Source organism: Diaporthe citri (assembly GCF_014595645.1).
Source record: "Diaporthe citri strain NFHF-8-4 chromosome Unknown scaffold_4, whole genome shotgun sequence".
NCBI lineage: Eukaryota > Fungi > Ascomycota > Sordariomycetes > Diaporthales > Diaporthaceae > Diaporthe > Diaporthe citri.
The window spans coordinates 5,210,536-5,317,258 of NW_025064849.1; the positions used below are offsets into that span (position 1 = coordinate 5,210,536).

General features: G+C 50.7%; 27 protein-coding genes across 27 annotated transcripts; 15 read left to right on the forward strand and 12 right to left on the reverse strand.

Annotated features, from left to right (window-relative positions):
• Nucleotides 1-1,017: 1,017 nt before the first annotated feature.
• Nucleotides 1,018-1,776, forward strand: INS49_010522 (uncharacterized protein; the record flags this gene model as incomplete). The annotated part of the gene is made up of 2 exons (XM_043171247.1): nucleotides 1,018-1,065; nucleotides 1,150-1,776. The coding sequence occupies 2 exons, from the start codon at nucleotides 1,018-1,020 to the stop codon at nucleotides 1,774-1,776; spliced, it is 675 nt and encodes a 224-aa protein (XP_043025812.1).
• Nucleotides 1,777-2,123: 347 nt separating this feature from the next.
• On the forward strand, nucleotides 2,124-3,518 carry INS49_010523 (uncharacterized protein; the record flags this gene model as incomplete). The annotated part of the gene is made up of 1 exon (XM_043171248.1): nucleotides 2,124-3,518. One exon carries the CDS (start codon nucleotides 2,124-2,126, stop codon nucleotides 3,516-3,518), a length of 1,395 nt encoding a protein of 464 aa, XP_043025813.1.
• Nucleotides 3,519-4,045: 527 nt separating this feature from the next.
• On the forward strand, nucleotides 4,046-6,420 carry INS49_010524 (uncharacterized protein; the record flags this gene model as incomplete). Its single annotated transcript, XM_043171249.1, has 2 exons — nucleotides 4,046-5,023; nucleotides 5,257-6,420. 2 exons carry the CDS (start codon nucleotides 4,046-4,048, stop codon nucleotides 6,418-6,420), a joined length of 2,142 nt encoding a protein of 713 aa, XP_043025814.1.
• A 594-nt stretch (nucleotides 6,421-7,014) lies between these two features.
• Nucleotides 7,015-10,765, reverse strand: INS49_010525 (uncharacterized protein; the record flags this gene model as incomplete). Its single annotated transcript, XM_043171250.1, has 2 exons — nucleotides 7,015-7,581; nucleotides 7,661-10,765. The coding sequence occupies 2 exons, from the start codon at nucleotides 10,763-10,765 to the stop codon at nucleotides 7,015-7,017; spliced, it is 3,672 nt and encodes a 1,223-aa protein (XP_043025815.1).
• Nucleotides 10,766-11,427: 662 nt separating this feature from the next.
• On the reverse strand, nucleotides 11,428-14,414 carry INS49_010526 (uncharacterized protein; the record flags this gene model as incomplete). Its single annotated transcript, XM_043171251.1, has 5 exons — nucleotides 11,428-11,967; nucleotides 12,318-13,004; nucleotides 13,658-13,984; nucleotides 14,041-14,196; nucleotides 14,316-14,414. 5 exons carry the CDS (start codon nucleotides 14,412-14,414, stop codon nucleotides 11,428-11,430), a joined length of 1,809 nt encoding a protein of 602 aa, XP_043025816.1.
• A 1,785-nt stretch (nucleotides 14,415-16,199) lies between these two features.
• Nucleotides 16,200-17,523, forward strand: INS49_010527 (uncharacterized protein; the record flags this gene model as incomplete). Its single annotated transcript, XM_043171252.1, has 2 exons — nucleotides 16,200-16,497; nucleotides 16,622-17,523. 2 exons carry the CDS (start codon nucleotides 16,200-16,202, stop codon nucleotides 17,521-17,523), a joined length of 1,200 nt encoding a protein of 399 aa, XP_043025817.1.
• A 643-nt stretch (nucleotides 17,524-18,166) lies between these two features.
• On the reverse strand, nucleotides 18,167-20,077 carry INS49_010528 (uncharacterized protein; the record flags this gene model as incomplete). The annotated part of the gene is made up of 3 exons (XM_043171253.1): nucleotides 18,167-18,472; nucleotides 18,527-19,773; nucleotides 19,867-20,077. 3 exons carry the CDS (start codon nucleotides 20,075-20,077, stop codon nucleotides 18,167-18,169), a joined length of 1,764 nt encoding a protein of 587 aa, XP_043025818.1.
• A 4,049-nt stretch (nucleotides 20,078-24,126) lies between these two features.
• INS49_010529 (uncharacterized protein) lies at nucleotides 24,127-25,019 on the forward strand (the record flags this gene model as incomplete). The annotated part of the gene is made up of 5 exons (XM_043171254.1): nucleotides 24,127-24,600; nucleotides 24,669-24,686; nucleotides 24,785-24,806; nucleotides 24,890-24,934; nucleotides 25,003-25,019. The coding sequence occupies 5 exons, from the start codon at nucleotides 24,127-24,129 to the stop codon at nucleotides 25,017-25,019; spliced, it is 576 nt and encodes a 191-aa protein (XP_043025819.1).
• A 334-nt stretch (nucleotides 25,020-25,353) lies between these two features.
• On the reverse strand, nucleotides 25,354-26,709 carry INS49_010530 (uncharacterized protein; the record flags this gene model as incomplete). The annotated part of the gene is made up of 1 exon (XM_043171255.1): nucleotides 25,354-26,709. One exon carries the CDS (start codon nucleotides 26,707-26,709, stop codon nucleotides 25,354-25,356), a length of 1,356 nt encoding a protein of 451 aa, XP_043025820.1.
• Nucleotides 26,710-28,112: 1,403 nt separating this feature from the next.
• On the reverse strand, nucleotides 28,113-29,459 carry INS49_010531 (uncharacterized protein; the record flags this gene model as incomplete). The annotated part of the gene is made up of 2 exons (XM_043171256.1): nucleotides 28,113-29,261; nucleotides 29,328-29,459. 2 exons carry the CDS (start codon nucleotides 29,457-29,459, stop codon nucleotides 28,113-28,115), a joined length of 1,281 nt encoding a protein of 426 aa, XP_043025821.1.
• A 779-nt stretch (nucleotides 29,460-30,238) lies between these two features.
• INS49_010532 (uncharacterized protein) lies at nucleotides 30,239-32,086 on the forward strand (the record flags this gene model as incomplete). The annotated part of the gene is made up of 4 exons (XM_043171257.1): nucleotides 30,239-30,461; nucleotides 30,518-30,619; nucleotides 30,908-31,697; nucleotides 31,795-32,086. 4 exons carry the CDS (start codon nucleotides 30,239-30,241, stop codon nucleotides 32,084-32,086), a joined length of 1,407 nt encoding a protein of 468 aa, XP_043025822.1.
• A 410-nt stretch (nucleotides 32,087-32,496) lies between these two features.
• Nucleotides 32,497-34,589, reverse strand: INS49_010533 (uncharacterized protein; the record flags this gene model as incomplete). Its single annotated transcript, XM_043171258.1, has 2 exons — nucleotides 32,497-33,987; nucleotides 34,056-34,589. The coding sequence occupies 2 exons, from the start codon at nucleotides 34,587-34,589 to the stop codon at nucleotides 32,497-32,499; spliced, it is 2,025 nt and encodes a 674-aa protein (XP_043025823.1).
• Nucleotides 34,590-39,072: 4,483 nt separating this feature from the next.
• On the reverse strand, nucleotides 39,073-40,229 carry INS49_010534 (uncharacterized protein; the record flags this gene model as incomplete). Its single annotated transcript, XM_043171259.1, has 2 exons — nucleotides 39,073-39,075; nucleotides 39,318-40,229. The coding sequence occupies 2 exons, from the start codon at nucleotides 40,227-40,229 to the stop codon at nucleotides 39,073-39,075; spliced, it is 915 nt and encodes a 304-aa protein (XP_043025824.1).
• Nucleotides 40,230-40,277: 48 nt separating this feature from the next.
• Nucleotides 40,278-42,524, reverse strand: INS49_010535 (uncharacterized protein; the record flags this gene model as incomplete). The annotated part of the gene is made up of 4 exons (XM_043171260.1): nucleotides 40,278-41,607; nucleotides 41,663-41,687; nucleotides 41,989-42,065; nucleotides 42,127-42,524. 4 exons carry the CDS (start codon nucleotides 42,522-42,524, stop codon nucleotides 40,278-40,280), a joined length of 1,830 nt encoding a protein of 609 aa, XP_043025825.1.
• Nucleotides 42,525-45,490: 2,966 nt separating this feature from the next.
• INS49_010536 (uncharacterized protein) lies at nucleotides 45,491-47,728 on the forward strand (the record flags this gene model as incomplete). Its single annotated transcript, XM_043171261.1, has 4 exons — nucleotides 45,491-45,653; nucleotides 45,957-46,024; nucleotides 46,935-47,473; nucleotides 47,644-47,728. The coding sequence occupies 4 exons, from the start codon at nucleotides 45,491-45,493 to the stop codon at nucleotides 47,726-47,728; spliced, it is 855 nt and encodes a 284-aa protein (XP_043025826.1).
• A 1,193-nt stretch (nucleotides 47,729-48,921) lies between these two features.
• Nucleotides 48,922-49,584, forward strand: INS49_010537 (uncharacterized protein; the record flags this gene model as incomplete). Its single annotated transcript, XM_043171262.1, has 3 exons — nucleotides 48,922-49,073; nucleotides 49,143-49,249; nucleotides 49,337-49,584. 3 exons carry the CDS (start codon nucleotides 48,922-48,924, stop codon nucleotides 49,582-49,584), a joined length of 507 nt encoding a protein of 168 aa, XP_043025827.1.
• A 71-nt stretch (nucleotides 49,585-49,655) lies between these two features.
• INS49_010538 (uncharacterized protein) lies at nucleotides 49,656-52,798 on the reverse strand (the record flags this gene model as incomplete). Its single annotated transcript, XM_043171263.1, has 5 exons — nucleotides 49,656-49,679; nucleotides 49,864-50,884; nucleotides 50,958-52,061; nucleotides 52,119-52,562; nucleotides 52,620-52,798. 5 exons carry the CDS (start codon nucleotides 52,796-52,798, stop codon nucleotides 49,656-49,658), a joined length of 2,772 nt encoding a protein of 923 aa, XP_043025828.1.
• An 805-nt stretch (nucleotides 52,799-53,603) lies between these two features.
• Nucleotides 53,604-54,470, forward strand: INS49_010539 (uncharacterized protein; the record flags this gene model as incomplete). Its single annotated transcript, XM_043171264.1, has 1 exon — nucleotides 53,604-54,470. The coding sequence occupies one exon, from the start codon at nucleotides 53,604-53,606 to the stop codon at nucleotides 54,468-54,470; it is 867 nt and encodes a 288-aa protein (XP_043025829.1).
• Nucleotides 54,471-55,040: 570 nt separating this feature from the next.
• Nucleotides 55,041-57,386, forward strand: INS49_010540 (uncharacterized protein; the record flags this gene model as incomplete). Its single annotated transcript, XM_043171265.1, has 6 exons — nucleotides 55,041-55,445; nucleotides 55,555-56,310; nucleotides 56,369-56,492; nucleotides 56,582-56,882; nucleotides 56,937-57,140; nucleotides 57,194-57,386. 6 exons carry the CDS (start codon nucleotides 55,041-55,043, stop codon nucleotides 57,384-57,386), a joined length of 1,983 nt encoding a protein of 660 aa, XP_043025830.1.
• Nucleotides 57,387-58,098: 712 nt separating this feature from the next.
• On the forward strand, nucleotides 58,099-59,925 carry INS49_010541 (uncharacterized protein; the record flags this gene model as incomplete). Its single annotated transcript, XM_043171266.1, has 1 exon — nucleotides 58,099-59,925. One exon carries the CDS (start codon nucleotides 58,099-58,101, stop codon nucleotides 59,923-59,925), a length of 1,827 nt encoding a protein of 608 aa, XP_043025831.1.
• A 561-nt stretch (nucleotides 59,926-60,486) lies between these two features.
• INS49_010542 (uncharacterized protein) lies at nucleotides 60,487-60,924 on the reverse strand (the record flags this gene model as incomplete). Its single annotated transcript, XM_043171267.1, has 2 exons — nucleotides 60,487-60,730; nucleotides 60,857-60,924. The coding sequence occupies 2 exons, from the start codon at nucleotides 60,922-60,924 to the stop codon at nucleotides 60,487-60,489; spliced, it is 312 nt and encodes a 103-aa protein (XP_043025832.1).
• Nucleotides 60,925-62,416: 1,492 nt separating this feature from the next.
• Nucleotides 62,417-63,632, forward strand: INS49_010543 (uncharacterized protein; the record flags this gene model as incomplete). The annotated part of the gene is made up of 3 exons (XM_043171268.1): nucleotides 62,417-62,745; nucleotides 63,082-63,269; nucleotides 63,457-63,632. The coding sequence occupies 3 exons, from the start codon at nucleotides 62,417-62,419 to the stop codon at nucleotides 63,630-63,632; spliced, it is 693 nt and encodes a 230-aa protein (XP_043025833.1).
• Nucleotides 63,633-77,819: 14,187 nt separating this feature from the next.
• INS49_010544 (uncharacterized protein) lies at nucleotides 77,820-79,022 on the reverse strand (the record flags this gene model as incomplete). Its single annotated transcript, XM_043171269.1, has 4 exons — nucleotides 77,820-78,180; nucleotides 78,227-78,327; nucleotides 78,385-78,757; nucleotides 78,805-79,022. 4 exons carry the CDS (start codon nucleotides 79,020-79,022, stop codon nucleotides 77,820-77,822), a joined length of 1,053 nt encoding a protein of 350 aa, XP_043025834.1.
• An 858-nt stretch (nucleotides 79,023-79,880) lies between these two features.
• Nucleotides 79,881-80,288, forward strand: INS49_010545 (uncharacterized protein; the record flags this gene model as incomplete). Its single annotated transcript, XM_043171270.1, has 2 exons — nucleotides 79,881-80,151; nucleotides 80,263-80,288. The coding sequence occupies 2 exons, from the start codon at nucleotides 79,881-79,883 to the stop codon at nucleotides 80,286-80,288; spliced, it is 297 nt and encodes a 98-aa protein (XP_043025835.1).
• Nucleotides 80,289-81,006: 718 nt separating this feature from the next.
• Nucleotides 81,007-82,839, forward strand: INS49_010546 (uncharacterized protein; the record flags this gene model as incomplete). The annotated part of the gene is made up of 3 exons (XM_043171271.1): nucleotides 81,007-81,444; nucleotides 81,516-82,053; nucleotides 82,142-82,839. The coding sequence occupies 3 exons, from the start codon at nucleotides 81,007-81,009 to the stop codon at nucleotides 82,837-82,839; spliced, it is 1,674 nt and encodes a 557-aa protein (XP_043025836.1).
• Nucleotides 82,840-85,444: 2,605 nt separating this feature from the next.
• INS49_010547 (uncharacterized protein) lies at nucleotides 85,445-87,346 on the forward strand (the record flags this gene model as incomplete). Its single annotated transcript, XM_043171272.1, has 1 exon — nucleotides 85,445-87,346. The coding sequence occupies one exon, from the start codon at nucleotides 85,445-85,447 to the stop codon at nucleotides 87,344-87,346; it is 1,902 nt and encodes a 633-aa protein (XP_043025837.1).
• A 1,407-nt stretch (nucleotides 87,347-88,753) lies between these two features.
• Nucleotides 88,754-94,944, reverse strand: INS49_010548 (uncharacterized protein; the record flags this gene model as incomplete). The annotated part of the gene is made up of 3 exons (XM_043171273.1): nucleotides 88,754-92,846; nucleotides 93,315-94,390; nucleotides 94,444-94,944. 3 exons carry the CDS (start codon nucleotides 94,942-94,944, stop codon nucleotides 88,754-88,756), a joined length of 5,670 nt encoding a protein of 1,889 aa, XP_043025838.1.
• Between the last annotated feature and the right edge of the window lie 11,779 nt (nucleotides 94,945-106,723).

Sequence of the window (106,723 nt, forward strand, 5' to 3'; positions counted from 1 at the left end):
AAGGGGGGCTGTTGGAATATTCTAGATATTTAGGCTATTATTAATACGGGATATCCTTTTCCCCATATGTTTGCCACTGTATGGAGGATAATAACTATAAATAGGGGCCTTCCCTCCCGTAGAATAGACGTTAGCTAGCCTAATAGACTAAGCATCCAACGCTATTATTTCTTACATGCTGGGGGGCTGCGCAGCCTCTTAGGACTTGCAGCACAAATATCGACAGACACGTAGAAGATGGCATATCACAAAGCGATCTACCAGCTACGTTTCGCGATGCTAGTGAGTCTATTTCTGGTTGTGCGGTTGTTTGAAGCTCTGAAAGCTCTGAAAGCTCGACGGCTGGCGTCTTACACCGATCATTGAGCGGCAGAAGGCATCTCACTGGGGGCCACAAACGAACCATGCCCGTGCTTGATACAGTTTCTCGTTTCAAGTACTAGTAGGCGGGGAAGTCTTTACCGCTCATGGGTCCTTGGCCTGGAAGATACAATGACTAATTGTGAACATTGTCACTAGTCCAAGTGTCACGGGACCTTGGACTTAGATACATATGGATAGACTCCATTTGCATCATTCAAGACGATGAAAAAGACTGGAAAGAACAGTCAGCCCAGAGTAAGGACTTCCTCAACCCGCCGCCCGATTTTTTTCCTTCATGGCCTACTGAAACCGTATCATCTAGTGGCGTCTGCATACAGCAACGCGGACCTCGTGTTAGCAGCGGCCAGGGCCTCATCCGCCGATGAGGGGTTCCTTCAACAAAAGAGACTCGTCAGGGAGTCATCGATTGAGATTCCGCCAAAATCAGGCATTGGGTCTTCGATTCATGTGAAATACCGTCTTGGCCCTCTATTTTACTCGGATTACCACCAAGACAATGATCCCCTCAACTGGGATCCATTTAATACACGAGGATGGGCTTTGCAGGAGCGACTCTTGGCCAGATGATATTTGTCCTTCGGGCGCCGTGAACTATCTTGGGAAGTGAGCCAAGTTCTCCAAGTTATACTCAGGATGCTGGCCGAGGACGATCCGAAGACCAATGCTGCGTGCTACATCAATGTTTGACTTCAAGTCCTCCTGGCTTCTGTTATCATTTCTACATATGCGCAATCGCTAGGATAATATTGCTGAGAATTATCTAAGTGTATGGAATCAGCCTTGTGCGAATGCGCCTGCTCGGACTTCCGCCCAAAGAGATTCCCCGCCCTTGAGAATATCCAAAAGGTCAAGTCCTTGACATCTCTGCACAAGGATGATTTCAAGACTGCCGTGCTTGGGGATTACTGGAGGGCTCGGATTTTGACGCCCTACAGCGGTCGGCTTCTTACCAAACCAACGGATAAACTCGTCGCTCTTACAGCTGTCGCTTCCCGATTGCAATCCGAGTTTGGGCTGACTTACCTCGCTGGACTCTGGAAAGATGATCTCATAAAGGAGCTGCTGTGGTGTGTCAGTCCCCGTGGGCGCAACGCAAAACACAATCCAATCTATCAGGAGAGCTTCTACGCTCCTACCTGGAGTTGGGTCTCGGTTGACGCTCCGATGTCCTGGCATCCTTTTGAACGTGTTGACCCTACAGAGGAACCACTGGCTCAAGTCATCGAAGCCTACACGCGCCCTTCGACAGTCAATCCGTTTGGCGCCGTATCTCACGGGGAGATCAAACTTTCTGCAAGTGTCCGCCCAGTGACTGCAGAATATGATGATGAAAGGGATTGGTGCCAGTGGACCATACCTGTGGCTCAGATAAGCGAATCACTCAGCGATTGAGAGAATTTTGCCGTGGTCAAATTCGATACGTCGTTGCGTGTTACTACCGAACGCGATGAACTCAACCAAGCGGAGCATCCCACGGTTCGACGTCTACAACATGGGGAGGAGGAGAAGGACAGACAATCTAAGATACCAGTCATAGCTGTCCCTATGATCATTGCGGGGCATTCAGAAGTGCGTTATCAGCTCATGTATGGCCTCATCCTCCGAGAATCAGTGACGCGTATTGGGTGCTTTGAGCGTTTAGGACGTTTCAGTATGTCTTGTTCCGCGACACATGTTGGACTCAGAATGATGGCTCGGCAAGAAATCGTTCTTGTTTAACATCATTGGCTTAGTTCATGATGCAGAACAACTACCGCGCTACCCTGGACCATCAAGAAATCGCCACAAAGGGTGAAGACGAGGATTTATTATTTGGGCATAATGTGCCCCTCAAAGGCAACCAGCCACTAGCCTGGGCCCTGCTCGCGGAATGGTCCTCGACGGTGGATTACCTCTCCCGCGGAATAATTACAAAGCAACTCGAGCTATGCGTGGTTTGTGATGTTGATGCCAAGGACATCACCACAGCCAAGCGTGTAATCGAGCCATTATACCGACTTCCCCAGCTCAAGGACTGCCACCTTCGCCTGTCCAGGACATCTACTCCTCTACTCAATGAGATGACGCGGCATACAGCCCTCCAGCTCCCTGGTCTTTGTTGGCCCCAAGAAATGCCTGCTTCCCAGCCCTATCACGAGTCGTTAGAGCCACCTCGCAGTGGGGCGTATACTGGTTCCCGGCTTCTGGAACTTCCCCGTGAACTGCGCTTCCGCATTCTGGAGTATACAGACCTGATCACGCCCTGGAAAGAGGTTACCTGGAGCAGACAGCACCCAGCTTTCATAGGGGTCAAGGCGTTCTGTGGCACGCTGGACGGCCGTGGAGAAGAATTCCCGCCTCACGTCCACCATGGCTGCCAATTTGTCGACTGCTGGCAGAAGTGTCCTGAGCCCTGTGTTGGCTGCTTCTGCCGAGTCCACCATTCCGCCTTTTCGTCTATTTGCATGTTCTGGACACCACCGCAGGATCAATTCCTTGTATGCCATACCCTGTACGAAGATGCACTGGTAGTCTTCTATTCGGGTAACCGCTTCGTGGTCCACGACTACAACCACCGAGACCCGTACACGCCACCTCTGGGAGTATACTCATCCCCCCGCCTGGCTGCGAGCATGTTCTTCACCGACGTAGTACCTGAGCGTTGCCTCAGGGAGCTGCGATTCGTGGAGCTTGACTTTCCCCCCTACAGCCCCGAATGCTGGCCCAATGAGGCAGCTCTCAACGACTGGTCCCTTACGCTGAGCTGGGCTGGAAAGAGGCTCAACCTTCCGGGCCTTACCATTCGGTTGATCATGGTGGGACTGGACGGGTGGGAGGTCCGAAGAGACATGACAAAGGAGCAAGGAGGTTGTATCATAGCCACCTACGCACGCATCGTAGCACCAATCGCTTGTCTCGGTTTGGACGGTCTTGCCAAGTTCTATTGCAGTCTTGCCTGGCCCTGGGCGTACACAGAAGAATCGGAAGCAATCGCGATGGACCGTGGCTGGGACTGGTTCGCGCCTCAAGAAAGGGTCTTGGAGGAGCGTTATGGTCGGATAGTTACTATGGGTGACCGGTACGATCTACTCCACTCTGGCAGTGCCAAACCCACTGACAGCAGTTGGGTGCGCAAATATATTAGGGACTGTTAGAGTACTCTGTGGAATATGAAATTGGAACGTCCCTCCCGTTCTCGGACCGAAATAATAAAACACGGTTTCACTCGTTTCTAATGGTCATCGAGCCATAGAAAATGGAACCATCATCTGGTCTGACCGCTCTCGCATGGCTAAAGACCCGCTCATCCACAGGAGTGAGCAGTCAGGTGATACTAAAGTGGTGTGTAAAGCCGGACTGTCGATCTGACTGGCACATAATGTTTGCTCTGCGGAAGGCGCTCGGGGGTTCGTGACACATGTGTGAGGCTGGAGCAGCACAAATCAGGCAATAGACTAGGCATCTATTTCCCTCCCCCCCCCCTCTTCATCGCATATCTCTGACATCCTCACGTTCCTTTAAAGTCTTGCGAAGGTCTGACACCCTTTTCTTTACATCGCTCCCATATCTGACTGGGAAGTTGGCCGAAGTTCTGCTGACTTCTTTGATAGAATTACACTGCAAAAGAGAGAACCCAGAAACCTGAGCACCCAGGACTTCATATCTATCGATTCTGCCCAAAATGCAAGATGGCAGCCCTGACTCTGTGCTGTCAGAATCCGAAAGGGGGCATGATGATGTTTCTGCCGATCCTTGTATCACGTGCGAGAAACTCCTCGACGCGGCTCACCGTATCGTGGCCAAGAACCTGCAAAGGCGAGACCACGAGATTGGACCGTTGCGAAACTCGGACCGGTTTGTACCGGTACTGCGACCCCTGACCAACATCGGATGTCTGGTGAACATCCTAGTGGACTCGAGCTGTGAAAACCACAAAGGCTTTGTGCGGGATACATTCTTGATGCCACATGATGCATACACGACTACAGGCCGCTTCGAAGATAAAACGGTTGAGGCGTACTGGCGCGCAGACAAAGATCGCGCCGAGCTTGCCACCCGCGCACTTAATACTTACTCTTTCTGTGAGATCCTGTTGCTCACTTGCGAGCCAAATATTTCTCTCCTTCCTTGCATGGGACGACAAAGGGATGAGAATTTTATTGACATCAACCTGGCAAAGGATTGGATTTGTCATTGCGAGCGAAACCATACGGCAACTTGTGGCATACAAACTCTGCCTTCTACGCAGCTATCGTGGATGGTCGACACCAAAGACCTGTGCTTGGTGCCGGCCGTGGAGGGCACTCGATATGTGGCCCTAAGCTATGTCTGGGGCCACACAGAGATGCTGAAGTCTACCACAGACACACTCCGTATTCTTCAAGAGGCAGGAGCACTTGGCGCAAGGACAGGCTTGAAGGTACCCAACGTCGTACAAAATGCCATTGCGCTTGTCCCTCGGCTGGGAGAACGCTACCTATGGGTCGACTCGCTCTGTATCATGCAAGATGACCGCGAGTGCCTGGATCGCCACATCCGGCATATGGCTTCCATTTATGAGGCTGCTCTCTTCACCATTGTTGCGGCGGATGGCTCAGACGCAAACTATGGGATTTTGGGGATCAGGGACGTGTCAGCACCCCGGAAGCTGCCATCGACGGTAGAACTAACGTCACAACTTCGTTTGAGGCCACGGGGACGTCTTAACATACTTGATAGTCTTTGGGGGCAACGGGCATGGACCTTGCAAGAGCATGTGTTCTCCAAGAGGAAGCTTGTGTTTGTTCATGGATCGGTACAGTGGATATGTCAAGAGCATCGATGCTTTGAGGACGTCCGCCAAGAGTCTCCATCAATCCGAATGAAAAAAGACAAGACTACGATATGGATCAGGAGCTGGAAAGCGTTGGTGATCTTGCTCTAAGATATCCAGCAGTCTCACAGTTGGAGGAACTTCTCGGGGGCTATACTGCCAGGAAGCTTACCTTTGAAAACGATGCACTGAGGGCGGTTGAGGCCGTCTTTATGGCCCATCGTATGGCTTTCCCAAGTGGATTTTTTCAGGGCTTACCACTTGACTTCTTCGACTTGGCGCTACTTTGGTATCATCCGACAGGCCAGGGTGCGACACGACGTCCAGCGGTCCCACCCTCCAAAGTATCCCCTTTCCCAAGCTGGACTTGGGCTGGATGGGTCGGCAAACTGAAGCTTGGAGCTTGGCGTTCTGCGACATATATCAAAGATGCAGACGAGCCCGCTTATTGGGGCAAAAGATGTCTGACCATTCCCATGCTTGAATGGCGGTATCAGTCCGATAATAAGACGTCAGGTTTCCCCGTTCCCGGGCAGAACAGCGCCAACGATTGCAGGCAACAGTTTATGGGGAAGGCAAACGGGTTGCCGCATGGATGGAAGTACGAGAATGAATCTTTGGGGCCTATACCGTCTGATGCGTGGTCGAGGTTCGCCATGCTCAAAAGCAACAACTGGGGCCTGCAGACTCCCTACTACTATTCACATGAGGCTGCACCTGGTGTGAAGTTCTGGCACCCAGTGCCAATCTCACCTGATCCGCCAAGTGATAGAGCGGTTTTCATCGATGGTCGCCTTCTACGCGCGGAGACTCAGAGCGGCCGACTTTGGGTGACCGGCGATAAGAATAATATACCCACTGGCATGACTGAGAACGTGGCCGATGCACACCAAGGGATTGGAATCCGCCTATTCAGCGACACAATCACTGTTGAAACAGTGCTTCTGGATGAGAAGGGTGATGTAGTTGGCGACTTATACATCAATGATCGAGACGACTTTGAAATTGTCAAGAATTATAGTCGTCAAACCGACAAAGCAGGTTATCCATGTGAGCTGGTTGCAATATCCAAAGGAAACGACTTCGTACATCCCATGGAGCCCAGCAAAGAGGAGTACACGTTCTACAACGTGCTTTGGGTAAAATGGGAAGACGGCATTGCATACCGAAGAGGCATGGGCCGAGTCAAGAGGGAGACATGGGAAAGCATGAAGCTGGAGGATATTGACTTGGTACTGGGCTGAGCATGACTATGAAGTAATTAGACTGCCACCTCTTTGAGAAGAGGACTATCGCATGTTACGAATCTCATTTGTACAACGATTGGATTTCAACCTTGTACATTACACTCACCAACGGAGCAGCACGCATAGTTTTATATCATAATTGTGCCCACCAGGTGGGTGGCTTTGTACTACACATGTGCAGCCTCTTGCACAGCCGAAAGCATCTTGTGCACAATACACTCCCATGCACAGAGACTATTTACCATGCTAGTCCGCCAGGGCAGGTCAGAGCTACCCAGGTACACAGGAAAGAGAACCAGGGAAAGAGTAAACTTGGGAAGTGAACTCCGGCGGGATAAGGCAGCAGAAGACAAAGATAGCAAGCATTCACAAAGCACACGGGCACCAGACATGATCAAGCGACCCAGCTATATTCCAACTCCATGCCTGCGCCGTCACAACCACAGCCTCACAATCTCACATAGCCCAGCCTGAATTCACTCTGCAATCAAGCAACCACCCTGGCACGCGTGTGTATGCAGCAACGCTTTTCCAATTCTTCATACAACACACAACAATCCTCCAATACGATACCCTGTTTCCAAACGGCCCCTACAATATAATCCCCAGCTCCCCCCGATCGATCCCATCCTCAGACAGGTTAAGATAATAAGGCACCATAGCATCAGCCTGCATGACATACGCATCATTATAGATGCGCCAGAAGGGCTGGCGCACCTTGCGGGCCGGGTGGAACAGCCCCGCCCAGACGTAGTTCATGACCAGGCCCGGCCCCACCGCGACGCGGATGGCCTCGATGGCCTCGATGACGCGGTCGATGACGTGCGGGGACTGCTCGTAGGCGTTGGGGAGGATCAGGTTCAGGCAGTGCAGCATGGCGTCCTCGAGCCCCAGGCCCACCACGCCCAGGGCGATGTGCTTGACCACCGACGCCGCCGTCTGCCGGTGCACCTGGTCCCGGTCGATGAGCGCGTCCTCCAGTAAGGGGACCACCGCGTACACGTAGTCCTTGGCCATCTCGCCGATGTACTCGAACAGGAAGGATAGCGACTTGAGCACGCCCGTGCGCACGTTGAGCTCCGCTACCGAGGCGTACTCGTTCATCAGCGCCGGCAGCACCGTGAACGGCGCGCACGTCTCGGCGACGATGCCGATGGCCTGGGATGGTCGTTAGCACAATGACACTTGAGTGGTTGTTGGAATGGGGCAAGGGGGGAAGAGGTTGGAGGTGACTCACAACTGCCGTGTTGACACGGCTCTGACGCTCCTGCACCCGAAGGTTGGACAACAGCGTCGCCAGCACATCCTGGGGACCGATGGCCTTGGCGATGAAACCAAAGGTGTTGTTGGCAGCACGGCGGATGCCCTTCTTGTGTGCCTTGAGCATGTCGAGCAGCTCGAAGCAGATACGCATCCACTCGCGCGCGTTGACGGACTCGGGCCCGCGATCGGCGATACGACCGACCAGGTCGACAACGTTCTCCTGCACCCTCTCGTGCCGGTTTCGAAGGATGGGCGTCAGCCGCGGGAGCAGGTCCTTGATAGGGGGCTGCATCTGGTTGATACCAACGACGGTAACGATGGATCGCAGAGCGCCGAGGATGGCACCCAGGACTTCGGGGTACTCCTCACCCAGGTACTCGTAGAGCACGATGCCCAGCTTGCCCAGGAGAGCGTCTTCGCCGCACTGGGCCATAACCATGGCGATACGGGAGATGAGGTCGGCGGCTTGCTGTCGGGTCGCCGCGCTCTTGTTGTTGAGCCGCCACAGAATGGTGCTGACAATTTGCGGCAGGTATGGCTTGGTCCTGGTGCCCAACGCGTTGACACACGAGCCGAAGGCGTTCAACACCACGACATCTTCGACAGACTGCTCCTGGAACGAGTGCAGGATGCCGTCGATGAGTCGCTCCTCTAGCCTCTCGCCGATGTCTGCAGCGCCAAGAGATGCGACGAGCTTCTCAATGGTTTCGACTGTCATTTTACGGTAAGCTTCGCTCTCATCCTTCAGGTTACCCACAATCCTCTCCAGGATTTCGCTGACGCCAACCTTTTGTCCGAGATCGCAGGTCGTCTCGACAACCGAGCGGTAGTTCCGCTTATCCAGTGCCACTCGACGGACCCAGAAGTTAGAAAAGAAGTCATCCAGCACATGAGACTTGAGGTAACCTGCCGTGACGCCCTCGGTCTGAGACATCTTGGACAGCACTGTCAAGACCACACGCCTCATCTCGTCGTCAGGACTCTGGAACTCTCGCAGCACGACATCCATGATTTGCGAGGTGTAGTAGTTGGCGTACTCCTCGTCCATCAACGGGATAATGAATCCAACAGCCTTGAGGAAGGCAGCCAGATTCTTGCCTCGTTGCCGCTTCGTGCCTGTCCACAGCGGGTTGAGGATACTATCGAAGCTTTCAATACCGTAGGGGTTGGCAGCTTCAGCCAGTGCCGCTGTCGCGAGCGCCGTGACAGTACGCACCTTGGTCTGCTCGTCGTTCAGGTTGGGCCTGATGCACTCGACCAGGTCTGTGAGGTGGGGCAGGACGGAGCAGCCCATCAGGATGGCAATCTGCTGCACAATCTTGACACCAGTGTGCCGTGCCTGCCAACTCTTCTTGGTTCGCGTGACAGCTCGCAGGAAGGGGATGAGGGCGGGAATTCCGAGTGCCGAGGCGACAACGGCAAAGGCACGGGCCGTTGTGTTTCGGACGTATTCGTCGACGTGGTCAATATCAGGTCGCATGGTACTGATCATGGTCGACAAGCCGGCGGCTTTAGCCAGGTTAGAGATGATCTCACGACCCTCCACTCGAGCATAGTAGTCTTGGTCGATCAGAAGAGGCTCGATGACGACAAGAATCTTGTGTGTATATGGCCTCACCAATTCGTCCAACTTGTACAGCACTCTGTCGATGACCTTGACCAGCAAGTGGCGCTCCTGGTCCTCGAGTGTCCTCTCCATTAGAAGTGGCAGAATCTGGTTGAAGAGGGGGCCGGCGCCAAAGCTTCGTGCATTGTCGGTTAGCTGACGCAGTGCAGTCTTTCGCATGGGCGGTGTACCGTTCTTGATCTTGAGGAGCAGTCTCATGATCTTCCTCTCCTTGAGCTCATCCACGCTCAAGTGTTCCTCGTCAACAGTCTCGGTCAGTTTGGAGAAATACTGCATGTCCTCAGGCTTGAAGAATTGTAAATCACCAACGCCAGGGATCTCTTTTGGTAACTGGTTCCCTCCCAGACGCGCCGAGTTGGGATCCTGCATCATAAACCCAGTCGTCTGGACCGGAGTCTGCACGAGCTTGTGTGCAGGAGCACGAACTGGGGCGTAGCCCGGCGGCGGCTCCAAAACCTTGTATCCGTCGGCCTCGCCCGGCAGGATGGCATCGAGCTCCTCGTCGCTAATGGGCGCATTCCGTGCTGACATGTCCATACCGATGGGTGCCGCGGGGAGCATCGAGCCCTGAGAGGGGTGCATGGGTGTAGCGAGGCCCGTGTTCCCAACGGGTGTAGCGGCCGGAGCCTGGTCCCAACGCGACCGCTTCTTGGTGGCTTCGGCGCCTGGGACTTGGATGGCGGGAGCTTCGTCCCACCTCGACCTCTTCTTCTTCTCGGGCTGTGGTTCCGGAGCAGGTGTTGTATCGTCCGTCGAGCTCACGTCCCACCTCTTCTTGCGCTTCCGACCAGCCGCAGCCTCAGTAGAGCCGGCTTCCTCGTTCTCCTTATCTCCGTTGGGCAGGGCCAGTGTGGGTTTGTGTTCCTCGGTCGCATCGGCGTCCCCGTTCTTCATCTTATCCTCGATGGCCTTCCTCACTCGTTCTTCCTCCCGCTCCAGCTCCGCCTTCTCCATGACGCTCCTGTAGGTCTCGCCATCCTCGCCGGCGGCACCCGCCTGCCTGTTAGCCGCAAAGGGGTCGGCGCGTGTGGGCGTCAGGACGCGGTTGAAGCGCCTCTTCTGATAATCCGTCTCCCGGTCCGAGATGCGGTTGCTGCGTTCGCCCTTGCCCAGGAGCACATCCTCCTCTTCGACACCCTCGCCCCGTGCAAACTCGTCGATCTGCGATTGGGTGGCGGTGTACTGCCCGACCAGGCGGCGCGAGTTGTCGGGACCGTCGACGTCCATGTCATCGCCATCATCATCGCCGGCAGGCAGCGAGGTGTGGTAGCCGGCGAACTTGTCGGCGCCATTGCGCTCGTAAAGCTCGGTGTCGTAGGCTTCGGTCAGGCTGGCCTTCGTGGACGAGTCGCGCTGGGAGGAGAGGTCTCGTGAGGCTCCTTTCTTGGCCGCTGCAGCGGCATTGCGCTCGGCCTGCAGCTTGCGGATCTGGTCGAAGTCCGAGTCCGACATGGTTACGGGATTGATCGGCTACATGTATCGTGACGTGTCGTGTCTGGAGAGCTCTGCCGCGGGATGGGAACGGAGTCGGACGGGCTGTTCGGAGGGCGTTGATGGTTTGGGGAGGAGGCGACGTCGCGAAAATTAGAGCTCGGTCATGAAATGTTAGGTACCCGGCCCGCGGTAGCGCAAGGCTGGAAACTCGGGTGGGTCTTTGGATGAGCAGGGGTTGGTGGCGACTTTGCGCTAGTGCCATTTGCAGTGTGGCCCCCACCCCCGGTTTGGTCCTCAGTACAGTCGACGCCGCTTTCTTTGGGCGAATATTGCACAAATAGAATACCATTAGAGCGACGAGTTACTTGCAAGATCGCTTTTTGAATTCAGAGAAATGATTGCACATGGGTATCGATTCCATCACCCACCCTGCCCGGGTGCCCAAATCAGCCATATAATTCCTCCTTCCCCAAAACCTGAACGCCATTTTGATGCCGGCTTTGCCATTCAGTGCCTGCTGTGTCATAGGACGGTCCCATGGTAGAATATAATTCCGACCTCAGAGCTTTCTGAATCTCATTACACCTCCAACTTACAGATCCTTGTCATATGCCTCCATCAGCATTCCTTTCAAACCTCGTAGCTGACCGTTGGCCCGTTTCTATTGAGATTTGACACCCTCAGCGCTCGAGAAGAGAAACCGTCCACGGCCCCTCAACTGGGTTGAACTGCCTTTCCTTCTCGTCAAGAGGGAGGTATTGATTTCCCTGTTCGAGGATCGTCCTAGCCTCTCGTACGACCTGGTCAGGGAGCAGGATCTCCTCCTCGTCCATCGTCTTGGGCTGGAACAGGAGCTTCATGGCATAGACGCCCTGCTTGGAGGAGCAGGAGAATTTGACGCGAGGGTTCAGGATCCAGACCGTGACAGCCTCCTTCTCTCCCTGCAATACAACCTTTGCACTACCGGACCGAGCTTGCGTTGCGATGAGGGCTGCAGCGAGGCACTGAGAGAGAGATGGTGGGGCGGACAAGTACGAGTCTTTGTCGACGCCAGCCTGCTCGACGAGGTTGAGCTTCCACTTGAAGAGCGACAGGCCATTCTTGCGGTTGTCGAGACGGCCAAGCTGGGTTTTGCACTTGTGGCAGTGTGCGTCCAGAGCACGAAACCCGCTGAAGTCCTGGGAGACGATGCTCTCATGTGCGGCGTCATACCGAGGGATCTGCATGACGGTCAGTCAGCGGGGATGATGACACGGGACAGTAAACGAAGGTTTATGTGACTCTGGCTAATCGCGACGGGCCCAATGACTCTGAGAGCCGTCGGTGAAAAGCAGAGTGATTGACTCCCTGCCTCGAAACGAGCGAACCGCAGCGCAGACACGAGGGCTCGCTTGTTCCTCGGCAGCTTGCTGAGTGCAAGATGGGCCAGAGTTTCGATCTCGGGCAAATGTATAGGTAGCCACACCACCAAGGAGGCGGACCCCTTCTTTAATGCCCTACCGGACGAGATAGGCGTGTGGGAGGTTGAGATGGGATCGAGGATAGACTCCATGAGGTTGGGTATGCTTACCATCAGACATTTGCAGTCGTTCTGGGGGAAAAGAATCGTCATGAGGTCAATAAAGCCAACACTGTTCTGTGCAGAGATGATAGAATTGGCACCATAACCACGAGAAGCCAGATCATCCTCAGAGGCCTTGTTCTGAGTATCACCAGCAGCAGTACCAGTCGAGTGGGCATCGGTGGGCTTGTGGCAGTGCCAAAACTCCATCATCTCGGCCCAGTTTTCGCTAGGCAGGTCCTTGAACGTCTTGATCGTGTCTCCGGCGACGACGGTTTCATCACATGCTCGACAGGCAACGCGTAGTCCTGGCTTGAGATCTGCTGCAGACCATGGCACGCTATCAGGGGCGACGTGCTGTGCGGCCTCGGCCTCCACTGGGGTGGGGAACAAGCGCCAGCTGATCTTAATGTGGCCTGGCTTGACCTCTCCAGGGAGATGCTCGCCAGCGACGCGGGTCTTGACGGGAAGGCGCAGCTTGGTGCTGGCGCCGTCATGGTCGACGATCAGATGCAACCCATCCCTCGAGACGAGAACCTTGGTCTTGTGGGTTGACTGGGTGGGAAGGTGGATGACCACAGAGATGCGACCAAGGCGTGGCAGGAACTCGGCGTAGATGTTGGGCTGGGCCGCCCCGGTGGTTACCGAATCTGCCGCCATGATGAGGACGACGAAGGGCGAGCTGAGGCCCTGTGGCTAAGGCCTGCTGTGGTCAGTCCCAGGATTTCAACTTCTAGGCATCATCCGAACATGAGCATACATGGAGCGCCGTTGATGCAGATCAGAAGACAAGACGGCAACACAGCCGGGGAATGACTGTATCGTGTCGGTTTTAGATATCAATGTCCAGCAGGGACAGGTCGTGGTAATGCAACTCATGTTGCGGTTCAGTGTTGAGGTTTGACGGAGTGGATGAGTCAGCCGTCGAGAACCCTACCCCTGGAGAGACCGTCTACGGAGACGTACCCTCCCCATCTCAAGGAGTCAACCCTGGTAACTCTTTGCTGCCTCATCAGCATGCGACTGTCACCACAAATGCAAGGCTTGAATGAGGCCTGAGCATTTTCACCAAACTCATACAATTTCCTCAGATATTTTTCTTTGGAAGCGAAAACACTATTACAGCGCTCTACTATCTCATGATCGCAAATTCCGCAACTCCTCGCGCCGATGTCACAAGAAAATGGAATCCGATGACGCAGGGGAACCTGACGGAATAGACGCCACCCACTATTCTCCCAGGATAGGATATCCAGAGTTGTGCCAGCTGCCTTGTCCCTCCCAGCATACTCAGGATGCTTCCCTCCAACCACACGCGCCCTCTTACGGAAACCCTCCCGCTCACTGACCAGCACCCTCTTCAGCGCGTCACCGAGCTCGACCCTCTCCCACGGTGCAGCGCCTTTGTTAGCCCAGACTCCAACCTCGTTCAGCTCGACCCGGTTGCCGAAACCATAGCAGTCGATCGAGCCGGGAACCAGCACCTGCGGCACCCCGGCGGCGATGGCCTCGTGGTGCGAGTTGGTCCCGCCGTGGTGAATCGAGCATGCGACATGTCCGGACTGGAGGATCGCACACGGGTCCGCCTCGCCCCACGGCTTGATCCGCACCCGGTCCTCCGATATCTCCGAGCCCAGCGTGTCGTGGACGGGCTTCCACTCGCCGTCCCACGAGGCCTGGTCGCTTGCGTCCTCCCGCTTGAGCTTCCACAGCACCCCATCCGCGTGTTTACCTGCCCATCCGCCGCATCGAGCAGATCGCGCAGCGCCAGCGCGAACTCGAGTGTCTCGTGCGGCTTAAGCGCGAACTGCGCTCCCAGGTTGACGTACACCCTCGGGTCCCGCGCTAGCCACCTCCCCAGCGCCGGGTCGACCTCAGCCAGCCTCCACTACGGCCGCACGATGGGCCCGCACGGCGTGACGTGGGACAGGAGCACGTCAAAGGGATAGTCGAGGTCCTCGCTCATGGCGCCCAGCAGGCGCACGCCCGGCGGCGGCGGGCGCTGACGACGCCCAGGTCCGCGAGGGTGAGAAGCCGCAGGGAGGCGTCGCCCGTGGCCCCGCGCAGCAGCTGCACCGCCTCACCCAGCCTCATGTCTGTGACCATCGTGAAGCCGAGCACGAACGGCAGGCTTTGCGTTCATATACCCCTGGGCCATGCGTGTTGGTTACATTGAATGGGCCGTGCCAACACCGGGGGAGGGTCCAAAATTGCGATGGAAAAGCGTTTGGTATCGCAGGAGCGATCCTTCTCGCTTGTCTTGTTTACAACTGCTAAATACTAAAGGCATGGAACTGGGCCGTACTACGCGGCGGGAAGCTGGTGGTGCCATCAACTTGTACTAGCTTAAGTTTGAAGGCAAGTTGCAGGCTTTTTACGCTTGCCGGTAATTCTTGAATCAGCCCGAACCTGTTATATGCTTGGATGCCGTTAGAAAGTTCAAGGGCTTGAACAGGTCTCTCATCTCATTATCGTTACAGACAAGTGAGTCCGAAAGCAGGGAATAACGCGGAAGGATACTGTGACGGGGAGATCATCAGGGCATCTCAGCAGTTACTCTTGCAAGTTGAAGGACGATTTGCATGTCTTTTCCAAATCACATATCTGACTATGGACGGTCGCCTGGCCTAAAGCGCTGAATGCTGCGATGGTGTCCTTGTTGGGGTGTCTGTCGTTCCTCGGATTTAGTCATGCAGATTGGGAAGACGACTTGAGCGGGATGGACCACAAGTCTGCTTACGTTGTTAATGCGTTATCACGGCAATGCTAGATCAGTGTCACTTTAGGGATTTTATGTCAGCTCAAAAACTTGCCAAGCTTCATTTGAGGGCAGAAAATGGTGAAAAGCTTCCAGATCGCTGATAAGCAAGTCCTGGAGCATGGCGGTGTTGGCAAGTTATTTTTGCAATTAAAGAAGCTCTTAGAGTCCAGTGGTGTTGGAAAAAGTCCAATACTAGTTTCCAGATCATCGTTTTGCCAAAGAGCTGTTTGGGTGAGCAAGTGCGGCCGGGCTGTTGGTCAACAAGATGAAGTGAAAAGAGTTTGGCTGACAGATGAAGATGATCTACACTTCAATCGGTGGCGTCAGAGGTCTGAGTAGTTTAGGAAAATGAATGGATTTAGAAAAGGAAAATTGAAGAGATATTATTGATTTACGCTCAAATGGCCGGGCACAAAGGCTCGGGATAAATCAGAACGAGGCACATCAAGCCAAAAATAAGACTCTTACCACCAACGGGTTCCCGACTCGCCGAGCCATCTCAAAGTTCCGTTCCGATTATGCTCACAAGAGAGGAATGTGGAAGCTTTACTGGGAATACCATCAGTTGCCTAGACAAACTACGGGATAAAACGCGTGCGGCCTTGCCGTTGTGGGTAGCGTGATCCTTCCGGAATAGCTACAGTGGCTCCATCATCGTACCATCCAGACACCGAGGCACACATGCCACCCAGCACCCGGATCTAGACCATCTAGACCCTGGGAAGTCAAGGACGTGCCTTGCATACAGGCAGAGAAGTGCTGACCACGATCTCTCTCACCTGATAGGTGGAAAATTGGCCGCCCTCGCCTGGATTGAGACTTGTCACTTTTCCTGCCCCGGACAACGAGAACAACGTGACTAGGCGTATTCCAAAGATGATTGTATCGTCGGCGCCGTCCAGAACATCCTGTCACGCGTGGGCTGTGAGCGGTGGCCAGATGGGATATCATGACCTCGCCGGCGCAACGGATGCGCTGGCCACAGCCATGCGTGCGACAGAGGATGGAATACTTATAGCAAGGCGGTAACGCCCAGATGTCCAATTGCGAGATACCCCAGACTTCCACAGGAATGATAAAAGCAAGACCAGCGATATACAATATCGACAAAACCTCTCACACAGACCACCATGTCGGCTACAACACAAGTCTCAGCCGGCCTTGACCTAGGCACAGGCCCTACCCTCTCCCTGACGGGCGCCGGCGAGCAGAAGCCAATGAGGCCCCTGACTAGAGACGAGGCCGTCGGCTTCGAGGTCGACTCCCCCGACACATGGAGCAACTTCCACAAGCGCGTGCACAAGCTCAAGCCCCAGGGCGACTACGACGTCGACATGAAGATCCTAGCCTGCGGCGTCTGCGGCAGCGACGTGCATACCCTCTGCGGCGGCTGGGGAGACCAGCACTACCCTCTATGCGTTGGTCATGGTCAGTCGCCCATCAGGTCCTTCCAATCAACACACCTTTCCTGGCCCATCACGCCCCTTTCCTCTCCCCACCCCCCTCCCGGCGTATTCTTAGCCCAATTCTAACAGTGTCTTCCATCTCTCAGAAATCATCGGCCTCGTAACCCGCGTCGGCCCAAAAGTAACTCTCCACAAGATAGGCGACCGCGTCGGCGTCGGCGCCTCGTCCTGGGCCTGCCTCGAGTGCCGGCAGTGCAAGAAGGGCAACGAGCAGTACTGCGCGCACCAGCTCGACACGTACGGCGCAAAGTGGCCCGACACGGGCTACGTGACCAAGGGCGGCTACTCGTCGCACATCCGCATCCACGAGCACTACTGCTTCCCCGTGCCCGAGGAGCTCCCCACCGCCGTCGCGGCGCCCATGATGTGCGCGGGCCTGACGGTTTACTCTCCCCTGAAACGCAACGGGTGCGGGCCGGGGGCCAAGGTCGGCGTCGTCGGGGTTGGCGGGCTGGGCCACCTGGCCGTCATGTTCGCCAATGCCATGGGCGCCGAGGAGGTGTGGGCGTTCATGCTGGACCACAGCCTTGACGAGGACGCGCGGGAGCTGGGCGCGACGGGGGTGATCGTCATGGGCGACGAGGGCGTGCGGGAGGAGCACAAGCACACCTTCGACCTGATCCTCAACAGCGCCAGCTCGAGCGTCAACTGCGCGCCCTTCCTGCCGCTGCTGGACGTGCACGGCCGCTGGATCAGCGTCAGCATGCCGGCCAAGGAGGACAAGGGCACCGAGGTGTCGACGTGGACGCAGATCGAGAACGGGTGCCTGATCGGGGCGTCGCACCTCGGCTCGCGCAGGGAGGCCCTCGAGATGCTGCGGCTCGCCGCCGACAAGGGCGTCAGGACGTGGGTCGAGGAGGTCGACATCAGCAAGGAGGGGCTCAAGGCCGCGCTCGAGAGGTGTCGCAGGAGTGATGTCAGGTATCGCTTCTGTCTGACGGGGTACGACAAGGAGTTCGGTGAGGACATCAAGGGTCGGGAGGATTGATTTGTTCTTCTGGAGTTGGCGGATGGGCGCATGGGGAGACATCAAACTGGAAAACCAAATTAAGTAATGAATAATAGACGTTATACTTCTCTCGCTGCACTCCACCTATGCAACCAGGGTTGTTTCTGAGAACCACTCGAAAATCATGGTCGGAAGAAGTTAAGGAAGATAAAAAGGGACAACCGTGTTTACGACATGGAAATAAAAGTGTTGTGGAGAAGGCTGTGGACGGAGCAGAAACCACAGGAAATCCGTCCACAAGTATACGAGAGGGTTCACCAAGCCAGGTCGTAAGAATCGAAGCGAGGAAGAATGATTTATGATCATACTAGAGTCTTTTACCCCAGCAGGGGAACCCAAGGAGCCCAAAAGATGAATCACAAAGATAACGCCAGAGAGGGCCAGATAAGAGGTAAAAACCCGCTGTGTGTTAATTCAGTGTGTTCTGATCTGTTCGTTCAGTTTTGTCTATCACCACAACAAACCACTCACCACACCACCAACCGCTAGGTCACACACCACCAGCACCACCAGAACGCAACCTCGCCACCTACGGGGACCAAAAGGTGTCCTCCACTTCGGCGCCTTCCTCGACGCCGGCATCTTCGATCTCGCCTTCTTCCTATGGGGACGACGAGGAACTCTACTCCTCGCCGCCCTCCTCGGCGGCGGGCTCCTCGGCCTCGTCCTCCTCCTCATCCAGCGACCCGGCGGGTACGTCGTACAGGCGCAGGATGCTCTTGTTAGGGTCCTTGACGAGGACGTACTTTGCGTCGCCGTCTCCCGCCTTGAGCACCATGTCTGAGATGGTCCGCACGATGCCCCAACCGTTGGACAGCGACAGGTTCATCTGGTTGGCGAAGTCGCGCGGCTTCCAACCGACAACGCCCAGGATAACGTGCTTGTCGTTGGCCTTGGGGTTGACTCGGGAGACGAATCTGTGAGGAGGCTGTATCAGTAAAGAGTCACAAGTGTGTCTGGGGTTCTGGATATTTTGACTCACCCGATCTTCATCTGGTCCCGCCTTGGCCAGGATGCTCTGCACGGTCCATCGGGCAAGCTTGCAAGAGTTGTTTTTCATCTCAGTGGCGACAACGGCACCGCGCTGCGACACGAGCTTAGAGCGCCAGTCCAGGGCGCCGCCGCTGCCCTGGGCCTTGCTGTCGAACTCGTTGAGGGCGTGCACGCGCAGGAACTGGTCGTCGCCGCTGATGGCGTTCTTCTGCACCGCGTCGAGCTCCGTCCGCACCACCAGGTACACGGGGGCCTCGTCGTTGATGCTGATGTCGAACTTGCGGTACCGGTAAGCCTTGGACGCGGGCGGCTCCGTCTCCTCGGCCGCGTTGTAGAAGGGGTTGCCGTGCGACATCTCCACCTTTTGTGACTCGAGCACCACCTGGTTGGCGAAGTTGTGGTTGATGTATGTCGCCTCCTCGGCCAGCGCCGCCGGTTGGTTGATGACGTCCTTGGAGCCCTCAGAGGCCTCGAGCGGTGCGTCGGCCGCGTTCTCGTTGACGGTGACCATGTCCAGCGCAGCGTTCTCGCGCTTGTCCAGGAACACCTTGTTGCCCTGCTTGACGATGACAATGTCCCAGGGGTAGACGGAGCGGGGCGCGCACATGAGCATGGACAGCACGCTGTCGGTGGCGAAGACGGTGGCCTCGTTCTTGTCGGCCAGCTCCTGGATGATGGGGTCGGACGACGTGGTAACGTTGTAGGCGGCGCGGTCGATGGGGTTGAGCTTCTTCTCGGCCGACTTGACGGGCTGCTTGTCGTAGGAGCGGTCGTAGTAGGACACGAAGCCGTAGCTGTCGATGTCCTCGCCCTCGTCGGCGTCCAGGTTGAGCTTGAGCAGCCTGTTGTAGTCGATCTCCTCGAGCAGCTTCCAGTCGGCGCGGATGTTGATGGAGGCGTCGCGGTTCCGCTGAGGCTTGTCGTAGTCCTTCCAGCCGAAGCGACGGCCGCCGCCGCCACGGCCACCGGCGTTATTCCGTCCACCGCGCCCGCTGTCGTAGCCACCCCGGCCTCCACCACGGCTGCTGAACTGTTGACGTCCACCGCCACGGCTGTCCTGTCCTCCTCGGGCACCGCCACGCTGGCCACGGCCGCCACGTGTGAAGACGGCGCCGCGGCCGAATCGGGACTTGCCGCTGTCGCGAACGTTGGAGACGACGGAGAAGGAGGATTCGTCTTGCTCGACAGCCGGTGCTGCGAAGAGGGAGGCGCTTGCAGAGCCGTAAGTCTGTTGGTCTGAAGGGAGATGTTGGTGTCAGCAAGGTGGAGCTCAGTCGAGTCCAGCATGGTCAAGCAGTCGGCGGTGATGCCACCTGTAGGAGGGCGCACCTCTGTAGTTCCTATTGTACTGGGCCCGTCCTCCACGACCATCGCGGCCATCCTTGCCATCGGCAGTCCAGTCGGCCATGCGACCCAGCTTGTCGCCCTTGGAGAAGGGGGCGTATGGGACGCCATTCAGGGTGGTCTCTGTCGTGACTGGGGGCCCCCATCCGTCGCCGTCGGGCAGCGCCGCGATGATGTCGGCGATCGATTTCGACATCGTGGGTATTGTGTACTATCAAGCAGGTTGATACGATGCACTTAAAATCTGGGCAGGGTGAATTTTAAGTTGGTAGGTGTGCCGTATCGTTGCTGTCGGTCGAGTTCGCCCGCGTCTGTTGCCGCCTTAGATGGTCGGTGGTTTGTGCAAATTCGTCAAAAGCTGCAGAAATTCCATGTTTGGTGGGGTCCGGCCTAGCGTAGCAGCCTTGGCGGGTCCTACTATGGAAGGCGGCCAGGAGCTTGTCCAAGGGCTTCTTTCCTGATCCCCGCATGACTGGAGGAGCGTGTCTTCCCAACCCAACCTGCCTTGGAAACAGGCATTCCCTCAGGGTTAGGTGTCCTGGAATCGCCTCTCGTTTTGTTGACTGCTTCTGCTGTCGAGCCATCCATCTAATCTGTTTCCCTCGGAATGCAACCGAACCACTTCGAAAAACCTCAAAGACTGCACCGGCCTATGGGTTTGAAGGCAGTAATCGTACCCACAGCCGGCGGAGACATCGGTAGCTCGGCACAAATGAGGTGGGCTCCGGGTAGGGTGAAGAATTGATTTAAACTTTATGTACTACGTGTACGAGTTTCTTGGGATTTCATAAGCTATTGCGACTTTGCTGCTCATCAATTCTGCCTCTGAATAAACAGGCAGTCCTTGCATTCTTGAGGGAGTTTGCATTTCTTCCAGTGGTCCAACTCCCTGTCTAGCTTTCCGAGGGCACCATCTGGACATTGTCGCCTCCTCCACGCCTGCCACCGATGGCCCCTTGGCTCTAGAAGTTCCATGCGCCTCTTCTCCAAGATTTCTAGAAGTTCCATGCGCCTCTTCTTCAAGATTTCAACGCAGTGCCTTCCTGCCGTAGTCTTGCGCAACAGTACTGGTTTGAGAAGCTCCACCCGTAGCTGAACAATCATCTGGGAGCTCGAGGAAACCGCCTGGCGCAATAACTCTTCGGCTTTTCTGCGCGGTAGTAAGTCCGTCACTTCTGTCCCGGATATTTTCTCTTCCCAAGTCGAACAGAGACCCCGGATGTCGCCGGGGAGTACAGCCAGAAGGCTGCCGGCAACCAAGAATTTTGGGGCCTCGCGTTCCGGGGGCATCCCAAGGATCTTGCTCCATGATTGCAAATGGAGTTCATGCGTTTCAACTTCTGCCGCTGCCTGGGAGCCATTGACAGGGTACACAAAACTCGAGACTCTGTCGGCGCCTTTCCTGGTCGGTATTATAAGGCACCTATCAGCGAGGCTCCTCGGCCACAGTTTTAGTTGAAAGGGGGATGCTTCAAAGTTGTCACTCACATGTTACTTATCTCGACTGCAATCTTTGCCAGTACATGACCATCTATCAAGAATTGATCACAGAGACACGGAAGTCTTAGAAAATATGCTTCAGAACCACCAAAAAGAAGTCTGTCGCAGCGGTGAACGGTCGTTTCCTCGTTGGGAGTGTGAAGGCAAACTTGACGCTCAATGCATGTCTCCATCACACTTTCAATGAACTGACACCAAATTTAGTCAGTTCTAGGTCACCATCGATGAAGAAAGAAGACTTAGGAATTGTACTTCGTTTTACCCAGAATCTCTCTGCCCTCCAACGCTAACAGGATTCATTAGTCGAATTCCTTCCTGGGGTTGATCATGGTACGGTACCTACAATATGGCGGACCTTACCGGGCCTTGCCTCTGCTCTTCACCCTCTAGCATCATATTCTTCGTCAACGACATGACGTTTCAATGATTTTGGATAACACGTTGATTTGAGCAGTTGGCAACTGGGCTCCAATAGGGCTTGTGTCAGACTACCTGGTAGTTGCTCCACGATTAATTGAACGTCCGAGGTAGTTGTAGCGTCTTATGTTGTTTGGAGCCACCGATATGCACTTATGAGTAAAAATGCTTTGCTTTGAGGATTGAGTGCCTGCCCACGCCCTTCTAGCCTCAGCTGAACTTCCTTTGTCGTTTATAGGCCACCAAGGCAAAGTGGCGCCCCAATCACGACCCAAGTATCAAATCATCCGACTACATCTGCTGCTGTGGCGGTGGCTGGTAGTGCTAGCCGACTGCCCGTCTTCTGCCATATGGGCCAGAAACGACACGTCCAATTGCATTTATATCTCACGGGTTAAAAGGCGCTGAGCCGATTTGTTCCACCATGATGCCTGACCTGCCCGTACCCACCTGGGCACAGCGCCGCACCTACCTATACTTGACCTGTCAGCTCCTGAAATTTGGGGCGGTGAACGACCGCAAGTGTTCATTTTGTCAACGCATACTCGATTGAAAGTTGACTCAGCTAGTCACATGTTGTCGAGGTAGTGTATTGAATTAACGGAAGCATTGCGCAGCTTGAAAACACTGTCAAAGGTCGGTCAGCCTAAACCAACCATTACATTCGATCTTTGCTTCTCCCCATTTCATTTCATCCTCCGATTGGAATGACCAAGTGACCAGGTGGTTTAGGATTGAGCGACGAATGAGAGATTCTTACCCACAATTTGCTTCCGGAGTCATCGACGGATCTTTCGCGCTATTTCACATCTCTTCCTGCGCCATGTCTTCGTCAAACACAACAGAGATGATCTGTGTAGGGCATGAAATAGGACCTGATGTTCATCATACCGAGAATCCAAGGGTTCCAGCCGATTTCTGCCCCGACCCTCCGGAGGATAACGTCAAGTATCGGGATGATCTCGAGATAGATAGCCCTGGTGTCGAAAGCCAGTTTTACCAGGCCATCACCACCCAAACGTCATGGACAGCAGAACGTGGACGAGTTGCAGTCCTTCGAATGTCCCATTCTGTCTCTCAGGATGACGGGGCACTGCATGTGGAAGGCCTGACGCTGAGGAAAATTGCATGGCGAGCATTGCAAGATCCCTCTTCACCCCCACACAGGCCCAATTCAGCTTTCAACACTTCAGAGTCATCAGAAGCCCCGGAAGGACTTGTTTTCGAGGATTTAAATCATTTCAAAAAAGCTTTGGGGGCACTTACGCTCCGCTATGACGCAGCAGGAGTGCCTCGATTCTTCAAAAAACAGCTAATCGTTCTCGAAGATCTAGGCCAAGATTGGGTCAAGACCCTTGGAAAAACTTTCCAAATACCCGCTCGCGTATTTGCACTCCACTGGGCTTCCCCCAGTCTTTACGAGCGCGGTAGAGCTCGCCTTCCACTTGGCCAGCCAGCGGAGGAGCATTTTGTTCTACCATACTCGGAGATTCTACGTTATGATATCAGAGACGGTATGATACTGGCTTCTTGAAATTAGCCCAATCGATTTCCGATTCAGCTTACAAGTGTCTAATCTGACATTAATGATTTTAGAAAGTGGGCATTGCAAGCTTGACTGCTCTGCAGTCAGATTTATGAGTTCAGAGATGCAGCAAGATCAAAAGGAAAACCAAACGAGCCACCAGGAAGTCGAAGCTTCAAATACAATTTGTGAGGCTGCGATCAGTTATTGGGGTCGCCTGGACAGCCACGAAGAGTGGACAGGTAAATATTAACCAACATATGATTTCCTGGATTGCACATTAATGTCGTCATTGTCAAGCAATTCTCCTCGTGGACCCTCAATTCCAATCAAACTCTGCATGTGCTCAACCACATCGATGCAATATTGTGCGGGCGAATGCGCAAGGGAAAACAATCGGCGAACTTCCGGCTCTCCCACGGGGCTATGACAGAACAAAACTTCTAGATCAGAATCCTCTATTGCGCAGTCCTTATAATGAACTTCGCTGGAGGCCCGTAATCTTGAAGGCTGCGATGAATGAGGATTCAAGTTCCATCCAATGGACACCAATTGACCTTGATGGTAAAAACGGTAGATATACCGGCACTCGGACAGCCCAAGCACGTACGAAGCGTACTATTCAGGTTCTCGGCGGACCACCGCAGGATATTGAGATGGTTTCAATGGGAAGCAATTTCCGATCAACACGACACGATCAATCTCTGCCTATATTCGACCAGATCCTGAGAGCCCCTCCCCCCATACCGAACTTCCATCCGGTTCACGCCATCAAGTTCGTTCGGCGCATCGTCTTGGCTAAGATGGCCCTCATTGTGGACCCTTTCCTACGGCAAACATACTCACTGACGGTCAAGGCAATGCAGAATATATCGAATATAGCAGATTTTGACCCCCAACGGCTAGGTGAGAAACCTTGGCAAGATGAGTGGAGATCAGAGTTCTTCAATAGACTGTGGGAACTTCGTGGAAATATTGACCTCCTTGGATTCGACATGGGAAACACAATCCGCGTCTTCTCCGAACTTGCTGACGACACGAGCTGGCCGGAGATGCAAAATATTGACATTGCCGGTGGCGGAAGATGCGGCAACGACAGACAACCCAGCCATACCAAGATCCGAGATCAGGATGTGGATGATTTGAAAGAATGGGAGAATCTTGAAGCTACCAGGGAGTATGCCGCAGGCTTCATCGAGCGCACAACAAATTCTTACCTCCAAGCCGCTACAGCGGAAGGGGCAAAGTTTTCCAATGTTCAGGCGAAGACGTATTATGTGTTGCAACAACATCACCCATCCCGGATTTGTCCTGACAGTGTCAGAATGCTAATGAGGCGTCACAGTTCCAAGAAGATGACATTGTGAGGCTCGAGCGGACTCTTCACGTGTGTCCCATTATGTCGCTCTTGACCATACTGACAAAAGTTATGCATTAGTCTGGCTACACTTTTCGTGCCAGCGAGCCTCTGTGCGACTGTTCTGTAAGTTTGGAATATTTCCAACGAAAAGCCTCCGGAGTACTTTACTCAAAATGGGCTGCACTTCCTGACCACATTTGAACTAGTGCATTGCCCGGTTATTCTGGAGCGCAAGGCACTACAAGATTCTGGTATGTACCTATGATGTGGTGGGTGTACTTGGGTTATTAAAAACCTCTCGTAACTAACAAACAAGCAGGCTTTTCTGGGTTGTGAGTGTGCCTATTGCACTTGCATTAGCAATCACTCTGCTGTTCAAGGACATACGCACATATATCATATCAATGAGCATTGGAAGAAGGACGAGTCCAAGAAGGAGGAACCCTCAAAACGGCCTCGTGGCGTGAGAACGAGATTTCCTTTGATTTTCCGTAACACTGGAAGGAGAGACGAGGAGAAAATTACGTAGCTGAAAAGATTTGATTGGATTGGCTCAATATAGTCATGATGTGTGGGTGCTGCCGCTCAAGGGACCAATCCCTGACTTCTAGTTTCTCAGCTGCATTTTGCTACCATAGTCTTCTGGCACATGGTAGCCGCCACTTCAAGTTTATGCCTCGAGCATCGAAGCCAAACCAAATGCCGCAGCCCGCTGAGCGACCTCGCTCCAACTGCTCACCAAACAAACTCCCGTAACATTCAGTACGCGGAATTCGTCGTCCGTCCAACCCCTTGTTTCTGATGAGTTGCGTGATCGGAACGCAAGACCAAAACCCGAGCCTTCGTTCTGACCAACGGGAAGAATCTTTTGAGGACAAGCTGTCCCGTGCCATTGCGCAGGGGGCCAGGCAGAATAGGACCCACACGGCGTTCTAGCAGTCTCCAATGCTACTAGAATAAGAACCAAGGCCATCATAACCGAGATGACAATTGTATAAATCTTATACCAGAGCATTGACGCGCAAGGAATGATCGTTGTCGTGTTCGCGCCGCGGATGAAGTAGTAGAGGAGGATCAGGGACGAGCAGCCGAAAACGACGAGATAGAAGATGACCATGGTAAATGCTGAGGCAGGCATGATCCATCCTATCCATTCACGGTCATGCCAGAAGGACCAAGGTGCCGCGTAGATGATGCAGAATGCTGTCAAGGCCAACAGCGGAAGGATCCAGCAGATGCGCAAGACCCTGCTCGACCATCGGGACGTCGGAAAGAAACGGGACCCGTGATGCTCAGCTGCCGCTGGGTGGTCCAGGAAACTATCTAGCGATAGTCTCCCAGCGACCTCAATCTGGGTCTCCGGGACCGAAAGCTTGTTGTTGTCGTAGACGGTCTGTCGCTCTGGCAGGACCCTCCGATGGCCAACCGCGGTCGACCCCGGGTCCGAAACATCGATAAAGGCGAAGTTGTCAGTGATCCAAAACGCAGCGCAGAATATGTACAGGCCGAGGCAACCGATAGGCAGGAACATATTGTCCAGGGCGAATCGAAAAATGTAATTTGAAGTCCCGGGCCCAAACAGGCTACCCCCTATGCTGTAGAAAGCCTGTGCGGCTTGGAGGCCTACAACGACCGTCTTGATCATTTCCCAAGAGGCGATTTCGGTCCTGGCATGGGCGGGCAGGCGTGAGCAGAAGGACAAGCTCTGTTCGGCTACCTTCTCGGAGCCGTCCCAGCCGGCGTCCGTCCAGAACAGGGCATTGGCAGCTGCTATGTCAGCCACATCCCAGTGTTTCGCCCTTAGTCTCCTGTCCGTGACTGCAAAGTATCTCCAAAGAATAGAGGTGGGATTGTAGTGACAGAGTAGATCGTGCCATTTTGGGAGGCGACGTCGTGTGAGGTAAGATGGCTGAGGCGCACCAGCAGCTACGTGAGCGACCAGTGGAGCTAGGCAGAGGGTGACCAGGGAAATCCAGTCAGAGAAAGATATGTCCCGGCTTTGATAAGTGAGAGGTAAGATGGGCATGATGCAACTCAGCACTTGAGGATGTTGAATATGCCCTGCTGCTAGAAATCGAAGGTCATGTGCAAACTGATCTAAGTTTTGCAAAGCTAGAGCATTAAGAGACAGGAGGACATTGGTCTTGGTATGTGTTTGAGTGTCCCAAGTCCTGAAAGTCTTGGGGCATTTCCGAAGTCGGATATTCCTTCAGGATGCGTAGATCAGCTTACTTTGACAATTGTGTCCCGCCCAATCACAATGAAAGTAGAACATGTGTGGTTTCACGGCATCGAACGTTACCTGCACACTGCCACAGGAGGCAGTACAGATGTAGACTGGCGCTAACCCCAAGGCCATTGAATCCCCACTCCACCACTCCTTCCGGGGGACTGGGGCCTGAAAAGAAAATGGTAAAATCCATTCTGCCATGTTTACTAGATAGGTACTTCATATGCTCGCGTGCACTTGGATAACGATTCTTGAGGGATTTTATTTTGGGAAACAAATAACACGCCCCTGGGCAGACCGTCAGTGCCCGCTTCCTGGAAGATGGGCTCTTGACCGACCTCATTACAAAGAAACTGATATCTCGACAACTTTTGGTGCGAGCAACGAACGGTGACCGAGCAGGTGGGTGAGCAGAGCATATCAGATTAATTTCCCGTTTATTGAATGGTCAGCTTCTCTACCAACGTGAGGTCTCACGCCGGTCCCACTACGCTGTGTTTGTCGGGGCGCTTCTAACAACCCCTTGCTCGACCTTATTTTGGAATGCGCTCAGCCCTAGTGGGTCGGTCTGGTCACAAGAATACGAAAGACCATGCGTTACGGGATGGCTTCCCAACCCCCAGTACACAATTGATAAAGCAGAGTATACTACTCAGACGTGTTCCGGCTTCTCAAATCTGGCTTCAACTCTTGACTAAATTGCAGACACCAGCTAATTCAGCCAATGGCTTGAGGACCTGCAACCCGACCATCTCCTCGTAGATGAGCACTGCGATGGCTACGTGATTGGGATAATCTCTCTGATATCTGTCTTCTACGCCACCTTAATACAGAACTTCCTAGATCAAGAAGCGCAATAATACGATACTTGAAACTTAATCATTGTGTTATACTTCTTTTGTGAGCAACACACATATGATATTAATCCCCTTACAAGCCTGCAGGGGTTGATCCATAAGCTCGCCACTCAGCTTATATTAGCATAGTGAATGGAGGGTACGTACTGCGTACGTACGTCTTTAAAAAAGGGTGTCCTCTGGGGCCCCTTCTGCACCCAGAATTTATCCATACGCCCACTTCGAATACAAACAATCGAATGCTTTCCGGTCTTTCCTGCTACAATATGTGTGTGTGTGTGTGTGTCTGTGAAGGCGGAGGCTATTCGCAGATCGGAAGGTTTGTTAAAAGCAAGCTAATTCTTAATGAGCAGCAGCAGTGGTGCTCTGCACAACTAATCGCCCGGCCCCCTCATGGTTCAGCAACTCAGCATCGTGACTAAAGAGCCACTTGCGGCGGTCGTCATAGCCCCAGAAGATGGGGTTCTGTTCGTTGTTGATCTTGATCTCCTCGTCGCGCTTCCGCTGCTCGGCCCCGTCCTCTATATGCAGGATGTGCTGGTGCTCACGCGTCTTGGCCTGGATGAGAGAAGCACGGGGCATGCGGATCTCTTCATAGCGCTTCAGGCCCTCTCTGAGGGGGATATCGAGAGCGAGACATTGTCGAAGAACGGCAGCGTCCTCGAAGCACTGCGCAGCACCCTGCGCCAGGTAAGGGAGCATGGGATGACAGCTGTCGCCGAGCAGGACGGCCTTGCCAGAAGGGTGGACCCAGCGGGTAAGGTCGGGCAAGTCGCAGAGACGCCACTTCATGAACTCGCCTGTGAGTGCGCAGAGCTTCCGGACACGGGGCTCCCACTTGGAGAAGCGGCTGCACAGTTCGCGGTTGTCGCCCTTGACGACCCAGACCTCGTCGGTCGTCTCGTTGTGCGAGGTGGCGCAGACGACAACGTTGTACATCTCGCCGTTGCGGATCGGGTAGGCGACCAGGTGGGCGTCGGGACCACACCATGAGGTTGTGCAGGGGTCGTTGATGAGGTCGGCCAAGTCGTCGTCGGCCAGTAGCTTCTCTCCTGGAATCAAGATGCGGTAGGCAACATCGCCAGTATCACGGGGGATGTCGGGTTGGCCGGTCAGCAGCGGACGGGCGACCGACTTGATGCCGTCGGCGCAGATGACGAGGTCGGCAGCGAAGACTTCGCCGTCCTGAGTGGTGGCACTCGGAGCTTCAAAGTCGTACGAGACGACGCGCTTGTTGTTGAGGATTTCAACCCCGGCCTTTTGGGCGGCCTCGAGAAGGGCGGCGTGTAGGTCGGCACGGTGGACCAGATAGTAAGGAGCACCGTGGATCTCGACAATATTTTCAAAGGGCAGCTCGACCATCGTGGAGCCGTCCTCCCACCGAAGAAACTGGTAACGGCTTGAAGTCGACTTCTTCATGCTCTCGACGCCAACGCCCCAGCGCATCAACAGACGACTCGAGTTTGGGGGGACGCGAATACCCGCGCCAGCCTCGATGGAAATTTGTCAATAACTAGGTCACGGCTATGAATCAGGTAAGAGAAATTGGATACTAACCTCCGCAAACTCAGGGACGGCGTCGATAACGCGGACTAAGTGACCATCGGTTTGCAGGGCCAGGGCGGTGGCAAGACCGCCGAGGCCACCTCCGACCACGAGGACGTTGAGAGCTCGTGCTACGTGAGGCATCTTTATAAACGTCAAAAGTATGGACTCCCTTTGTTTGATCAGAGGTTCTTTGGGCAGTAAAGAAAGAGGGTAGACATGGTCCGTCTCGAATCCTGTCAATTCGTCCGTAAACTACCAACGCCCAGCATAAAGATACAATAAGACTGGCCGGATGCTCGTCGCCCCTCACGCGGGCCCCGATGCCCCCAAGGACGAATTACGGGAACCATTGGTAATTCAGGCTTATCTGATCGCGGCATCTTGCAGGTTCAAGTTGCAGATCCAATGTCCCCCCACACACACTGCAAGCACGATTCTTCGGAGTCACGCATCCGGCTTTCCCCACTCCCATCGGTCATTCATCTCTTGGACTTGCGTGCTTCCAGGCGAGGTTGGATCGTCATACCTCGCAAACATTTACGAATGATCAAGACCAAAGCAGATCGATCATCCATGCACGCCGCCGACTGCCATTGCCGCAGTCTGTCTCATCTCTCCAGAAGAACCCCGACTCTTCCAGTCGTGGAAAAATGCGCAGATGATGAAAGACACCGCGCGTCCATATCATTCTTCATCTCTCTATGTTTCCCCTGAGGTGAGAATGAGGTAAGCTGACGCTCGTGGTTGATCATTCGTTGCTCAAGTCCCAGAAAGACCTGTCACTTGGATTTACTCCCCTCTGTCGTCTTTCTTCTGACTTTCTTACTCCAACGAGCTGCTGCGCTGTAGTACTCTATGACGGCCCCAGAAACTCAGCCCCAACGGCCTTCTCTGGGCCTTCGAGGAGCAAGACATTCATCATGTCGAAAGCGTTGCCGCTGATGGATCCGGCGACCAACACCGAAACAGATCCGGTTGAGGCCAAGAGAATTCTGCGCGAGGTTGACTGGCGCATCATCCCCTTGCTGCAGTTTCTCTACATGCTGACTTTTCTCGACCGAGTCAACATTGGAAACGCTCGACTCTGGAACTTGGAGAAAGACTTGGATATGAGCGGCTACCAGTACAACATTGTCGTACTCGGTGAGTTGCGCGAACCATTTTCATCGATAAAAAGGCATTAACTAAGCCACATATAGTCTTTTACATCCCTTACATCATCCTCGAACTGCCTGCGAACTACGTCTTCAACCGTGTCGAGCCTCGCAAGTTCATAGGTGTCATCATGTTCGGATGGGGCTGTAAGAACAACCTCTCTCTCATCCCATTTCCAAGTCCAAGTCATCCTTCTGGTTCAATTATCACTTTTCAGTAGATCGACCTTGAGCCACAGTACGTATTGTACTCGGTTTCCAATCCAGCAGGCAGATCAGTATTCCTTTTGGCCAATAGCCACGTTTTCACAATAGTGAATTGGGAAAAGCCCGTGGGAGTAATGTATCGTAGTCCAGTCGTATTCACGAAATCAGATGGATTTTCCCACTCTGTTGAAACACCCAAGGCTAACGTCTCCCGTACAACCACGATAGTGACAATCACATTTGCTGGATTCTGCCACAACTTTGCCGGACTGCTCGTTTCCCGCATCTTCGTCGGCATCTTCGAGTCCGGCATGTTCCCCGGCTGCATGTACCTGATCTCCGGCTGGTACAGGCGGCACGAGCTGCTCACCCCCATGGCCTTCTTCTTCGTCGCCAACGACATCGCCGGCACCATCTCGGGCCTGCTGGGCGCCGGCCTGGGCTCGCTCGACGGCGTGCGAGGCATCTCGGGGTGGCGGTGGATCTTCTTCATGGAGGGGACCGTCACGTGCCTGGCCGCCCTGCTCGCCTGGGTCTATGTCCCGCCCTTCCCGGAGGACAGCACCTTTCTCACCGAGGCCGAGAAGCAGTGGGCCATCCGCCGGCTTCAGGCCGACAACCGTGGCATGCCGCACGACAAGATGACGGCCAGGGGCGTCGTCGACTCGCTCAGGGACTGGAAGGTCCTCAGCAGCGGCGTGCTGTACTTGGCCGTCTGCACGACTGCGTACTCCATCTCCGTCTTCCAGCCCACCATCTTGCGTACCTTTGGATGGGGCGACCTGAAGTCGAACCTGCTGTCTGCGCCGCCTCGTGTTGCTTCTGGCATCGTCTCGGTTGCTCTTGGGATCTGGTCTGACCGGATCCAAAGGCGAGGCATCTTCTGCGTCTTTGGCTTTTCTCTCAGCATCATAGGTTTGTTCCTTGTGATGTTCTTGACTGGCGCGATGAGATACATCGGTATCTACTTTGCTGCCATTGGCATCTACATTGTTCAGCCTCTCTCGATTTCATGGTGGTAAGTCTGCCGCACAGTAAGCCATTCCTATGCATTTAGAACGTCTCAGTAATATCTCTTTTTTTTTTTTCCAACGTAGTGCCAATCAAGTCACGAGCTCGACGAAGCGAGGTACCATCGCTGCTTATGCCGGATCAGTTGGCCAGCTGGGTGGCATCATCTCGGCTGTCGTCTTCCCTTCCAAGGACGGGCCCCAGTACGTCCCCGGTATTTCTACATGCATCGCGTTCCAGATTTTGGGCATCATTGCCGCCGCCAACATGTGGATCTGCTGTGCATACGAGAATAGGCAGCGCGATCTTGGAAAGCGAGACTATCTCCGTCAGCTGCCTCAAGAGGAACAGGACAAGCTTGGCGAGAACCATCCCGACTTCCGCTATACTCTATAAGATTAACACGTCGTAGACGCGCCTTCGGAGACCTTAGGCCTATATTAATCTCAAAAATGAAGAACGGACCCTAGCTTTGGAGTACTTCCAAGACAATTTTCTTTGCCTTGCTGAATAAGCATCCAGATGTCAGCCGGGCCATCAATACAAGTAAGTGGGCGTCTAGGGCTTGTCGGCTCTGTTGGAATTCTTCCCCTACTGTGTGTTTTCTGGCTCGCCTGAACCTGCTATAACAAGACATTTCACAGACTGCACAAGTGAAAGGCACATGTTTTGTTCGAGATGGTACACATTTAGTATCTATTTTATATACTACCATCAGGTATCCAAACAAATAAACAATCAACTAGTCTGATGGAAAAAACAATCAAGCCCTCTTCTCGGTGGGCGTGCTGCTCCCATCAGCGCTGTCAATCACGGAGCTTCTCGTCGACCTTTTCACTCGTCAACACGCCGTTGCCCGATTCAGTACCGCCGACAGCCCCGTCGCGCGAGCTGGTGCGCTGGAAGTAGGCGTGCGCCTCGTCGGTGAACTCGTCGTCGGCCAGGACCTGCTCGCCCTTGAGCTCCTTCTCGCGCTTCTCGGCCTCCTGCGCCTCCCAGTCGCGGCGCAGGTCCTCGATCTTCTGCTTCAGGTCGAGGTCCGGGTTGTAGTGCTTGCCGACGCCCATCCAGCGCTCCCACAGGCTGAGGTGGTTCGGGTGCACCGCGATGCCGTGGTACTCCTCCTCGCGGCCCTCGAGGATGTACCGCCACCGCCGCTCCTGCTCCTTGAGGTCCAGCCCCGTCGTGTCGGGCAGCCACAGCCACGTCATGACCATGCCCGCGAGGCCGAACCAGGGCACCACGTAGAATCGCATCTGCGTGTCGATGTAGTTGTACAGCACCGAGGCCAGCAGCGCGCCGGCCTTGCCCATGCACGCTGAGAAACCATGCGCCGACGCGCGGACAGGCGTGGGGAATACCTCGGCGGCCACCAGGAAGGTGACGGCGTTGGGGCCGAACTGGTTGAAGAAGGACGACAGGTAGTACATGGCCTGGAAGGAGTGGATACCCGCGGGCGAGGTGTAGTAGTCGAGCTTGAAGGCCGGGATCACGAAGGTCAGGAAGCACACCAGGAAGCCGATCTGCTGCATGTTCTTGCGGCCGTACAGCTTGTTGTCGATCAGGAAGGACGCCAGGTAGTAGCCAGCGAGAGCGACGATGATGTTGTACAGGTTCCAGATCCAGTTGGTCATGACCGACTTGGAGTTGTCGCTGATGACCTCGATGAATTGCGACTGGAACAGCTTGTTGCCGTAGAAGAAGACGTCGTTGCAGAACCAGCAGCCGGCCGTGGCCAGCAGCCGACCACCAAAGTACTTGAAGGTCAGGCGCAGCGAGTTGACGTCGTAGCCCGTGACCTTGTTCTTCTTCTTGGCGATCTGCAGCTGCCGCGATGCCTGGGGCATCTTGTAGGCACGGTAGTAGGCGAGCCAGAGGGTGCCGACGGCGGGGATGGCGAAGGACAGGCGGAAGACGACCTGGGTGCTCTGCGCACCGTAGGGGCCGTCGCCCTGGCCGTGGTGGAAGATGAGCAGCAGGATGATCAGCAGGGCCTGGTTGGCGAGCTGGCCCCAGCCCTGCATCAGGAAGGCGGTGGTGACCTTGCGGCCACGGTGCAGGCGGTCCTCGCGGGTTGAAACCTTTCCGGCCCCCACAGCACCTTCCATAGAGGACGTCGCGGTCATTGGGTACTCGCCACCGACACCGAAGCTGTAGACGAACAGGGACCAGGCGTAGCAGATGACCCAGCCCTCAAGGGTGGTGCCCCAGGAGGCGGTAAGCATGACGAGACCGAGAACCATAATGAGCGCATCCTGAATCAGACCGAACCGCCGACCAACCCAGTCACCGATAATCTGCAGAAGAGAGGTCAGCGAGGTGCTTTCTCCGAAAACTGTACGAAAAGAGTGTTTCGAGTACTCACACCGACAGCAACTTGACCGACCATGATACCGACAACCTCGAGGTAGGTGACAGCGGCGATCCAGTTTACAGAGCACTCGCCGTCGTCCGTCTTGCTACCCCAGCACTCCTTCCAGCCATCCGTGGCGGCGAAGTAGCTGCTCAGGTTTCCGATTGAGAACAGGACGTAACCCTCGAGGCCAAGACCGGCCCCTGGAAGAATGGCGTTGTGCCAGTACCAGCTCAGAGGGCTCAGAGGGTCCTTCTTCATCATGGTGCCGATCTGGGACAGCTCCTTCTTGGCCTCGGCATTGTCGACCGAGGTGACGAACTTGATGCGCTTGGACAGTGGCAGGTCGGCCCAGTAGACGCCCTCTGGTGTGTAGCTGTCGTCCGGATGTGTGATGTAGTTGAAGATCTGGCGCTCCTCGTCGGAGGTGACGCCGGCGTGGGGCGGGTAGTTGTAGCCCTCATCGCCGGTCTCCGGCCCGTGGGGCACGGGGATCTGCCCTGTGGAGGGGTTGTGGTGTTTGTCGTGGGCGAGGAAGTTCGACATGTTGGCGGTTGGGGAGGAGAGGCGGATATATATGGAGGGGTTGGAGAGGGGGGGGGGTTCCAAGGGTGTAATGTGCGCGCGCCCTCCTGGCTGCCGCTCCCTGCGACAGTGATGGTGTCGAGGTGGTGTGAAGGCCTTGGGGGGAAGACCCTTGAGTCAAAGATGGGCGAGAGAAGCCTCAGAGGGAGAGCGGTGGTCTTGGCTGCAGAGCTCAGGAAAAAAGAGCCGACGCGAGGGTAGAGAACGGGGAGGATGGGAGGTTTTTAAGAAAGACGGGCAGATGCGGCGACTGGCCCTGGTCTAGCTGGGCGAGGCGGAAGGGTGGCCCCTCGCGGAGCTGGAGCTACGTGCGGTCCAGGATGCCAGGAAGTCGGCTGGCCGGTAGTATACGGTGCGATGCGACGAGTGGGTGAGGTGAACCCTGGAAAATAGTAAAGGAAAAAGGTTCACTGTGTAGGGACCCCACCAGCAGGCACAGGGGCTCCACAGAATAGGTGAGAAAAGTGGAGCGTCGCGATGGAACGAGGGCCAGAAGCTGCACCGAGCTCAAGCGAGGCAAGCTGCTGCGCGGTGGCTAAATGGAGCCGTGCAGACCGATTGGGAGGCACAATTGTGGGCGATTACGAGCTGGAACGACGACGTGGACATGGCGACGCTTTTGGCTTGAGCCTGACCGACAACCGGGGCATTTTTCTCGCTGGCTTTTTTGGTCTAGAAATTGTCAGGCGTCCGTCCTTCTGATCGACGGGAACAAGCACAAGCCCTAGCGGAGCTAGGAGCAAGTTGGAGGTTAATCAAGAATCGCAGTCAAATCGGCACACGGCTTGTTTCTGCCAAGGGGGTTGGCGCCGAAAGCTTGTTGCCGGCGGTGCGGCAGCGACGGACTGATGTCACTCTGGCAGGTCTGCCTCGGTGTCTCTTTCTGGCATCCAACCATCTTGGCCACGACCCTGAACGAACTCTGAACGCGCGTTGGCAACACCGCAGATGAGATGAGGCGAGAATCCAATGATGGCTTGGGTCTCTGCCCGATGATTGAGCCATCTCGATCCAAGCTTGAAATCATCCAGTTCAGCTCGGTCCAACCCAAAATCGAGGCATTTGTCTCGACTACTGTGTATGCTTTCGCCATGGCCAGCAAGACGAGTGGTCCTGTCGTCGAGACACGCGTCTAATCGACGACACCTCAGTGGACAGCAGATAGCTTAACATGGCATCTAAAGCCATCCAAGTGCTGAGTGATCTGCCTGGGTAAAACGCCTCCTTTTCCACCAGATCACCAAGTCCCATCTGGGGTCCAGCAACCCTGATCCCTTCCCCATAACCACCACCATGCCTATTCATATCATAATATCCATCCGTCCCGATGCCATGGTAAGAAAAGCATGGCACGTACCTACCACGTTGATACTAGTACACTACGGTAGTGCAGCGCGCAGTCGTACAGGCAGAAGCACAAAAATGCCCAATCAGCTCCTGATTCATGAACAATGGATTGTTTCTAAACTCGGCCAGCCCTGTGTTTCGAACGAGGACCAGAGGAACCTCAAAACTCTGTGCGCCCAGTCATCCGGGAGCCAATTTGAGCCGAAGCCATGCGCCATGCGCCAACCTGCGGCCTGTGGTCGGTCTACGGCCCACCTTGGCTGCAGGTGATTGATCTTATTCGTACACAAATGATTTGCAGGACGAATTGACTGTGACTTTCGATTCGATATCGGGATCACGACAGATCCACGGCACAACCTTATCGAATTTTGGCCACTGCGACACGCACAGTGCCAGTAATAAAGTGCCGCAGTGTGTCCTGCCCCGACCTGACATGACTGACCGCACGACGCTCGCTGCAAAAAAAGCAGAAGGTACGTACCCGCGGCTGCCCTGCCCCACACAATCTCTTCAGCAGGGAGTCCCTGCACCAACCTGCAGGCTGGCAGCCCCCCTCCCGCCTTCTGCTGCCAGGGGCCAGCTGGCTCCTTCCCTCATTCGGGGCTTGGAGGTGGGGGATCGCCCAGCCGCGCATTGCCCAATCACAAACCTTAAATGACCACACGTGCGCCGTTGACAGGACGTCCGAGCTCGACGACATCTCGTCGCTTCCCCGGCTTTACTGTTCGTAGGCCACCACCGCCCCTGGGGACGTGTGACGATGCAACCACCGAGGCTCCCTCTCCGGTACGGCGGAAGCAGCAGCGCAGTGCATGCATTCGTTCGTCCCACCCTGCCTTTCCTGCTTCGGCTTTAAGACGGCCTGGAGGCTGCGACGCGACGACACGGGGACACTTGCCTGAGGGGATGGATGCAGGAATCTGACATGTTGCTTCCGAGGGGGGGGGGGGAATGGCGCGACAGACGACAGAGAGGTACGGAAGGCACGATACTTGCATCGAGGCGAGGTCGGTGACATGCCGTCTGCGTCAGAATTGGACGCGACGGGCAAGATGGGCAAGAGATGGGCAGGATTGACGGTGCGAGCTGGACCGAGTCGAGCTGGATGTGCCCAGATGTTTGCCCAGCCGGATGTCCATCCCTCTCCACTGCTTGACGTCTATCACAACGGCGAGCCAAGAGCCAAGAGAGCCACAAAGCTTGACCTGACATCGTCGATAGAGCTACAAGCATTGCTTGATCGTGCCCGCCGACGCACCGGACCATCTCTCTGCTCTGGTGGTGGGCATGGGGAAAGCATACTCGAGCGACCAACTTGTCCTGGTCACCGAGCAGCATCATCGAGGTAGCATCCCTCAAATCGATGCTGCATCTGCGCCTGGATCTGCGTTGCCTGCAGCGTTGGCGCGGATGCATGGGGGTTACTTTCGGGTGCCAGTCAGGCAGGGCATGCATAGGTCGGTAGGTCATGGGCAGGCGGTGCTCGACCTCGAGCGCCAGGGGCGGGCAGTCATGCACATCATGCATGAAATGATGTCCCCGATCCCCTGAGACCGGGCGCCCCGTCGAGACAGGCGAGTCTCACCGCGTCGGAGTCGGCGCCCGGCGAGAGCATGAATTTCGCCTCCGGGGGCCCGGGGGGAGGTATTGAACGTCTACGCCCTCGCCGACGGTTCTGAACTCCTCTCCCTCGTCCCCAATCCGTCTCCTTCTCTCTCGCTGCCGTCTTTGCCTCTATCTGCCGCAGCAGTCCTGAGGCATTGATGACTCGGACACTTGAAGTTGGCCAGACGGCTGGAAAAGGCAACTAGTCACACGACACTTGTTGCATTCCGCCAAGGCCAAACCGCCTGCGGCATGGCGCCCGCCGGCGCGGCATTGCACAAGATCCCATCCACATTGCCGCTCAAGCTTTTTCTTGGCGATGCCGTACCCTTACAGGCTGACCGCATCTCCGCTGGGCTGGCCGAAATGAGGATTGCGAGGCCGGGTGCCCCTGCTCTGGTGCTTGCAGGGGCAGACGACGACTCTGCTCTGCGCTATATTTGGCCAGCAGACATTAGGAAAACACGCGTTGCAGATCATCGCAGGTTCGTGGTATGTTCCCCCTTCGAGTCAGCATGGTGGAGAGTGAAAGATTTGCATAGCGAGGTGTCGTTGCGTTGCGTGCGAGGGTCTCGGAAGTCGAGACAATCGCCCACGTGCTCGCGATATGCCGCGGCTCCACCCCCCTTCCAATCAGCCGGGTGGGTTCCGTACCATCAGAACACCACCCATCTCAGCCCCATCGTGCCTATTTCCAGGCAAGAAAATCCAAACGCACATACCAGCGCAAAATTGCGCGCTTGACATGACTTTCAACCCTGGTTTCTCAATCCCGGTACTGCGTGCCTAGGGCCGAGGTCCTCGTTCCAGGGGATCGGCCCTTTTCCCAGGGTTCGGGCACACGCACATAGAAAGAGAGGGCGGGATACGAGTTGCACCTCAAGGATTTTCATGCCATGACTTATTGTCACCTTCCGGCCGGTTCCGAATTCACTTTCTGGTTTGGGCTATTCATTTAAACTTTTTTCTTGAGATGATTAACACAGGGCTGAAATTTTGTTTTCCCTTCCCTTGCCTGGACTCTCTGCCTGGTTCACCAAACTTGATGCGTCAACCTCGGTAAATTGGCCACTCACAGCGACCCCTTTTCTGTGGCTGCAATATCGAACTGCACTATAACAGAGAACTGCCTTTCGACAGGTTTTCTAAACACTCCAGCTGATGGGGCAGTGACCAAGGTCTGAGCCAGGTAGGCCGTCGCCTGTCAGATTTCTTTCTTATTTTCGATTGGGTACAGCTCAGCAGATGAAGCTTTGGTCAAGCAAAATAGTAGCAGTTTGACAATAATTATTTAGATTCCCTCAAAATTTGCGATCCTTAACCTTATCTTAAGAAGAAAAGTTATCGTATGCAAAGAAAACTTGTAAATGCAAACAAAAACAAATCAACGGAACAGCCGCATTCCTTAATGTATGCATATCCCACAACCTTAGGCCCTTACCCAGTTGCTTCGTGGGATGGCTTGCTCCCATATATGTCCACTCTGATCTTACTAACATGCTTCTGCCAGCCAAGATAACCTGCCCTTGCCGTGATTTCGATTGTGCTCCCGTGAGTGATTCTGTCCATGCATTTCTTTATCTCCGCTGAAACCCCCGTCCGATCCCAGATATTGGTATGGGACCTCCAGGTTGGTGAAGCATGCAGATTTGATATGTGGATAGTGTCCGTGGAACGAATCGGCGACATCAATCGCTCCCTGCTGTCGACTCCAATTCTATCCGGCAAGCTTACCATAAAGTCGAAGAAGGTTTGGGAATTACTGTAGGTGCCGTGATCATATTGGACATCACTCCACCCTTGGTCGAGGGACACGGTCTTGAAAACAATAGTCTTGACCGGGAGGACGATATCTCCGGGGACGGTTAGACGAAGATGCGGCTCGATGGGAGACTCCCGGGTGATAATGAGCGGTGGCTGCCAGGACCTTTCCTCAAAAGTGTTCTCTCCTTGGGCATTGGGTTGCCAATTTAGCCGGTCTTCAAACAAAGCCCGGCACAAGAGGTCAAACCACGGTCTGTCTGAGAATATTGCAACTTCCATTTGGGTTTGGCTCCATGGATAATGTGAGACGGCTCCGTTCTCAAGCAGGACGGTGATGACATTTTCGTCGCCAATATCTAGTGCCAAGTCAAGTGCTCTCTTTCCGTGGCGGGATATCTCGTTGACGTCTAGCCCTTTCTGGATCATTGAATTTATGAGCTCCGTAGATCCCGATCGCACCAAAGAACGGATAATCATTTTGCTCCAATGTCCCGGTCCTCGGAAAGCTTCAATCAAGACATCTATGGTTGCAAATGATCGGCAGTGTACCGCAAAGTCCCAAGGCGTTTCGTGATCTGAGGTCATCGCGTACATGTCCGCGCCCTTTGCTAGCAGGAGTGCTGCTATCTTTGGGTTATCATGCCAGGCTGCCTCGTGCAGGGGAGTCTGCAGACGAATCCACGTCACATCACTTTCATACACGGGATCGGTTGCGAATGGCGCGTTGACATCTGCTCCATGTTCAATGAGAAGCCTGCAAATCTCAAGGCTGCCGCCGGTTCCAGCTGCCCGGTGCAGAGCTTTGACGAGATACCCAGAAGTTCCGTTGACGTCTGCCCCTCCTGCTATCAAAAGCTCGACAGCATGGGCTTTGCCGAACATGGCAGCGGTCCAGAGTGGCGAGGGCATAGGGCCTTCTATCTTCGTTTCTTAAAGACCAGACGCTTGTAGATCCGGGGTGAATTCCTGCAAATCGAATACGACTGCGACATGAGTACCATTAATACTCCCTGGAAGGGATGCACCGTGTTCCTTCTCGATTATCTCCTTGATGAGAAAATCAGAGAACCTGTGGGGAGGCTTCAGGTACTCAAGGGCTCGCGGTCTAATCCCAGTGCCCAGGTCATCCGATTCGGAAAAATGATGGCCCCAATTTGTGGCTGCATACTCGAGCAAGGGATACTGACGAAGAGTATTGCCAGCATCGGCCCTCGTCACGGCAGCCTGAGTTTTGAAGGCATCGAAAGAGACGTACGTTAGCAGTACCGATGTCATGTGACTCGAGATGCCTGGGAAACTTTTTGTTTGCGTCTCCTTGAGATACTCATCAGTCGTGTGATGAGCGAGGCGTACAACACAGCTTATTGGGTCGACAATTAGGAGCCCAGCACATATCGATGTGATTTCGTCCAGGAGTTCGTTGTCAGCGTCATAGTCCTTGTCTTCAAGGGTGACAGCGAGAGCATGGATGAGCTCATCAACAGCCAACGGCCTCTTCGCGAAGGATACCCAGTAGAGAACCTTGAGAGCGTCCTCTGTGTGGGGAACATCGGCCGCTATCCGGTTTAAGGCGTCGTCGTACATGGTCTGTAGACCGCTTGGAAGAGTCTTTAATGCATTCTTGAAATGGCTAACTCGGGTCTGGTTGGACAGACTATCCATGTACAATCGTGCGAGGAGAAACATCTTGTCGCACTTCGGGATGACCTCCTTCAGGACATCTGCTTCCATTGCGGCATATTTCTGCTTGACCTTTTGAAAGGGGGTTTCTTGAATTCGAGCCGTAATGTACGTAACCAGATCGTCATTTTGGGCGTCAATCTGAATCTCTGGGTCCTTGTCAAATATTTGAGCAATGCTATCGAGCTTTCGGGAAGTGACCATCAAATTGCAATGGCTCTTTGACTGCAACGATTTTAGCGAGGAAATCAGCTCTTGTTGCGAGGCCTCCGGAAACTCGTCCAAGGCGTCGACCAGGAAAAAGATGCGCGAGGATTTCTGCATTTCGGCCTCAACGATCTCGAGCAATCTGCCGGTTCGGACCTCGCCACGCTGCTTCTGACCGGAATCCATGTCGGTCCACAGTTTTGTCGCCGGAGAACTATGTTCGGCACTCGGGTCGATGAGTTGTCGCCAAAGTCCCATAATCAGATTTTGAACATTTTGAGTCGCTGCTTCCTTGTACTCGCAGTAGGCGCAAGCTACGTTGACGGCTGGACCACTCCGAAAACGCTGCCGCAGCCATTCGACTGCAATGGATCTGTGGTATCGTTAGCCGGGCAGCCAAATTTGATTTCATCACAGGGTCTTCGCACGTGAGCACTGTTTTGCCAGCTCCTGCTGCAAGTCGACAAGTTAGCACTGCAAACCATTAGAACTTCGGAGCATATTCCCTCACGAATTCCAGGACACCACAAAACAGCTCCTGGTGATGACACCCAAGATTTGAAGACTGAGTGATCGAATAGCCATTTTCCAGCTCCAGGCTGTGCAGCTCTGTAGAGTCGCTCTTGAACCTTCAGAAAATCCAATGGCGAGAGCCAATTTGTTATCGCACATGTACTTTTGCCTTTTAGTCCCCTGTCAGCACTTCTGAAAATTTGACAAGCCCGTCAAGGAGTCTAAATGTGATTTAGCTTACTTGCTTTTACGGCCTGAAGGTCTTCAACCGCCGCATGGGTTTTCTCTATTCTCTGACTAGTCTTCACAGCCAGGGCCCTGCAGTAGATTGTCAACATGACTTTTCAAACAATAATATCTGCCAGTTGTTTCTTCCTACAAGTTATTTCCACTGATGGCCAAGTCGATATCCTGTTTCACCCTAGCCACCTTGTCAAGAATGCGAACGACATCCTTTTTGTCTTTGAACCAGAAGACGGAGGATACAGCCTGCTTAACTCTTGAATTTGAGGCCTGTTCCAACTTCTTACAGAGATTATCAAGCTCTTCTGTCAATTGTTGGATTGCCTGATCTGAAAATCCCAAAGCCCATGTATCCGATCCAGCGAAAACTGGACCATCTAAGGAGGCTTTGAATTCTAGGATCCTGGACAGAAGGCTGGCGACTTCCTGACGGACCTTTGTTCTTTCTGAAGAGGCTTCGTGGACTTCTACCAGTAGTGCGATGGTCTTACAAGCTACCTGCGGGAGTGCCAGAACGAGTCCTGCAACGTCCATCATGGCTTGTGTGCTGGATTGTCCCCAGTCATTCCACGGATGCAGAAGCTTTCATGGAGATAGCTCACCCGTCACACGCTGGGTTTCGATAAATTGGCCACATTTTACCCTGCCAGCTGTCAACTACCTGAGTGCGAAAAGCGACACAGTTCGCATGACGCCTTACCAGGCAGCGAGTAGACGAATAATAGCTCAGAATCTTTTAAGTCAGCGCTATATGCGCTTGTGTACAAGAGCAGCAGTCGACAGGTTTCGTGGGCCAATAGCGGTTGCAATCATCACACCCACCTGAAATAATCCCGGCCTGCAGAGTCACCGTGTCTTGTGAGATATCACAGCAGAAATCAAGATTGGGGAAAGGATGGGAACAGTGACATACGAGGTAGGATCATAAAATCTGATATTCCATTTGCTAGAACAGTCTCTTATCCTAAATGAGGACGGCAGAACTTGTGCCATTTTCCTTCAAAGGACCTCTTTTGCAACCCCTCCTCGACTGAAGAACAAAGCCCCCCCTGATTGGTAGCTACTAATGCATAAGCTCATTTCGAACAGAATCCTATCGTAAGGATGGTTCATAATGACAAGAAAGAAGAAAGGAAAGGGAAGAAAATTACACAAAAGCCACTATCAAACTGTTTTTACTTTACCAACCCACCCTCGTGAAGCCGTTACCCATCTGCCTTATTTGAGCCTTAGAGTCTCAGTGTCAATGGGCATATAAATTTACCACTGCATGAACAAGGTCGGGGTGGAAGATTTATAAGACTGTCTTTGAATAACTTCGGAATACACGATCTTATGGAAACTTGAGCTGGACTTGCTAGAGAAGCACTGGGGCCGCACCGGACACATTCTACAGCCGAGCTGAGTCAACGTTCTCCAGTTCCAATGCTGCGCTTGTCCAGGCATCACCGACTGCATGGAAGCGAAATGCGAGCCGGGTGTTCTGGCGGTTGTCGGGGCGTTTGAGTGGTTCGTTTCGGCAGGGTCCACAGAGCCCCATCCAAGCACGCAGGATGTCTGCCGGAGTTATCTTACTATTCATCCCTGACAACGACTCGTTCCCCCAGAATTGGGCCATAAAAGTGGTCTGGAATATGGGATAAGCCCGGAGCTATTCCCACATACCGATCTTTATAGTCTTGGTGCAGTACCGTCGCATGCCTAATTTCATCAGCGGTATGTACGCCTTCCCAAGCCGCGTATGTCCCACTCACGGCAAACGAGCCACGTATACACTGCTCAAATGAACGACAAGCAGCTCAAAAACAGCTTGTTTTGATAAGCTGCTCAGAAAATAAGCCGCTCGAATGGTTTTTGGGACGGCTTAAAGCAGAAGGAGCTGTGAGCAAACGGAAGGCGCGGCTTGTGAGGAAGGAGCGGAGCATATGCGGCTCCTGCACCCCATAATCCGATGGGACTGTGTTTCCTCATCCGGGATCCACTGCACTTCAGCGAATTCATGACAGATGACATCGTGGGCCCCTGGATTCTCAACTCTTGATACCAATCTTCAAGCATGAACGAGTTCTGAGCTCCTGACGCCAAATTTCTCAGCTTGCAAACCGGCGTTCGTGTCTGTCAGGGGCCGTCAACGGCGACACCGGATTCCAGTCTCGTGCGGGTGTGCAAGCACGAGCCGAACATGTTGCTGGGCCTGGCAAGGCGGCGGCACCCTTCGAATACGGTATTGATTGCTGTGGCTGTTTTTCTGTTCTTCGTCTTGCAACGAACACCCAACTTTGGTTCGGATGCACCAACTCTGCCGAAATATCACGAGCCGCTTCAACTCAAGGCGTCTTTGGTTGACTGGGCTGGTGCCCATCTCTTTTTCCCATCAGAGTCCTTAACTCCACTGCCAACAGGTCAACCAAAGACTCTACCTCAAGTGCAGGCGGCACCGAAATTATTCCAAGATACCAAGGAGACGCGGGAACGCAGAGCGGCAGTCAAGGGTATGTTTTCGCGGTCATGGAACGCTTATAAGCAGCAGGCCTGGACTTGGGATGAGGTTCGTCCGGTGACCGGGGGTGGAAAGAACACGTTTGGCGGGTGGGCAGCCACGTTGGTTGACAGTCTGGATACGCTTTGGATCATGGGGTGCGTAGGTTTCGTTTTTTCTTTTTCAACATCTGCAGACATAGCTAACTGTCAGACCCCACGGGCTATAGCCTATATGACGACTTCTATCAAGCAGCACAGGTTGCAGTCGAGCTAGACTGGGCGAATACCACGGAGACTGCCGCCAACCTGTTCGAGACCACTATTAGACACCTGGGTGGTCTTCTCAGCGCGTATGATCTCAGTGGGGAGAATGCTTTGCTGCTGAAGGCTATAGAGTTGGGTGATATGCTGTACATGGCTTTCGATACCCCAAACGGCATGCCAGGTAAGACCTGTGGATCCAAGCATATAACGGGAGTGCTAGTTCTCTGGGATTGGAAATCGTCTTTTCATAGCACAGGATCTCTCACATGGATGATCTTTTAAACTAACTTCTCGATCAATTGACAGGATTTTGGATCGACTGGAACAATGCCCGAACCGGACAACAAGTGGCCGGCACCTTTGATCCCAGCGCATCACCATCCTCTCTGTGCCTGGAATTCACTAGGCTGGCACAAATTACGCGAGAGGATAAGTATTGGAGCGTTGTCGACCGGGTCCGCGAGTTCCTATACCGAACCCAGGACGAGTCTCTCCTGCCTGGGATGTGGCCTAGGCAGATCAACTTCCAACAGCAGACGGTCAACAGCGACAACCGGTTCACCCTCGGAGCACTGGCTGACTCGTTGTATGAGTATCTCCCAAAGATGTATATCCTCACTGGTGGATTAGCGGAGACGTATGAAACTATGTATCGCGAAGCTATTGAGTGGCCTCTCATGCTATCGAAGTAATACACGCGCTGAACAAAATTGCTATCAGTGGACACTGTAACCCAACACATCCTCTTCCGGCCCATGCTCCCTTCGCAAAAAGATATCCTCTTCTCAGGCGACGTCTTCGTTCGCGACGATGGCCACGTCGACCGCGACTTCGAAACACAGCATCTCGGCTGCTTCACCGGCGGCATGTTCCTACTAGGCGGACAAACCTTCGGCATCGCCGACCACGTCCGCACAGGTGAGAAACTCGCCCGCGGGTGCGCATGGGCGTACGGCGCGTTCCCGACAGGATTGATGCCCGAGATCTCTGGATTCGTTGCTTGTCCTGGCTTGGAGCCGTGCGAATGGGATGAGACGAGGTGGGCTGTGGAAGGAGACCAGCAGTTGGCGAAGGGGTTCAGGCATGCGAGGGATCCGAGGTACATACTGCGCCCGGAGGCAATTGAGAGTGTATTTTATTTATACAGGGTAACGGGTCACGAAGAGCTGAGAAATGTTGCATGGGAAATGTTTCAGAGTGTGGTGAAGGCTACAGAGACAGGGCTGGCGTATTCCGCCATCAAAGATGTCAGGGTGATGGATGAGACGGAGAAGGAGGACTCTATGGAGGTTCGTTGCCTTTCCGGCGGATTTGCTTTGATTGATGAGACTCACAAGCTAACATGGTGCATATAGAGCTTTTGGACGGCCGAGACACTTAAGTATTTTTACTTGATTTTCTCGCCGCCTGACCTGATCAGCCTCGACGATTGGGTTTTGAACACTGAGGCACATCCGTTCCGGCGGCCGAGGCCAGAGAGATAAGCCTGTCTGAATCTCAATATGAAACCTTTGAGTGTCACTTTCTGTTTATCTCCGATTTCTAGCAAGCCTCATTGTTCAGGTCACCCGGATCTCTCTGATCTAGATCATCTGGCGACAGAAGTGAGGTTTGCAGGTGATTGCCGAAGAAAATTTCACAATCCGGTGCTGCACCATATCGAGCATTTCTAACATGGTGCATGATTTCTTCGAGTCGCATGAGACTTTCTGTCAGCAGGTCTAAAGTCCGGTTCGATTGAATACTCCCTGGGTTTCGTTGGCCTGTGCTTCATGTGCGACATGCAACAGAATGGCAAGCCGGCATCCAGAAAGTTCTGCCGCCGAGGTGAGCCCATACACTTGAGTGCGCGCAAGTCGCGCCGAATACCCACCGCGTTGGTAACGATCTCCTGCCGATCACAAATCCTTCGCCCACTAAAAGTTACCCGACCACAGTAAGGATTTAGGTCATTTTTGAAATAAGATCTGTCGATACAACTACATCGCCTGACCTCTTTTGAGTCCACTCCGTCTTACCTAACTAGAGGTATTCGGGTAGAGAGTAGGAAGTTCTTCTTTGACAGGCAGCAAGAATTATTCTTTACTGCCTAATCACGACCAAGATTGATCTTCTCCAACATTCATACGACGGGCCCTCGGTAGTTCTGTGGAAATTCATCACCCGGGGACTCCAACTGCAACGATGACGCCCCCTCAGCTTGACTCGATTATCGAGAACCCTATCTTCATCCGCCCAGAGCATGTGGCAGCAGAGCCCACCAAGCTAATCGCCAAGAAGCGTGGCATGTCGTTTTCCGGAGGCGACATCACCGTGTGGAGTAAAGACTCCGAGGCCGACGCGGAGTCTCATGATGATAATGACAAGCCCCCGCCGTCGTACATTTGCAAGGGCAAAGCAGCCTCATGGACGCAGAAACGTACCGTGTCAGACGCTGCAGGCCTTGCCCTGTTCGAGATATGCCGCAAGTCGACCGGGGTAACGTGGTTCGCCCGTGTGCCCGGCCACGACAGCCAGGCGGGCGACAGACCGCTCGTCACACTGGCCATGGAGAGGAGCGCCTTCCATGACAAGTTCGACGTTTGTGTCCACGGCGGAAACGGCAACGACTTGCGGCTGAAAGTCCGCGGCCAGGACACCTGGAAGCTGCGCACGAACGTGTACTGGGGCGACAAGGTGGTAATGACGACGAAGAGGCAGGGGAAGCTTGATATTTACGTCCCCGGGAAAAGCCTTGAGTGGGAAGTTGACGTTGCCCGAGGCTTTGACACGTCATTGGTGAGATCACGCAATTGATATAGAGCCGACGGAACGCATAATTACAAGTGTATGAGCTAATTGTTTCTTTTCCTGGGCACTAGGCGACAGCTATCACGATTGTACTGATCGCAAATCTCTTTGATAGTAGCATGAAGAAATCCTCGTCTACTGGAGTGGCCACCGGGGCTGCGATTGGTGCTGGCGCTGGCGCAGCTGGAGGGGCGGCGGCGTAGGCGAGGCAGTCATGGGGGAGAGGAAAACGTGCGGCTAGCTCTAGAGGGACACAAAGGTTGTCATCAGGTATATGGGTCGCATGTAATGGTATGTCGCGCGGCAGAGGCTGAGGTACCTATGTAGAGAAGGCTTAAAATGAGTGTCGGGGCCTGTAGGTTGGAGGCATTACACCGCGCCGTATATCTACCTAGATAACTACTAGCAATGCGACTACGCGAAACGTTCGCGCCACCAAATTGTCTCCATCAAATTTCCACAGATTCCGAATCAAATCAGAGACAGCTGTCAACGGAATGAATATGGTATATAGTGAATGCGGTGGTAGATCACGTGGGTATTTCAGGTGCCGGGGCCAAGAATCAGTAGTTAGGGTGGGCGACCAGAAAGGTGCCGACGTACTGATGGTCGACAAGGAGCATGTCTTAATATAACTCCTCGCTGCTTTAGGAGTCTCATTTCTCTTAATTTACTCGCGAGTCCACCTGGAACCCTCCTTATTCGGCACTTACCATCGCACATATTTCCACAGCCACAGCAAGATGCCGCGAGGCAGTCACCCTCCTAATGCTGTAGCACATACTGGCGTCCAGTGTCTCCAGAAATGTAGATGCAATCGAATTTGGCCATCTTCATACATGCGGGATATCTGCTGAAGTATATTTCAGTTCAGCGAGTGAAGCTTGTAGAGGTTTGGAATTTCCTTGCTTGTCAAGCACGAATTAGGCTAATTAGCGGAGTGACATTGGAACTTGGGGGCAACACGATCCCCGTTAAATCGGTTTAGGTCGCAGATGCCGATTTCGTTTCGATTCAATTTGGATAAAAAAGCGACAACCGAGATGTTGCAGCCACAACACTTAGCGTGCAAACACAGTCGTCGGTAGTTGAAAGCGAACCCCATGTCATTCCGGTAGAGCAGAGGATGGGAGCACCGTGTTTTGGGGCTTGCATTTTGCACGGCTCTGCAGAAATCAAACCGCAAGTAGTTCTCTGATGTGCCATTCCGTTACGCAGATGGTTGAAATAGCAATGTCGTTAAGGATATGTCATCGGCTCCGAAAAGATGATCCGGGCTTGTCTACCGCGGGGCCTTATATTGACAAGACCCTCCCTGTCCACAGCATCCACTCTTTTGTTTTCAAAGATACCCTCTTTTATTTCTTCTTGGTGATATCACCAGCTCTCAGTCAAGATGTTCCGTCTGCCCTGCCTCTTACTTGCGCTCGCTGCGACTAGCCTCGCTGCCGTCCCCGAGGGCTATCGCAAGGTCATCATACCTACCAAAGTGAATACCCAATATGTGGTGGTGCCTTCAACAGCTACGAATGGCAGCATGCTCGTGGTGTAGGTATAGCTTCTTCTAGGAAAAGGCTTGGCTGTATTTAGCTGACCGTCATTCTTCTTGACATACAGTCAGTCCAAGACAGGTGCTGCTGGTCAACAGTGGCATCTACAAAGCGGAAACAGCACCATCATCTATGCACCAGACACCACACTCTGTCTCGATGCAGGTGCCCAAAGTGAGTTCTATCTTCATTTCACTTTATCTACCATGGAAATTGTATCATCCCACACGCCTGCTGACAATTTCTTCCAACGCGCCACAGGCAACTGGAAAGACATGTCAAGGGTCTATCTCGTGACCTGCGCCCCCAACTCTGCCTCACAGCAATGGGACGTCATGGCCGATGGGCGTATTGCTCTTGTTGCATCCAAGCCCCAGGAATGCTTGGACCTCCAGTACATGCGTGCCACGCCGAACAACCCCGTTGGCCTCTACAGCTGTGCAGGCTTGGGAGGGATCGGCGCGGCGGATGACGGGCTCAACTGGCCACTTGTGAATGCAACGGGCTAGGAAGCCTCTCGAGAAACATGACGATTTGTCATTGGTTGCGCAAACATCTGGAAGCAAGAAAGGAGACATGCCTACGAAGACCCGAATGGTTTCCGCTATGATGTATAGTTAGTTCCAGTCAGCATTTAGTAAACAGCAGTGGTCTGCCACTCAGATTGGAGTATTATCTCATCTATCCCATCCGCATCATCTCAATAGAAATTCCTGTGTTCTATCAGTGAACGCTTTGATATTCATCGCCTCACCATCCATCAAGCCATATACGAAGCATTCACCCACCAGCCGCCACTCATCTGAACCGTCCGTCCTTCTGAGCACCACAGGCACACTACAGCCATGAAGAATGCATATGCAGTCACCGGGTCGTGCCTCCCTAGGACCAAGTCCGTACAAAGGGCGGTCCAGGTCATCCAACCTGGCCGTCTTGATGAAAGTCCGGTCCCAGATGACACTCTGCACACGTTGAATATACTCGAGCGCCGTGGCCGGATGCTGGTCCTTCTGGATGACGTCGTAGGTAATATCCTGAGCCTCACTGTAATCCAGCCAATATTGACACGCACGATGATACCAAGTCGGCGTCGGCGTGCCACCCGGACCACGGTCGGCCACGAGCGTGCGCCACAGGTGGTCCGGGACGAAGGCGGCGCCGGGCCGCCACCCGGAGAGCTCGATCCACTCCATGTGCACCGTCCCTGCAGCGGCGCGGAAGCCCAGGTCCCTCACGGGGGCGATCTGGAACCCGCTGGCCACCATGCTGCCGTCCATGCGTATCCGGCCGTCGGGCGCGGGCGCGCCGAACATGGGCGTGGCGACGGACCCGCGGGCGGCGGAGTAGTAGTTGCGGTGCGGGTAGCCGACCAGCACGTCGCCGCTCTTGCGGCCGTAGATGTTCTCGCGGCGGTGGCCGAAGGGGAGCTTGTTGACCTGGCACACCCAGGACGGCGCGGGGGCCTCCCTTGGGGGAAGGGTGGGCGCCCAGGGACGGCATATGATGTCCAGCGTCTTTGACTTGCGGACGCAGTACTCGACAAAGTCTTGGTACACCACGTTGTTTGACTTGCTGTAGTCAATGCCGACGAAATTTCTCGAATCGCTAGACAGGCCTACCAGTGAATAGACAACGTCCTTGGGAATGTTAGACTGGAGCGCGGGGAGAAATGATACCAGGGTCTCCAGGTCACAAGCCGAAATCAAAGTCCCGTCGTCTTGGCGGCGGAACAAGTCTCGAGCGGTTTCGATGAGCGAGTAAGCCTCGAGGGCACGCAGGTCTACCAAGTTTCCAAAGGTATGTCGAAGACTGATCGTGGCAGGTCAGTTGATGGGTCCTGGGTGACGGCTGAGGTCCAAGACAACATTGAGTGCTCACTCACTTGTTCGTGATCTCCTTTCGTTTAAGCCTGTACTGAACCTCGTCGAAACAGGTTCCGAGTAGTACGACCACGTCAGAGAAGTCGGTCCAGCCTATACGCTGGCTTCCGCAGCAGATAATAGCCTCCCTTGCTAGGATTATCTCTTGGAACACCCAGCGGCGACTGAACCAGGGCCGTCTCATAAAGGCCACGAGGAAGTCCCACTGTCTTGGTGTATCGTCGTTCTTCACGAGGGCATCGAAGTTCTCCAGGTCTCTGACTTTCCCAACGAAGTCCACCACACTTCTGCTGCTCTCATCCTCGTCTCCTAGCCACACAATCACGCTCGACGCATGCTTGAATATGTCCGGCAAAATAGACATCATGAATCCTCTTTCTTCAGCAGCATCTTGGCGGATGCAGATCAGGTCAACCCACAATACAACCTTCATTGTAGGGTGACGGACGTGTCGAAGGGCACTTTCGAGTGTGGGTGGGACGGCTATTGCGTGTCTTGCGTGGAGGCTCTCGTCGACGATGTATATGCTGGACGTCCATGCATCGCGGCCCCAGGTCCAAGAAAGAGCCGTGTAGCTCCCGTAGTGCGATCCCTCGCTGTATGGCAGGAAGTCCTCGTTCTGCAGACGGGCGATGATAGGCTCATTCACGTCCCTGCTGGAGAGAATATGTAGAGTTCGGATCTCGCCTGTGCGGATGTGCGAGTACTGCTCAGAGCAAGGTACGTCCTTGCTGAGTACTAGTCTTTCTTCGAAGGCAGAGTAATCTGGAGCAGTTGGATACAGATCATCGAGCCAGTCCCTTTCACCCCCAGCTTCAGCCACTTCGTATTGGGACTCTGGTGTTCTAGCCACGGATGGCGTGATGGGGTCTTCCCTCACCCCGGAAATGGAAGTGCTGTTTGAGATTGGCTTCGCAAGCTTGAGAGTGTGGTCACTTGGTTCAGCCACGATTCGAGGCCTTCCGCGTGTCGCTGGTTCCGTTGACTCGGCTCGAGGGCGACTTGGGACCTGTAGAGTATGGTTCGCTGGCTCAACTGGCGCAGAAGTTGATCTCTCAAAGGCTGCATCATTATTATCAGCCTCCTCCGGCGCGTCGGCCATTGTACTGCAGCGTCTTAGCATCCCAACTGTTTTCATCTGCGTGAAAAGGTAGTGTACTGACTCTTGTGCTGGCTCTGAATCATCGAACTCCTGAACTTCACCTATAATGATTTTGTCGACCTTGTTTGCAAACGGTATGTGCCGAGGTGTTGAACGCGTCGTCTCCAGAGCTCTTTTTAGGTCTGTTCGATTAAGCTTCGCCGCGACCATCCTGCAGAGCGCATCTGCGAAGGTCGCCTTGTCTACTTCACGTCGCGACTTCAGAACGCTGACGAGAAACATGGTGAACGAGTGTTCTCCCCGGAGAGGAGCTACCCCTTCGAAGCCTGTGGCAACCATTGCCTCGACTGTGCTTGTGGCATGGGTGTACTCGGCTGCCGCGGCAGAATAGCAGCAGTCCAGCACGAAAAGAACATCCGACTGGCACTCGTCCAGAAAAAGCCCCTGGAGACTGCTCCAGTTAACCTTGGGGTTGTCGTCCTCGTCTTTGTGGCTCGGGTTATGGCTGCAAGTCTTCAGTTCCTCTGCGCGAGGTGGCAGTAATAGGGGGAGGGGGGCTCACCACAGCCAAATGTGGTTTTTGTCATCATTGTTTTCACCATGGCCCCCGTAATAGATGATCAGCAAGGTCCCTTTCTCATCATGGACGAGGAATTCCCGCAACCGCTTATTCAGCTCTCGGTAAGGCCTCCTCGACCGTTCGGAGGGAATTGAATAGTTGGCTGTGGTGAATCTGTACATTTTGAACTCTCTGGTGAGAGCTTCCCTCTGAAACTGAAATTCAGCTCGCTCACTCGTGTCATCTTCTTTAGATTTCTCCCAATCAATCATAAGTGCGTGGACTTTTCGATATGGGCTTTTCAGAGGAACCCGCCACTCATGGCCATGAAGTCGCGGCATGGCTGTCGTCTCCAGGTGAGAGACTCGCGCATGCCAGGACGTGTCTCAGGACCAAGTTAGACCAGGCCACAAGAAAGCAGTCGATGAAGTTGCACAGAGTCATCCGCGGTCTTGATGAAACAAGCTTTTCCGCACAAGTGCTTGAAATCCTGTCAGTTGAGAGCCAGGCAATCACCCTTGATCAAATATGCAAGCAGGCCAGGGTATCAGTACGGGCAAAGTCCGCACCATCACTTGATAGTCTGGTGCGGCTGAAAAAGGGGCTGGGGTATTGGTGCATGGGTACTGCAATATACCCCCGCCTTCCTTCGCAAGCCCTCATGCACTGAGCCACTTGGGGTTCAGCTCAATGCCCCGTGATATCAGGGTGTCATCAAGCGATAAGAGACACCAGTCCCAGCATGGGACCGCCTCTCTGACAGGAGCTCTCATAGGCTCTCAATACAGCTGAACCCGCAAGTGGCATCACCCTTCAGCGTGGGGTTGTTTAACTATATTCGTCGCATGACCTCGCGTCTAATCAAGAAGTCGGTGTTGGAAATCTCAGTTCTAGTTCCTACCAGTGTATCTCGATATCTCAATCTCGAGAGAACGGAATCTCCGATAGTTTGGCAGTGGCCATCCGACAGCATTTCAACGCTGAAACATGGGCGACAACCAGAACTGGGCGGAGCTCTACCGCGACTCAATGGCCAAGTGCCCATACGGCCACGCCTTCTTTGAGCCCCCCGTACTTGGTTCCAGCTTCGGTCTGGGCAAAGTCGGTTATATGGACGACCAAGGGCGCTGGCGACTGATAATCGACCTGGCGGACAAACAAGCCCTGACAGACGGGAAGTACACGGCATTCCGTTTTCCCGTGGAGGCGGACCCTGACGCTCAGACATGGGGTCCTGTGAAGTCGGCCAACGTGGCCGAAACCAAGATCACGCTGAGTGGCGAGGCCGATGCGGCGGCTCTTGGCATCCCGGCCGGCTTCGGAGGGGCCGTTGAGTACGAGTCCACCAGCAACTTCGGCGCCTTGCTTATGTCGGACGTGGACGTCGAAGTCACCGGATACGACGTCCGGGGCCCCTTTATCAAGTGGCTCGAGCACAACGCGGCCACGATCAGGAAGAACCACAAGACCGAGATCGGATCACGGACACTGCACGCTGTGATTGGAATTTACGCGTCGACTGACATCTTCATCCACGTCATGAACGATCGTGGGAGGAAGGTCGTGGTGGGGTTCAAAGCCGCTGCCCCTTGCGCAGCGAGTGCCGACCTTGGGACTACCTGGGCGAGATCGTCTGTTGGCTCGCACTGGAGGCAGGTGAACAAGAACGATGACAAGGTCAAGAAGGCCATGTTTGCTCTCAGCGTTACGCTGACTTTCGGTATCTTCGGCCGAAAGGAGGTTCGTGGCAGTTCCAGGACCAAATTGCTTGAACTTAAGGATCCGGAAGGGCAAGACTCTTGCGAAGCCTTGATTGACTCCATTGGACGATTTCCTGGGGAAATGGGTGCCTAGATCGTGACGATCTATGTGTTATCAGCTTTCCCGAGTTGACATATTTTACAACGAGGCGTTTCATGGCGCAGCTACACGAAGAGCCCTCATACATAGGGAGGATCAGACCGGTATTGGGATGAACGTATTTTGAAAGCCTCAAAATTGGATAAACGACTACTACGGGATTCTCGTTGTTGTCGTATTAATGGCTTTTGTGCCCTAGGTTCACTGTATCAGGATCTCCTGTCTACGATATATATCCTTGTGTGCACTGTTTGCGGTGCCTGTACACTTAGCTTCGATTGCATCCGCAGAGGACTTCATCAGGGGTCGCCAAAAGTCGATCAAGAATTCAACTACACGGGCCAGCACCTATCTCGGGCATTTTGCTGTACCTTTGTGGCACAGTGACTGGTATCTCTAGGGTTTCCGTGCGGCACGGGAATGCCTCTCTAAAGGTGGCTAACAATTTTGGCCTAGGCCACACCTCAGCAGCACTGCTACGAGGGGTCATGAGTTGAAATGACGAATACATCTAGCCAGAAGTACTTTGAGGCCGTCTTTCGAGCTTCCTCAAGGGGTCTGATCATGTCTTCACGGGCACCACAACCTTTGCCGTATATTCTGCCAGCGGACGAAGTGATCCCTGCCATGCGGCGCATCATCACTGACCGAGAAGCAGTCCGCAATTCGGTGGCCAGCAAGGTGACGCCAGAGGAGGCCACCTTCGCCAACGTCATCCAACCATGGCTCGAAGAGGAGGACGCAAACCAGGAGACGGAAGCTGTTATAGACATGTATCGCTACGGAGGTCCGGACCAAGAGAGCCGCGACGCAGCGGAGGAGGCGACGAGGTTAATGTCCGAGTGTACCGCTCGCCTCGCAATGAGACACGACCTCTTCCTACTTGTCAAAGCTGTGGCGGACAAGGATGAATGCCCCAACGAGGAGTGTAGGAAGGCTGTGCGGGATATATTGCGCGGGTTCACCAATGTTGGACATGGCAAGTTGAGTCCAGATCAGATCGACATCTTGCTTGACAACAGAAAGGAAATCGACCGACTTTGCCAGGAATTCAATCGGAATCTGAGAGAAAATACAGATGGGGCTTGGTTCACGCTCCGCAGAACTTGAGGGCGTGCCCACGGAGGAGATCATACGCCTTGCAGAAGACGGAAAGGACGGGGTTTTCATCAACTTTGGCAAACGCGCTGACCGGCTCCTTGTCCTACGACACGCCCGCAGCCCAGCCACCAGGAAGAAGCTATACCTCGGGAACGAGCAAAAGCTTTCAGAGAATGTCGCATTATTCAAGACAGTGGTGCTTTTACGCGACCGAAACGCCCGCCTGCTCCGTTTCAAGAGCCATGCCGAGTTCAAACTGCAGGAAAGAATCGCCACTTCGACTGAATGGGTGGACGACATGTTGCATAGTATGCGAGAGCAACTCCTGCCGATAGGTCAGGAAGTGATGGAACAGCTTAAGGCTACAAAAGGGACTCACCTGGTCAGAAGTAACCAGTCAGGAGACGACGAAATACTTCCTTGGGACTTCCACTACTACATGCGGTTGCTCGAGGAGGACAAAAAGGTAGATCATGAACTGATCTCAGAGTACTTCCCACTTCGCAATACCGTATTGAGAATGTTGGAACTGTTCGAATCTTGCCTTCAACTCCACTTTCTGCCCATAGCGCCTGATGACCTAGCCGGCACAACTTGGCATGAGGACGTGGAAGCTTGGTCGGTCTGGGACAAGAGACCGGGGCACACGGGTGAATTCATTGGGTATCTTTTCTCAGACACTCCACACAGGAATGGCAAGTACAGAGGGAACCAGAATGTCAACCTGCAAGCCGTAAATATAAACCTTCCTTGACTTACTGATGAGTGGGTAACCGACGTTGAGAGAACAGTCGTACGTCAAACCCGACGGTAGCAGAGTTTTCCCAGCGACTATCTTGATGTGCAACTTCTCCCCGTCGGCTGTCACAGGCTGTGCCCTACTCAAACACTCCGAAGTAGTAACTCTGTTCCATGGTATGATTTCCTAGCTCTTATCATCCGTCTTCGTCTTGTCTTCCTTCCCCTTGGCCCGTCGTTCTATGTTGACAATATCGACCTACTAGAGCTCGGTCATGGTATCCATGACCTGCTGTCTCGGACATTCCACACTCGATACCATGCTTGGAGAACACCAGCAGAGTTCGCTGAGGCTCTAAGCACAATGCTCGAGAATTGGTGTTGGAATAAGAGCGAGCTTAAAGAGATGAGTTGCCACTACACAGGGGTCGAGCCCGATTGCATCGAAAGATGGAAAGCTCAGCACCCGGGGATATCATTACCCGCTGAAAAGATTCCGGAGGAGCTCCTGGATCAGCTGATCGGGAGTGGCGATCTCAATAAGGCCTTGCGACTTGTTCAGCAGACGTGAGTCTGCTACACCTTTGCTACCGTGTTGGAGACTTTCTGAATGACCCGCAGCGCAGATTCAGCATTCGATATGATAATCCACAACCCTACTACTCGCGAGGATCTCTTACAACTCGATGGGACGAAGCTTTACAGCAGCATTAAAGAGGACTACACTCTGCTAAGAAATCCTGATCCGACCACATGGGGACCAGCGCACTGTCATTTTGGACACTTGATGTCCGGCTATGACGCTGGCTACTTCTCGTATCTTAGGTCAGTGTTTACCTCATGAGCCAACCAGAATTACCAGTGCTCAACAAAGCCAGTGCGCAAATATTTGCGGCAGACTTCTACGAAACAGCATTCGCTACCAACCCACGGAGTCAGCAGACCTGGGACCGATACAGACGGCTTGTTCTTGAGCCTGGTGGCAGCCGAGATGGGCTGAAGATGATGGAAGACTTTCTCGGTCATTCTCCAACACCAGACGATCTTGTTCGAGCCCTGAGACTTGGCTGATAACTCACCACCCGAGTTTGAGACGGTGGGTAGACCGTACTACTCTCTCGCGAAAAGGCTCGATGAGGGCTGAGCCAAGACTCGACCGCGTTTGCGACAATAAGAGTATAACCAGACAAAGCATAGTACACAGTATTCGTCCTTCTTAGCATTACTCTTGATTGAAAGAGCTTTTCTGCTCAGGCCCGGAGTTGGTAGCTATCAATACTGGCCAATTTATCATGTTCTCGAAGAGTTTACTCGAGGGGAGAAGACTAAGAAGGCTCAGATTTAGCTGTAGTCCAGGCTACAGCTTCGGGAGTACGCTCCGCATATGAGACATCCCATTTGGGAATACTTGGTGTTCCAGGGCCATTCGAGTCAATTAAAGAGAGCTTCGAGCGGGATGAAACGAACATAGCAGGAGGAGAAAAGAGGGGGCAGGACATCGGTCAGCTCATCCACCACTGGCAATGCTCATGCAGCAACGTGCATAGGTGGATTCTTTGCACAGCCAGCCGCTGACACGTTCCTCGGCCTCTGCCTAATCCCAGCTCCGCATTCAGCCGCTTGCTATTTTACACAGTGGGGCGGCTGACGCACCTTGCTTACGTGCTTCATACGAGCTTCATATCAACCCTTAGTTGCAAAGCCTGCTCTGTCTGTTGGTCTCAAAGCTCTTGATTACCAAAGACAAACGAGTTCTCACATAGAAAAAAACGGTGCTCCAAAGATGATTCTCATCGATACCTCCACACTGCAGCTTCGTCATGTCCCAGAGCTGCGGCAAACTCCATACGCAATCCTCTCGCACACGTGGGGCGATGACGAAGTCAACTACAAAGACTTCAGCAACCTTGAGGAAGCGAAGTCCAAATCGGGTTATGACAAGATAGTGAGGACATGCCAACTTGCAGCTGCGCGAGGCCTAGAATACGTATGGATCGATACGTGCTGCATCGACAAAAGCAGTAGTGCGGAGCTGACCGAGGCAATCAACTCTATGTTCCGATGGTATAGAGAGGCGGAAGTTTGCTTCGCCTATATCTCTGACTTGCCGGAACGCAATGGAGGCCCAGCCTTCAGATGGATCCAGAACGGTCACTATCGGTGGTTCACCCGCGGCTGGACTCTGCAGGAATTGGTAGCGGCCGACAAGGTCGAATTCTATGACGCGGGCTGGGAGTATCGCGGAGACAAGGCAGCTCTGATATCACAAATCTGCCGCATCACCGGAGTTGATGAACATATTCTGGAAGACAGCAAACTCCTGCCTGCAACTCCGGTGGCGAGGAAGATGTCCTGGGCAGCCGGTCGAGAGACAACGAGGACGGAGGACATGGCATACTGCCTCTTGGGTCTCTTTAATATTAACATGCCCCTGATCTATGGCGAGGGCGAACGAGCTTTTATCAGACTGCAAGAGGAAACAGCCAAGGAGACAAACGACCTGTCTTTGTTCGCCTGGACGTCAAAAGACGAGCACGAATCAGAGAGCTTCACCGGGTTGTTTGCCAGATCGCCGCAAGAATTCGCTCAATGCCGGAATATTTTGCGATGGTCTGATTTCCTGGCACCGCGCCCCGAGTTTACCATCACCAATAATGGCGTTCGTCTCGAGACAAGCTTGGGGCGGGAAGATGACAATGAATTCGTGCTGGACCTCGGTTGCTGCGACCTTACGGCCGGTGAGGAGCGACTGGGCATCTACCTGCACCAGGCGGGATCAAGATTTCTTCGAAAACGCCCAGATACATTCTACCGCACGCAAGATTCTCGCGTGTGGCTGGGAGAAAAGTCCACGATCTACGTACCAAAGCGCCTAAGTCCCGAGGAGAAGCAAAGATTACGTCTAGAGCTGGCAAGTCGTATCTACGTTCGGTTTTCTCCGGGGTATGAAATTGGCCACTTTTCTGTCGTTGGTACGGCGAGACATCCTGAGTCTCTTTGGAATATTCGTGAGCGATACTTTCTCACTATGGACTCTGTCGCATGGCAATCACCGATGACGGGCACGATTTATCCCCCCTTCATTGGCATTTATGGCTTCCGTATTCGGGACACATTTGGCAGACATATATGCAACTGCCTCCTGGTCTGCGGCATCTTTCAAACCCTCTCAGGCAATGAACTTCCGTGTGCCGTCGTCTACGCAGACGCAGATCCCAGCACGGAGGATGTCTTCATGGCGCTTGCAGAACACAAAGGAGAAGCCGACGGGAGTTTGCTGAGCTACATTCGGGACTGCCTCATTTCAGATTTCTCACCAAATGGAACCACGTTGCAGTGGGATGATATTTCCGACCGTGAAGTTCACGTCGTCCAGGACGGTCATGTTTTGCACATCCAGCCAGAAATTAGGCTGGTACATGGAATTTCCGTTTCGGACGAGGACAAAATGGGTTACAGCACATCTCCGAACGTTGAGCGAACAGATATAGACAACCGAGGCCAAGATATTGCGTCTTTGCCAGACAATTATTCCGGAGAAAGGCAATATGTTGTTTCAGTTTGCATAAGCCGAGATCAACTTCCCGAAGCCGAAGTCTACAACCTCTGAACTTACCGAACATCAGACAGGGTAAAGCCCATTGGAAATTCCCACCAGGCACTATATTTTACTATGTAGAAATGACATGTAAGAAGAAGACTTTGACTTTCATTATAATTATGCAGGATTGTGAGTGGAAAAGTAAAGGCCGCAATCAACACGATGCTTTTTCTTTTCTACGTATGTAATGAGGACTCGGTCTAGTTAACTTACAAGATTTAGTTACAGCTCGACCCGGTCTCAAACTCTTCTAAAGACTCAGAAGTGTGCGGTAGGGTTACTTACAACCTTCTCGCTGGGAAATACCAATATCAGTGGAATGCTCCCCTCCTAATTGCCTTCAGACACCTTCATAACACACTCCCCTCAGTCCAGTCCATATGACCCTTGCCCATCTTGTACACAAACTCGCACAGCTCTCCCTCACTTTAAACAAATTTCGGACCTCAGTACTACCGCAGCCCATCCCGTGACCCGCACGTCGACGACCGCAGCCTTATACTCTTACCCAAGCCTGTACACCGTTGCCCCTCCCGCACAAGCAGCTCATCCACCCGACCTATAGCTATCCTACCAGAACGAGCCTTGCGGGGTAGAAGAGGCATTTCTAACGGCGTGCTGCGTCATCGCCTTGACCTCGGGCTGGTCATAAAGACCGATATCCCTGCGCGAGTAGCCCGCGAACCGCTGGCCGTAGCCGGAAATACCACTGCAGTTGGGCATGAGGGATATGATTCCCGCGGCGACAAGCGCCGAGACAACGACATAGTCTGCAAATTGAGGAAATTGAACTGTGCCGTTGCGCAGAATTATCCTAGCATAACTCTTAGTTTGCGGGTCGTCTATTCAACCATACGAGACTTCCTTGGCTTGGAGACAGGGAACGCCGCAGACAGTCTTGAGGATCAAATAAGAACAACGACCTTAAGTGTTCAAGTACGTGGGGACCTCTTGCCCCTCCCCCCAGCCACTATCAGCTACCGGATACACAGTGGGATCCCTGGTCATGGTTGTTTGGCCGTTTGTGGACGTGTTATTGTTGGTTTGCATATATCCAGCAATGGCTTGTATGTAGAATAGGCAAGCTAAAGTGTAGTGTTACAAATAATGGAATAATATAGAACAAATGAACGCCTAATAGCCACGGTAGTGCTGGAATTGGAGACACGGCGTCCAAATTATTGAATCTGATAACAATTTATGACTCTTTGCATATCTCACAGTATAACTTAGTATATGACTAATTCATCAGTCATTTTGGGGTATTAGAAAACTATAAAACGTGGCAGCCTTCACCTATGAGTAGTCAGATAGAAGGCACAACTCACGTATTCCTCTTGAATGGTCAACAACGTCTCCATCCCCAGGAAATAGAAGCAACCTCCTCTTATCTTATCTCGTCATCGTGGCCGGTTGGAAAAGTTCTACAAGCAATAATGGCTTGTCCACGCACCAGGTGTGCCACAAGTGGTCGAGGACATTAGCTGGCTGTTTTTTTGTGAGATATATATGTTCGAAGGGTTAGCCGGCTTTGTATTTGCATGATTTGGCTGAACTAAAGCCGTTTCTCTATGACACAAAACACAGTTTTGAATTCTTCCGTACTGCTGCTTACCTGTCATCTATTCAATCAACAGCAGTTACAGCGATTGGGAAGTGAAAGTCATCAAGACAGGTTAGCATCAGCACAACATGCTTGGTATTACGTATTGCCTTCTGAATTGTTACTTGATCTTGTAGAGCTAACGGAGGGCAACCATACTCGGTGAAGATTCGATTGCGGCATTTACCTGTACAGCCTTCAACTACCTAGATATACAGTCGGTCATTTTTTGTTCTCTCCAAGGTTCAGTTCAGCTAATGAAAGTTTTTGAGGCTGAGCATAGAGTCAATCTGGCTTAGCCGAGCTCAGTCCTGTATATCTAGAGACCTTGTTAAATCATTTTGGAAATGCCTTGTCGGCAGTGGCAACTTCTCATACATATACAGTCATCAGCGCCAAAGAGATCAGTGGGTGCTACAGAGTGTGAGACTCCCAATGAGCACGCCACAGAGCTCATCGGCAATTTTGCAAGTCAACCATGCTCGGGGTTCATTGGTCGTATATTCACTTCAGAGGCCTGTCCTCTTGTTACTCAGGTCCTTAGCGAGTATCACTGAGGAACAAGTGAACTTGAAGAAATTTCAAATGGGGCTGTAGACTAATTGAGTAGTGTATTGCCCAGCCAGTCAAGAACTTCACTTCCAAGGATTCACTTGTCATGGCCCGCGAGGGACATATAAATCATGCATACTGATCACATGGGAAAGCTTTGCAGAGTGAATAACTGACTCCTTTAGTTTCTATCAACGATAAGTATATAAGAAATCGCATTGCCACATACTGTCCACTTACCTTTCTGTCTGTTCATCTAAATACCACTCTCAAGCATCTTCGTCAAGCAGACAACTACATCGACTCATCACAAGAAAGAAGCACTGAGTCCTTACCATCTTCAAAATGGCCAAGATCGCTCACCCCGTGGCCCACGAGCTTGGCATCACTAGACGCAAGCTCGAAGAGGCAAATCAGCAGCTGGCAGTGGCGAGGGCTGAGATCGAGATCCTGAGAGACGAAGTAGCAAGGCTTCGCCAGCATGTACCACCAGAGTTCAAGATGCGACCACGATTGTCTTCTCAATCTACACCGCCCTTACACCCCAAGCGCATCCAATCCTCTATCCCTCGATACGCCCAGCCAACACAAGCATCGGAACAACGGACTATGAAATCGACAACACAGCCTCAGAATCAGACGACCACGTTTGGAACTGTCACCTTGACCATTAAGTCAGCCCACCCGGCATGGAAATACCCGATGAATTGTACTAGGGCGCCGTCTCCGAACCAATATCAGTACCGAGACGGCTCTTTGGTCAAGGTGCCCACTGGCTATTTGAAGTCAACAGGGTCTTCAAGGGCAAAATTGTGTCCAAAAATCCCAAGACGTTCCGTCAAACCTGGAGAAACAACAAGGGGAACTCAAATGGAACGGCTTCCGCGACCATGGTGGGAGAAGGGTCCGCCGGTCATGGACAATGACAGCTGGGCGACCCATGAACAGGATGAGTTTCGCCGGCCATGTTCCCTGTGGTGGCTTCATAGCATGGACAGGTCGCCTCTCAGACTGTCAGATACCCAGTACAGGGATCTCATGGATCTGATCACCCTCTTGCCGGCGACCCGGCTGGAAGATGATGAGCTGCAGAAGACATCGATGAAACACATGCTTATCGACGATGGACAGCAGGCCAGTTTGCTCGTCCAAGGCAGGGAGCTGGCGCAAAGGTGTCTCTGGAACCTTGCGGAAGAGCGTATGCCGGGACAGAACCCCTGGACACGATGGCGACATGTCCGGTTCGAGTGGGGTGTGCTTTCCGGAAGCTGGGGAGGCGGCTCACCATACTACAGCTTACTGGGGTCCCGTGCAAGTCAACCGGAATCTGTCTGGAGCACAATTCAGAAGGTGATCACCCTCAGACACACGACATCACACTACAGCCCCGGCAGCAGCTTGTTTTCGCATCGACGAAGTGGACGAACATCTGAAGAATGTCCAGAAGATGGCCATCCAGCTCTACGATAAGACAGGAGCACTGCAGGCACGTAGATTGAGGGACGAGCTCCGACAGGCGGCACACGATACGTTCGACGAAATCACCACTTTGGGACCGTGAAACTCTCTGACCCGTATGAGAAGATATATCGCACTATAAACAGTGCAAGCAAGTTGGGGGATTCGGGGTATGTATTGCTTAAATAGGTTTAAGTTTACCTCCAAAGCTAAAAATTGCCTATTTAGGGCCCTTAAGGGCCAAACGCCCCTACCCGCACTATACAAACCCCCTTTTTCCAATGGCAAGACCCCAAGCCCAAATCATAACAACACCATCGCGAACACATACACTCCCCATCCCCAATTTGCTCTTACCAATAAACCAGGAAATGAATTAATATTAATCTAGGTTATAAGTTATTATATTTACTATATTAAAATAAAATAAAAACCTATGTTGCCATATTAGCCTTTATAAGTACCTGCTTTAAATTAGGTTTTTAATAATAATAAATGGATATTAATAACTATTCTCATCTTAGTTTTTCTTAAAAAAATAATTATAAAGGGTTATACCATTATAAAAGGCCGCAAAATCTTCCTTTAGGTTTTTCTTTACCATTACAGCCCCTTATTAACCCCTCTATAACTTTAAAACTATATTAAATACTGCATTAAGTTAGCAAATTTAATATAGCGTTTTTAGTTTATTATTAACTCTTTAATTAAAGCAGCATCCCTAAAAAGCTATAAGCTTGCCTATTCTTATCTATTTCATTATGCCTAGTGATAATTAAGATAATAATAAAATATTAAATGTAAACTTAAATAAAAGCTAAGCCATTCTTGCCATCCTTATCTTTTAATCCTAAAGTTCTATTTTTATTAACTATATAGTTAATTAATATATTTTTTTAGTTAATGCTTTAATTATCCTAATTATTATTATTATTATTTAAATTAAACTTCTCCCTAAGGTTGCTATTAATTAAGTTAACTATATTCTTTGCATTTAGGTTGTTTTATTAAAGCTAATTCACTTCTTTAGCATATTGCTAAGTTGCTATTATAAGGTCCTCCCTTAAGTAATGCATTTCTTGCATAATAATCTCCATTACTCGCTTTATCTCTTTAACTTAGCTTCCCCTTTATTTTAATTTATGTAAAGCCTTTCTTAAATTACCTTTTTAATTGGGATAATGCGGGGAAATACTTATTTCTGCCTTTTTCTTTATAGCTTTCTTATTTTAAGTTAATAGGGTTTTCTTTCTATAAGGCTTAATAATAATTAAATCTAAGTAGTTTTAAAGGAAAGATTTAATATTTAAATAATAACCCTTTTTATTAGCTTCCTAATTAAATTTTTAAGAAATGCTTAAAACGTTATCTTTAGCCATAATTAAATATAAGAGTTAAGGGCTTAGTAAGTTAAGGTTCCTCTTAATAGCTTACTAAAGGCTATTTAGAATTCCCTCTCCTTAAGCTTAAGCGATATGGTTTTTAATTCAATTCCTTAAAAAAGCATATAGCTTCTTCCTATTACCATTTTCCATAAAATAATAAAGAAAACCTTAATTTACTAAGCGATTTTTGCAATTTAAATTAATAATAAGTATATAATCCCTTAAGTCTTGAATTTCTTAGGTAATCTTTATTACTAAGTTAACCAAATCCATAAAGGTTTTTAACCGCTTAATATAATACTATAAAACCTAGTAAACTAAAAGTCTTATATTATTAATTACCTATAACCATTTTAGCTAATTAATTCCCTTATTACTTATTATTATTAAGGGCAAAGTATATAATAAAGTTTTAAATCTTAGTTTATAAGGCATTAAATATTTAATACTTTAGGCAAACCTTCGCTAACGCTTATTTCATGTGAAAATGTTAAGAGGAATTTATTTTAAATCCCTTGCATTTACGCCATTATCTTTTACAAATAACTTACTTATAACTTCAATTATAAACTAGCCATTTATATCTTTCCATTTAATTCTTTAATAAATAATGCAAGGATTCTAGGGATTATATTTTTAATAATCCTTTTGCTTTTCTTTAAATCTATTTTCCCCTTTAAGTAATCATTAATTTAAGACTTAATGCTTTTAATTAAACAAAGTTTCTTAAAACTTAATATTTTAACGGCTTACTTTATAAATAATCCACTTAAACTCCATATTTACTAAGCAACCCTCTCTATTAAATACCAAGCTTAAGTTAAGCTTAAGCAAATCCTTAGCACTTTATTTCTTTAAAAAGTTTGCAATTTAATCAAACTACCTCCCCCATCCATTAATAGCGGCTATTAAAGCAATACTTAGCAATGCATGCTTAGTTTTCTCCCATTATTAATATAAAGGCTAATAATTAAGCTTTATAGCCTAATTATATATATTTAGCAATAACTCCAACCAATCTTGCACTTATAGTAGGACATTTTTTAGCAATTAAGCCCATAATAATAACTTAAGGTAATTTTAAATATAAATTAATAAGTATGCCCGGCCTATCTTAAGTATCTTTAAAATGCTAAAGGGAACTACTCTTTATCCTTCCCAAGTATTAACCATAATATATCTTCTTTACTTAAGATATTAAGGCAAGTAATTAAGCCATTTTAAATTAAGTTTTATTCATATCTCCTCTTTCTTATTTATATGCCTTCCAGCAAAGCAAATAATGCCTCTTAATCAATACATCCTCGCCTTTTAAACCCTATCTTCTCCCTTATTAAAATTCTCTGCAAATTTAAGTCCTAAACTTCCATTATTATTATTAAGCGGGTTACCCTTATTATTTAAGCTATTTAGGTTAAGATCCTAAGCCGGCGTACTCCTTTGCCTAGCACTCTCATTACCCCATTTATCCCTAATAATCTCGCCTCCTTAGTTAGCAAAGCTAGCTAAAACATTAAAATTAAAGATGGAACTTCCCATAAGCAGAATCTTCTTTACTCCTTAATTAAACAATAATGCTGCCTCTTACATATCATCCCCTTCGTTTAGGTCCTTATCTTAAAGCTATATAACCAGGACATTATTTAGGTTTAATTCTCCCACCATTAACTCCATATATATATCCCAATCTTTACGCGGCATACTTTTCAATAGCCTTATCCAACGCTCTGCCTTATCATTATTAAAATTTATCATCATTATATTCCAATTATAAAGTTAATTATTAAGGTATAAAATAATATTTACAATTTATCTATCTTAGCCTACCACTTAGCGCTAAAATGCTTACCATTAATCCCAATCATATCCAAAATCTAAACCAATAATTAACTTATAATATCCCGCTACTCCCTCATAATACAAAATCTATATAATATAGTTTAAGTCCTAGCCTCCGCTTTCCTCTCCATTATCATATAAAGTAGCTAAGGGTTGGCCTTGCAAGCCATAGGGGTGTATTATGCCGATTTAAACGGTTTTATTTAAAAGCCTATAAGTTACCTTATTTATAAAAACCGCTGCCTAATTAATATAAAAATTATATTAAGCACCTATATCCTAAATAATATCAGCATCCTAGCTTAATTAAACATAAAACTTAAAAAGCTGAATTAAAATAAGGGCTTGCTCCCTAAACTTAAGGATTAAAGCTTAGTATATAGCAAAGAATAAATACCAATTCTTATAACCCAAAGTTAAGAGCAATTAATAACCCGCTAAAAATCACTTAATAAACCTCCCTATTATATTAAACTATTTATATACCTACTTAATTAAAAGGTTAAACATTCCCTATAGGCGCCCCTTAAACTTCTTCCTCCTTAAGATAATAAACTTAAAGATAAGGAATCTTTAGCTAATATTTCTTAAACTTTTTTAAATAATTTATTTAAACCCTTCTACTATATTGCAATTTTATATTTTATAAATAATCTTATTAATTAGGCCTAAATCTATATTATTTATTTCCAGCTTTAAATAGCTTGCTTTAACCTTAATTATAAATTTAGCCTAAATGCATGGTAAATTTAGGTTTGCTATATAGGCAATCTAAGCAAACTCCGCATTTATAAAAAACCTATTTAATAGCCCAACCTTAATTATTACCTCCTTTAATGCCACTTTCTATACTTTTATTAATTTTAAATCTTTAAAAATCTTCTTTAGGTAATAAGCGTACTAGCACTATTCCTTATCTTTTAACCTTAAGCATTTCTTCTTCTTTTAAGCAGGAGTTAAGGCTTAAATAAACTCCTTTAAAGCTGGAATGGGCTTATAAGTAAGCTTTATTAAGGGTATAGCTTGGGCTAAATCATTATAAACCTTGTATAGTATAGAATCTTATGCTTTTAGCCTGCTATTATTTTAAGCCTAAGCCTTTTTTAGCTTCTTTTAATATTAATTCTAAAGATATTATATAGCGGTAAAGTAAATTAAGCTTAGCATATGCAATCCTTATAACTAACATCCTACCTACGCCTAAAATTTATAATTTAAAGCATTCTTAATTAATTTAAGGTTTTGTATAGCTAAGGTAAAGTTAAGATATTAATTTTCATAACCTTTTTATAAAATAAGCTTAATATACTTAGGTTTATAAAAACTTCCCAACTTAATTACAATAAGCTTATGCTTAAACTTTATATATAAAAGCTTTGCTTTTCTTTATCCTTGTTAAAGTCCTCTAGCTTTACTAATTAAGCCTTCTTTCCGCTTAAGTTAGCTTATAAGCATAGTAATCTCCCCTCTTAAGCTTTCTTTTAATTTACGCTTAAAACCTTTATTAACTCTTTATTTAATCTTAAGGCCATTCTTTCTCCTTATATGCCTTTTAATATAAAAACTTTTAAGTAAGGGTATTAAGTTTATTAATATATAAAGTTATAGAAATTTAATAGCCAATCTTAATTTAAAATAAGGTTCTTAATTAGCATGCTTATTTAAAGCGCTTTTAATAGCTCCTTAGGCTTATAAATTAAGGCTTAGGGTATTACTTACTTATATGTATTATAATACCCTTAACGCATAAATCCTAGGTTCATTATACTCTTATAATAATGCCTTATATATCTAGGTATTAAAGTTATGTTATTATATAATAATTTAAAAAGATTTAAGAAAGGTTAATAAAACAAAAGGTTATAATAAAAGAAAGCAAAGGTTTATTCCAAGTAATTATTTGCAAAAGAAAATCATTCCTTCCTACCTTAAACTAAGAAGTTTAAACAATTTAATAAAAAGAATAAAAGTTTTAAAATAGTTTTAATTATCCTAATATAAAACTTTATAAAATTTCTTATAACCCTAATTTAAATATTATAATAATAATAAGTATATAAATAGCATATTATTTAAATTAAGTAAGTATATAGCATGGGCTAAGTATATATATGCCTTTCAATACCCTTAACTCTGCAAGCTATAACCCCATAGCTTTCATAATACTCTCATTAATATTATAAATCCCCCTCCCTTTATATTAAATACATTTTAATGAATTTATAATATAAGGATGCAGGTTTAAAGGCTTAGCCTTATTTAATATTTCATTTTCCCTTAACTCTATCTTTATAATCTTTTCCCCTTTATCTAAGTTCTATGCTATTTAATATCCCTTTAATTTCAAAGGCTTTACTTAATATAATTTAAGGTTATTTACATAAACCTTTCTTTTTTTCTTACCCTTAAACATAAGATTTGCAATATAAATTATTATATTTAAGGCAAGGTTAATTACCTTTTAAGGATTTATTTATTTTAATTAGAAAGCCTTAGCCCTTTTTCCATTATAAGGGTTTTTTAACTTCCCATCTTAGAAGTTCCGGATCTTTAAATCCCTTATAGCTAAAATTTTCTTCTATACTAATTCACCCACTTTAAAGGTCTTTAAATGCCAATTAAGCATCTTTTCTACCGCAGCCTTTAATAACCTCTTTATATATTTAGATCTTATCAACTTAATCTTTTCCATATAGGCAAAGATTAAGGCATTGTTATTAAGGGTTTGCTTTTTAACTAAGCTTAACACTTCTTATCTTTTTAATTCTGCATTTACATTTAAGGGTTTCGGCTCCTTCTTTACCAACCAGCCTAGCATTACCTTAGCTAATATATACCTTAACTTCCTTATTAAGCAATTATTAATATTAACCATAATATTAAGCAGAGTTATTGGCTATAAATTTAACCGCTTATATTGCTAATCCCGAGCCCATTATTTCAATCCCCTCTTAATTATCTTTACTATAAACTTAGCTTTCCCTATTAAGGCCAAGTAATATATAAGGCTAAACAGCAGCTTAATTCCATAGAATTTAAAAAACCCTTAAACCCAATCATTATAAAAATAAGAGGCATTATTTAAGTATACCTATTTTAGGAATCCTACTATATTAATAATTAATTCCTATAAAGCCACCATCCTTATGGCCGTTAGCTAAGTACAAGCCAATAAAATAACAAACCCATTAAAGTAATTAATAAGAACATAAAAATAAGTTAATTTATCAACCCTAAATAATATAATCTTGCCTAAATAATCCATATTAATTAAGTCTTATAACCTTAAAAACACTATAAGTATAAGCTTAACTTAAATAAAGTTTTTTAAACTTTAAAATTAACATACCATGCAACCCTTAATATAGCGCTTTACATCCAAATATCAAGTAAGCTACTATATTTCCCCTTTTAAATTATAAAGTATAAATGCTATAATAAAATGGCTATAATAATTATAGGCATACTTTAATGCAGCTAGGACTTCCTCCTTTAATATATAAGCAAAGTATACCCCTAGCCCTTCCTAGAACTTAAGAGCTTTATCTATAAGTTTATAATTAACCAACCTCTTCTTAATATATCATTAAACTAGCTTAAGCAATTCTTTTAGAAATTCATTTCCCCTAAGTAAATATAGAATAATTTACCCATACCATTTTAAGCTTATATATGCTATATTAATAGTAACCCTAAGAGCCATTAATAAGGCGATATGCAATAAACATATGGGCAACGCCTAAACCTATATTCATTATCTTATGCTAACTCATCTTAAATAAGCTAAAACCATTATCTTTATATTTAAGGTATTAAATAAAAGTAAATCCACTATTCCTCCCCTTAACTAAGATAAGCCATTCATTATTTGTATTACTTAGGCTGTATTTAGGCGATAAATTAAATAAAGGTTAAAAATAGCCATGATATTTAGCTATAATATAATTTAGCTAATTAATTTCCCATTAATACTTAAGGTTAAAAGCATATTAAGATAGTTAATATATATAACAATAGGGAATTAAAACAGCAAGATGTAATCTTTTAACTTTTAAAGCGCCTTAATAACCCTTAACATTTCCCTTTCCCTAATGATATACCTTATCTTCGCATTTAAGAGTTGGAAAGATATAAACGCAATTATATGCATATTCTTAATTATTTTATTAATTATTTTAATTCCCACTAGCAAGCTAGCAAGTTAAAAAAGCACTGCTTTAATTACAAAATCCAAAGTATCCGCATTAAGATAAAACTACCCATCCTTATTAAATGCAACGTTTACCATATTCTATACTTTATTATATATATTTATAAACGCCTCGGCATATTTTTAGTTCCATATAAAGTCATTACAATCTTGTTAATGCATTTAGCAAAATTGCTTGCTAATTAGCATGGTTTTTTATACTTAGTTTGCATATAAGGTCTTTAAAATTTAAGTTAAGGATACTCAACCAGGGATAAATTCCCTTAAGTATAATAAAAGCTATAAAAAAGTATTTAACTCCTCCTAAGTCTTTAAATAATTCTCTGGTTATACTTATTGTTAAAACCTTTCTCAATATTTATGCATTAATCTTACAGCCTTATTGCTTAATTTAAAGCCCAAGATAATAATTTACTTTGCAAATAAAACTATTTTTAATAGTTTTAAGCTAATCCTCCTAAATTTAAGTCTAGGGAAATAATATAAATATAAAAAGGTAAATAAGTTATTAAAAGACTTAGCAAAGGTTGCATAATTATTAATAAACTTATTAAAAAAGGCGTTAAAATATAGAATATATCCTACTATTAACGGTAGTTTTAATCCTTTAAAACCTAAAACCACCAGCCAAGCTTTAAAAACTATATCCCCTAGCGCACTATATATATAACTTGCTTTAGCTATGCCTTAAGGCATTTAATTTATAAAGTATTATGCATAAGGAGTAATCATTACCACCTTATACTTATCTCCTAAGGTTATTATTACCCTATAATATCCATACGCCGCATCCCCTTAAAAAAAACCCTATGGCTTAATTAAAGAATATCTTTAAAGATATAGGCTTAATTATAATAAGGCCATTAAAGCAATAGGATTGCACTATTTATAAGTTAATAATTAAATACCACCCTAAAAGTATTAGCCTTAGGTGGGAACTTAATATACGCTACCTATAATTTAATTACTAACCATACCCATTTAACTCTTTTCAGCTTTAAAAAGAACTTTAAGGCAAATTAATGCTATTCCTTTAAATATAATAGCTATCTTAATTAATATAGCAAGATATTAAGCAATAGCTTAATAATATGGCTAATTAAGTCCATGGTCTTAATCTCATCCAAAGATAATATAAAATAATCCCTTTAAATATACGCTAACCTTTGGGCTTAATCTTAACGTTATTAGCTATTTACCGCATTACCTAAGGCAATGCCTATCTTTTTAAATTAATTATTAATCATTAATTAACTCTCCTTTAATAGTAATTATTAAAAGGGGCGCCTCTTAACATCTTGGTTTAAGCAAACCCCTTATAACATTAGCTTATATGCAGCCTTAATTATTACCTTTCTAACCATACCTAAAAGCGTTAACTTCCCCCCCAGCCCCCATTCCTTAACAAAAATAGCCAAATTTAATAATAAATCCTCCCTAATTTAATTTAAATCTTTAAATATAATATTAAGGGCCTATCTACCCTAATCCCATCCCTTTAAAGCAAATAGGGCCTAATTTATATTATTATAAATATCCAAGTTTTGCATAAGGAAAGCCAATTAGTTCTTCTCCTCCATCATTCCGTTCTTATCATCCGGAGTTAAGGCTAATGCCACAATCCCACCATTATTTTCTTTTTAACCCTACTAAGGCTTATCCATCTTTAATAATTAATTAACTAAATATAAGCTTGCCGCATCATAAACCTCCTTCCTATTCATAGAGATATATGCTAATAAAGTTAATAGGGCAAACATTACCACCATAGTCTTTAATCCGGGTTTAATAATAAGGGATAATAGCTTAATTATTTAATTATAATCTTAAGATAGCGAATAATTAATATACTTAACTAAGTTTATAAACTAAACGCATTTAAAAATACTCCGCCCCTTTTTATAAATTAGGTTTAGCGAACCTTCCCAAAGCCAAAGGTTGCCAATCCATTTTTTACCTTATTATTTTAAGTTTATATTAAGGACTTATTATTATCCTATATCTTAGCATCCTTACTATATTCCAACATTTCCATTAATTCCATATTAACTAAGAGGGCCATTAACTTAATATAGCATGAATTCACTAAGAATTTATTATCTCCATTTAAAAAATCACTCTTATTATTTAAGGAATTACCTTTATTACCTTTTTTTAAGCCCTCCTAGTTTAGTTTTGGCAATTTAAGTGCTAAGGAGTTTACCCCGGCAAACTTTATAACGCTTTTAATACCCATTTAACCCTTTAAGGTTAACATACCCAGGTTATAATTAATAACTACTTAATTTCTTTACAACCAAGTTTAACTTAATACCATATCATAAGTATCATTATTTCCAATAATATAAGCTTAATATATAATTAAAATCCCTTTAATTACAACGGGAATATTAATATAATGGCAAATAAGGGCTACTAAATCATTAGCCAACTTAAGGTATATTTCCCGCTTAACCTTCCTTATAACTAAGTTAAGGCGCTGTATTATCTTTAATTTAATTAATTCTCCCAAGGAACCGTTATTTACCATAAGCCGATCCATATCAATGCCGGCCATATTACCCTTAATATACCCCAAAGTTAAAGTCTTAATTTTAAGGAGGGACTTATTATAATATATCAGCTTCTTAGCCGCACTTACAACCTTTCTCTTGCCTTTCTTCCCTTTAAATTAATATCCCTAACATCCACTAAACTAGGTGCCCAACTTATATATTATCTAGGTCCTTAATAAGGGGGACCAATTTAAGAATTAAGCTAAACTTAACTTAACTTTTATATCTTGCAATAAAAACTTAATGTTAAATTTATCGCCATCCTATTCATTAATCTCTTAAATAGGGATAATTTCCTTAAGGGCCTTTTAGTTTAACTTGCTTATTAAGGTTTTTTTAAATGCTTTCTTAAGCTTTATTAAGGTTTCCCAACGCTTCTTTACCTTCAAATTCTTATCTCTTGCCAAGTATAGGGAATTAAGTCATATCGCATTTCTTAACATAAGTAGGGTAGCGGGCTAATAAGCCTTATATAAATACTTATTATTTCCTAGCAAGGCCTTAATCCAAATTTACTTATTTTTAGCCGCCAATAAGCAAACTTCCCTTTCCATTTAAATTCACGCCTCCCATGCATTAGGCACGCCACTTATCGCTTCCCTTAATTCCAAGGGATCCTTTAGCAGTAATATTTTAACGGGTATTTCCATAACCCAGGCCTAAGCCTAGGCCGCATATCTAAGGGGGCGCAAATCATTAAGAATAGGCTCCCCAGCCTTAATCTTTAACTTAATCTTATTAATCCAATTAAATAATTAATTAAGATAAAGGCAAGCCTAAATGCCATATTCTTCCTTACTATAATTATAGCATATCCACATAAAACCCCAACTTTCCGCCCAGGAGTAAAAGGTACTGCAGCCACCTTATCCTCCTTACATAAAGCCCTGGCTTGCATAGCCACCACGGATTAATGGTTACTACGCCTAACTATTCCAACCCAAGGAGATATAGGCAAGCCTACCTATTAAGTTCTATCCCCAACTTATCGCTTTAATTTATAATTATTATCCTATACCCCATTAAGTACTATAATTAAATCCTTAATTTACAATAAAATAAGCTAATAGGCTTAACGCTAATTATATCTTTATAATTTAATTATGTATTGTTTTTATAATACTTATTATTTAGCTTATAACTTAATCCCGGTTTATAAAAGCCTTATCCATTACCTTATTTTCTAAAAAGGGGTTTATCTTAAAATTAAGCGGGAGGTAATAATTAATAATGCATTAGCAAACCTTATTAAATATACATTCTTTAACCAAAACATTACCACTCCTTATCTTCTTATCTATATATAATTAAGTTATAACTAACTCTTAAATCCTCCGGCCCTTATTATAAAGTTTACCTCCCTCCTAGCTAAAAAGGCAAGAAAATAGCCAGCGAATTAACTCTTAAAACTATTCTCCCTTATACTAATAAAACAGCTTAATAGCCCAATATACATACTTTAAAATCAACTCCGCAAACTTATAAGCAAAGGTATATACTTAAGTTTCAACTCCACGATTTAAGTCAATAATTCTTATTTAAAAGCAATTCTTAAAAAGAGTGGAAACTTTAGGCCAAGCTTGCTTATCTAAAGCAAATTTTAAGTATTAATTAATCCTAGCCATACCCTTTAACCCGGAATGGAAAGCTACCCCCATTTCTTAAACTTTAAGGGCCTTATTATTAAGTGCTACCCTTATGCCATATAACTTCATATCATTAATATATTCCTCTAAGCTCTCTCCCGAAAGTCTTAAGAAGGTATTAATAAAAGAAGGAGATATAATAAAATAATTTAAGGATTTTATTAAATATAATAAAAGGGTTTTAAATTTAGGCAAGCTATTATAATTTAATATTAAATAGCTAAGAAAGGAATCATTTAAGTTTAAGCAATTTTAAAGTTCTTCCCATAACGATAAAGAAGTAAGCTTTAGGATAGGGTTTTTAGGTTTTAAATTTAAATTTAGTAATAATAATTTAAAGTTTAGATTATTTATTCCTATCCATTCCCTTAATAATATCTTAAACCCTAATAGAGCTTCTTAATATGCTTTATGCTCCTTTATTAATATAGGCCGCTCCGCCCTTAGCATTAATAAGGCAATAAGATCCCTAAGGAAGTTGCGAACCAGGGCATATAGCAAGCACAACTAGTTTATTAATTTACCCCCTAAATCGCAATCTTAGGATCCAAATCTACTGCTTAAGGAAAGGGTATATACCTAGCTAAGCAAAACTTTACCACCTTAACTTAAAGATATGCGAAAATAAAGAAAGTAGGGCAAGCAAATCTAAGGAATTTAATAATTTAGTTAATATAATAACGCAAGCTTAGCGCGGCGCTATTTTAATAATATAGGCTCCGGCTCCATTCAAACTTAAGGGCTTAGTCGGTTTATTCTCGCTATATAAGCTTTTTAGCTTACATTTAACTTTAATTCCGGGATTTAAATTAAAGGATAAGCTCTCTTAATGCAAGTTTTAGCAAAACCTTTATAAAACTCTCTAACCCATATAAGAAGATATATTGCATTATAAACAGTGCAAGCAAGTTGGGGGATTCAGGGTGTGTATTGCTTAAATAGGTTTAAGTTTACCTCCAAAGCTAAAAATTGCCTATCTAAGGCCCTTAGGGGCCAAACGCCCCTGCCCGCACCACAACCGCTAGTCGCTCTCCCGTTCGCGGGGTACCCATGGAAGCACCACCACGAGCGAGTTTTCAGGAGCCTCCTTTTAGACGTTGAAGATGCGGATGCAGGTCGAACTAAACTTGACGAGCACTTCCCAAAGGGAATCGGCAGAATCGCGGAGGGCTGGCTGTGGCAGGGTTGTTGGAAGGGAGGCCGGTACGAGCCGCCAGTAAGCCCGGCCGCCTGCCGCAGAACACCGCCAAAGAGACGGCACAGCACTTCTAATTACCCAGTTTCCGACACTATCTTGGATCTGGCCGCGAGGATCAAGGCCGATCGGGAGTGGCAACAACGTCACAGTTGGGACACGCCGTACGATGTGCCAGAATGGCTTATCAAGGCACACGAAGAGGGCGTATCAGCGGCGTCACCACGAGCGCGACGCCGGCTGAGCCATTCGAGTTAGAGTTTCTCGAGAGGGGCGGTATGAAAGTGCAACTCGGATGATCAAGCTGCTGGGACTTGTCTGACACGCTTGAGGACATGTAGACTGGATCACACTCACTCTATAGGTACTACTATATAATGGTCTACAGAATGAATCAGCACATAAGTGTCTTTCACAGGGGAAATGTGACTCCGGCAAAATCTGACACCTAAGGGTGAAGTGAATCACGTTGTGGAATCAGAGCTGCTGCTGAGACTCCCGGGCGATTAGTATTATAGCTTGAAGATGTATTAGTGTATTGAAGCATCGTATCAAAAATCGCAATGCGCGGAAAATCTGGAAACTTATGGTTCTTGGCCGATACTTGTTGCTGTCTAGTAAAGGCTTCACAACAGCGAGTCGAACAGGCTCATATCGATACTATGTACGGACATAAACACGGACCCATCTGCAAGTACAATATGAGTGTTCTTCAGAGTTCAGTCGTCACACACGTCATGCATACTATGAGATATGACTTTATAAGTGAAATCTTTGCACAGCAAATCACTAGACGGCCTTAGACCGGCGTCATAGTCTCGCAATCTCAGAATAGAAGCAGGAAGTGTATCGTGAAAAGTCTCCCAACGAGCTCAAAAAATCTTCCAAATCAAGATCCAGAGTCTCGGAACCATATTGAGTCATATCGAAGGGCAGAGGCATATCGTCATGCCATAGTACCTCGGCCGGGTTTGCCACGGAGGAATCCCCAGATAACGGTGTCCCTTCAGTGCCCTGTTCGAACGGTGTTGGTCTGCCGCCCAGTTCCGCCATTCTGTAGTCACGCAAAAGCATTAAACAGTCAGCCTGGAGATTATTGCCCAGTCTGGCCTTTACTCTCAACCGCGGAGGACGAGAGCAAAGATGGGAATCCCGCTCTGCTCTACGCCACAGAGCTCTCAATATACCCGCAAGCCTAGTTGGTATGCGTAATAAGTCGTTGCCGCTCTTGTCAGTTACTGCAAGCTTGCGTATAGCGAAGGCAGCGGCGTTGTAAGCGAGTTTTGCCGCTTTCTTATTTACTCTCGCACCAAGGCTGGAGCAACTGACTGGCAGGAGCACCAAAGCGGCGCAGAATATCCATCGTACCGTGGATAGGGGCGAGGATGGGAGTTGATCATAAGCGGCATCGTGGCCCAGGATGTACTCAGAGATCAAATCCGAAGATGTTTCGTACAGGGTCAACAAGGCCTGGTTCGGCTTTCACTCGGTTCGTCGTCGAGAAAGTACATCATTCTCAGGTAGAGTTTCGAGCTCTGAAGTCGCAGAGCTATCATCCATGAAGGATTGACGATGTTAATCTCGATCGCGGCCATCTGGCGTTCTAGCTTCATCATGCTCATGTAAAACTCTTCCGCATTTCCCTGGTGGACCAGTCCAAGCTCGTCGATATCCTTCATAGAATATTGCATGAAATTACTGAGCTTCTGGTAGTATACGAGCTCCGGAGCAATATCTGCCTGCCGTATCTGATCAACAGTTGGCCGCGTGCTGCGGTCACTTGGACAAAGCATTGGAAGATGCCCGTATTCTAGGTAAGCGCTAAAAGAATCAGCACCAAGTCTTGCAAGACCTGCATCATACTCACCTCTGATAAGTCGCGATCAGGGCGAGCCACGTCTTTGTTCTTTCCCTACGGACGGCTTCTTGCTCATCGGGATCATCACACCAGGCACCACTTCGGAAGACCTTTTGGGCCGAGGCAGGCTGGACGGACCGCTCATTCTCAACAAGATTTTATCTCACGAAGAAACCCATCCTGCTGTACTCGTCCTCAAAACCTGGCCGATGTAGCCCGAGCTGCATGGCATGCGGCACAGCTGCACTGATGACCAGCAGCGTCTTGTCGTTCCACGACCGGAGGTTGGGCAGCGGCCAGACAGCCCACAGTATCATTGCTTGGACATGAGGAACGTAGGTCGGATTGTTGAACATCATAGTTTGAAGCATGTCTTCCAGCGATGGCTTGAGTCTGGCCAAGAGGTCTGGCATCTCTCGATCTTGCCGTGCGGCAATTCCAATGACAGTCCAGAACGGCGCCGGTGATTTTTTGTGGAGTTCTTCTGGAGGTTTGGTTGGGTCTAAGATTGGACAGAAGTGATGGTATTTCTCAAAGTACCTTTCCACGTGAGCTTGGCCGGTCTCTCGTGAGGTAGACTAACTTACATGGCGAACAGCCGGAGGCATGCCTTCTTCGTAACCTCTTCACCGCCCAGTCTCCATTCGGGTTCACCATTCTCTGTCCTTAGCATCACAGTCGGAACTTGATCAAGTTCCCTGTCGCTAGTGGCGTCGACATTGAGGCTTTGAGCTACTACGAGGCTCACCTGAGCGATGGTGGGTACACTACGGGCAAGGTCAGTCTCTGCGTTCGTGCCGGACATGGCGACGGGCTAAGAAATACCAGCACCTGTCTCTCCTGGATATATTCAACCTTCCGTGGCTGGCAATGCTTCCAAGCCTAGTCCCGGAGGGTTCCCTCACTTCGCGACCTAAACTGAATGCTTGGTATTCACTCATCGCGAGCCGCGAATCATGGAAGCGAGTGCAAGCACTACTGCCACATTAGATTTATAGGCGTTTCAGCGTATATCTATGTTTCACGAATATGAATAATGCGAGTATCATACATATCATTCGCGTGACCTAACGGTGAATTGAATCACGTGGTCGAATCAGATCCGCTGCTGAGACTCCAGGGCGATTAAGCTTCTAAGTTAATGGGAACTTAGATGTACATGGATGTCAAAAAAGTTGGCGAAAGCTTATCAGAAACACGGACCGCATTTCGAATTTCCTGCATGATATACTAACTCGTAGAAGACTCTTAAGCCTCTGCATATTAAGCACACCAACACCATTTAATTATTGGGGAAGAAACTCTAAATAGTGCCGCAAAGTGTCACGGGGTTGCAGTTGGACGTCTGGCAGGTCTCGGAACATGAGACGAACTAAATGGCCCAACCGCTGCTACCAGCACGTATGATCGTCAAGTCGGAGCCCCTTCAAATGTTCACTATCACGTCTCGTAGGTCCGAGTGACAACTTTCGTGTGGTATTCCCCAAGCAAGAAGATGTGAAGATGAGTACTGGCATTGACTCGCCTAAGAAATCAACATATTTGGACAATTCGCTCATTAACAGTGCGGACCTCGATGCAGTCTAAAACCTGTGAAGGAATCACTCAAGCCCAATTCATCATTCAAATCCACCAGGTCGCCATTTTAACACTTTCAAACAAAATGAAATACACGTTCATCTTTGGAGGCTTCGCTGGCCTCAGCACTGTCCTAGCAGCCGGCAACGTGCAGACCTTCAAGGGTAGTCTCGGTGGCGCCGCTCCCCCAGTCAACGAAGACGATGCCTCTGACCGGCCCTTCTCGGTCAACGGCGCTACCTTCTTGAACAAAGGCGCCGCTGTCCAGCGCAGCTGTGCTGTCCAGCACAACGCCTGTGCCGGCACCGCAAACAGTGGAGAAGCCGACTTCAACGTCGCCGACTGCGACCAACAGCGTATGCATACTTTGCCCTGGTGTCTCACGTCCTCTTCTAGGGCAGTGCCTCTCTTCCCAGCACCATCTTCCCAAAACTTTCGATTGCTCAGCCTGACACTGATCTAATCAGTGAACGCGTGCACCGCCGCCGCCTAATAACTTCTGCTTCTGAGCCGCTGATCGGCGACTGCGCAAGTCCAGCGGTCGAGTTCAACGATCAGATTTTCGAAGGGGCCCTAATACATTTGCGGCCGTGGACCAGAATGATTTATTCATATCCCCATCATCAAGATCAGTTCCATGAGTAGATTCATCTACCAGTGGCTTGCGGACACTTGTAATGCCAGCCAGGCCGCCCTCGCCATGTTTGAGGATGCTCAGACTGCTACTAGTGCGTTCAATATTGCCCTGAGGTTTCTCTCTGGGTGAATTTTGCTGAACCTGTGATGGCTGGACATTGAGTAATGAGGGCTCTCTTGGCGTTTTGCGGCGGACGTATGGCTGGCAGTCTCTTTATCTTGTCTTGCCAGAGAGATCTACCACCCCTGGTAATGGATTAATCAGTTAGATGGGATGGGGATGTAGTCACGCATTCAGTCTTAGTAATTGAGACTCGCGCTATTCCTGGTCTAGCCTGTATCCGTACGGCATGTTAGATAGCTGTATTGCAACCGTTGGGTCTCGGCTCGGGAAGGATCAGCCTAACAGCCAACCTGTCGCACTTGCACCTCGTGTGATTAAAATTGCAACTTCCTTCGAGCTGACATCTTCCACCTTTGGCCAACTCGAATAGCCACAACACCTGTATCACCGACTCCTTCCGTCCCAAACAGACCAGGCCGTTGATACAAGCCGCGAGCTCTGTGCTCCGACCATGGCGCTCCTCACATCATCAGCCGGAGTGGTCCTGTTGCTCGTGCTTGCATACACCCTTCACTCGTCGATATGTCTGCTCCGTAACTACCTCGCCGCTCGCAAGCTCGGAGTGCCGGTGCGCATCATTCCCGTCGACCATATCAATCCACTATGGACACTTGTTAGCCAGCAGGTCGTATCTGTGCTGAGGCGACTTCCTTTCGGGCTCGGTGATAACAACATCACCAAGTACAACTACCTCGGCTTTGAAATCCCGCTTAGATGGAAGCCCCACGAGGAGATGGGCGATGCCTTTGTGCTGTGCTCCCCGGCCAGGAACTGGCTCTATCTCGGCAACCCGGATATCATCACGGGTATGCTCAAGCGGAACAATGACTTCCCTCACGACTCGGAACTCACGGCCATGCTCGATGTTTTCGGGCCTAATATCTCCACCGTGAGTGACATTCCCACTCGCTGGGGCCACGCTGGCACACTCGTGTGATTGCTGACAAGGCTCGATCGCAGGCCCAAGGCGCGGACTGGAAGAAGATGCGTAAGCTAATGGGGTCCTGCTTTATTGACCAGAATTTCGAGATCGTCTGGAAGGAGAGCATCACCCAGGCCACTGAGATGGGGCGGTATTGGAGCTCTCGGAAATCCGTTGAGACCGTCGCTCACGATACCCGCACAGTTTCTCTGAATGTGATGTCTCGAGCGGGTTTCGGCAAATCCTACCCGTTTAAAGGGCACCATGAGGCGCAGGCGGCATTGAGAGGAAGCTCTTTAAGCTACAAGGAGGCGCTCCAGACCATCCTCGAGAACAGTATCGTGATCATGGTTCTGGGCACCAAGTTCCTGGCCAAACCCTGGCTTCCCCCCTTTTGCAAGAGGCTACATCTTGCCTGTACCTCGTTTCAGGGGTACATGACGGAGCTGTTCGAGACAGAGAAACAGAACTCCTCCCGGGGCATAACTTCCGACCGTAATCTCATGAAGTCATTGGTGCGTGCCTCGCACGAGGAGACCAGTGGCAGTCTGAACGAAGACGAGATCTACGGGAATAGTAAGTTGCGCTTGCAACAGCCTTCCCAGAAGTTCAACTCTATCTCGCATCAGATGGAATATATGTGAGCTTACTCTCGATCCTCCAGTGTTCGTTTTCAATTTTGCCGGCCACGATACCACTGCCCATTCGTTCGTGTGGGTGATGTACTTCCTGGCCGGAAACCCGGAGGTGCAGGATTGGATCCATGAAGAGATCCAATATGTCCTGGGCGGCCGTCAAAAAGAGGACTGGGACTACAAGGCCGACTTTCCCCGTCTGAAGCGATGCATATCCGTGCTGTTCGAGTCCCTGCGACTCTATACGCCCGTCGGGATGGCAAAGTGGACGGGTGATCATACTACAACGCTTCAGGTGGGGGAGAAGACTCTAGTGATCCCACCGAGGACAATGGTCGTTCCGAGCCATGCGTCTACCCAAACAGATCCCAAGTACTGGGGCTCGGACTCCCTTACCTGGCGCCCATCACGATGGATCAAACCAGCGGTGTCCGCCTCTCAGAATATCGACAGCGAGGAGCTCATCTCTCCTCTCCGTGGGACATTTCTGAGCTGGTCTGATGGTGCGCGCGACTGCCCTGGCAAGAAGTTCTCGCAAGTGGAGACCGTTGCGACCATTGCGGCGCTGTTTAAGGATTGGCGGGTGGACCCTGTCACGAACCCAGGCGAGATGATGGATGATGCCAGAAAGAGGGTGTTGGATTTTATTAAGGAGGACACCGGCATGGTTTTGCTGGTTCAATTACTTCATCCCGAACGCTGTCCTCTGGTTTGGTCAAAAAGATAGAACGAGGCGGTTCTCAAGGAACGAGTAGAGACCGGTTCATTGGAATCAACAAGTCCACACTCGTCTCCAATGACAAGGAACTTCATAATAATGCCCTGTAGGGCAAGTACAACATAGGATACATGATCAGTGCAACAAGTCTGCCAAGTGCTGAAAACCCGAAAAATTGACCGTTGTAACCCCCACTCCTCATCACGCTAAGAGAATAAGCTATTTCCACTAGCATAGCCAGAACGCAGAGGGCAGAAGTCATAATTAAGAGAGTACCAAGGCGCACGTTCATAACCGATACCTTGGAGCCAACTTGCGAACGTCTCCATAAGAACAGTAGCAGAGATGCCCACAATCCAAGGGCTAAAGGCAAAGCCATTTGCAGCTTGCATTGTCTGGATATTGTTACTTGGATCTTCTCATCCGAATTAACTGGGTGAGAAACATGAAAAACGTTACGTACCCGTTGCAGCTTCGACTGCGGCTTGCAAACACGATGCCCGGTACTGTGGTGAGTGGAAAGTACAACACCAGGTACAAAATGATAAGCAGAAACAGGAAGTCCACGTGAATCCATGGTATGGACTTTGACCAATATCCGAGGAAGGGGTCAAATTGCGGGCCGCCGGTCATCTTCGTGTGCTGCTTGCGCTGTTAACTTCTTTGCAGTGCCTGAGTGTTCCCCAGCCACTTAGGTGACGTACCGGCGCGAAAATATGTGACAAATTTACTGTGTCCTCTTTCCGAAAGTGTTCATGCATTTGGTAGACACTATCCAGTGGCAACACGTTGCTGGAACGGCTCAGAGGCTGATCACATGCCGCGTCTTGCGCTGGAATCTGCGGTCTCCTCCAATTCCGCCAAGGCCTTACAGCCGTATTCTTGACGAAAGGCTCATATGACCTCGACTGAAGGATGAATAAATATATTCCAGAAATCATCTGGAATGTGATATTGATGCCAGCCGTGAGGACAACAATCATTGCAATATGTTCTGATTCTGGGCTTTGCGATTTGGCTGACAAGTAGCCAGCCACCGAGAAACCCAAATTAATTGCGGCCATTAATATAATGCCCCAAAGGCTCCAATCAGGACGCAACCAATATTGCCAAAGATATATGTCAGAAAGATAGGTCCACACGAAGGTAAAAGCACTCAAAGCACGTGGGACAGATGCCAAGTCCTCAGAGCACAGTGCCACAAAAGGTGCCAAATAGACAAAATGAGCAAATACTAAGACAGAAACAAGAGATTGAAAGCAGTATGGCTGTGCACCTTGAAGTATCATGGTGTCACCTATCTCAACAGGTTAGCAGTGGGAGGAAAGGCGCATAGACTAAAGTGTACTTCGTACCTATTACGATTCCAGGATACTTTGTAGCAAAAGAAGTCTAAGAACTGGATCAGGGATCTTGAATTCTCAGGGAAAGAAGCATGGGAATCTGGACAGTCCATGGACAGTGAAGACTGAAGACACAAAACGCCTGGGGGCACTCTCAATCAGGATTTGTGAATCTCAGAAAGGGCTATCGATAAGACTCGCTTATTTGGGCGCCTCTGAATCTGGCAAAGATGCTCAAATGTCCCCTGATGGCCTGCATATGCCAAGGATACGGTGTTCCACGTGTACAAAGGCTCACTGATACCGTAAGACAAAATTGCCCGTACATACATAAATATGATGACGACAGGTCAGACAGAGTATGTAGATCAAGAAAAATATTTCAAAATAGGCATTACCGAACGACTAAACAGGCATCATACATGAGCGGCATAAGCATCAAGTATCGCAGATCAGCCTCGGTGCTGCAACAACGCGGAGAGGTCTCCAGTGAATGAATCAGCGCCATACATGTACACACACAAACAGCCTTACCTCCCAACCCGATCTTTGCACTTTTGCTCCTTGGACCTGTGCCCCTTCCAGGAAGCCTTCAAATGTTGTGACCGCAATGTCGCACACCAGCACCAAGTCCCTCTGTTCAAGATGTGAGCGGTTTGACATTCAAGCTTTTGGGAAGTCTCCATGCCCGTATCGAGGTCTCTCGCTGTCAGCGGCAGTGCAGTCAGCAGAGAGAGGCTGCTCCTTCTGTAGTCTGCTGGTTGAGAACTTGGCATCCAGGTACCTTCTCAATCAGACATGGCTCAATAGGATGGTCTCTCCACTGTATATCCGATTACAAGCAAATAAAGATCGCAATGTGACGGATGTTGAGGGCGGTGGTCTGGGCATCTACGGGGTTACTGCATCGGTAGAAAGAAACGTTGTGACTCCTTTTGATAGTCAATCGCCACAACTTCGACTCCATCGCCTCGAAATCAACGTGTCAGCAGACCTGGGTAAGAAACATGTTTCAAACCATATCACGAGCACTCTGTATATGTCAATTAAAATCGCTTACGATTCGAATTTGACTTCCAGATACACCTGCACACCTGTCGAAGGACGTCGTTGGTGCATTGGTCACACCCAACGTCCAACTTCTTGGGAAAGTTGTGCAAGCAGTCAAGACTTGGCATGGAAAGTGCTCTCAAAACCATCCAGACTGCAACAAGACACTATCAAAGCAGGAACCGATTGATGTGAACTACGCGCCACTTCCCCGTCGTTGTATGGAATTCCAGAAGCTGCCGGGCTCCAACCACCATCTATTCTGGCTACGAGAAACTAAGGGGTTGTGGGGAAAGTACATCATACTCAGCCACCGGTGGAATGCGATAGTGACGGCAGCATCGAGTACTACAGGGGATAACTATGAGAGGAGAGTGCATGGGCTACCCGGCTCAACATCGGATGAGGTAGCGAGTGGGTCCGGTTGGACTCTCGATCAGAAGCTCAACGATCTCTTCATTGACGTCGGCACATTGGCCGTCAGCCTGGGTATCAAATATGTCTGGATCGACTCCATCTGCATTGTTCAGCAGGACACCAAGGATTGGGAAAACGAGGCAACAATGATGGCCGGATACTATCAGAACGCCTGGCTCACGGTGGCCGCGACCAGGACAGTTGCCGAAGGAGGAGGATTTCTCCACCAGACAACAATGGACCCATCTTCCATCCCGCGCTTCAGTCGTCTGCCTTACCGAAACAGGGAAGGTAGGCAAGAAGGGCATTTCTATCTGCAAGGTCTGCCAGGTTCCACGCTACGGCAGGAGTATGAGGACAGTATCATCAACAGCGACTTGCTCAACCGCGGATGGGTCTTCCAGGAGTGGATACTGAGCCCTCGCATCCTATGCTTTTCGACACTTATGCCCTTTCTTGTCTGCGCGGAGTTGCCACCTCTGCCTATCGCTGGCAATGTGATGACCAACGACGAGATCGACAGTTTCCAGGCACAGCGGGATATCACTAGTGTTGGGGATCCATTCTCATATGAGAATCATGGCTTTTTGCAGCACGGCTACAAACACCGTCTTGGACTTGATCTCACCGCGTCACGGGCCGCCCTGTTCAATACGTGGAGAAACCTGATTACGGTCTATTCGAGCCTTGAGATCACGAGGTTTGAGAACGACAGGCTTGTAGCCCTGGCCGGAGTCGCCAAAGAAATCGGGTCGGCTCTGTCAGCGAAGCCTGTTGGCAGGCCTGTTGAGGACATAACCGATCGCCAAGCTAAGTACTCCAACATGTATGCGTGTGGGATCTGGCTCGGCGACATAGTTCGAGAGTTACAGTGGGAGAGATCCGACGGCCTGAAAAAGCCGACCTGTCGAGCACGAGGCTTTCCTACATGGTCATGGTTGTCATTGGGCTCACCCACTCTAGACGACACCGGACAGCCAACTCTTGGCGGTGCAAGGGTGCAGTGGCCTGATCTTGAAGTTTACTCAAAATCTGTTGTGACTTGGACTGGCGCTGTTCGAAGAGGCAAGAAAATGCCAGATCCCGTGTGGTGTGTCTCCCTCAAATCCGCGCACGTCATCCCATTGGGCACAGAGTCGGATGGCTGGCCTATAAATCCCAGCCCGGGCAACGACTGGAAGCCATTGGAGCCATGCGACCGGAGCAATGAATACGGGAACTCGAATCGTTTCGTAGGGCTTTGCTTCGAACACGCCAAGTTTATCGACGTCCAGATTGGGCCCCGGTTCGACAGCCAAAGGCACTTTTCAATCGCAGCAAAGTGCACAAATCACGAATCGGACGTGCAGAGAGACCATTGGCGAGCGGTTACGCTACCAATATCCGGGCTGGGAGGGTTGAACACTGAGGAGGTCATTCGCGGATGGGCCTCCTTGGAGCATCCGGATTATCAACAACCTGGAAAGGACCCAAAAGAGGATCGCGTTCTGGCCTTGAGAATAGCACACATCCCTGAGGTAAAGAATGGAGGATGGATCATCTCATTCTCTGATACTGCTGAAATAGTGTTATACATCAGACAAGTCAGACGAGGAGAGACTGGAGATCGCGCCTACTTCGAGAGGATGGGAGTTGGTAGGCTGTTCGGGTCTGAGGTCGAGAGTAAGTTTGCAGCGGCTGAGGAGGGAGAAATATGGTTGGTATGATTTAAGGGTGGATTATCGAGGCACGAGAAGACTTCCAAGGATGTCATCAAGAACATGCCTCAGGTCAGCCAACTACATAATCCGCCCGTGGGCAACTTGAAAGGTTGAAGGAAAGATACGTTGGCCTTTTGCAAAGATCCACGTCAAGATCAAACCAACGGTCGCGTGGCGAAATTTACAATCTCAACAGCCATTAATACAGGAATGGCTATGAAGGCTCCGTTCAGAAGTGCCCGACACCGGGCAGCTATCACAGCAAGCACATCATATAGACATACATGGTACACACACACACTTCGCAACACTTTCACACACACAAGTCACGTACATCACTCCATCAACACCAACACGCATGTCTTTCCAATCTTATTTATATTCATTCCAACCCCCCGCAGGAGCGCCGGCCAAGACTCATCCATCAAGCCTGTTAGGCCCATCTGTCCGTCCGTGTCCGTTCGTCCATCTAGATAGACGCCTGGTCAATCGATCGAACTTTCCCATCTCTTTTTTTGTTTTGTTTTTGTCCAATCATCTTTTTTGTTTTCCTCTTGTTCCCGCGCTTCAACAACGTACATACAAATTCAACATCAGTCGCTCCGCTGCCAGCCTTCCTTCTCATCTTTCGTACTCCCGGTCCTCCCCCTCGCGCCTTTTCGGCGCCCCAAATAAGATCATGTGTGTATACGCGCGTATGCATGCATGCATGTGAGGCCAAACCTTGCCCAGCCCAGTAAAAGAAAAAAGCTCGAAGTATATCAAATCTGCCTTCCAACCGACCGACCCAGTGACCTCATACAGCTGACAGACAGGCCAGGCCGGGACGATCCCCGCAGGCTGAAGGATGCCGGACAATGGCGACAAAAACAAATTTCACAAGCTTGTGAGGTTAAGATACACATAGAAACAAAGGGAAAAAGCAAGTACCTAGACCAAGGCGCAAATAGAAGAGCTGGCTGCATGGCGGCTGCGCTTTTGCAAGCTGAAGGCCTTTTTGTTCCTTGAATACACTCTCGAATGCCTTTTGATGCTGCTGACGACGGCAGCGACGACGATGACGCCGACGCCGGGACGGACTGGAGTATGCGTATTTTGTGTCTGGCTTCTGCTTTTGCAGTTGTTTTTCACGTCCCCTGGAGAAGACGCCGGTGTTGAAGAGGTCAAGAGAAAAGGACAAGCGCAAAGAATAATGCCTCAGTCAGCTCAATTTCAGCTGGCCACCCACCCGTCCGCTCCAATGATCAACCCGGGCCCTTCCCGTAGTCTCCTCCAGCAATTCTTCCTCAGCAAGCGAAGATACTCGCTTGGAAACACAAAGTAAAGTGCCGGCAGTCTCCTTTTCAACACACTTGGATCAAACTTTGCCAGGCCCGTTGAACGCCGCGCTGAGCCTATGGTTCGCAATTGAAATCAAATAACGCAAGGAAAAGGTGTTGGTGTTGTTTTTGTTGGTGGCGCCAGTTTCTGGTTGTGCAATCGCGCCGGCTGCTTGATCTTGTGTGTTGCAATGGTCGGATAGTCAGCTGTCGTCAGCTGTCGTTCGCCCTCCGCCGCCCTCAACAGTCTGTCCGGCCGCATCGGTAGGATTCTCTTGAGCTTGAGCTGCTGGTTCCGACTCGTCTGGAGTCTCGAGCGTGGAAGGCGACGTTTTCGGTCGGTTGTGACTGGTGGTGGTCTTGGTGTCTCCTCGACCTCGTCTGTCTCCTTCGCAGCTAGCTCGGCCGCTTCGCCCGGGGGAGGTGTGTGGATGATGACCGTCTTCTCGTCTTCCTCGTTCTCTTCCTTGATTACAGGAGCGGGACTCAAAGCTTGTCCTTCGGTATGAAAATCAGGCGGCTGAAGGGTTGGACCAGACCGCGGGGACTGGCATTCGACCTCGTTCATAGATGTGGAGACACCTTGCATCCTTAGCTCGATTGCAGCCGGGGCATCTGGCAGATGATTACTCTCATGGCTGTTTGCACGCATCATCTCGATTCCGAGCTTCGATGAAGGCAGCACCGACTTGCTGCGGTAGTGCTGCTTCGAAGCTTGGACTGATGCTGGAGCAGAAGTCGGCCCAGGGCTGCCCGCCTTGCCAGTGTTCCCAAGGCCGAGCTCTTCGTCTTCATCATCTGCGGAATCGAAGCCGGTATTGCCTTCGAGGCGTCTCTTCTCCATAATCTCTCGCTTTGCCCTCAGCCTCTCGAATGATCGACGTGGCTGTGGGCCAGCTACCGGCACCGCTGTGGGTCCGTGCTCGATCTGCCCCGGAGCACTAGTCTGGAGCCGTAGTGGGGGCATGCCTTTAGCGGGATCACTCGAGCTCAGGATATGCTCCTCCGATGTGACATCAATTCCCAGGCCGTGCTCGCTCCAATCGCCCGTAGCCTTACGACTAATCACGACAGGAATATCATCAGTCGATATTGACTCTGAGTCGCCAAAAAGGCTGGATGAAATCGAGTCCTCGCGGCTAGAACCACGGAAGCTGCTGCCGGGCCGGTTTGCAAAACCAGAAGACGTACCACTGGTAGGGCTATCCTCCAGTTTCAGGCTCTCCTGCCTCAAGCTTGACGGTATAGGCCGGGCAAGCGACATCGGCGTCATGTGGGGTTGGCTGGGCGACGCTGGCTTCCACTGACAAAAGTGGGTGAGGACCTCGGTCAGCTTCGATGAGCTGATGGGCTTCTCGATCAACGAGTCGAAGTAGTGGGGTGCCTGAAGTTCTTTCAGGTACGCGGTGATAGCCACCAGTGGGGTGTGAGAGTTGGCATTCTTGGTTTCGCGAATCATCTTGGCAACGTCGGCACCGTTGATTTGTGGTAGCTTGAACTCCATGAAGATGACATCGAATTTGATATCGCTCATGGCATACCGAACAGCTTCAGAACCCGTGGAAGCGGAAATGGTGCGGCAACGCAGCTTCTCCAGTAGCTTCTCCATGACCATCCGAGACACGGGGTGATCCTCGCAGATGAGAACATCCAGCGGCCGGAACGTTGGACAGTCATACGTGATCTGTGACAGGCGTCGGGAGCTGTGGCGCCGCCTCTGGACCCGGAGAAGGGCGGCGTTAGCCTTTTCGCCTTCGTTGTCAGACGACGAAGGTGACATATCGAAGACCTGACTGCGACGGTTCCGGTGGTGGGCCAAAAGGTCTGCGGCCACAGGGCTCCCTTCCTGCGAGCCGACGGTAAGTGACCTCGACCGAGCGCTCGATTGGCCACTACCTTGGCGAGGCGTGGTCACTGTCCTCTGTGGTGACAGAGCAAGTGGTGGTGGCGCACCGCGGCCCTTGACAGGGGATGCTGACACCGATGAAGCAGCTTTCTGGAGGCTCGGCGGGACACGTGGCACATCGAAGAAATTGCCTGGCTGAAGTGAGCTACCAGAGCTTGACTGTTGAGACAGATTGGAAGCATTACTGGAAGCCTTACGTCTTCCCTCTTGCCCAGCAACGAAAGACACCAGAAGAGGCGATGATGGCTGCGAGACTCGGCTCGGCGATGAGTGCGAGTTGCTCAAGCCCGATGGTGACTGGGGCCGCTGTGTGGCTTTGGCGTTTGACAAGGTCCTATGTACCGGATTTGACAACACGGGGCTGCCTTCGAGGCCGGCGCCACCAGGTGATGTGACTTGGTTTATACCAATCGGGCTGGTGGCAGCCGACGATTTGTTTTGGGCCGCTAAGGCATCAGCGCGCAATTTCTGTATGACATCTTTGTTTGCCTTGTCTAGCACAGGTAAGTTTTTGTAAGCAAAATTGCCGAAGTCATCGTTGACCATAGGCTCGCTCAGTCTCCTGGACTTGAGATCTCGGACGTGTGGCGGTATGTGGAGAGGCATCAGTCCTCGCTTCATCGAATTGACCTGTGAGCGGACACGGTTCAAAGCGTCGTGCGGACGATCTGGATAATCTGTGACAGGGCCGCTCGGTTGTGGAGACATCTGGTCCTCCATTTCTTCTGCAAACGATTGCAGCGTGGCACCCCGAGCATCGAAATATTCTGTGTCCTCGAGATTCTCGGGCTGGGGCACAAACTGGGCCTCATCCATCAGCAGAGTCTCCCAGTTGAGTCCTTGGAACCAAGTGTGGTTTCGAATCTCTTCTCCGCCAGATGCGAACTTCTCGTGCTTGTTCGACCCCAGTCGTTCCTGAGGGTCTATGCATAGTAGCTTGTTGATCAGGTCCTTTGCTTCAGGCGACACTTCATCCTCGCTCTCATCCGGCCAGTGGATCCTCCGGGCCAGGATATTCTCAAATACCTGGTCAGGCTCGCTTGCATTGAAAGGGGGGATTCCGTAGAGAAACTCAAACAAGATACAGCCAACCGACCACCAATCGCTGGTCTCGTCTTGAGGCTCGCCTCGTATCGTCTCGGGAGCTAAATAGTCTGGTGTGCCGACGAAGCGCCGACTTGTATCCTCCGGGTCAAACAACGCCCAGTTCGGGGGAGGCATGCTGGGTAAAGGCGGCGTGGCCTTTCCTTGGTCCATGCTGCCTTGAGTGCTCGTCGTGCTTGCTTGGCGCAGAGATCCGGCATCCACGGAAGGACTGCCCCCTTCACTGCCCTCGTGTGGCGACATGACGGCCTGAGATGTTGAGCTTTGGGTACTGTCGTTCAATGTGAAGTTCCCAAGCATGTGGGTCAGAGACTCGCTGCCTCCACTGTCGCTTCGATGGCTGCTGGATATTCGGCGAGGCTCTTGTGAGGTTCCAAGGCTGAAATACGATGGTTGCCCGAGGCTGAGGCCGAAGTCGCTGGGAGTCATTTGCGGTGTTGAGCCAGGTGATGATGGGTGGCGTGGTGCATGAACATCGAGTGATGTCGACCGAGAGATAGAAGACCCTACGGATGTCGACCTTGCGAATGGTCCTGTCTTCAACAAGTCAGGGGCGGGTTCAGTTGAGCCACTGTTAAGAGCTCGCTTCTGCCGGCCCACCAAACCCATCCGCGAAAGACCGAAATCAGTGAGCTTCAGATGACCCTTTTGATCGATGAGAAGGTTATCCGGCTTCAGGTCTCTGTGCACAATGCCTCGACTGTGGAGATGCTCGACACCAAGAACGACTTCACCTAGGTACTTCTTCACCCAGTCTTCGGGGAGCCCACCGAGCACCTTGATCAAAGAGGCGCAGTCACCGCCGTTGAGGTACTCCATGACGAGATACAAGTAGTCTTTGCTTGAGAACGTCCAGTAGAGCTTAGCGACGAAGTCACTCTCGCCTTGCCACATCATGATTGCACGCTCAGCCTTGACGTTGGTCACCTGATTCTTGGCCACCATGTCCGCCTTTTTCAGCACTTTGATGGCGAAGTATTCCCCGGTGGACTTCTTTTTGGAGAGGTAGACGCTCCCGAAAGCACCCTTGCTGATAGGTTTGATAACCTCGAAGTCTTTGATCGAAGGCGGAACGGCACGAGCCATAGGCGGGGCACCCACCCCGTTGAGCCGCGGCGATGGCGGCAACCTGACGTTTTCTCCCGTTGATGATGATATTGCGGCAGAGGACTGTCTCCTGTGATGGTGATGGTGGTGCTGGTGATGATGCTGTTGAGGAACAGCGATCGGTGAGCTGAACTCGCTGTTGGGCAATTTTGGCGACGGCTCTGGAGAGACCATGCCATCTTGTTGAAATCCAAGCCCACGTGGTTTCGAGATCCTGAGGGGCGATGAAGGTTGGTGGGCACCTCGAGATGGAGATTCCTGTCTCCGTGGAGATATGGCACCAGGGAGAATCCAACTTCGTCGGTTGTGGGACCGAGAGCTGGCTTGTCGCCTCAAGTCCCCGAACTCTGATATCGGTGATTCAGTCCGTGGAGGAGGCCGGGAAGCCACCGAAGATGATCTCACACTGCCTTCACTGTCTCCCGTGTCACTCTCAAGAAGCATAGATTCCCGGCGTGACTCTCTTGCGCCCTGCCCAGCCGCACCTAGCGTGCCGTGGTGTGATCGAGGCGTGGGGCATTCCTTCGGACTGCTTGACCGCGTTGAGTCGATGGCCGTGGAGAATCGCCGCTTGTCGACATCATCATTCAGGTTTGCGTTTTCCAAAGCCAAGGCAAGGGATGTGCCTGCATCGAACGATCCAGGGAAGATGCCCTCTTCCTGGGCAGGCGTGACATCCTCTTCCCCGGTCTCAGACCCGGACTCGGTCGAGTCGCTCATCCTCCCGGCAGCGATCCGAGCAGCTCGTCGCATGGCACCGTCGATGGAGTCTTGGACCTTGATGGAAAACTCGATGCGTATCCGCTCCGCGTATTCGATGATTTTCCTGTGGCGGAAGACGGCATCAATCTTGGCCTTTGCGATGCGTTCTGTGTCGGCGCACAACAACGCCAGACCTTGCTCCTGCTCGAGAGTGTTGGTACTGGGAGAGTGCCATTGCATCACCTGACCTATTCTCGACTCGGATTGGGGCGATTGAGTTCGAAATTCGCCCGGATTTTGTGTCGAGGACTCCTTGATGGCTGGGGTGCTAATCTCAATCGCTGTGTCGCACAGATCCAACAGCAGTTCGACGATGCGCGCCTGTGGCCGTCGAACAGCGAAGGATCTTGCGCGCGCGTGGCCAAACCCCGAGGATCTCTCCCGGGATCGCGCACCGCTGGTCGATGGGGAGGACGTCCCGGGCGACGAGGAGCTCGATTGTGGAGGCCCAATGGGCATCCCTTTGTATTCGGCTGCCGGGAGAGCCGTCTGCTCCCCGATGAGCGAACGACTCTTTCGGGCCTCCAAGGCATCGAGAACCTTGACAATAGAATGGCGGTGCTCTGACAGGCTTTCCTGGGCCATCTGCACCTCCATCTCTGCCTGATGCTCCTGTAGGCAAAGATCTGTGTGTTTTTCGAACCACCATGGTGGTATCTGGCGTTCGCAGATTCGACAGAGAACAGGCGGCGGAGGGTCGTAGTTGGTAGGGTCCTGCAATCCTACTTCTGCGAGTCGGGTCAGATAGCCAGCAAGAATCTCGGCGCCAGAGCCAAGCGAGTCGACGAGCTCAGAGTCCAGGTCTATTTTGATCTCTCGTGGCGCAACCCATGGTCTGATCATCCACATAACCTAGGATACAAGTTAGCTTGCAATTGTGGTATTTGTTCCCCAGGGTGACCTACGTGGCTTTCTCCACCAGCGTCGTGGACCATGATGCCTTGTGCCTCGAGATCGACGACCTGTGGTCCATCGTCCTCTTGTTCGTCCGCGTCCTGTTGTTCGCTGTCCTGGGCACCGTCTTCGGGGGCAAGTAGCTTCGACTCGGGCCCCGTCGTCACAGAGAAGCGGATGAACTTGCTACCCGAATCATCCTCCTTCATGGACTCAACCACGTCGGTGAAAATGGTTGTCGGCTCGCTCACGACAACATCGGATATGGGGGTGCCCTCCGCCTGGGCGGCGTCTGTGCCGATCACGTCAACCCAGGAGGGGCTCACCCAGCGAATGGAACCGTCGAGGTTTAGGTCAACAATGACGTTGAGGGTCTGTTCTGCAGCCTCCTTGAGATCTTCCCTGTCCTTCTCCCTTTGGTGCTGACTGAGGGACCTCTCCATGACGCCGGCCGTCTGGGCGCGCAGCGACGTCACCGCCGGCGGAGCCAGCTGTGCCGGATTTGTATCCATTGGGGGCTGGGTTTGGAGGACAGCGCCAACCTGGGCCAGCTCATCTGTGTGCTCGTGTAATCGACAATGCAGGGTAAATTCGGAGCAATTCGTAGGTTGGATCGTTCAGGGGGCGTCAGGGAGTGCCTCGAAGCTGCAACCGTGAGGGCAAACGCGTCGGTATTGAGAGAGCGCATGAATGATTGACGTGCCTAGGGAGGGAGTTGGAAGTGGCAGGCCGGAGGGCTGGAAACGGTGCACGTTGGACGGAGGACTGGCGATAAGTAGGTCGTTGGCGGCGGAATCAGCAGCGATGGCTGGCGGGCCACAGCAGGCAGGGCTGGACCGACAGCCCGGCCAGAACAGAGGAGTCTGGCACGAACAGCCCAGAGCTACATCAAGCAGCATGCGGCGACCCGAGACATAGCTGGTGGTGACGTCTCTGTGCTTCTGCAAAGCTGGGGAGAGCAGGTTGAGGGAGGCAGTGTCGAGAGCAGACGGTGGACGATGAGCGGACGAGAGCCCGTCACGCCGACCTGGGCACAGCGAAAACAAAAATGGGCCGGCCGCTGCTATACCCTGCTGGTACTGGCCTCGTTGTCGGTCCTCGGTCGCGGGTCGCAGTGCGGGTGCGTGTGCGTGTGCAGGTGCACTGGGGAGAGGCCTGTTTCGACTGTGGAGATGCAGGCCGACTGAGCGACTGAGACTTTGAGAATGAGGCACTGGGCAGACTTGGGCTTGGTCGACTTGGTCTGACTTGACTTGACCTGACTGGACTTATTAGGCCTGCCAGCCTGGTTGGGGCTTCTGTGGTGTGCTATGTGTGTGCTATGGGGGAACGGGCGAGGTTAGTGGGGACTTGACTGGGCGAGGTGCTGGTAGGCAGGCTGGATGGTTGGCCCTGGTTGGCGGGTGTGAGGGACCGGGTTGGAGTGGCAGGAAGTGGGAGTGGGAGTGGGAGTGGGCACCGGGATTGCAATGCAGCACAGCATCATCTCGTCAACACCGTGACGGGCTGCTAGTGCAGGCAGTACTACCTTGCGCCACGGCACTAACAGAGGGGAACAACAAAACAGGGACAAAGAAAAGAGGACCTACATACTGGACTATGCTATGCATGCACAGTTGGTGCATGGGGATGGGCCACAGATTACCCAATTCTGCTCCAGGTGCAGGCAGATGATTGATTAATGTAATGTAATGTCAGGTCGGGTCGGCTCAGGTCAGCTGTGGTGCAGACGGCTGGTGGGCGCGTCCAAGATCAAACACCGGGTGCAGCAATCCACTTTGCAGTCCCAGTTGCAGCAGAAGAGTCGCAGTTGAAGTTGAAGTTCCAGTTGCAGTTGCAGTTGATAATCGTGGGGTCTTGAGTGAGCGGCAAGTGAGACCGGAGAATTAATGCAAGTCAACAACACAGAGAGATAGACAAGAGTGTGAGAGGGTCAAGGAAAGAGAGAAGAATGAGGGGGGAGAAGTGTGTGTGAATGATTGGAAATATTGGTGGTGTGAACAAGACTGAGGTGGTAGAGGCAAGGCATAGGCCAGCCAAGGGAAGCGAAGGTAAGGGCAGGGAAGGGGAGTAAAGTGTGGACAAGGCCTGGTGTGTGCTGTGGTGTGTGCAGTGTGTGCTGGTCTTGGTCAGCTCGGGTTATCTGCTCCTGCTGCTGAGCTCCACGGTTGAGTGTATAGACAGCCTGCAAAGGTGCGGTCAGGCCGAGGTCAAGGTCGGCGGTTCATCCAGGCACACTCACTCATCAGTTCACGGTGGATGCTTCAACTTGATCCATGGCGTGGAGTTTTGGGGTGGTTTCGAGGGAGACAGTAGAGTTTAAAAGTGGAGAACTCTAATAAACGGCCGCACCCAGGAGCAGGTGCAGCAGCAGCAACGGCAGCCCGGCCAAGGTACCTCTGGGCTGGTTCCTCCTGTCCGTCTGTCCGCCCGCCCCGCCCACTTGGAAAGAGCATTTCTCTCTCTCTCAGGGTCTCTCTTTCCTCATCTCCTTTGGGGTCCCCTTCGACGGTGTGACCTCGACCAACCGGGCACACCTGAGCATTCCTGGACCATCCCTGCACGCTCGCTTTCACGTACACTTTGGCGAGGCACGGTACAGTACGGCACGGCACGGTATGTATGTTGCCGCACGGTATTTGGAGAAACAGAAGTGGCTCTCGTGCTGAACCACACACACTTGATAACAGACCAGACTGAATCCCAACCTAGAACCTACTTAGGTACCTGGTAGGTGTGTGCTACCTACTAGACTGTTTGGAATATGAATGTGCCTGTTCTCACATCGTGGGCACATCATGTTCAGGACTTAGGAGGCAATGAATGTGTGTCTCTTTTCTATGAAGTCTGACTTTGCCTGGGCACGCTTAATCGAAATTGGAAGTCTTCAAAAGTCCGTGCCTGCCACCACAAACTTCTGCCTCCTGGGAAGGAACGTTTCCGCCGTGTAACTCGACCGAATCAAGACGGTTATCTCCCCACCCAGCAAGCAAGGGCGGATCCCGCCGCCCGGTATTGGTAGTGGGGTACGCCGCACCGCACCCAGCTCTGAGGGCAAACACGTGTATCGAGTAATACCATGGTACAACCCCATCCGTGGTCATGGGATTCTGATTCTGACGCTGGTCCCTGGTTCTACGCACGCAGGCACGCTGCTCACCCACTCACACTCACACTCCGGCACTCACACGCCCAAAACAGTCTCTCGAGCCCACATCAACGCGCTACGCTACCTGCCTCCCCGGATCTTCACTGCAGACGATGATTCTTTTTCGTCACCGTCGCATCCACTTCGATCTCCCCGGGGTGACTCGAGCTGCCAGCACATCCAACCCGAGAACCCACCCTGACGATGACTCTGCACCTCGCCCAAGGCTAATCCCGGCACCCCGAGTGTCGTCCATGTCAACAGAATACTAGCAACATCTAGGTAGATAGACTGACTGCCGCTGCATACGGACACGGCTACGGTACTACGGCTAATCGGCAGGCAAGACACGACTGGCACGGTTGAGTCCTCGTGTCTCAAGCGAGTGGCATTTCCATGGCCTCTCTCACCCTCGGTCTAGTCTACCGTTCCTCAGGCCCACACACTGAAGCGTCCTTTGTCCTAGATATGGGATCGCCTCATGCTAACACCCCTCCCACAGCAGCAGAAGGCCAATGGCCTGCCACCGGCTCCAGGGCCAGTCTTTGTCGGTTAATGGTGAACGCCATTGCCAATGCTTGCCAACCGCGACTGTGCCTCCCGTCTTATCTGGGATTCCGGACACTGTCAAGGCTGCTCAGACTCAGAAACACTGACTAGTCTCACAGATCAAGCCACCGTTGGCTGACCCAGAGACAAAAAGACACCACGCTTGCATGACCCCGTCGCACAAGGCACTTGGATCTGCTTGAGATATGCAGCCCCGGAAAATCCACTTCGGGACGAATGCCATTCGCGTCTCGCGTGGATTCCACCTGCCACATGTCGACCATACTTTTTCCTCATCCCTGGCTTCCTCGATCGACTCCTGGGGCATCCTAGGCACTAGATGACCATTGAGCCAGTCTTTTGTACTACTACCGGTACACAAGCACCGAGGCCCAAAAGCAGAGCGGCACAGTGCCCCGTTCTCCCAGCCCATTCTTCCCTGGTGGAAGACATCCACCAAGGAAGAAGCAATTGCAGCTGGATCTGCCGTTGCTTGGCCGATGTCCATGCCCCAGACACCATGACCACCCTCGATGTCATGTCTGCTGCCACTCCAGGAGGCCCTTCTTGGAGGTGCTCGACACCACTTTTCTTTGGCCCAACGGCAGCTAAAACGGCCGGCCACCACATCATCCATGCTAGTTCGCCACCACGGGCAGCGTGTATGGCCAGCTCCTCTCCCGGGTACAGCATGCATGATGCCAGTGAGGCGGCTACTGCATCTCTCTGCAGGTCGTGCCGTAGCCCGCGACCTAGTCCATTCTCACCGTCATCCTCCGCCCCTCGGGACACCCTCTAATTCGCATCTGCTCTTCAGCTTCTGCGTAATTCATCTAAGGGCCTCTTCCGAGCATGCACGGCCGAGGCAAACTAAATGGGACTCGCACACGCCACCAGGTCATGTAGACTGAGCCAGCCAAATAAGCGCCCGTGTTGGTAAATGGGACCCGAGCCACTACGTGCACCGATTAAAGCCAGCCTGGCTATCAGCAAGGCATGCTCATCAGGTGCTCACTCGCACGCAAAGCCCCTTGCCGCACGTAGGTCTGGTGCCTGCGCGCGACGGGATGTCCCAAGATCCCCGCGCGGGGCTTGGCCAGATCTCGTTACTCTCTCTAGGGACATCGACTTGCTCTATGTTTGGAACACGCGAGCAGCATAAAACCACTTCGGCCTGTCTCGAGGCTACCGCCGCCACCATGTCAACGCCTTGCGTGTCGGTTGATCACTCTAGCAGCAGTCGCGCAGCATCCCCAAAGATGAGTTGACACTGATGCCCTGCTGCGGACAGCAGCTCTCCTTGGTCTTGAGAATAGAGTTGCCAAGATCCCTCCTCGGGTGCGACCGAGTCAGGATCCTGCGAGCGTGTGGATGAGCAAGTGACCTCGGGAGTGATGCACCTGTCACTGACCCGGGGCCAATGCTGCGGCGCCGAGCCAATACTGTGCAAACCATCCGCACGAAAGTTGCAATGCCAAAATCGAAAGTTTGTCTCGCCCAAAAGATTGGTCTAGACCTATTTTGAAAGCAATGAAACATCAAGACCCTTGGGACGACGGAGACCGGCATGACGAATTCCACCCTCCCTGGGTGGATAAAAACGATGATTTTTTATGGGAAATCCAGATTTGGCTAGCATAAAAACGCTAGCTAAATATATAAACTCATATTTTAAATACCTTAAAGTACCTTTTTTACTCTTAAATATAGCCTTTCTTAACAAATTAACTTCACTTAAGTTAATAATTAAATTTAAAAAGAGCTGGCTAAAGCAAGGACGGACGATGCCGATAGGCACCGCTAAGCACCACTTAAGGCCCAACCTAGTACTCTTTATATTCCTTAAAATAAGTAAGATAGATTTTAAGTAAAAAGCGTGGAGATACAAAAGGGTATAAAGTATCGTCTTTGTCCGCCCGGGGAGGGTGGAATTCGTTATGTCGGACGGAGACTTTTGTAGGCGGCTGCGACACTGACAACCCTTATCCGCAACCTTCTAATCCGGAGTCGAAATAACTGAAGGCATGCTGCGAGAGCATATTTCTCCCCGGCCACCACCCATGCCCGGGAACCACGCAACAAGTGTCACGTGCGTGACCGCAGATGCAACAAAGTACCCAAGAGTTTCAGACGGCGTCTTTTGTCAAGGGCGACACTTCCTTGCCTTGAACAAGAGATAGTCCCCGAGAAGGGAATTATACACCTGTACGGTATGCCCTGGGGGTGTGGAAGAGGACAGATGACCCGAGCTTCATCCAGTACCTTGAGCGCCCGCTGCGTAAACATTCGTCCAGCTGGCTCCGTCAACCCGCGCAGCTCCCGAGGCCCCCGCCCGAGGGCGCCAACGCACAGCACAGCAGTCCTCCGACCGGCAACGAGCTCTTCACCTGGGGCCCTTCCCGCAATCTTGCATGGTGATGGAGCATCCATCGAATCCTTGGGCCGCCTCTGTACAGCCAGTCACAGGCTCGCCCCCAACCTGATTCCAGAACGCGACAAGAACCCGGGGTTGCATCGCATCTTTTGCATTCAATGCACGCGCACACTCTCGTGCACGACGAATCCGCATTGGACTGTGTCCCCAGGGGCCAACTGATGTTACTCTTGCATCATCTCGCCTTCAAGATCTGCTTTCTTTTTTTTTTACGGGTACCCCTGTGTGCACCTGCGTCAGCTTCGGCGGACAACAGGCCAACGGGGTGGTGTATGGCAAGCTCGGCTCACAAGACAGCCAGATAGTACGAAACCACACCGGGCAAGACCGCACGCAGCTGTGCGTCCGAGCACATGTTCCCGGGGCTGATCGCCGCCGGCCCTCAGAGTTCTGACGTCCTCTGTCCACTGCCAGACCGCCGGCTGTAAAGCGTTTCACCACATCGGCCACCACACAACAATGATCGACCACCAGCTCTCACCGAAAGAACGAAGCCCGGCCATGATTGGATGTTCAGCGTCGTTCGAAGCGCAGGCGTGACTATCACGGGAGTTGATCACCGCTCATCAACTGCCACTTTATTCTTGGGTTGGCGCGTACTGCTGGCCGACACTCCAAAGTCCGTGCAAGCCAATGGACAAGGGAAAGCTTTCCGGAATGGCCAATCGTCCCACAGCTCATTGACCTTGACTGAATGTGGAAATTCCTTGCCTGAAGTCAGGGAATGTCCGAGGCGTGGTCTAACGACAGCGCCTCCGGGTAGTCAACCCGTGCATGTCCCTCTCTATCTGTGACCATTCCATACTCCCTCGTATATTCGGTGTGAACGCGGTCGAGTGAAAGGATGTGAGACAACACTCGGCCATATACATTCTCTGACCCGACGCTTCTTGATAGCATTGGCGGTGAGGACAGCGGTTTGAATGGTCTGCCTTGCGGAGGAGCCGACCACCATCAAGCGATGGCTGCTCACGAGCTCGATCCCATCTGCGTTCGACAGTCCGCTCAGGCATTACTGCCGATTCGCCAGTTGACCGTCCCGGTGACCTGGACCTCCCGATGCGGTAGCCGTTCTACCCCTCCTCCGTGATACTTGCGCTTTCAGATATCACGCCTGCTAGGCATCGCCCCCTTTCCAATTTTGGGGTCAACACACGATGACCGAGACGAAGGCGTCGCTCAAGCTTTTCCAGACGATCGGCACTTCTTTCCCCCACCCAACGTCTGCGTGTCACTTGCACAGGGCGCGCCGTTATCAATGGCGCCAACTCGATGACCCCTTCTACCTACGGCTGCTGAGCACAGAATGATGATGTGTGGTTCTGGCATACGCCATGTTTCACCGTCGATATTAAAGACGTGGGGCCGCCCTACACAAGCCCACCCTCCCCCGGCTCCCTTGCGCCAGTGCTGTGGGAACGAGCTTGCGCCTAGTGGGTTTCTATCTCATCTACGCCTTGCCATCGGGATCTTCTAGACGTGCTCAGCGGGGCCCCTGTGGAAGGGGGGCTTGCCATATGTACTGCATAGATGGAGGGCAAAATGGGGATTCTCATCTTCGGCTTGTTCTGCCACGAGGACCGCGGCTTGAGCCAATCCTTCCCCTCCCCCCGAAAGCCAAATGCGCGAATGCGTCTCTTTCTACCCGCCCCGGAATTCGGCATGCATGCCCATCGCTACTTCGTGACGATGCCAAACGAGATGTCAGGCTTGTCATACGTCGGCCATGACGACGGGCAGGGTGGCGGGCAGTCTCGCATGCTCTTGTCCTGTGCCTGGGAAGGCAGAACCCGACCAATCGGCCGAGCTGCGACGCGACGGTGGGCAGGCCAGTCACCATACCGGCCGAGTTTGGCCCTGCAGCACGTGGGCCCAGGCTCTTTTCTTTCCTCCCCCTGCCGTCTGTCTGTTCTCGTTGTGCCTGCTCCACCTCCTGCTCTTCCCCGACGTTGCTCTCCTCCCCTCCTCGTCCCCTCACATCATTCCCCACACCTTCCCCAAGACATGTGTCGTGTGGTGTCGCGGGGAGAGGGAGGGCATGCCAGTGGTCTGGTGGTACCCACCCCACCTTGTAGGAGGCGCGGCTGCTAATGCTGGCGCTGCAAGCACTTTATCAGTATAAGAGTGGTGACATGCGTAGCCATGACTCGAGGGGCCCTGCGGTACGTATGGGTGGAGTTGGAGTGGTACGGGCACGGGCTAGATGGTGTCATTGTAATCAGGGCGTATGTTGCTTGTTTTTCTTTGGGGGAGGAGGAGGAAGCAACGAGCAGGAACCGGTGAAGGCCGGCACCGCACAGCAGGATACAGCATGGCACAGCACAAGCACATACCTGGTATTTGGGAAGGTGACCGTTGTGCCCCCAAGCAGTCCGTAGGGATTTGCCTCCCTGATTTCCCTGCTGGTCCACGGCAATGGCCCGCTTGGGACTTTGGGTTCTGGCACGGGGAGTAGCCCGTGCACGTCACGCACGCCGGTTTGTGTGAGTGCGTGTGTAGGGACGTGTATGTTGTGTGTGGGCGCCTGTGCTGGATGACGGCTGGGCATTGTCTGAATGGGCGAGGTAGGGTTCCGCCGTGACGGGATTACCCCTGGAAGATCGCTTGCGGGCCCCAAGGTGTGGGTGACGGCGTCTGTGGCCTGAGCCTGCGGGTGCTTGCTTGGACTTGGTGGACCTAGGAGCTAACGTCCCGGATGTGAGGGCCTTTGACGTGAGACATTCTGGATGGCGAGAAAAAAAAAAAAGGAAAAATGAGTGGGTGCTCGGGCGTCGGGGCATTTTGCTCTCCTGCTGCTGGGGCTGGTCACTGGACCGCCTTTCTCCTGGATCGACGGCATGGGGGAATATGCGTGCCTCGTTGTACGTTAGGTAACCTTCTACGCAACGCATGCACGCACTCTCGCGCAGCACCACCTCCTCGGTGAGCCACCTTCGTTCTGTGTTGAGCCACCCGCCCGGCCTGGTGGCGCTGGTGACACATGTGGCGCGCGTGCGGTGGGAAGTCGGCCTTGTTTTCCTGACTTCGACAATATCTTTTTTTTTTTTTGTCTGTTGTTTCTTCTTGCGCAAGGGCGGGCTATCATGTGAGGCCTACGCCCGTTGCTTGCTCCTCCTTCCCCGAGCAACTACGCACACCCACCTTTCATCACGCCCCCCTTCCGCGCCTGTTCGACCAGTCTCCAAGCTGTGCCACAAGATGATGGTGAGTATGATGGGTGGCTTGGCTCACGCGCCGCCAAGGTCAAGCTTTCCTCCTTCCGCCCCTCGGCAGTTGGCGCGATTGTTCTGCGCATTTCTTGGTAGGGCTTATCCGTTTCAATTATAATCTTCCCCGGCGGGCGGGGACAAGATGTGGGAGAGAACATCGGACGGGGGCAGGCCTGGGCGCAACCACTCCTACTGGCATAATCGACGATGTATGTACGGCCCTCGGGATGCGAGGATACGAAGGGGCCAGGGGTTGGTGGGGGAAAAGGGAGTAGAGAGGAGACACCCTGTGGCCGACCTGTCAGATGTGTGGTTGTGGTGATGGCTTTGGGTAGTGTCATGTTGTGCTGCCCCAGGAGAGGGGCGGGTCGCCTCGGGAGGCTTGGGGGGTTAGTTTTGGTGAGGTTTGTGCTTGGCCCAGGAATGGGATAGAATGGAAGGGGATGAGGAGGGATATAGTGTGTGCTGTTTGAGGTCGGATGATTTCTTTTTTCTTTTCTTTTTCTTTTCTTTTTCTTTTCCTTTTTTGCTATTGATGTTGTGCATGAGATAGATACCCTACGTGCTCGGAATCACCCGTCTGCTGTTCGTTCATCAGCCTGTGCTCCCCAGGGGGCGGCAGCCGCGGGCTTGCCTTTTTTCTTCTAATATTGTATTTCAAGTTACTTTTTTTGTCCGCTCTGTTTCTGATCCTGCTGCTGCCCGGGGCGTATCATTCGCGTCCTCCTTCCCTCTTGGTCAACGACCACTATATCGACTACAACCGGCCTCGCGGCCAGCATGACATGCGAAAGTGCAAGTAATTTTATCTCGCGCCTGCGGTGGTACTCTCCCCCCCTCTCCGCTCCGGTCGGCTGGTACGTCTCGGCTACTTGCTTACTTAGTTATGTAAGTATGCATGTATGTAGGCGGGCGGGGCGGCCGCTGGGGAAACACGGTGGACACCCTGTGAGACTGGGGTGGTAACGGTGGCGGCTGTGGTGGTAGTTTGCAGGTGGACTCGGGCGGCGGGCTGAGAAGGTGGCCCGGGCGCCCATTTCTTCGTGGCCAAGCTTTTGCCTTCTTTTTGCTTCGCGGGGGAAGGACGGGGGGGGGGAGGCTCATGCTGTGTGACCGCTCGAGGGTCGGATCACCCTCCCGGTAATTCGACTGGTGGATCTGGTTGCTGCCTGTGGGATGGAAGATAACTGCGCCCGGCGCTTTAGGGATGTAGGCCGGATAGTTTATGGGATCGGTGCCTAGGTGTTATAGATAGATGTCCATCAAGTTTCTATCTAGCCTTGTGATTCTCGTCCCCGAGCTGCGCCTCTACTCGGCATACGGTCTGGCCTCCTGATTTCCGGCAGGGAGGTGAGACGGCTGCGGAGGCCTGGAACTGACGATCATGACCATGATTGTCAAAGGGAGGCAGGTTGGGTGGGATTGATTGACACTTGTAAGACAATCACGCAAATCATTTGCTCTATCAGATCTCATTCGGATAGATATTGTGCACATTTCGTTCTCATATCGCCGGTAGGCTGTCGGCGCCCTCTGACGGGGCAAGCATTGACGATGTGACCGTGGGAGCCAAAATATCTGTCCTCTGCAGCTCGTGATACCGAGACTAGGTCTCATGTCATGGGTGCTGGCTCTTGAGGGGGGGCTTGCTACTTGATCGCCTGCTTCACTGTGTCAGAGGGAATATTGTGATTGTCTAACTACTATGTCTGATGTAGATAGGGCCTCAAACTTCGTCTTCTACAGCGGGCAAGTCGTGATAACAACAGGGACTTGGGTTGGTCAGTTGATTGACCGGCCACTGTATATGTGAGACTTCCGAAAAGACAATTATGTGATGAATCATTATGGCAGATCTTGGTCACGATAACGACTATTCCCTGTGGAATGTGTCTGTGACTAACTAGCCCGGCATGTTTTAGTGAGGACCTACCTTGACTGTCTCGCTGCGTGTCTCGCGCAGGACATCTGGAAGCCGTTTCTACTTCAGATCGGGCTTGACTTTGAGCGAAGAAGCATGTGGGTTCGGGTATGGTCCATAAACCGGCAGAATGCTTGTCAATAGGGAAGTTGCTTGATAGAGAGCCAATGAAGGTCCAAGTTCAGTCTTGAAAACGAGTGAAAACAAAATGTACTTAACTAATCATAATAATCTAAGGGATTATAGAGAATAAATGCTTTTAAAGAAGTATAGACAGTCTCATCTGTATTTACAACGAAATTTAGTTTCAGTGGAATGGAATGCAGTAAGATTCACAGTAGTGGAACAGGGTAAAGGGCTGAACAGTGCAACGACCTCCACGGTAAATCAATCGGTCAACACGGTAAATATTTGAATGTATCGAGGAAAGCAACATCTGGAGATGTTCTAAGTTTTCTAACCTTGTTCCATGAAGTCCTCCACAATTGGCGTGGGCCGACGGGTTCTTCCTGACCTCCCCGAGTGAATGCAGTAGCTCAAATCACCAGGAAAAATAATTAGACAGCGAGCAGATGTCCTAATGTCATCCTTGAACAGAAATTGTTTAAGCAAGTCTGCTTTCTACCCAACCCAGCAGTAATGATACGGGTCCCAAGCTCCTCCTCCTCCTCCTGCTGCTGCTGCTGAACCGAAAACCAGCACATCCCGAACCATGCCCATTGTGTATTTCTTACCCATTCTCATTTCCTTGTCGGCCCATCCCGCGGCGGCTTTGACATGTGGGAAATGCTTACCAGGGACCAGCTTGCCCAGAAAGCCACCAAAGCAGCTCCTATCCGCCCTTGACCGACCGCTCGAGCAGCCGTTCCTTGGGCACAAGTCCACGAATCATGTTACGATGTTATAGAACAGTCCTTAAAGGTCAGTGAGCAGCGCATATAGGCGAGCCGATGTCTGAACTGTCAACATCGGCAGCTCGTTTTTACCGGGAAAGACCCACTTCCCATTCCTTGCCATTCCGGTCTTGATG